Below are 144179 nucleotides of genomic sequence, written 5' to 3'. Positions count from 1 at the left end.
CAAAAGAGGTTTTTTTGCTGACTCGACTCCTATATTGAAGGGGTTTTATATTCAGCAGTCAACAGACGACCTTGTAAAAAATAATAAATCCTTTTATAAGTTTGTGGATTTGCTTGAGGTAGAAATAGCTACTGAACACTACTGGCTATATGTGTTTCAGACAAAAACTTTTGATAATTCTCCTGGCCATGCAGAAAAAATGCAGTAAAACCTCTCCAATGTACAGGCAGACTGACATTGCATAGGTGAGCTTACTGTCGATTGAGGAAATCAATAGATTAGTGTTATTTAACGAATTTGTAACTTGTATAAGCTTTGATTGGGATGCTGTTGCTTATTTTGTCCAATTTGTAACTTTTATAATCTTGCATTGAGATGTTGTTTCAGACTTGGAGTTTCTGTGTTGATTTTGAGTCATAAAAACTATTTTGGAGTAATCAGGAGACCCTGCTGAGTACAATAGACAATTTTTAAATGGAATAAGTTGTAGGTGGAAGGGGCTATACCTCAGCTCTGGAAGTCCTAGAATGGCAGAAAAATCGTATCGCCTTCTATTAGAATCCAGAGTTTCAGGAGTATAGGAGAAATGCCAGTGCTTTCCAAAGAGTCTGGGTTCAAGCCGATCCGGCGGGGGGCAGAGCTATGGTTGCTCGGAATTTTTACATTTTTTCTGATTGTAACTTATTTGACGGAGCCCAAATAATCTGTTGTTGGACATTACCTTAATTGGTCATAATTCATGAACACAACAGTTTAATATTGTTAAACACACAGGACAGTGCACAGAGGCATGGACATATTGGAGTGTATTAGAATGCATGGCAGTCCATAATTGCCTTTAAAATGACTTGTCCAATGACAGCATATAATAAGTTACATTTGGGATGTCAAATGACAGCCTATAGGCCATTTCAAATAAGTAACGTTTGGAATGTAACTTATTTGACAGGGCCCACTTAGGTTGTTGCTGAAAATTACATTTATTGGTCATGAGTGTCACAGTGGCTTCTTTCATGGTGTCCTGCCGTGGATAGCCTGCTTGTTCAGTGTTTTACGTATTGTAAACTCGTGAACAGAGATGTTAGCAAGTTCCAGTGATGCCTTCAAATCTTTGGCTGTCATTTGGTGGTGTTTCTTTACCGCATTGATGAGTCTTCATTGTGCTCTTGGTGACATTTTGACTGGGCGTCCACTTCTTGGAAGAGTAGCAACAGTCCCAAAGCGTCTCTATTTGTAGTTGTTTGCCTAACTGTAGACTGGTGAATTTCTAACGTCTTTGAAGTAACTCTTTCCAGCTTTATATAAAGCAACAATTCTTGATGATAGCTCCTCTGAAAGCTCTTTTTGGCGAGGCATGGCTCACATAAGCGTTTTCTTCTTGTGCAGAGCAAATTTCAAAAGTTTGAGAGTTTTTATAAGACAAAGTAGCTGTAGCTTCACACCTCCAAACCTATTATCTTAACCAGACTCCAATGAACTTTTTTGAGGTAATTAACTTTTATTTTGTACCACCAAACTTGCTCGTATAACTACTCGTCTTAAATAGGAAAAACGTTGATGTGTTTGGTCACTTCTAACTTTATCTCTAAATGGTACCATTGAATGAATGGGGCTAAGCTAAATGCTATCGAAGCGTCGCAGCGCGCTCCAGCGCTTACGTGCACGCACACAGATGATAGAGGGATGTATCAACAATTCTTAGTTAAGGTAATAACATATTTTAATATTGAAAATAAGTAGACTATTCCTTTAATAATCAGGTTGAAATCCGCCTCTCAAAAAGCAGTGGCGCCCCCAGGATTGTTTTCATGGGGGGGGCACAAAGGGGCCAGTACAAATCTTAGGGTGGCAAAATTTAAAAATTATTATGCCTGAATCTAATGGTCAACAGTTTTCCCTTTGCTTTTAATGCTACTTGGAGTATAGTTATTCTTATTTATTACTAGTATATGATTTAGACAAATAAAAACTGCAAATAATTTAAAGATCAGATGGTGGAATAATATTAATCTATCAAAGATGAGTATCGACCGATCATCGTTTGATTTGTGTATTTAAAATACATTATTTTATTAAACTATACAATGAGTTATATCCAGTGTTATCCAGTTAACATACTGTAATTAAATGAGTGACATACTTTAGTCCTTAACACGTTTCTAGTCTTCTATAAAGTTTTCTCGACGTGGGCACCAATCTTACCTCTCTCTCTGTCTCTCTCTCTCTCTCTCTCTCTCCGTCTCTCTCTCTCTCTCTCTCTCTCCGTCTCTCTCTCTCTCTCTCACACACACACACACATACACATACACATACACATACACATACACATACACATACACATAAACATAAACATAAACATACACATACACACAAAGACGCGTTTGAATGGAAAAGCGCGTGTTTTCGGCAATTGCGCAGCCCAATTCGCGTCATTGGCATTTCGCATCGCCCCTTGCGAGGACGCGTCTGTCTGATTGCGTCTTTGCATTGACTTTGTATGTAATCTACTCGCGCAAATCGTTGAACTTGCGTTTGGTGAGTATGCCCCATAATGAATGGAAACACATTATTCCCTTCGTGGCACCGCAGGCAGCAAATGCACATGCACAAGTGCAGCGGGTACACTGGCAAGAGTAGAGCGAGACATTCAGCCTATGTGCCGGGCTTTTTTAAGGGGGCACAGTGTGCACAGCTCACAGAAATGTGTGCATACACAGACATCAAATGAAATATTATACATTCTTCAGTCTTTTCTATGGCACTTACATTTCTAACAAGCTGAGCGCCCCAGCCTTCATGCAAAAACCTCCAAAACAAAAGTGTTGACTAACTTTTATATCAAATACTATTCAATCGGATTAATGACATATTGGCATCATATTTACATCTGAAACGGCATGTGTTGTTTATTTACGTTTTGTTTAATGACTTGTTTAATTGTGTCATTAATACATTTTGCAAAACAACTGCATTATCCTAAAATGTATGTAATTTTAAATCCATAAAGTATATAAACAACAAAATGACATAAGCTATAGCCACGTGATTGATTGTAATGTTCAATAACGATTTAAAACAATATGTTTAGATAAAATTATTAGAGTAACGGACTTTTGCATTAAATGTTACCTCGTATGTGAGCATGTGTGATTCTGCGCCCCCGTGAACTCTGGCGAACTTTGGCATTGTGCCAAGAAGATAAATCTAGAAATCTCTACTAATATAACGTCCAGACGGTCACATGTTAAACTATAAATTTTCTACACAGAGGAGGTTAACTGCACATTACCGTCCTGGGGTTTGGAAATGTTGTGGGCGTTTCTTAGGCGTTTTAATTCCTCAGATAGCCAAATGCAACAGCAAAGCTTGTGAGCGCGCTCCTACGCTGTTGACGCCAGAATAAAGAAATTTAACAGGATCAAAGCGGCGAAAATGACAAGTGAAAGTGACAAGGATGCAGCACAGAATTGATAATATTGCGCATATTAAACAGATTAAAAGACAAGCAACAGATTAATGGATGGTTCTTTGATTTTGAGGTTGCATGCAAAATCCAGTTGGCTCAAAAACCGAGGGTCAGTTTGAATGGGCATGACGTCTCTGGTGCCGGGGTTTAGCCCCGGATGGCCCCAGCCCAATTTAAACCCTGACAGTGATATGCTTTATATAACGTAGAATTAACTGAGTTTTACTTACTAGTTTGTGAGTTTCTTCTGTAATGCATGCAATGGCTGAACAGGAGCGAACAGGACGTCACGTGTACGTCACATGGATGGTAGTGCGGCTGCGCGTAATCGCGGGTAAAGGAGAGGGGAGGGGTTAAGGTTGTATTCTATTTAACACATTATACAAATGTATTTTATTTTTTTACATAGTGCTTTTAGTGTACATTTTAATGAATACATATTACTACTATTATTTCAATCTAAAAATCTAAAAAAAAATCTCATTCTGTTTGGGGGGGCCACTGGGGGGGCCAGTGACTTTTATGGGGGGGCCGCCCCCTTGGGGGCGCCACTGTCAAAAAGTTGCCCCAAAGAGATGCGCTCGGACTCGTTGCATGTTGTTCTCCTGAGTCTGATATGAAGCTATGCAGAAATAAACCTGTGTTACTCAAACTCATGACAATGATGATACACGAGAAAGGCAACAAACCTCTGAATTATAAAGTAGCACAACCTCTATCCCCACACGAATAGACAGTCTTTGTGCCATTCACCATGATCAGTCATCTTTATAAACTGAAAGCCCTTGTCCAATTCACAATAAAATAAAAAAATATATTACACTGCAAATACCTTAAAATAATATAATATTATATTATATTATTATTATATTAATATAAAAACTAAATCTACTTTAACAAAAAAATTATGCATGTTAATATAGTATGGCTGTGTGACAATATGGTTTGATTCTATTTATAAAACAGTTCCAGTCCTTGATTCTGATTGGTCATCAGTTGTACTTTACTCCACTTTGCTGTGCCTAATACGAAAAGGCAGCCTCTCGTACCTTACTGCTTACTTAAATATCTTTGTTTTACACATTTAGTATTAGGTGGTCCCTGCTCCATGCCTCTCTCATCTAAGGGGTCCCCGACCCAAAAAACGTTGAAGACCCCTGCTCTATGCACTTTATAATTCATAATTGTTACCCAGAGGCCATAAAATGGCCTGTACAGTAACAGACTAAGTCGACTACGTCAAATTAGTTACAGATGGGACTTCCTGTGATTTTGCTGAGTCTTTTTGATATACTTTATTACCTTTAGACAGTTTTTTTCTTGATCTTGACTACTAAAAAAAAATTATTGAACAGAAACTCATTGCGTGTGTTGTAAGTGCTGGGACAGAGGACATATTACCCTAATTTATACTTATCATTTTCTTTTTAAAATGTTGCTCCCCTTTTCCCCCAGACTTGTGGGGATGTTACATAGGTGAAAATCATAATTCTGTAAACAAAACTAACATAATATCCTTTTTATCCTCTACAGGTTGAATTAAATAAGGTGTCATTCATGTCTGCAAATCAAAAGGTGAGAAATGTTGTCGGAGCCGACGGTGTAGTGGACAGTGCTCCAAAATATGGTGCAAATTTTTCTGTAACGAGTAATCAACTAAATTACTGTTCCCCCCGTTATAACGCCGTTATCGTTACTTACATAAAAATTATGCGCGTTACTAAAATGTATCTCACTGAAGTGATTTTCACCCGTGTAGGCTCGCTCTCTCAGCCAGACACTGTTTTTCTCTTGTGTGTTTGTTGGGAGAAACATAACTGATGATGATTGGGGTGTGTGTGTGTTAGAGGGGTAGGACAACCACATAGCTGATGATGATTGGCTTAATGTCCATCGCTAGCCAACCAGAGACAGAGTTCACATACAAACACGCACAGTCCGACTCCCAGTGTTGCCAAGTCCGTTTATTATAAGCGAATTTGGGCTTGTTTTTCTGTAAAATCGCTTACAAATATTGGTAGTCGCGGGTCACGTTTGGGCTTGTTTCTAAAGTGTAGTTGCTTATTTGGGCTTGATCCCAGCTCCATAATAAGTTGTCAATCAGATATTTTCTATATGTTATTTAAACGTGGGAGTTTGTCTAGTCTCTGTCCCTCCCAAATCCCCATATACACAAGAGACAGGCAGCAGAGTTTTTTCCCACCCACATCCTGCTTCTAATTGGCTCTGACCTAGATGGCAACGAGTACTAGCCAATCTGAGGCAGAGCAGGGCAATCTGTTTTTTTTCTGGTTAGGTAAACGTAGTCAGTGAGTGACGTAAACTTTAAATTAATGCGCGCGAGTTGCGACTGATGGTGACTGACTGGACTGTAGGAGAGTTTTTGGAGGAACAAATGCCTGGGACAAAGTGGGCTAAATATGGGAAGAAATATAACAAAGACTGGGAGAAAGAGAAAGGAGTAAAAGAATGGATTCAACATGTCGTGTGGGTACTGTGCAGCAGAGGCGGACATTAACTTGTTATATGAGTATTTTAAGTAAATTTTCCAAGCATCTGCGCTTTATCAGGGTGTTTGTCTTGGGAAAAAATGTACTTTACTAAAAAATTTTCACTACATTCTTTATTCTGTATTACTTTTATATTGCATATTAACATTGATTTAATACCTAATTACATAAAAATGGTTTACAAAAGTACTTTTTACTTAAGTAAAAGAAGAAAAAAATGGATGTTTAATGTACTTAAATATTAAATATAAACCAAAAACTTGAAATTATGAAATGTAGTGGAGTAAAAATTATGATAATATGCTTTGGAATGTATGTTTTCCAAAGAAAAACACTGATAAAATATGAATACTTAAAAATATACTTTTATGTAGAAAGTAAAAATACTTGTCCACCTCTGATGCGAAATACGTGCACACCATGCGGACCTCGTACAACATGCTAGCACAGAGAAATATTTAAAAAATGAAGCTCCGTTCTCCTCAATGAGGCTTATGGACATGGGGGAGGGGCGTAGAAAAGTCGCTTGTTTCGGGCTTGTTTTCACAGGCCTGGTTGCTTATTTGTCTTGCGAGATCTGGCAACACTGTCGACTCCGAGCAGTGTAAAAAAGTCTAAGCAACTTGGTCACTTAGTCGCTTGATTTAGCAACTTTCTAACACTTAAGCGACTTAATTTCAAAAAAGCAACAAGAACAAATCTAGCGATCTTTTCTGGCGTGGTTGGAGCCTTTTGTAGACTGACATGAAAACACGCGTCATTCTCTCTTCTCAACGAGCAGCGGCTGCTGCTGCTGTACCCCATCTCAAACGAAGCACTGACAGGCAGCCCAGTCATCGCGCAGCAATCACTCAGAACACACCGGTGACAGGGCGATGGCAAATACAACAAGCTTAAAGGTGGCGGTCGCAAACACGAACTGTAATAAGCACTACTTTTCCATTGTTGAGGTGAAAGGCATGAATGTTTGTGTAATGTGCAACTTATGCCCAGGAAGCAAAAAAAATTCCACGTCTGTGGCAAGTAATTCTGATCTAATAAAGCAACTCACATCGTCACATGCTGCCACATTAGTGGTTTCTCTTTAGTATCCATTATGTTCATTTAATATATTTACTTTTAAGGGGCATCCAAGTTATTTGAAATATTATAATTTTGTTTAAGTAACGCAGTAATTACTTTCCCTGGTAATTAGTTACTTTTATAATGATGTAATGCAGTTACTAACTCAGTTACTATAAGTAATTAGTAACTATAATAAATTACTTTTTTAAAGTAACGTTCCCAACACGGGTTATAAGTCATGCCAACTTATCACTAGTCAAAAACTTTAACTGGTATGCTCAACAGACTTTTTTATTAAACTTGCATTTGCAATTTACATTGCACTAATGATTAAAATTGTTCAAATCCCTAACCTTACCTATGAGCAACAGTATAGAGATGCTAACCATATTACCAATCACTAAAACAAACACTGTTGTCATTAACTGAGAAGTGATTGTAAAAAAAGGATTTGTAATGCATTAATGATATAGAGAGTAAATACAGGGTCATGTATTAGGGCTGCACGATTAATCGTTTTTAAACCGAAATCGCGATGTGAATGGATGCGATTTTCGAATCGCAAGAAATGCGATTATTTCGATTCAAAACTATTAAATATAACAATCATCTAGTACGCAGTTTTTGACAGTTCGCTTCATGCGCATTTTACGTTTGATGCAGTTTAGACCAATAGAGTGCATGAACACTGAGGTGCTGACTCAGGGACGGATTATGGCGATGATGTGCCCTGGGCACGGATGTCTCAAAGGCCCCCCTTTACCAATTTTTTGGGCAACAGCGTTGCACCTGTATGCACAGGGATCAAGTGTTGGTTCGCCTCTGCCTGTATGCCCCATTTTACAGGATTAACAATGGCAATAATACGCGGGGAGAGAATGCACACAATATTCTGTACTTTCACATCACAAATTGGTTTATTTATATCTCACCAGTATCTGACAACATACTCCATCAAAAAGCCTGGTTGCATGAAAGTCCTTAAGATAAGAAATCCCTTAAATATAAGGTTAAGGGTGTTCTTAATAAAAAATGGGTTGCAAGAAAAAACCTTAAGTGAACCTTAAGGCTGTCAATAAGTATTTACCCTTAAATGCTAAAGTATTACCTTAAGTTCCCCAGTAAACAATTACGGTCTTTCAACGTTGAAATATGGTTGAAAATAAGTCGGTCCGCCTTGGACTGGTTTACGACGTGATTTCAACTAAGTAGTTTTGGCTGGACTGTTTGACTACGTATTTTCAACTGACCATGTTTTCAACTCATAATCTACCAGTAAACAATTACGATCTTTCAACGTTAAAATATGGTTGAAAACAAGTCGGTCCGCCTTGGACTGGTTAAGACGTGATTTCAACTAAGTAGTTTTGGCTGGACTGTTTGACTACGTGTTTTCAACTGACCACGTTTTCAACTCATAATCTAAGACAGCTAGATAATCTGTTATACATGCTGAAACAACGGAGAATACAATTTACCAAACCATGTTTATTATTATTGTAGATCCTTAATGATTGCGCTTGCGTACTCTATGGACACTGGGAGACACCGTACTAGTGGAAGTGTGCCTGAGTCCTGTTGGCACTGTTTTATATTCCCCTGCCGGGTTGAAATGTTTAGTTTCGGTTTGTTGCCTGTGGCTGTGTAAGCTGTAAATTGAATATACACTACAGTTGTTTATGTAATATATATATAAACTTTATTACAGGCTCTAGGCCCAACATCATGACATACAACATAACAGAGGGAATAAATACATACACACATAAAAACATACTTTGATTCATGAGAGTCTTAACAGGCACCCATACCAATGTTTCCACAAATATGATTGATATCTAACTGAGCTGTATCTGGGGCTTGTGAGCATCACTATAATACAATTTTGAGACTCATCAAGTCTGGACATGAACTTAAACATTAGGTTCCTCAAGAGAGCCTGTAAAGTGCTTAGCCCTGAGTCACAGAAGAGCTTACTTGCACTGCTACTCCTGGGCTTTTTCAGAAGTATCCTCAGGCAGTCATTATATGCTACCTGAAGTTTGCGCATGGTCTCCTTTTTGTATCTGACCCACAATGGGGCTGCATAGATAGGGGTGCAATATGCACGAAACAAGCTCACTTTCACATCATCAGAACAGTGATGGAATTTCCGGACTAACATATTTGCTTGAACATACAACATTCGTCTGTGCCTATACATATCTGCATCATCTTCCATCCTGTCAGTGATGATGTGCCCAAGATATTTTGTACAGTTAGATACACAGAGGGATTGCCCTGACAGGTAAAACATTGGAAAATGTATCTTCTGATCCTCCTTGGCCCTACATATCAATACAACACTCTTTTTTGCATTGTACTGTACATCAAACTCAACCCCATACTCAGAGCATATATTTAACAGCTGCTGGAACCCAACAGTGCTAGGGGACATAATAGCCAAATCATCTGCATACATCAGATGGTGTTACCGTAATAAATACGGCTGGTTTGGATTTATCATGGACTCTTCACTCATTTCTACAATGCAATACAAAACAAGAGTTTTACATATTACGTCAAAGTTATAAAAAATTTGAAACTGCGATTGAGGTGCAATGAGGATTCATGATATAATTACCCCACCCCACCAGGTGGCGGTAATGCACCATTAAAGGTAGTTGCCAACCGCCATAAAACTTAAAGAAGAAGAAGCGAAGAGGCAGGTGAATGTGACGCGAATCTTCCACCCATCATCACAGAGAGAAGCCCAACCAACCGCCAGATTACAGAAAGCTCTGGACTGCTCATAGCAGGGATTTTCAAAGCTGTCCTGGAGGACCAGTACTGCACATTTTGCATGTTTCCCTTTTGTGACACACCTCATTCAGTTACCTTACACACCCAGTTCAAGTCTTGCAGTCTTTACTAATGAGCTGAAAATTTAAACCAGGTGTGTCTAGTGAGGGGGACGTGCAGGTTGTGCGGTGCTGGTGGTCCTCCAGGACAGCTTCGAAAACCTCTGGCTCATTGCATTGGACTGACCTATGTTTACTGCGCTCTGAAATCTGTGTTGGTATATGTTTATTGCACTCTGTGTTGGTTACTGGACCGACCTGTTTATTGCAAACTGTGAAATCTGTTGGTTACTTGACTGTTTGCACTATTTAAAATGTGCTGTTTTATTAAAGTTCTTATAACCCTTTAAAGCTTTGTTTCATTTTATAAAATGTTATTTGGTATGTTAATGTGGTCCTGTTTTCAACATTGAAAAGATGGATGAATATGACGTCTTTTCAATTTTCATTTTCAACCTTTACTGGACCATAATTAGACGTTGAAGATCGACCTGTTTTTAACGTTGAAAAGTTGGACAAATTTGACGTCTTTTCAATTTTCATTTTCAACCTTCACTGGACCATAATTAGACGTTGAAGATTGACCTGTTTTCAACGTTGAAAAGTTGGACAAATTTGAAGTCTTTTCAATTTTCATTTTCAACCTTCAGTGGACCAAAATTAGACGTTGAAGGTTTACGTCTACTCAACGTCCAATAGACGACTTTTTGCTAGCTGGGTCTGCTATGCGTCGCTACAAAGTCCTTAAATCCCATTTTTCCCTTAAAACTTAAGGGACTATAACAGGTCCCTTAAAGTCACACGCGATGGCTGATTTTATGGTTATTTAAGAAAATGAAGTACCAACGCGCATTTCTAACGTTTGAAATAATCCCTTAGAGAAAAGTGATGCGCATTTATTAGGAGAACAGCGGTTTGATCGTCCGTCAATCTAAACAGTTTCCAGTTTGAATCACTTTCAGGTTTTAAACATGCGGCACTTTACAGTCTGTTATTTGCGATGTTTCATTGTCCACAAATCCGCCGTCTGTTGAGCTGCGTGCGTTGATTTGTTTACGCTGTGAGATTTTGTAATTATAGCAACCGCTCCTCCTCTGCTGTCTTTTGTCAGAGACTATTGTAAAATACTTAGAATAGACACTTAGGTAAGGGTGACAGTTAAGACCTTTGCAACGCTCTTAAATAAATCCCTTACCTTAGAGATTTTTTTCTCCCGCAGGGAAACCCTCACTTAAGGAGTTTCATGCAACCGGGCAGGCACACCTCTCCAAATCATATCACAGGAGAAAATTTATATTTTAAAAACGCAGAGTTTCCATTGGAATCAATTGAAAACATGCGCTGGCCGCGAGTGTATGTTTCCAGCCCCTTAAATCTTAGAATAAAAAGTTGGTTTAAATTTACCTTAGCTTCCACAACATCATCAAAATCCAGCTCCCTCACAAGATCGCATTCAATGGCCATTAAAGACAGTGAATTTAGACGTCCTTGAAACATTTTTCTTCTTAGTTCGTTTTTTACTCTTGCCATTAGAGAAAATGAACGTTCTACTTCACAGTTGCTGACTGGCAAGGTGATGAAAAGCTGTCCTTTTTGTGCTTTTTTATCACTCATCCACTTGGTTGTGGTTTTAAACTCATTTTTGTTTTGGTTTTTGAGTAACCGTCTTCTACGCGTGACTTTTATATTACGCAATGCTTTTCACTCGCCTCTAGATGTCCCTCTCAACAGCGCAGCAATACATAAAAATTATTTATTTGATTTATTTACTAGTTAATATTTTGCAACTGCAAAAACACATTATTCCTCAATATTTAACACAATTTTACTGAAAATAAAATTAAAATAAAAATATTTATTTGAAAAGAATAGACACAGTAAATTTGACAGGGCCCCCTGGTGGCCAGTGCCCTGGGCAAGTGCCCAGTAGGCCCGTGCGTTAATCCGTGCCTGTGCTGAATACACGTCATCACACCATTTGGAAAACATGAGCGCGAGCAGCAGTTCAACTCCTCAACAAAGTGTACGGCCATATGATTTCCGCGATGCGGAAAACACGGACAGAATCGCGAAATGCATACAAATGGAATTAACTGCACAACGCGGAATGTCATGAAGTTGGCAGATTTTGGATTCAGTCATTTTAAAAACGCATTATAGCTCATTAACTGGCAAATGAAAGGACAGAAATGCGCGAAAACATTTCCCTTTTGTGTAATGTTGGACTTAAAGAAAGGTGTATATACGTCCGTTTCTCGTCATGCATCGCAAACAATGACAAGCGCCTCATCAGACTATAAGCAGGTTTCATTAAAGCCCGGAACACAGCAGACGAAACAGGTACATTATACTTTCTTGCATGCGCACATCTGCACCGCTTTGAATATTTACAGGCATGAGGGTTCATGAAGCGCGCACACAGAGAGCAGTCAGCACACGCGTGATCACTAAACTTAAGTTTTCTTTCTTGTCTAAGTGAACATAAACAGCTGGATGTTTATCAGTAGGCTATATTGAAGCAGAGCAGTTTTAAAGCTGTCTTGTTTCTTAAAGTGACAGTAACCTGGTGCTTTCTGTGTCAGAAATGTTTATTACACACCAAAAATTAAAATCACTCCTTACTCTTAACTGAACAAGCTTCTGCAGCTCCACATTTAAAATCCTGCAGTGAGGACTGTGCAGTGTTTTATTTGTATTTTTTGCTTATGTTAAATCATAGATTCCAATAACTAATATATTTACATTTATTACAGATGCCTGAAAAGTAAAACAAGATGAGTATAGTCTTATGATTAAAAGAAAAACTAAACATTTGCTTGTCAGATGCATTGTTGTAGTGACAGCCAAAATACATTGGCCTATATGTTATTTTAAATAAAACTTTCAAAAAAATTTTTTTAAATTGTATTTTTTTTAATGTTCTTAGATTAAAAAAAAAGTTTGTCTGCAGAATAGCAAAGTCCTGCAGACAACTTGGTACAATGTTTAAGAGGTTTTAAATAAACAGTAGCACAGCATCTTTCTTTGGTGCTATTAAAACCACCACAACAAACCTGGATGTACCTCTTTTATTATATACTAATGAATCGCACTTTAAATCGCGAATCGCAATTTTGATCAGAAAAATCGCAATTAGATTTTTTCTCCGAATCGTGCAGCCCTATCATGTATATGCTTCAGTTAAATGCATATGCAGTGTAGTCTCTGCATGCACCACCATCCAGACCTGTATATTACCTCACTATTGATCTTATGTGTCAATACACAGAGTGAAAGTAATTGGGTCTTTTGTGGATGTGTGTAAGTTTAATTATGTTGACTGCTCAGATCAATTCTGGGGGACATCATGCGGACAGAAGGAGGGTACAGACCTTTACAGACATAGTATTGAGAAAGCTGAAGCAAATAGCACAAGATTGTAAAACAATGAGAAAATATGGTAATTATTAGTTTCTGGTCAGATTCCTGTTGCTTTGAATGTGGGGGTTTTACAAGTAATTTCACAAGATTTTTGGTGGTGGAACAGACCATTGCCAACATCGGGGTGAGTAAATGTGGTCTTTAATGAGAAATGTGTTTAATTTTTTAGTTAAAACATATTAAATTGAAACACATGCAGTGTTCAAACTATGTCAAAGATTATGATGGGGTCCCCTAGCTAAGGTTATGACTTCATATCCACAGTCCGTATTTTGTTGTTTTCACAAACCCTGGCAGTCGCACAAGTTGCTCGTGACCAAACAGTTTATTAAGAGACTTCAAACAGAACTGAACTGGGGAAGAGTTGCAACCTGCATCTTGAACCGCAGTAATGTTTACACACAGGCTTCATGAAGGATGTGGCAATTTGGCAGATGGTAAACTGTTTAAAACTTGGGTGAAGAGATTTGGATGTTAACTTCAGGTGTGCTCGACTTGAAATGTACATGTGGAAACATCCGTAAACAGTGGTGGGGGGGGGGGGGTAAACGCGTCATCTGTATCAAAACATTATGATTGGCCTAAAGCTGTCAATGCCTGTAATCTTTATTCTCCGTTCACACCACTGATCTATATCATATAAATGACTGGATTGTGCATAAAGCGCTTAATGTAACAGCGAAAAGTGAAGCCATTGCAGAGTTTGAGCGACCATCTTGTTATGCCCAACCGGTGGAGGGCGTCATTGCCTTTCAAGAGCATACACAGTCAGCGTTATTTCCCTGAATAAGTTGTAAAGTAAAGAAATAGTATATTTTATGGCTTTTTATAAGCACAGCGGCATCGAAATTGAGTGTTGTTTTTATATTGCTGAATCAAATGTTAGTTTAACCATGATTAAAAACGTTATCTTAACTATTGTAAAATACATTCAATTAACTCTGGCTGCGTCCAAATAACCACACTTGTGGTCTTGGCCACTTAAGAGCGCCTGCACGCGACAGGAAGTAAGTGGGCAACACTGTCCCATGTCTTAAAACTGGCAAAGTGTAGTGCCCTTAAAGCACACTAAACCCACTTTTTCTCGAATAACGTTGCCGCTTCAAAGCGGTATTCAAGGCTAAGCGTATCCCGTCATGCATCATGCTCAGGATGTAAATCATGAGACTTTTGCCCAAATCTCGCAAGATGTCATGGAAACTTTAAGTAACTGTAAGTTTATAAATGGATTTTACATATTTTGGTAGTAAAACGGAAAGTGTTCTACATTACATTAGTGCAAACATTGTTATGTATTTTGTAAAACATCTGTAACTACCTTTATAACATTAAAACAACATTAATGATGTTGTATATTTAGGGACTACTACATAAACAGTAAACTTTAATAAAGCTACATGCACAAAATTAAGAGTTTTTTACAGGTGAAAATAATTCTGCGTCTGAAAGTAATTCTGCGTCTGAAAGTTTCAGATAAGTGTAGATAATGTTCTTTAAATGTTCATTTATTTATTTATTTATTTGTGTGTTCATTTTATTTAAAGCAAACCTTAAAAATATAGATTTTAAGTAGCCTAAAAATGAATATGTTTTGGTGCAAATTGCTACCATTACCTGGCTTTTTACCATGACATTTTAACACTTGCTAAGTGTGTTCCATCAGGTGAATAATTTTTACATGCACGCTTGGGATCTTCACGCCACCAAATTATTGCATGCACATACAGTACTTAAAGCATGATTATTTATTAAGATTTCAGAATGAACATGTTTGTCATAATATTTGCTGAGTTATTTGATGAGTTGACAAATCTTGTGTTGTAGTGGAGCCATTTTGTTTTTGCTTTAATTGAAGCTGCCTTACTAAACATAACAACAATGTCAAGATTTATCTCACAATTATTTAAAGAAATTATCAGTGTGGAGTTGACATGTTAAAGTGTCTCTGACTGTAGAGACTTAAATTTAAAATATAAACCATGAAGACATCACTGTCATTGACAGCAGTTTTGTATTTTCCAGCTCGTATTCAAATGTAAAGAAATATAAGAATATTTTTAATTCATAAATGCTTTCCCTTTGGTTTAGGTTTCTGTAGAAGGAAAACACACTTCAGGTCCTATAGTTGTTTCCTCAGAAATGGAGCAGCTCTGTGGATAGTGGATCTCATCTCAGTTCATGTTGTCTGATGTTGAAGGACGTCATCACCTTCACCCATATCAAAGAGAAATAATACCACCACACAACTCTATCAATGTTAACACACACACATTTTACCTTAAACTCCCAGAGGTGTGTGTGTGTGTGTGTGTGTGTGTGTGTGTGTGTGTGTGTGTGTGTGTGTGTGTGTGTGTGTTTTCATCTCATCAGGACAAAAGCTGACCACAAACACATCATCATACTGTACTGTATACCTGAGCATGCTAATGTCCCTACAGTAGAGCTGAAGGTGAGAGAACTTGTCAAAGTCAGAGAAGAAAGCACAACACAAACACATCGACTCTGTGAGGCTACGATGGCAATTACTCTCCTAATATAGCATTTTCCCCTCAAGACACACATTACTTTGATGCAAGATGATTGCCAACTCCGACACAATATGAAAGAAACCATCAAGTCACCTTTCCATAATGAAAAGAGCAAAAGTGTTGATGGCAATAACACGACACGTTCACTGCTCCAGGACAAAGGTTAAAGCTATATAAAGTACAACAATAATGTGAGAACCAGATCCATTTTGATGCTACATTTCTGCATATCTTTTTGTTTGATCAGCTCTATATTACTTTTTCTACCACATTTGTGACCATTAAAAGACAAATGAATTTCCAAAAAGATTTGTCTTATAACAGCTGATATCATGGGGGTCACTTGGAATGACAACACGGGGACACAAATTCGCTTGATCTGATAATTTATTATTCTACAATATTAATATATGAATAGTTGATGGACACTAATATACTGTAAGTTATATACAGAAAAGTCTGGCATCAAATTAGTGCATAACATTTTTTACAGCGTTCAAAGCTTCTTACCTGCTCAAGTGAAAAGTTCAAATGAAGATAAAGTGTAAAAAGATTTTCATCATCTGAGTCTCATTAGCAAACTGAGAGTCGTTCTGTTTCAGAGCAATCCAGGGAATAGGTTTAGTCTAAAGCAAATGTGATTAGATATACACTCACCTAAAGGATTATTAGGAACACCATACTAATAATGTGTTTGACTTCCTTTTGCCTTCAGAACTGCCTTAATTCTACGTGGCATTGATTGAACAAGGTGCTGAAAGCATTCTTTAGAAATGTTGGCCCATATTGATAGGATAGCATCTTGCAGTTAAAGGAGATTTGTGGGATGCACATCCAGGGCACGAAGCTCCCGTTCCACCACATCCCAAAGATGCTCTATTGGGTTGAGATCTGGTGACTGTAGGGGCCATTTTAGTACAGTGAACTCATTGTCATGTTCAAGAAACCAATTTGAAATGATTCGAGCTTTGTGACATGCTGCATTATCCTGCTGGAAGTAACCATCAGAGGATGAGTACATGGTGGTCATAAAGGGATGGACATGGTCAGAAACAATGCTCAGGGAGGCCGTGGCATTTAAACGATGCCCAACTGGCACTAACAGGCCTAAAGTGTACCAAGAAAACATCTCCCACACCATTACACTACCACCACCAGCCTACACAGTAGTAACAAGGCATGATGGATTCATGTTCTCATTCTGTTTACGACAAATTCTAACTCTATCATCTGAATGTCTCAACAGTAATCGAGACTCATCAGACCAGGCAACATTTTTCCAGTCTTCAACTGTCCAATTTTGGTTAACTCATGCATATCTTATTTCTATTTGTAGTGGAGACGAGTGGTACCCGGTGGGGTCTTCTGCTCTTGTAGCCCATCATCAAGGTTGTGCGTGTTGTGGCTTCACAAATGCTTTGCTGCATACCTCAGTTGTAACGACTGGTTATTTCAGTCAAAGTTGCTCTTCTATCAGCTTGAATCAGTCGGCCCATTCTCCCCTGACCTCTGGCATCAATAAGGCATTTTTGCCCACAAGACTGCCGCATACTTGATGTTTTTCCCTTTTCACACCATTTTTTGTAAACCCTAGAAATGGTTGTGCATGAAAATCCCAGTAACTGAGCAGATCGTGAAATGCTCAGACCGGCACCAACAACCATGCCACGCTCAAAATAGCTTAAATCACCTTTCTTTCCCATTCTGACATTCAGTTTAGAGTTCAGGAGATTGTCTTGACCAGGACCACACCCCTAAATGCATTGAAGCAACTGCCATGTGATTGGTTGATTAGATAATTGCATTAATGATAAATGTAACAGGTGTTCCTAATAAACCTTTAGGTGAGTGTATAATGAGTCAAATTTTGATTACTGTTTTTATTCAGCTTTAGTTTTTATTCACATTATAGTTGTATAGCCTACAATTTAATATATACTGTATACACTGTATATAAATGCATGTATATATACTACACAAGGCAAATTATACTTTCCATACAGATCTTTTCACTTTTCAGTTAAGTAAAGTTCACTACAAACTCATTTCCAGGATTAACAGTTGTGTGTCCTGTCGATGGAGGATTCGAGTGATATGGCGCTGCGCTTCATTCCAACATCCATGAAGGTGAAAACACAAGAGGATGAGACAGTTTAACTCGAGTCTCATCCAAGACACACACACAATAGTGTGCCTTCAGTAATCCCATCAAACACACAGGGTGATGTATGGTCAGAGAGGTTACAGACAGGTCATCATACAGCTTTTCATTGATCCGCTGCAGTCAGGACACAGATGACAGTAAAGCTAATAAACTCAAATGATTGATTGTCTCGTCTGGGATTTCTCCTGCAATAACTGGAAATCTTCAGCTTTTAGTTTGACACACTCATATTCTACTGTGACACTAATACAAGCATTTTATTTCTAATGTGTTTTAATGTCACGACATTAAAGTACTCTGTATTAGTTACTAGTCATGCATGTCCATTTTTTCTTTCATATGACAAAAGTAAGTAGCCTATACTGATTGTAATGTGTGATTATAAAATGTTTTCACCTATCAGCTGCTGTATAATCCATTCTTATGACATGTTGCTGTCAGGTACCTGTTTTCCTCCCATCCACAGCTCCCAAACTAGACAACACCAGCAGCATCTCCAGCATAAAGCCAGACTGACTCGTCTGAAATAGATCATTAGCTCTATACATGGACAAATGTAGAAAAAATACTGCTTCATCATTTATTAGCCAACCTATCAATTATTTCTCAACAGAAAACTCTTTCTTTAAACATGTTTATTTATAACTTTTTATAAGGTTGTAATTGGAAACCCATTCTGTAACCATTTCAATCTTAAAGTCTCTTTTTTTGCCGTTCAAATATGCTGTAATTCACAAGGACTGGTTTGTGGTTTTACTCCCGTGAATCTATTATCACAAGAGCTCACATGAGAGATAGGTAGCAGATTAGAGATGTTAATGAAAATCATTGTGCTTTACAATAAAACTTGTTCACATTCACATCAGTCAAATGATAAGACAGATTAGAAAAAAAGATGAATAAAGTGGAGAAAACATTGAGTCCTTGTTAGAGAACAGCTGCCTTTAATAATAGAACAACATTACAATTACACACAATATTCTTGCATGACATCTAATAAGTGAAAAAAAAAATGAGTAAAATAGTTTAAATGTTCTTTTATGCAAGTATGTAATGATGTCAATAAATGAAATGAAAACAGATTTCACATGCTTATGTATAGTGCATGTCTTTCATTATGACTGAATCATAGCAGGCCAGATGAAAGAGCTTAAAAAAACATGCACCAAATACTTTTTGCCTGCATATTTAAATTCATCTCTTTATTATAACCCTTTAATTGTTATTGCTCATGTGAACAGAGAAGAAATGGATTTGTTATCCAGAGGCAACGCTGTCCCACAGAAGGTTAGTGTTGAGTGTTGAGACAATTTTTTTCCATCTTTCCACACAAATGTTTATCAAACAATAACAAAATAAATAAATAAAGAGTTTTCTTCATATGGCAATGGAAGAGCTGTTTTGATAAATGAGATCAGGTTTTTTTAACATCTTTGGTTTGGTTGATGATAAAGTGTTAGATATACTTCAGTTATTCAAAGACAACATTACAGATATGGTGCAGAGATTTCAAATAATATTTTATTGGTGTGACGGGTACGTAGCCCACTTACACATTTAAGCATTTAGCCCTACCAATTTTAAGTTAGTTTGAAGTTTAATTGTATTTTGTTGCTTTTTGGATTCCCTCATGTATACAAATAAACAATCTCAAGACATGTTAAAAGTTGACAGTTTATTGGAACTTGAGTATGGAAGGGTGCACACTTCTTAATACTGTTTCTTAATACTGTTTTTCTTTTACCTGAGTCTTGTGTTCTGGTGTGGAGTGAATGGCCACATTCCATGTGCCAGCAAACAAAGGAAGAGGCGGGGCTTCAAGCCTCAACTTATGCTATTCCAGAGGAAGTTGGACTATACCATCATGTTCAGACTCTGAGGGGGATATCATTTATTCTTTTCAAGTAGTTTATTTCTTTGTTGGTTTGTAGTAATTAACTTCTTTATTCTTTCTTAGATAATTGATTGTATTGAGTTAATTGTGATACAAAATGTATGTTTTGAAAATATTAGTATGGTTTAAAGGTTTATTGATTAAATTATTATTTAATATATACCTTTTTGTGGGAAATTGGTAGAGGCCAAAATGTATTTATAGGGGTGCTGTGTTAAAATGTGGTTCAGTGTTGTCAAGCTCTTATAACAGCATGGGCTTCTAACCTTCAATGGAGTTTTTTGTGGTTAATTTTGTTGTTTGTTATTCTTGCTACGGGAAGATTATTTTCCCTTATTGAATAAACAATTTTTTCCACTGGATCATCATCATCTGTCCTGCCTGTTTTTGGCCCCGACTATCACAATTTGGTGGCAGCGGTGGGATAGTCAGTAGAGGGCAGTGGTGAGGAAGTGCATTATGGCTCCGAAGAAAGTACCACTGAAGCAACCAGATGAAGTTGAGGAGTCATCAGCGGTTGGAGGAGTACCTCAAGGGCCTGATGAGCCTGAGCAACTGACTCTGAAGGACCTGGCGGAGATGTTTCGTAAAGGTATGGACTTACAGAGGAAACAAGAGGCTCAGATGGAACGGGAGGCAGCCAGACAGGAACAAAGATGGAAAACAATGCAGCATCAATTTAATCTTCTTAGGGAGGAAGTGGATTTTCGTACTACCCCTGACCCTGCACCTTTACCAAGACCTGATGTGCATTCTGATGTTTCAGATAATGGGTCCAACGCCTCTGTGCCCCTTGCTCCAGATCCTGTTCGAGGTATGATTGAGCCTACATTGCAGAAATTGCAAGATTCAGATGACATTGAACATTTTCTTACCACATTCGAAAGAATAGCTCTAGCCTGTAAGTGGGAAAAAACTGATTGGGCCCTAAGGTTAATTCCCTTATTGACTGGTAAGGCTAGAAGTGCCTATGTGCACATGGACATTGAAGAGTCATTAGAATATGACAAGGTAAAGTCTGCCATATTGAGCAAGTATGCCATTAGTCCAGAAACTTACCGTCAAAGATTTCGCTCATTAGAAATTGAGCTTGATGAAACTCCAAAAGAACTCTATGTTCGACTTAAAGAACTGTTTGAAAAATGGGTGCAACCTAAAGGGAAGACTGTAGAGGCTGTGGGAGAAGTGATTATTTTAGAGCAGTATTTAAGAATGCTTTCACCCGAATTGCAGGTGTGGTTAAGAGAGCATAATCCTAGTACAGCTGCTCATGCGGCTTCTTTAGCTGAGGTATTTGTAGCTGCACGGTCTCGTTCACAAGCCTGGGGGTTTATTCACAAGGGCAGTAGAGAACGTAGTAGTTCATCAGTCGGTCGGGGTGACAATAAGGGTAATCCCTTTAGTAGGAAGCCTAAAAGTACAGGAAATCAGCCCCCTGGACCTTTACAGCAGGTTACTCAGGTGCCCATTTGTTATAACTGTGGACAGGAAGTGAATAAGAAGCCGATGTGTCCCAAGTTATCTGTAAAAACTTCTCATGTTTGATATGTTCCATCAGTACAATAAGACAAGTTAACGCAGTTCTTAAGTCTAAAAGTTAATGTAGAAGTGAAAGGGAAAACCGTGAGTGCATTGTTAGACTCCGGTAGCATGCAGACACTGGTCGAAAGACAGCTAGTTTTTAAACCTTTGGAAAAGAGTGAAGGTGAGGTGGTCATTAAATGTGTGCATGGTGAGGAGCAGACTTACCCTACAACTGAAATACAGGTAGTGGTACAAGGGCAACCCTGTCTATTGAGAGTAGGTGTAGTCGAGAAGCTACCGTATCCTGTGATTTTAGGCCAAGATTTTCCTTTACTTATGAGCTTGCTCGCCCCTAATTCTGCCTGTAATATGGTAATGACTCGGGCACAGATTAAGCATTCTGAAAAGGAGTCTGAAACTCTAAAAAACCTCCCTTTCTTTGATTCTGAGCTTGAGGTGAGGCCAGTTAAGGAGAGGAAATCTAGGAGGCAGAGAAGACAAGAAAAGTATAGGTATGCAGAAACTGAAGGTCAAGAACTGGGTGGTAAGATGGAGGAATTCATAGAATTTAATATTCCCAGTAATATGTCCGAGCTACAACAGAACGATCCTATTTTGTCGCCAGTGTACCAACAAGTTGCTATGACAAGTCATGGAGAAGGTGAGGAGTCTGTAAAAGGGAGTGCAGGTGAGAAGTTTGTCCTTAAAAAGGCAGTGTTGTATAGACAACAGGGAGATAGTTTGCAGATGGTGGTCCCCAAGGACGTTCAAAATATTGTCCTGTCTTTGGGTCATTCTATTCCCTGGGCCGGTCATCTAGGTAGGCAGAAAACGTTGGCTCGTATCAGGAAACATTTTTTTTGGCCTGGCCTTAGAAAAGATGTGATCAAATTCTGCAAGACCTGTCCAGAGTGTCAGTTGACATCTAATAGACTACCCTCCAAAGCCCCTCTTAATCCTCTTCCAGTTGTAGGAGTCCCATTTGATCGACTTGCTATGGACATTGTGGGCCCAGTTGAGAAAAGTAGAACAGGTCATAGGTTCATGTTAGTAGTGAGTGACTATGCAACCAAGTATCCTGAGGTTTTCCCCCTGAGGACTATTGGAGCAAAGCAAGTAGCTTCCTGTCTCATTCAATTATTTTCAAGAGTAGGATTTCCAAGGGAGATACTTACTGACTGTGGCACCAATTTCACTTCAAAGCTCTTGAAGCAGGTCTATCAACTTTTGAGCATAAAGGGACTAAAGTCTACGCCATTCCATCCTCAAACGGATGGATTAGTAGAAAGGTTTAACCAAACTCTCAAAAATATGCTCCGAAAATTCATAAATGAGACTGGCTCAGATTGGGATAAGTGGTTGCCTTACTTGCTTTTCGCATATCGTGAAGTTCCCCAGGCTTCCACAGGGTTTTCACCCTTTACACTCTTATATGGCCATGAAGTGAAAGGACCATTGTCACTGTTAAAAGAGTCTTGGGCTGGCCAGAAGGAGAAGGGGGAAGAGAAAGATGTTGCTTCCTTTGTGGTAGCCATGCATGAGAAATTGCAGATGATGACCAACTTGGCTCAGGAGCATATGGCAGAGGCTCAACAGAAACAAAAATCCTGGTATGATAGGTCTGCTAGAACCCGTACCTTTGTTCCCGGACAACAAGTGCTGGTAATGTTGCCCACTGCATCCAGTAAACTTTTAGCTAAATGGCAAGGGCCTTTTAAAGTACTCAGGAAAATTGGTCCTACAACGTATGAGATTGCAACTCCTGGACAAGGCCGCTCAAGTAGGATTCTGCATGTAAATCTCTTGAAAGAGTGGTTCCCTCGGAAAAACTGTATGCTTATTCGCTCTGTGAAAGACGAGGAAGAGGTGGAAGAACAGTATTTTCCAGTGCAGAATGTGGCAGAGCTCAGTTTGAAACATCTCTCAGAGTCTCAGCAACAACAAATTCATTCTTTGTGTCCTCCTGAGTTGTTCCAAGAAAAGCCGGGTCTAACGAAACTGGTAGAGCATGACATCAGGGAGCTACACTGCGACCAAAATGGTCGCATATGCGACCTTTTGAACTGCCGTTGCGACCCTAATTTTTAATGGGTCGCAAATGTGCTACCTAATGTTTTAGACAATATGCTATGATTTACTATGAGCATTTATTAAAACATAAATGTGGATTTTAAGAATACGTTTTATAACGTGCTCTGAGCCATCAACACGTTGGCTTCATTTTGCGTGAAAGCACGTCGTGTCTCTCCCCATCAGTGTGCGTTTGCATGGTCAGCTGTTTCTCAATGAATTAGGTGCGACGCGACGCAAGCGCAGTGTCTTCCATGTTTCTGAACTTGAGCAGAGGTCTTTCTTCACTGAGGACGCGGGACCCGTATGGTTCCGGGTTTATATTTTAAATGGTCTGTCGGGTCCGGTTAGGTCCTAGTTTAATTACTTTGGGTCCCAAGTCTGATTAATATTGAGTTTATAACCCGAGTCGATCGGAAAACGGCCATGAGCGCTACCGCGAGTGCAGTTAAGCGTGCCTTCGGTTTCTATGGCGATGGTTCTTGTTACGACCACGCGCTGCGTTTTCTTTCTCACATGTTTTTAATAATCTTATTATTAATAAACCATATATTTTCTAAAACCATATCCATATTAAGTTTGCACAGATTGTAGCAAAAAAGCAGTGCTTAATGTCAAGCCCATTGCACTAAACGAGCAAAGCAATGTAGTTTGTCACCGGGACAGCAAGTAGATTTGAAAATAAAATAAGTGTAATAATATTATTGAAATAATAAGTGGATTAAGCTTTTTAAATCGGCAAGAGAGAAATAGAAAGATAGAGCAGAAGCAGTAAAAGTGCCTATTTAATAGAAATTATTACCATTTATAACATCAGTCATAACATCAGTCACATTTATAATCTATAGACCTGCACTGTCTATTAATATACTATACATAGTATTGTATTATATTGAGTTTGATAAAAGGGGTCTAATTGCTTCATATATCAGTGCAAAAACAGTAAGTGTTTTCGTGGTGCTTTGACAAACAGTGTCAGCTTTGTTAATGGCAAAGAAAGTTTGGAGTGTTTAGATTAATGAAATATAATGTGAAATTAATATTAATTTTCAATAAATCAAAGTATTGTGTTTTGTCACACATTATTAGTTCTTCGTCACATGTATAGTAGACCATTATTTGTCAGTGGGTAATGATTGCCCTTTTTACCAGCTACCACCACAAGTAAATTTCAGATCTGTGGGAAACACTGACTGCAACGTTTAAGAAAACAAGGCGGCATGTGGTTTAAAAGATGGCAAGTAAAATAAAAAGCATATCTGTATGCAATACAGTTTCATTATTGTTCATTATTAACCAGAGCGCCTTAATATAACTTGAAAAAAATATGTGCGACCAAATCATATTTTGCGCCAGTAACTGAAAAAGTTGGTAGCGCAAGTGCCACCAGTGGAAAAGGTTAGTGTAGTTCCCTGCATGACATTGTCTTGAAGAAGGATGCGGCCCCTAAGAGACTGAGTTATCGTATCCCTGAAAGATTACTTCCAGCTCTTAAAAGAGAACTAGACATGATGACTTCCCTAGGAGTGATTGAACCCTCCAAAAGTGAATGGTGTAGTCCGGTAGTTTTAGTGCCTAAAAAGGATGGAACTACAAGATTTTGCATTGATTTCCGATACTTGAACTCAGTTTCAAAATTTGACTCATATCCCATGCCTCGCATTGAGGAGTTGCTTGAACGCTTGGGTGAAGCAAAATATCTGAGTACAGTTGATCTTTGTAAGGGATATTGGCAAGTGCCTTTGAGTGCCAAATCCAAAGAGTTGACTGCCTTTCGGACTCCTTGGGGCCTACATCATTTTAAGACCATGCCTTTTGGACTCCATGGGGCTCCGCCCACCTTTCAAAGACTAATGGACCAGGTGTTGCACGGCCTATCTGATTTTACTTCAGCATATCTTGATGACATTGTGATCTTTAGCAAAACCTGGGAGGAGCATCTAAAGCACTTACAGGTAATTTTCAAACGCATTCAAGAAGTGGGACTGACAATTAATCCTGGAAAATGTGCCCTGGTAAAGACAGAGATTGAATATCTAGGTTATGTCCTGGGGAATGGAGTCATTCGGCCACAAGTGGGGAAGGTCCAAGCTGTTGAGTCCTGTTCACTGCCCTCGACCAAGAAACAAGTGAGATCTTTCCTCGGTCTGGTCGGTTGGTATCGTCGTTTTGTACCTAATTTTTCTTCACGAGCTGCTGCTCTAACAGATCTAATCAAGAAGAATGCTCCGAACCAGATTAAGTGGACTGAGCAAGCCCAACAAGCTTTTCGGGATATTCAAGGAGCTCTTCAGGAAAGTTCATTGTTATACTGTCCCCAGTTTGATAAACCCTTTATTCTGCAGACTGATGCTTCAGGAATTGGACTGGGAGCAGTGTTACTTCAGGGAGAAGGGGAGGATCGTCACCCGGTGGCTTATATTAGCCGTAAGTTGTTTCCTCGGGAAACACGCTATTCGACTATTGAGAAGGAATGTTTAGCAGTAAAGTGGGCCTTAGACTCTCTCAAATATTATCTACTGGGAAGACATTTCACTTTGGAGACAGATCATCGAGCCCTGCTCTGGATGAATAAAATGAAGGACTCCAATGCCAGGATAACACGCTGGTATTTGTCATTACAACCCTATCAATTTACAATTCTCCATCGACCAGGAAGAGAAAATCTTACTGCTGACTTCCTTTCCCGCCATGTTGGCGAGAAACCAGAGGAGGGGGAAAGTGTGACGGGTACGTAGCCCACTTACACATTTAAGCATTTAGCCCTACCAATTTTAAGTTAGTTTGAAGTTTAATTGTATTTTGTTGCTTTTTGGATTCCCTCATGTATACAAATAAACAATCTCAAGACATGTTAAAAGTTGACAGTTTATTGGAACTTGAGTATGGAAGGGTGCACACTTCTTAATACTGTTTCTTAATACTGTTTTTCTTTTACCTGAGTCTTGTGTTCTGGTGTGGAGTGAATGGCCACATTCCATGTGCCAGCAAACAAAGGAAGAGGCGGGGCTTCAAGCCTCAACTTATGCTATTCCAGAGGAAGTTGGACTATACCATCATGTTCAGACTCTGAGGGGGATATCATTTATTCTTTTCAAGTAGTTTATTTCTTTGTTGGTTTGTAGTAATTAACTTCTTTATTCTTTCTTAGATAATTGATTGTATTGAGTTAATTGTGATACAAAATGTATGTTTTGAAAATATTAGTATGGTTTAAAGGTTTATTGATTAAATTATTATTTAATATATACCTTTTTGTGGGAAATTGGTAGAGGCCAAAATGTATTTAAAGGGGTGCTGTGTTAAAATGTGGTTCAGTGTTGTCAAGCTCTTATAACAGCATGGGCTTCTAACCTTCAATGGAGTTTTTTGTGGTTAATTTTGTTGTTTGTTATTCTTGCTACGGGAAGATTATTTTCCCTTATTGAATAAACAATTTTTTCCACTGGATCATCATCATCTGTCCTGCCTGTTTTTGGCCCCGACTATCACAATTGGACATGAACTTTTAAATACATGTTTATTGATTAAGTCTTTGTGGTATCACTGAAGTGCTCTAAAACAAAAACACAGAGAATTATCTTTAAAAGAATCAGCTGATAAATAATAAAACACAGGATAAGCTTAAAGTATATTGGTCTGCAGTTTATAGATGATTATTAATGTGTGGTTTTTGCGTATAGTGTTGTTGTAAAGACCACACAGTACCTAAACCATCAAGCATCAGAAAGACTGAGATGAGATGATCTTTATTGTCTTCATTTGCGCAGATTTAAGCTTGCTGGATCCGTCTGTTGTTAACTCTTAAACATGCTGGGAATCCATAATGTAATAAACAGAGATCTTCTGGGAGTCATTGGCTTGAACGATTGCAAAAGTGTAAAGGGATCTTTACTGTAAAAACATATGGCTGATGTTACTCAACTGTTAAACAAGCCACCTGTCTGTCAATACAAAATAAACTCTTTAGAGTTTTTTTTTTTTTCGATTGCTAAACGACAGTGGGCACAACTGGAGTCACATGTGCAAAACACTAACTACAGTCTGCACAGCAGCAGTTCATGTGGACCAAACTCTAGTTCCTTTTTTTATTGCTTGAACACAGTTTTCAAAACTCTACACACTTATCTCATGACTTTAACCACAACCTGCACAACACTGTGGATTTACAGCACTTTGTTCAAATGCTAACAGACTGCTGTCAAAACTGTGAACCACACATTCAAAACAGAATTGATTTCAGCCTTGTGCCTTTCAAACACTGCTGATTGCAATTTCATATAAAAATATAAATATAATTATATATAATATAAATATTACGTAATAAATGTATATATATAAAAATAGATATAGGTAGAGCTCAGAAAGACTAATTTTGGAAATGGAACAAGGAAGATGGGTTCATGGAGGGAGAAGGGTGCCAGGTAGTGGCCTGATGCTAGAGAGAGGCACGATTACTAACTTAATTCAAGTGTATTTTTCTTACATTGCTGGCAGATATTTATACAAGCAAGTTTGTGCTTAAAACAAGATTTGTTGTACAGGACTTGATGTTGATATCCCTTAATGCATACTTGAGGCACCAATGAGACTCTGTGGGATGGTCAATTAAGTGATGGCACCCTCTGCCACGCTACTCCTCAGTCCTTCCTTCTCCTGAAGTTGCTCCTTTCTCGTAATTCAGTGAAAACCCTTGACATGACCTAACCTCAATCTCTAACACCACAAGCTCACCAGGACCTGACCATATGTGCCAACCCGTTTGACTAAGGCCAGAGGCCCCACTTTCGTTGCTTATGCAGGTTCAGTGCCAAACGGTGGCAAACTATTTACCGCAGTAACCCAGCAACTCCGGACAATTGGACTTGATATTGCTACTTATCTGAGGCACCATTGAGACTGAGTGGGATGGTCAAATGTGTGATGCCCCCTTTGGGTTGTCAAGTGGGCGCCCTCCTTCCTAGGTGTTTCGCTGATAGGCCCACGACACCTCCAGAGGGTTCAGCAGTGAATCCCAGCATCCCAGGTTCACTCCCTAGGTGCCATCAACTCACTTGAAGACCCAGTCTTTTCTCTTCACCCACAGCCATTGGCTTCCCTTTTCCGCAGCCGCGGAAAGGTCTTTGAATGCCTGCCGGTGGGCCTTTCCTCATACTCCTATCTCCCGGAGTAGCCTGGATGTTGAGGTGGCTATGAACCCTCTGCAACCTACTTCCACTGGGCGTACCTTTACATTCCAGCCTTGTTGTTGCGCATCGGTTGCAAGTTCTGCGTACCTCAGCCTTTTCTGTTAATAGGCCTCCTCCACTGCACCCTCCCAGGGCACAGTGAGCTCGATGATGTAGACAAGCTTGAGCGAGTCTTACCACAGAACAAGGTCTGGTCGCCAGTTGGTGACTGCAATTTCAGCTGGGAAGCAGAGTTTTTTTGTTCAAGTCTGCCAACAGCTTCCAGTCCTGTGCTCTGCCTAGCTGACCAGGGTCTGTTCTTATGGTGGCCACTTCCTTACATATGAGCTGACCAACCTCTCCATCTTTTCCACCTTTGAGAGTGGGACTTCATAGAGGGTTAGTGGCCACAGGAGACATGGAAGTAGGCCATACTGCATGCACCAGAGCTTCAGCTTGCCCTGAAGGAAGGTTCTGTTGATGTTCTCCAGGCCACTGGCTACCTCCTTCCTAAGCTGCTCTACCTGCTCTTTGTCTTTAAGGCAGGCATCATACCAATGACCTAGGCTCTTCACTGGCTTTTCTGAGACAGTTGGGATGGGTTCCTTGCCAATGTGGAAGCGGTGGTCTGACAGCTTCCCCTTGATGATGGAAATACTTCTGGACTTGCTTGGCTTGATTGTCATGCGAGCCCACTCAATGTTTTCCCGGAGCTTACTTAATAGCGTACAGTGCAAACCTCGGTCGTGGTGAGAGTTGTGAGGTCATCCATGTAGGCTCTGACTGGTGGCAGCCTCAGCCCAGGTCTTATTCGCTGTCCGCCAACCGTCCATCTAGAGGCCCGGATGATGACCTCCATTGCCAGGGTGAAGGCCAGTGGGGATATGGTGCAGCAGGCCATGATTCCCACTTCCAGGTGTTGCCAAGCTGTTGTGTACTCTGCTGTTGTCACACAGAGTTGGATGTCCTTGAAATTGGCCTTGACAAGGGTTGCGAGAGCTGCTGGGACTCTATAGTAGTCAAAGGCTGTCCACAGGAGGTTGTGAGGGACTGAGCCAAGGGCATTTGCAAGATCCAGGAACACCACGTGAAGTTCTGTTGCCTCCTTTTTGGCGACCTGGATCTGATGCCAGATGACACTAGCGTGTTCTACACAACCTGAGAAGCCTGAGATGCCAGCTTTCTGGATTGACATGTCAATCAAGTTGTTCCTTTGCAGGTAACCTACCAGCCTGTGAGCGACCACGCTGAAGAAGATTTTTCACTCCACATTTAAAAGGCTGATCTGTCAGAACTGCCCGATCTCTGCCGAGTCCTTTTCTTTGAGAATAAGGATCCCTCCGGCTCTCCGCCAGGATTTTGGTATCTCCTTCTTTTGCCACACAACTCTCATCAGTTTCCAGAGGAATCGCAGGACAGCTGGAGCGTTTTTATAGAGCCTGTAAGGAACTCCATTGGGACCTGGAGCCAATGCGGCCCTTGCTCTACACACGGTTTGTTCTACCTCATTCCACCTGGGTGGACTGATATCCAGTTTGTGCTCTGGTGGGTTGACTGGTGGCATGTCATGTGGGAGTGTAACTTCTTCCTGGTGTCTGTCATCTGTACAGGAGTTTTTCAGATGTTCTTCCATGTCGGCCTTTGACACTGAGAGACTTCCGCTGAAGAGACTCTTCACAAATCTGAAGGGATCTTTGTAGAAGCGTGATCTTGTTTGCTCGCTCCTTCTGCGATTTCTCAGGAGGTTTTCAGCTCTCCTCAGTGTTGCAAGCCTGCCCTGAATCTCTTTCTGCAACACGTTTATACAATCCTTCTCCTCCTCTATGGCCTTCCTTCATTGCTTCTTCAACTGCGTCCTCTCCTTGATTAGACGATCTATCTCTGTCTGCCTTCTGGACTTGGTGGGGATTGAACAAGTAGCTTGTTGGTCTTCAAACACTCCAAATCGTTCCACCCCGTAGGCATAGATAAGATCGCCCATTCTTTCCAACTTTTTCATGTCTGTGCCTCTGATCCCTTCCAGTATGTTGCAGAGATCGGTGTTGGCCTCCTTCCACATTGTCTTGTTGCAGGCTTTTGGCCACTTGACTAATGGCCTTTGCCCCTGAATCTTCTTCTCTGCTGTTGATCTTGATGGGTTGGGTTCAGGTTGCCCTCCTGTGCCATGTTGTTCCTCGTCTAGGGTAGGGGTGTTGATGTCCTGCAGACTGTGGTGTGTGTCCTGCTGCTGAACTTCTGTCGACTGACTCAAATCTAAATCTCTTCTCATGTAAATATAGAGTATCTCAATGTAGGAATGTTTAAATATTTATCCTGGAAATCAAGACCAAACACTGAATTGAATTTGCAGTGAAATGTCTGAGAGTCTAATACACATTTGATTTGTTGTTAATGTGAGATTCATTCAGCACAGTCTCGGTCACAGAGGTCATCCTGCAATGAAGAACGTGACATGAAATCACCTGTCTGTCTCTGAGGAAAACCACAGACTTTCATTAACCCTTCACACAATAACACAGACACTGAGGTCACACATTCACATCACGACTTCTTTCAACACATGTCTGGCGTGCGTGTGCAGTACATTCAGATTTTATCAATCAGATGGCTTCAGATTGAAAGTCTTTCTTACAGAAACACACTCATCCAGGGCTGTTGCTAAAATTCATGGACATTTTATCAGGATCTCCTCTTCCTAGGGTGAAATGAGTCAATAACTCATTTGTGTCGGAAATAAGTGTACAAATATATACCATTAATTAATACTGAATGTTTTTGTGTATAAATATTAATTTATATTGGAGTTTAGGGTTTATAAGTCCAAAACTTGCAGTGAGATTTTAAGAAAATGGTTATTGCAGATTTCTGGTACATAAAGTCTAGAAAAGCAGAACATCAGACCATCAGGACCAGTGACGATTATGATGATATGAAAGCGGGAGTATGAAAAGGGACAATGTCAATAAACACAACACAAACAAAATCACAACTGAGCTGTTTTAGCATAAACACAATCTGCACTTAAACACAGTCATGAAGACAGATGAATGTACACTGCCACCTTGTGTATCTGCGTGAAACTGCATAGAGTTGCTGCTGATTTGTTGCTGTAACACAGTGCTTTGTTTACTAGATCTGGTTAAATAATCCTTTACCGCACGTACATCTTTACTGTATTCATTGATCAATTGTACTTTCATTAAACTACATTATCAATGTGTTTTCATCTTAGAAATGAACAGATTTCTCAGCAGAACTTTAAATGGAGAATATTCGTGGATTATATGTGTTTACATCTTATTTAAACAAACTGTCCCTATAAATATTTCTTTAAAAGACAATGTGATCATTGGTTTTATGACACACTCAACAAACAGATGTTCAATGTTTTATAAACATTTAATCTCATCATGACAAACAGTTTCAGCCTTTAAATCAGTTTAAGATGCACATGTTTATCAAGAGACCCTATGCTTGACTACCAAAAATATCATGAGCATATATCATTACCTTTACCTGAACTACAGATACAAAAACCTTCTGGCACTGCACTGTGTGTCAAAACTCACCCACAAAACTTAAATAAATGCACAGAATTTGAAGCTGAGGATGTGAAGTGAATCAGTGTGAGGTTTTTTCTCTTGAATTATCCTTTAATTCTCTCTTCTGTGTGCGTTCAGAAGCGCTGTGTTGCGGTTGTGATGTATAATGCATATTGTAAAAGTACTTATGAATCATTTCCAGGAGATCTGTACGAGCCTAAAGGAAAGAGCTGAATAAAAATGCCCATTTAATGCCCTAAAATATTCTCTGTCATGTATGCAGAGCTTTGAACAGATGACTTAATATTCAGATGCCAACACCTCTTCTCTCCTGAGCTCATCACATATCAATGATAAAGAATCATTAAACAAAACTCACTTCCAATCTGTGCCATTATATCATCGCTTCATTTTACACCGGGACCTGGTTTGATTTTTGAGTATTCATCATTGATGTTAATGCGGGTGAATGGCATTAATCTGTAGATGAGAGCTTTTAACTTTTAACAGTTTGGTTAAATTCAGCTCCATACAGTGATAATAACTCAAGTGTTTCTTTCAATAGAGTTTTATATTTCACATTGTTGTGGTCATACTGCCGGTCAGTAGAGTTGGGTCCGAGTCCACCTTTGTCGAGTACGAGTCAAGACCAAGTCATTAAACATCAAGTCCGAGTCCAAGTCGAGTCTGATCGAGTCCAGAAAGTAATTAAATTGAAAAAAGATACAAAATTTGTATTGTAAATGTCAGGATCTGTCTGAAATCATCTGTTTTATAACATCTAGTCTTTGTGTTCGGGGTCCTGGCAGTACCATGTTTTATGTGGGAAATGTGTGGTTTTTGTATTGGTTTATTCTGACCACACATTTCCCAGGTCTCGTCACTTTTTCCACGATCCCTTACTTGTGATTATTTTCCAGGTGTATGTCATTTACTTTCTCCCTATTTAAGAGTCCTTGTGTTTGTTGTCCAGTGCACGTTCGTATTGTTACATTCCCTGTCGTGTTCCTGATTCTGGTGTCTGTAAGTTTTGAAGTTATTTAGTCTATTCTGTTATATGTAGTTTGATGTTGGTTCATGTTTAGTTTAATGTTAGTTTAGTGTAGCGTTTACCCTGTCTTGTTTTGCCCCCTCGTGGGTTTTGTTTTCCCCTGTTTTGTTAATAAATTATTATTTTAGTCTGTCTGCATTTGGGTTCATTTCCTTGTTTAAATCCTCACAGTAAATTGTTACTTTCTATTAATACTTTAACCTTTCAACTTAATAAACCAATGGCAATATAAAAATGTAATAAAAATACCTCTATTGCATTTTGTCATTGCCATTGAAATTTTTATTTTATGTCAACTAGTTTCCTATCAAAACTGATTTCAAAGAAAAGAAAGGGATAGAGGTGTCTTCTTTTTGCCAGATGTCTTGCAAATAAATTCTTAATGATTTTCGTAAGCAAAACAAATTATTGCTGACTTTGAGGACATCGTGCTAGCCACGCATTGATGTGTGTGATGTGTGTGATTTGTGTGTTTGCCTGCACGTATGATACGACTGGCTGCTGGCTGCCAGTGTGTTGCAGTAAAATAACAGGACTATCTAGTAGTTAATCAAGTGTTTAAACGTACATCATAAACAGATCTCTCTTCTGAAAAAATAAATTCCTAGAAGGGAAAAAAGTCTTCTGTATGTGCGGTTCAGAAAATGACACGAGGTTTGCTGACTAGTGTTGCCTGATCTTGCACTAAAAAACAGCGAACAAGAAAAATCCAATAATAAACCAAAATAAATCTAAATGCTTTACTTCAAATATCAAAATATTGTGACCAGCACCTTCACACTTTATTAATACAAAAAACTTGATCGCTTCATGAGCCAAAAGCCATAAACGGTTAAGCGCCAAAACGGTATTTATGTACAAAAAAGCCAAGAAGTGGCTTAAGAATGAACTTAAGAAAGCTCGCATGGAGTCCCTTTATGTCATACATTAAAACAATCCTTAACACTTGAACAGATAGAAGTCCAAATCTAAAAATGTCTGACAGTGTACAGTAGTGATGAGCGGGGCACAAACTAACACAGGGTTACTTGTAAAACAGCTACTTTACATATTCATACAAGGTCGAGCAATCTGTGCTTTTGGTCTTTTTTTACTGTCAGAATTTGTGAAAAGTTTTGATGTGTTTAAGATATTGAACAAAGAGTGTTTTGGAGGCATGGAAGTAAATTTCTTCATCTTATGTTTTTTGTTATTTCCGAGTCGGGTGTGTAAGTCACCAAATCCAACCTTATATTATTTAAATCACTGTCTTTTACCTAAAACATAACAGCATTTTGAAACATGATGATAGCTGGGATTGAACTAACTTTTAAACAGCGGGGTTAGTTGTCACACAGTGTAACTAAGCCTTCAGTATACAATGATAATGAAATGAAAACAATGTAACTATTCATTAAAATGATACCTGTTAATACAAAAAATCTATTTATATGCATTGATGCTTAATGATGTTTTATTAACAAAGTTCGGGAGGAACAAATAATCAACCTAATCACCTCATAACTACGACCAGCTGTCGACAGTCAGCAATCAGGTGTCCACCTGAACGGCATTAACAGAAACCTATATAGACTGGAAATCAACTGACCCTCATTCCTCGATAGTTTCAGCATCCCTTCAGCTCCTCTTCTCCGCACGGTTGGCTAGTCACCTTTCTAACCAGAACGGGGGGGATTGTTCTGGGTTCGGGCCTAAGGCTCAGGCCATTAACTAGCTCGAAGCCCTCTCCTTGGACAGCAAGCCAAATACGCATATTAATAACCCTGTTCTGAATACACGAACTCGTGAAATACAAGGATGGTTAAATAAAGGATCATGGAAAGATGAATGTGTGGATATTTATTTATTATAGACAGATATATAAACAATATCCACATTTAGTACAGACAGAATTTTTATTTTACGCGTACAATGTACACAAGGTTTAAAAAATCAGGTACGTACAGTACGTTTGCACTCTTCTGATGTTAAAAATTGTGTCACAAGCACTGTGTGCACACCCTATACGTACAGGTAAAATGGTTTTATGTTTAACTTAATGACATAAAAATAAAAAACCATATAGCAATAGCAGCAGAAAGTATGCTCTGACACTCAGATGATAAAGTGAGCATGCCATAATTGTAATAATGTATAATAAGATTAACCAACACTTGTCCAAGCGTCTGGTAGACATGTTTGTGCTTACAAAGTTTTAAGGCACAAGCGAAAATGCCGCTAAAATGATGTCTCAGGCTTTTAATGAGATTGAATGGCTTAAAGGTGTAAAAAAAACACGGTCTCTGTAAACAGCCCAGCTAGACTCCACAAACTGCAACAAAAACAAAGTGGTCAAACCTACCACCACGAAACATAACAAAGTTTTCCAGCCAATAAACGACAAGAAGGATTTGGGAGAGGAGGTTGGGCGCGCATTCATGACTCTTTCAGAAAGCACGGAAGGGAGGGGAGGAGTTAGCTACACTCCGTTTTGTTTGACAACCCTTCGAAGAAGTGACGTCACACAGATTTGCTTAGTGCGCCTTTAAGAATGATTTTACAGTCATTGACTTCAATTGCATACAAGTAGCATCAATCAATAGCGCATTTAGATCTCTTATTTGCTGGACAGAAATACAGTAGTTGCAAGAGGCATTTCTTAGCCGACTGCTGTAATTTGAATGAGGGTTCTTTTAATGATCTTAGGCCAACTTAAACAATGTTTCTGTTGCTCAATCGAAAGAGCATTGTGTTATCAATGGAAACATTTAGGGGTTTAAATCCGCACACATACTGATAAAATGTAATGTTTAAATGCACTGAAAGTTGTAAAGTGTCTGCAAACGGCGTGAATGTAAATGTTAACCAACCACAATTTTTGGGGCCAAGGGGGTTTAAATGCCAAAACAGTAAAGCACCCATTAGTGTGTAGTAGTTGCCATAAAAGGCAAACTGACATCATCTATTTACTGTTGTAAAAAGGACACTATGGCTGTCAGGGTCCCAATTTGCATACCATCAGTACTAAATAGTAGTCAAAATTAGATTATAACATGTGTTCATGTTTCCTGTGTGAAAAAACGAAGTATTTTTCATACAATTTACTTTTACTCTATACCGCTGTTTTCACTGTCCTAAAAACGGGCTTGTTCTATGTTCCTTGTTCTATGAAGTCGCACCTTTAGAAATACGTAACAAGTTCTGATTGTCTAGTTTGTTTAGTGTGTTGTAATTCGACAGCAGCTTAGTGCACATTGTCTGTTGTATTCATATCTGCACTTGCATTGTTCTCTATGCAATTTCTCTTTTATCTTAACAAAGCAAGTAGCTTGATCTTTCCATGAAATTTAAAGTTTTCTTTGCAGTTTTATGGTCTCCTGGAACTGTGTGGTCAGCTGCTTTGCTTTTTTATGCAATATGTGTGACTAAATTCAATTTAAATCATCTACATTTTAACAACTTTTTTGTTTTGTCTCCATGTAAAAGCACATTCAGTTAGTGTTCTCATAGTGTTCAACAACCTATTCGTTGGACAAGTTAAGTGGAAGATTCTAGCTGCATAATTTTCAGGAAGTATCACATGGAAACCAACGTCTTGTTCAAGACCAGAGCAACAAGGTTGATCCCTTGTTCAGTTCAGGGCCAGCTGGGCTGACTTTGTAAATCACTGCTGTTCAGTTCAGTGCTGAGTAGGTGAAAAGGGTATAAACGGAGGTCGGAGCCAGCTGCAAATGGGTGGGTTAGCAGCAAGTGGGTGGAGCTTTAGCCGCAAGTGGGCTGTACAAACTTCCAGAGAATTCACCACCGTCCCATTTGAAGCGTAAACTCCTCCTACTTGCACATTTCTGAAACCCCTCCTACTTGCGGCATAAGCTCCTCCCACTTGCAGCATAAGGTCCTCCCACCTGCAGTCTCTGGGCTGCAGCGATATATACTTGGATTAGGTTGGCCTTGTAAATCAACCCTGTTAAAAAGTACTTAAGTGGTCTTTAAATTGATGGGGCCTTATCAAGAAGTATATTAATCTGCCTTTCTCTACAGGCTCCTTGCTATTAAAAATCTTACTAATGCTCTTACAAGCATCTAGTTTGATTCTATGTTGAGTTTCTATATGTCTGTGCAGTTGCTGTGGTCTCCTAATGCATTGGTAGAATTCTCTCCTGAGCACAGAGACCACAAAAACAGCACAGTCTGGATTAACTGAACCAATGACCAGCCTGCTTGTATTTACCATAACCAAGATGCCAGTTTCACAAAGGAAGCTTTGACAACATTGTTACTGAACAAAGTAACAACCAGCTACATCATTGGTCCAATTCTCTGCAAGTGCAATGTTTCAGTAAATCACAGATTTTAGAATGGTTGGTGAAGCTGTCTGTGTGATAAACTATATTTGTGTAGATTCTACAAGAATCAACTCTATGTTGTGCCTTGCCTGACAGCACGTTCTCTCTGGTGCAGTGGTAGATCCTTTGTCTTCCATGTGGAAGACCATAGGCTCGAATCTTGGTAGGGGCACTGGAATTATTCACAATGAGTCAAACCTGCACTTCCATTGTTCTCTAGTACTTTTATGGTAGGCAAATTGCACGAGGTTGCGTGACTGCGCTGATTGGTTGAAAGGTTTTTTTCGAAGCCCCTCCCTTGTTGACACACAAACGTGTGCAAAATCAGGTTGTGCGAGGAGGCACGTGTGCTGTATCGTTATAATGTGAACAGCCGTCTACTAAAACTATAATATAAAGCAATTTTTAAAACTATATATTTTAAAGAGAATAGGGCAGTTCACACCACAACTATAACGATAAAGATACATGGACCTATATTGTTGGGATCACTTTCTGAGCATTTTTTCCAACTGATGAACAATAAATCAATGACAGCCCTTTGAATCTATTTGAACTTTAAGTGCACACATATTTGAAATGACAGATGACACTGTGAAGAAGTCCATCACATAAAATGACCTCAGGGGCCTCATTTATAAAGCGTGCGTACGCACAGATTTGATCGTAAAGTTTGCGTATGCAAAAATCCACTGCAAAGTCCATATTTATAAAAACTGTGGAAAAGTGCTTAGCGCCACGTCAGGGTCTGGCCAGACGTACGCACTTTTGCTTGTCTGATTGCTGCAGGTTTTTGGAAATATAAACCAATCTTGCTGCTCGAAATTTGGTTTAAACATTGAGAAGTGCTCTGTTATATGTCTGTGACATTAATTAGGCATTGTTTAAAGGCGGAGATATGAAACTGCTCGGCTGCGCACAAGTTCAGGGGCCTCATTTATAAAAGTGCGACGTAGGAACTATCCTACATTTCATCTAAGACCATTTCTGAAATGATCGTAAGTGTGATTCAGAGAAAAGGAGCTTACGCACAAAAAACCGTGCGTACGCCTCTTTTCCAGATGTGTGGTTTATAAATCGCAAATGATCTTAAATTTGTGCGCAGCTGAATGCTCTTAGAACTCCGCCTTCTAAACGCCCCTAATTTAATTCATTAGCATATAAATATTAAATTTTCAAAGGCCAAATTCTCTGACTGCTACAATGGCGAGTGGTAAGAAAACATATTTGTTGTCGTTTGCTTAAGTTTTTAATATTTCTAAATTTTAACATGGAAACTTTATTGACATCATTCAAGATTAGCCGATTATTAGTGGATCTTTCCGTTCACGAGTTTCATTTAAATATAATTTTACACATAGGCTAAACGTAATATTTGTGTCTTTAAAGTTTTGCTTCAGTTTGCTACGCGGCGGTGTTAAAATAAGATATTTTCGGCTTTAAAATTCAAAGATCGTATCTTAAACTGTCGGAATATATTCCATATGGATTCATTTGGATTTACAGATGTTCAACATTAAAATCGATGCATGGGAATAATTTATATTAATTTTTGAAATACCCATCACTCTTAAATGTAGCATGTCCCTTATTGTACATCGAGGCTTTACAACTTAGTTCCTTTCACGTTGTTTTAATCATTAAATTTGATCGTTTTTACTTTCATTCAATAAAGCACATGTTCTGTAACATTTACATGTGCGTTAAAAACCGCAAAACAATTTTGCTATATTTTTAAAATATTTTTTGAAAAGATGATGAACTAGAAAATCTTTCCTGAACATATCTTGGGCGCATTTTTTTCCATTAGAATAGGCCTACATTTTAAAATATCAAAATAGGCCAACATATTTTTAAAATATATTCTAAAACCTGGTTAAATTATTTTGGAGTAGCCTAGTAGGCCTTCTCCACAGTTTGTTCATTTACTGTGTGCATCATTGTTGCATGTTTTTAGGTTTCTATTCTGAATAAACAAACACCGCAGTTTACATGCTTCGTCCTTGTTGCATTAGTTCATTACGATCATTCTAAACAGATTTCTGTAATTCAAACAACTCTGAATTGTAGTTGAGAACGTCACGGCGCACTGTTAAAACATTGTCTGTAATGTGTCGGTCGGGCCGGGCTCGGACACAACGTGCAGGAGCATCGGTTATGGTTTTTTGTGCCCGATCTAAGCTCTAATACAGATGATGTTGACGCTGTAAAAGTTTCGAATATTTATTTATTTTTTATCAAACATATTCAACACTTTTTTTACATTAGCCAGGGGATGAAAGAGAAAAATAATTTAATAAAAACATGGAAATGCTGACATACATACATTTAGCAGCTTTCTAGTTTATCAGATTATTAATAGAAGTTAAGCAATAGGCTACCTAAAATCTAATAAAAAAATACGGAATAATGGTTTATAATCCCCATATTTACATTTATTTATAATAAAAGTTGCAAACAAAAGTAACACATTAATCAAATAATATTTCTTATGTAATAAGATATCATAAGAGAAAAAAACTACTTAAATATTTTCCAAACAAAGTCTTAAGCAAAATATATGAATTCTAACAAAAGAGCACAAATCTAACCTTTTTTTTTTTTGAATAAGGACAACTCCAAAACAAATGAAAAAATGTTTCTGTATGTTGACCACAAAAGGTACAAAACAAAAAGTTTCGAATATGCCTACCTGCAATACTGCAATATTGCCACAAGGAAACGTGCGTACGTCAAGTAGGCACCTGACGTGGAAGTAAGCACTTTTCCACGTCAAAGACGAGTTTTATAAATCTGAGCGTTTGAGTGGATTTGAGCGTACGCACGGTCTAAGATCAAATCTGTGCGTAAAAACGCTTTATAAATGAGGCCCCAGGTTCATTTGCGATTTATAGATTTGAAAGGGGTACGCGCGTTTTTTGCGCGTGCGTTGGGTTTATGAATCACACGTACGCATTTTCGATAAATGATTGTAAGATCAAATGTAGGATGATTTTTACGCAGCATTTTATAAATGAGGCCCCAGGTAACCAGCGCTGATGCAGTTGCTGTGAAATTCACCAGTAATGCTTTTTATTCTACTACATTGACTACGCAAAAAAGTAAGATATCAGATTACACAAACAAACTTACTGTTGAGAACATTTGTTTTTCTTGCATTTATTTACACATTTAACGTTAGTTAATATTAGTTAATGCCATTGAAGGTAAGTGATTTGCATAAGTACTGCATGCATGAGCGAATTAACAAAGTTACCGTTGTCGTCCTGTGATGTGGATGCTAATATAGCTATGGTTATAGTTAACGTTATAGTTAAAGTGGAAACAACCCATAATCTGCTCCCACCCCTGACAAGATAAGGGCGACACCTCACTTTTGCCATTGTGTTGTCTCCCAAAAAAAATTTGTTTCAACTTAAAAAAGTAAGTTACCAGGTTTTTGAGTTCATTCAACTAAACAATTTTAACTTTTTTTCAATTAATATTTTTGTCAACTAATATATTTTTTTAAATTTCAAGGCAACCTTGCAACTTATTTTTTTAAGTTGAACCCTTTTCAAGGGTAGACTAGACAATAACAAAGTCACAGAGCACCGACTATGAGACACGCAGAGGTCCATGTTTGCTCTTCTGTACCGTACCTTGTGACAGGTTAGTTATTGTGGCATGTGCATGTTCTCCTAGTGTAACATCTATTATATACAATATAGGGGCGGTTTCCCAGACAGGGATTAGACTAGTCATAGACTTAAACACTTTTAAGAGCTCTCCAAACAGAAAACAAATTGCACTGACATATCTTAAAATACATCAGGGCCCTTTGTTTTACCTCAAAATGCACACATGTAATGTTTTTAGTAAGGCATATTTGTTAAAACTAGTTATATTTCCTAATTAAACTAAGGCCTAGTCCTGGAATAAGCTAATCCTGGTCCGGGAAACCGCCCCTATATAGGGTGCATGAAAGTATGGCAACATTTTATTTAAAACAGTAACCTCTGTTGGAAAGACCAGGGAGGTCTGGAGGAGAGCGCTGTCTGGGATCGCAAGTGATTCATATGTTCCCAATAGTGGTAAAAACTTTTGATTTTAAACACTATGGGATGGTTTCCTGGACAGGGATTAGCTTAAGCCAGGACTAGGCTTTAGTTTAATGAGGAAATTGAACTAGTTTTAACAAACATGCCCTACTAAAAACAAAACTTCTGTGCATTTTTTAGGCAAGACAAAGAGCACCGATGTATTTTAAAATATCGTCCCCTTGGAATTATAGGCTAAGGTTCTATTTGACATTTTTGTAAAAATTGAGTTATTCACATATTCTTATTCTGTGACAACTTATTTACATTATTTGATGTTTTTTTTAAGTTGTGTACATTTTGGGACATTTTATAAAAAAAGGTTCTATCTACAAAGTCGAACTCTAACTTGGCTCTATAAGGTTCTATCTGCGTGAGCACTTCGAATGCACAGAAGAGGACCAATCAGGTTCAACTTTATGGGGTGATTTCCCAGACAGGGATTAGCTTAAGGCAGAACTACACCTTAGTAATTAGGAAATATAACTAGTTTTAACAAACATGCCTTCTGTGCATTTTCAGGCAAGACAAAGGGCACTGATGTATTTTTAAGATATGTCAGTGCAAGTTGTTTTCAGTTTGGACAGCTCTTCCATTTATTTTACTCTAGGACTAGTCTAATCCCTGTCCGGGAAACCGCCCCATAGTTTTTACAAACATACCTTACAAAACCAATACTAGTGTGCATCTTAAGACAAAACAAATGGCACTGATATATGTTGAAATATCTCAGTGCAAGGTGTTTTGAAATGAAAGCAGCTTAAACGTGCATTTTAGTCTGAGACTAGGATAAACCCTGTCTGGGAAACCACCCATATGTGATTGTTTGGGTGTTTGTGACATAAATACACAATGTGGTTAAAAAGGGCATTTGAGAAGCTGTACACTCTAAAAATGGTTGGGTTAAAAACAACCCAATTGGCAACCCAGCGCTGGGTAAATATTGGACAGAACACACGTTGGGTAACACATTTTAACCCAGCAGGTTGGGTTGTTGAGAAAACCCAACATGTAGTCATTTTAACCATTTATGGGATTAATATTCTGGGTTTTGGGTTATTCTTGCTGGGTTATTTTTATCATGTGCTTTATTGTAAATCAAGACCATTGTTAACAGCAAATAAATGTTTATTTGATTGCAAAATAACTACAAACTCTTACATTTTTACAGTTGTAAGTTGCAAAATCATTTAAAGGACTGCTTACTGACCCAAGTATAAATATATTTATAAAATATCATAAATTATGCACATTGAAGTAACAATGTAACAGGTTGAATCAATTCGTTTGAATTTAAGACAGAATTTGTAATTTTACAGTATATATATGAAATACTGAAATGTACATAAACAAAACTACAGCAGTGTAAAAAAGAAACAATGTAATTGTTCAATTAAAAGTAAAATCATTCATAGATGTGTAAAGTTTTTTAAAAGAACAAATGTTTTAAGTTTCACAGAATGGAATGTATTTGACTAAAAATACTTCATTTATTAAAGTTACTCGTCGCGAACAAAGATGTACAAAGGAATCGAACAGCAGGGGATTCATCCATTTGAAAAATGACAGACTACAGGAATTCCCATAGAAGCACATTGCCTGGGGTATTTATTTTTTTAAGCACTTAAAATGCCTTTAAACCAGAGACTGTAAAAAATATGCAAGTAGTGTCTGTGACGTCACCCATTGGTTTGTGAAGAGCATTTTTGAAGCTTAAAGTAGGCGGTGCGTGCCGTCGCCATCTTGGCCGAATTGCAGTTTAAGTCACTTCCGTATTCAGAGAGACTGATTGAGAAAAAAGATTGAGAGGTCTGCTGCATGTTTCCCATGGCCAGGAAGAAAGGAAAGGGTTTCCAGGATTCTGTCCAGAGAAGAAATTCCACCACATTTGTTGCAATCTACAAAAGAGGAAAACACTTTTAGTGGTCTGAACTGAATGATCAGATTGAAGTATTCAGAAAACCATGTGGGCCAAGTGAATTATATATTTTATAAAAATTATAAGGGTTTCATTTGCATCCCTGGCCGCATTACCACCACGTGTGAGATTTTTTTTCAAAAAATGCAATAGCCTGTTTACAGTTTGCATAAGACTTTGGTGTTACACTCCTTTAACTTTTTTGCCAACAACAAAGGCTGCAAACCACACAGACTGACAAATATGATGATCTGATCTGACTATAAAGAATAAAGTACTGCAGAACTAAAATTTAGCAGATAATTAAGACATTCTAAATATATTTTAAATAGGAATTATTAAATGTTATACTTACTGGCTGAAGTTGTTTGAAGGTCTTGCTAGCCTCATCAATGGATGGACATAAAAACTCTGCACACTCTAAAAAAAAAAGAATTGGAAAACAACATCACATTTGATCTCTGCTAAAAACATAACATCTCTGTTACAGTCATCAGCCACAGATCAGAGGGTTGGTCAATATAAATTTGAAATCACAGGAGACAACCCAAAAATATTATGAAATTAATATAAAATAGTAACTAAATACGACTCAATAACACATCTAAATTCATATAACAGTACACATATACATGTTTGTTAACATGTCACTTCCACGCAGCCTCCGTCTTGGTGACAAATACGTTTGTTTTCAAGACAGTTCATATTCAAACACTTAAATTATTGTTTCATTTTAAAAGAGAGGAACAAGCATACATATAAGACACCAGTTCTTGGAAACGCTGTTTCGTTTTAATTTATCGACGCGTTACCTGCCGTACCGACTGTGAAGTGAATGTGCTTCTTGTCTTTGCCTCAGTGACAGACGGCGGCTCCGTGATCCTCCGCCGTGGCGCCGCCGGTAAAGTTAACATGTGCTTCTGCTCGCGCCTCGCCCTTTGTGGTCTGTCTTTACATATCGAATGACAAGAAAGCAATTCGTTTGTCGCTAAATTTAATTTAACAGCGTCGCTATCGCTTGTTAAGCTGGGAAAGGGAAAACTATGCGCGTGTGTGACACAAAAAGCCGAAGTGGGTTGCGGAGGTCCACTCTGTACCGGTTTTGACTCGCTTTGTTAAAGGCTTACAGAAATTGTCATGAGTTAACGTAATCTACCGTGTGATGTGGATTTTATAACATGTTTTATTAATTTTATTAATATGCCATATCAAACATCTTAGAACGATTATTCAAGTCAATTTGTGTAAATGGCGATCTGAGGTAACAGTCGTCATTCCTCCAAATTACACCCGTCGTCTTAGTCAGTATAAATTAACACGTTGCTGTCTCGCAAAATGTTATAATCTTGTTTATATTCATGAAATGTTCACAAAAGCATATAAACTTACCTTGAAACAACTGCTTCAGTGACTCTGTCCTTTCACGACGACCATTGCTGAGCACATTCAAACATCAAGGGCGCGAAGCACGTGAGCCTCTTCAAACAACCCAACATAATAACCCAGCAGTTTTAACCCAACACCTAGAAAACTGAAACTACCCAAAAAGTGTTTAAAATGTAAAAAAAATAACCCGGCAAAACAACCCAACAGACTCAACCCAGCATTTTGGGTTAAAAAATAACCCAGCCATTTTTAGAGTGTACGTGCAAGTAAAACTGCAGTTATCCAGCAGCATGTAGGCTGTCAATCCTAAGTGGATGTTTACACCAAACAAAGCCAAAGAAACACAAATCAGTCACAGGATTAGAAACAGGGTGAAAATAAATCATAAATAACTTATTTTTTTGTTTTGGAAAAAAACGTTTGTATTATTAAAAGTACATCTAATGGAACATCATAAAATAACGCATATTGACCACTTAAATTTCTTATTGGCTGCACGGTTTATGTGGGATGAGCACAGTGAAAGTTTAGGATGGAGAAAAATACACAGCAAATCGTTTTATTAAGAGGTGAGATTATCTTTCTTCCATCAAAGCATCAGATGCTCTTCAAAACGTTCTCAAATCATCACATGATCCTGACTTTTTGTTTTGTGTTGTTTAAAGGTTGACATAACAAGTACTACATTTACAAATTCATGAACTAATACTAAATTGTAACTGTAAATGATGCAAAAAGCACTGCTTTCTTTTGTGGTGTATTTGTATGAAATAGAATTGTCTGTGATTTTCTAACATCCCATGCATTAAATAAATAAACTAACAATATAATATGACCATTTAGGAATAAGGAACAAAATAGGCTGTGATAGGAAAACAACACTGCCTTAGTGTTTCTTCTTTTAAATAAACTTTTTTTGTATATCTTTGTACACCATAAAATAGTGATAAAATAATGAATATTTAGGATTTAACCAACAAGTTAACAGATCAATTACAAACACAAGAAACATGTAAGTCAAGAAACTTTAAAGAAATTTGTGTCCAGTAACCGGAGCATCAAAACCCCAGATTTATTAACAAAATATTCAAAATACAGTCTTTATAGAGCGCTCTGTGTTCAGCTGTACATGATCAGTAACATTCATTTACAAACACAAAATAAGTAAAAAAAAATGAAGCTTATATCATTAATATCAACAATCAATGTTGCTGTATGATAAAACAACACATAAAGCCAAGAAAATTGCATCCAGACAGGCAGAGTAAATAAAAAAAAAGATAATACTCCAGTTATATCCCATAATATAATACAGATTCGTCTCATTTTAACGCTATACAGCTACTGTAAGATTCAGTTCATGTACAAATGTATCTGTTTACAGAGCAACAACTATTAAACTTTTGCATTCTATACAAAATGTACTTTCCAAAGAGCATTAACTACCTAAGAATGAAAATGCACATCTAGCATATAAATATATTTATCCCCTGACAAGCAGTATTGATCTTAGTCACTATATACAACAACAACACGAGGAGCAAATCCAAAAGCTGACAATGAATGTAGAAGAAGTCAGATGGAGGGCGAGCTGATGCCCGACGCTGCTGCCTCCACACAATCTTATTGCATGGAAAATAAACTTGTTACGTCTACGTCTAGCCACACCCGGCACGATCGCGCTTTTTAGTTGTAAAATAGACAACCATTAGCTCTAAGAAACACTGTAAACAAATTGTAGGACTTTTGGTAAACGCGTCCGACGCATGCGTAATGAAGCGCTACCACACAAAAGTCTTCGTGTAGAAAACCGCTCAGCACATACAGTAAGCCGTGTGAAAATAAACATCATTAAAGTACCATCAGTGTTCATCTCTGAGCAGTTAAGAGGATCTCACTTTACATTAAAACATTGTGTAAATCTTAATATGATGTGGAATCATTCTGATAAATAATAACTGGGTGGGAGGAGTCTGAATATAAGAGGACCTGATGATGACATCACATGAAAAGTTGTTTAAGAGACGGAGACATCAAAGTCAGTTCAATCAAATACAAAGACAACATTTCTTCATCTTTGGAAACAGGTCCACTCATAAACTGTGCACAGTCAGACTGGGAATGTGTTAGTGAAAAGGAAAACCAAAGTTAACCATTTACATCAACTCTTTTGTTCAATCTATAGCAGCTGTTTTGTATATTTCAACCACAACATGTGTTCAGGGTAAGGCTGTCAGATAAAAGTTCGATTGTGAAATTGGTATTGTAAAGTATTGATCATAAATAAAGTGACAGGTTTCATTTCTGAGATATTTCAAATCATTTTCCCATATATAAGAAATCGAAACTAAATGTTGAGGTGTTTAAAGCTTTGCATCAGATGAAAATGCAACGAATCTTCCGGCAGCCAATGAAGATTTCTTCAAACGAGTTTGTTGATGATTAAGGACAGATCTGTCCAAATAAAAATATGATCCCAGAATAACACTGGAGTAAACCTGCATGGACATTTTCAGAAAGCATGGCTGCGTTTAAGTTTGTTTGTGTGTTGAGATGAAGGTCAGATGTCCATCACACGTCTGGTGTCACACTGCAGACACCTGCTCATCTGAAAGACAGACAGAAAAAACAAAGACTCAGAATCACAGACAGCGACAACATAGATGAATAATAAACAGCTGATATGATTCATGACTGAATTCATTTATATTAAAATGATTGCTGAGCTCAGAAATTCATTGAATTCAATTGTACAAGATTTCGAGTGTACAGAAGTCAAACGATCCATTTATATGAAGAAAAGATGCAAAAGTAATCACTATATCCTGTAAATCTCATTTCTAATTTTACTAATTAAATGCATCTAATCTGACGCACATTGAGTCCGAAATACTCTTCCAAAATGTTTGCAAGTTAAAAAATAAATACGACCTCATATTGTGTCAATCACGTTTGTGTCAAACACACCACCTCTGAAACTTTTGTCTGTCATAAAAAAATTCTGTTTTTCGCATCCGATAGAGAGGTTAAATCCTGGTTATCAGAACCAGCTGGGGATATTATTGCTTTATGGTATCCCCCAAGCAAACCCAATGCTGATCTCTCAAACACACGTCTTACATTTGGGCCGCATTTACATTGCATATTTGAACTGACTTATTCCCAGTTTTTTCTCTTGTGCCACAGATCGGATATGACCCACGGATGTCTAAGCAGGAAAAAAACGCATAGATTTCATTTCAATATTCTTAGATCGGTTTAAGGCCTCATTCATATGTGGAAATAAATCGTATACGCATCGGATCCATGCATTCACGTGTATGTGGACAGATCGGATATTCCCATCTCAAGACGTGTGTGCCTCATTGAAAATGTGACGCCGGCAAATGATGTCAACTCAGGTGCACACTGGTGATCACATAAATCTTCTGAGCAGTGCAATGGAGGACGACGGCTCCACTTAATGGAGCAATGGTGAAGTTTTATGTCTTGTTACAGAAATAAAGCTCTATAATCTTTTATAATCATTTTGTCTGTGTCTATTGACGTTTTATTACTTCTTTGGTTTGAGCTGTTTTGGGTCAGTATGTCTACCTTGAATTGTTTCGCCAACTGTTTAGTGTAAATGTTGATATCGGATACGGGTCGCTTTAAAAAGATTATGTAAGCGTGTTGTCCAAAAAATTGGATACAGGCAACAAATCAGAATTGGGCATCAAGATTTGACATCAGAGCTACCAAAAGCTGCCTTGCTCAAATTAACGATAGCTTGTTTGCTAATATTCATCCATTCGCAGTGAATAGTGCTAACTTTACGAAGACTTAATTTTGTATTGTTTTGCAAATTTCTCTGCAATGGATGAATTAATATGCATCAGATACATTGTGCAAGATTTGTGTGAGTGATGAATTTGTAGGAAAATGAATACGAGTGAATATTAGTGCAAAGATATTTATGTCGTAATAAGCTGCATGCATCAATGAACTATGAGTTTATTTTTGGAGGACAGTTCAGTTTTTCTTTCTGTTATAAAATACTGAGATGGTTTATGGCCTGTTGTGTAACATTCACACTGTTCTGTTAATATGAATGAAACTGCAATACTCTGACAGTGTTTCTTGTATCCATACACAATTAACTGTAAGACGGGTAAAGTTTTATTTTAAATGGACAATAAGTAGGATTTCCCCCATCTAGTGGTGAAATTGTATTTTGCATTCAAACGAATAGTGCTCTCTAGCGCCTCGCTTTTCCAAATGCGTGTTGCAACTACGGTAGCCGTTATGAACTCACTGATCTCCTTGTCCGTTTCAGCTGGTTCACGTGTTCTGAATGAAAACGCGTTGCTGTAGGCTAGTGCTTTTTGTCCCTCTCTGCTATTATACTTTATCAGTATGACGAAACGACATGGAAGCCTCCTTGGACTTACCCGTTCAATGTACAATAACGGTGCATTCACACGGGGCGTAAGCGTTAACGCTTAACAGAAGGCTTGTCTGAAGCGTGGCCAACAGCCAATCACAGTGGCCGCTACACATGCTCCATTCTTCCATAAACGTAATTGGCTGGCTCTGTCTAGGCAATTTGCATAAGGCGATCTGATTGGCTGAAGCACGCGTTGCCGCTTGAAAAGTTGAGAAATGTTCAACTTCTGCCGCGAGCAACGGCACTGACGCGGCGCCGACGGATCCACAATTCAGTTCGGCAACGCATGACGTCACCCATTAAAAGTGAATGGGAAGCGTTAACGCTGACGCCCCGTGTGAATGCGCCGTAAGAGAAGAAATTCTAAGCTTACAAAGAAAAGTCAGATCATCGACAGATGTCCTCATTGGTGTCAAATGACCTATTTATGAATAAAGACATTGATTTTGACTAATAAAAAAAAGCGTCTGCCAAATGCATAAAATGTAAACCTGCCGAACATTGGCGGTCAGTGACTTTTTTTAAGGGTGCATGATGCGAACCTCGTCAAAACATGTATTCAGTCAGTCATGCGTGTGGCTCTTCTTGTCAAAATATGTGTATTATGATAAAATACAAGCCTGCTGCAGATGCTTCAAAGGGGTTTATGATAAAAGAGACGATCACGTTTGCCAGATACTTAATCTCATGTGGAATCAGAATTTAGTGTTAAATTAGTGTTTTGTGAACGTGAGCGTCTCTTTTATCATAAATCCTTTCGATGAGTGTGTAGCAGGCACGTATTTATCATGTGGATATTAACAGTGGCGTGTAACACGATCACTCTCACTAAACACACTTTGTCAGGTTTCATTTATATAGAGGATATATATTCTGCTGTGTTAGAGGTCACGAGTCGCTGCATCAAAGTATTGTGAGTGTAATTCAAGAGCAGACTGCTGCTGTATGTTTTCAAATTGCTCTTGTGGTACTTGAATTTTATACGCGATAGGTCTGTGCGAGCTGAACCTACATGCATGATTTTCAGAGGTCCATTTGCCAGCGTGTCACATGACACTAAAATTTTGACCAAACCCTAAGGTTTTGGGTTTGTACACTTCAGTGGTCATATACATTTAAATAGGTCTAGCTCAGATAAATAAAACACTTTAATGTATCAAACATCACTTCCCAACAACAACATTAAGGCAAAATTTGGGAATTTCACTGCCCATAGTGGCTTGTTAGCAAAAAGTTTAAAAATAGTCCCTTGACCAGAGTTTACAGTACGTATAAAATGTGTGCATCTACATGTATACATATTAGGTGACCCCGAATAGTCGAACACCTGATGCATCAATGGGAGAAGCCTGATTCAAATGTGTTATGAAATGAGGATCATTTAATTTTCCTTAATTTTCTCCCAATATATTATTATAAAGCCTATTATCATTATCATAATACTATGCAAATAATATGTGAAAAAGTAGCTTTCAATAATATTTTTAAAGTGCGTTAATAAATCCAACAACCTCCGTGATAGGGCTACACATCTATATAGGAAGAGGTTTCCAGGTTAATAAACCATTGTGAAGCAGTTGTCTCTTTGTGTCTGCAGTTAAAAAGACAAAGTTGGTAATTCTGGATCTACTTTTGTTATTTTAATCATTTCTTTATTTTTATTTTATTTATAAACACTCAGGGTTGTCTGATATAACTATTTGTGGCTTACTTTGTGACTTTATAATGTTTTTTTTAAATTATAAAGGTAAATTCTAATCTAGTTTAAAGGAATAGTCTACTCATTTTCCATATTAAACTATGTTATTACCTTAACTAAGAATTGTTGATACATCCCTCTATCATCTGTGTGCGTGCACGTAAGCGCTGGAGCGCGCTGCGACGCTTCGATAGTATTTAGCTTAGCCCCATTCATTCAATGGTACCATTTAGAGATAAAGTTAGAAGTGACCAAACACATCAACGTTTTTCCTATTTAAGACGAGTAGTTATACGAGCAAGTTTGGTGGTACAAAATAAAACGTAGTGCTTTTCTAAGCGGATTTAAAAGAGGAACTATATTTTATGGCGTAATAGCACTTTTGGGAGCACTTCGACCTGGCGCAGCAACACCCTCCCTCTCCCATTATGAGAGTGAGAAGGGGAGCGGACTTTTCAGGCAAATCGAAGCACTCCCAAAAGTGCTATTACGCCATAAAATATAGTTCCTCTTTTAAATCTGCTTAGAAAAGCGCTACGTTTTATTTTGTACCACCAAACTTGCTCGTATAACTACTCGTCTTAAATAGGAAAAACGTTGATGTGTTTGGTCACTTCTAACTTTATCTCTAAATGGTACCATTGAATGAATGGGGCTAAGCTAAATGCTATCGAAGCGTCGCAGCGCGCTCCAGCGCTTACGTGCACGCACACAGATGATAGAGGGATGTATCAACAATTCTTAGTTAAGGTAATAACATATTTTAATATTGAAAATGAGTAGACTATTCCTTTAAGTCTGTCAATTTTGGATAGCTTTTCGTTGTATCGCTGTTGTGATTTAGCTGAATGCGCTAGGTGTTCTGCATGTCACATTTAAGATCATATTTAGGAGTCCATCAAACTAAACATCAAAAATAGATTTTTTCGACAGGTACAAGTTTCAAAATGTATTTAAAACAGGGTGGTTATCTTGTCAAAAGTTGAGCTACAGAACAGGTAAGCTGTTCCTGAAACTTCGGTGATAAAAAGGAAAATATCTGCACTGAACCTATATTTATGCCTGACACGATTGTCTTTCTTGTGATTTAAAATGATGGTCCGTTATCAAAAATGTTTTTGTTATATGTGTGATGCTCTGTACATCGTTTTGAGGAATCATTTAACGAATGTTTTTACTGCCTTTCATTTTAACTTTAAAAAGATCGTCATGCATCATCAGTTTCATCTTTGTTCATCACTTGAAAGGTCACTTTATCAGAAAGATGTTTCGGTGTGCTGCTTATAAAAGAATATAAAAGTTAACCATTTGTTGACTACCTGGTCTGGTCTGGTCCCCCTCTCAACCCATGCACACACTATAGGCAAGATTCGACAATTCTGATGTAAATCCTTAGTGGGGGACACCTCTAATACATATTATACCAAAACTGACAGAACACACTTTAAAAGCACATCAAACACTATGGCACATACAGTGAGAGACATGAGCAAAGCATAAGCACACACACAATAAGAATTTATTATTTCCCATGATTTTAAACCTGATGTCATATTTCACCTAATGAAAACACATATCTAAAACCTATTTTAAAAGCATTCGGATCGTTATAGGCTTCATTTTCTTATCTGTTTCATTGATTTTGTGAAATATGACATGTTTCCTGATCCACCCAATGCTTTTTAGGGTCTGACAACGTACCCTCCTCGCTATCAACGTGAGGATGAAGAATAACACTGGACGGTCTGGACAGCGTCGCCTCAGCCAGGCTGTGTCGCAGTTTGCACCTCTGCAGTGCCACGCTATAGTCGGGCGGCTTTATGTGGGGCGGGCGTAAGACTCCTTCTTGTGCGTGTGCGTCGCCCAGAGCCAAACCCTGGTAACCTGGAGGAGTGGGGGGCGGTGCTTTGAATCTATCATCTTTGCAGGGTGACGTTACACAGTACACTGACAGGAAGCGGAGGACGTAACCGAGATGAAAGGGAGGGAGCACAGACAAAAAACAAACAAACACACAAACACAAGACAAACATCAATTAAACAAACGGGGCATATAAATGAAAAAGACGTTTACTAAAAAAACTGACAACTTAAAATAAAGCAGCATGCAAACATAATGATGATAAAAGCAGATTTGCACAGATACCACTGGTCTTCAGTTTTCTGTTTGTTTTTAAATTGAGTCGGAACTAGAGCTGTCACAATGATTAAATAATCGTCTTATCGCAATTGTTTGACCTCATCGCAATGATTTCAGATCACTGCAATGATTGCACATCCCGCTAAAAAACACAAGGGGGAGCTGCAGCGCCTGTATAAAATCGAGACGGTGTCCGATTACTTTTAAATATGTGTTACATGTATTCATATTTTCTGGCAGGTAAATCTTGCAAAAGATTTAATTAAATAATCACAACAATGTGTGAAAATTATTTCATGAACAAACAAAAAAAAATGTACGAGAATTAAATGTCAAAGCAATAAAACAAACAATTAATCATCATAATCGGCACAATTTATTAGACAATTAACGTCAGCCAAATTTCGTAATCGTGACAGCCCTAGTCGGAACCAAGTGTTAGTTTGTATTTGTGATGTCACTTCCTAGATGTTCTCTCAGCTACTCTGTTGTGTTTTTGAAATGAGTAACTTGGCAGTACAGTATGCCGATTCAAAAAAACGAAACGAAATATAAAGTTACTTTTCTACTATTAAGTGAAATCTGCTTGTATCATATTGAACGACACTTGAAAACCTGACAAAATGGCACATGTAGAAACGTCTGCTTGAGCCGGCCCCTTACCTATAAGTCCTCTATCCGTGCTCGACGTGATCATTTTGTACGCAGGATCTGTGCTTTCCTGTCCGTCAGAAGTCGTCTGATCTCCCGCCTTGCGTTTGACGGTGCCGTAACTTCCCTCGTAGGTGTCGGACAGAGAGCTGGAGGAGGTCCAGGACTGTCTGGACTGACCGAACTCAGAGCCGTCTCGAGAGCAGCTGTCCTCATGCAGGCCCGGACCCATTTCCACCTCAGCGATCGGGCCGCCCATGGGAGTGTGTCGATGATTCAACAGATCTAAAGCGCGCTGGCCCGGAAGCGTCTGGAGGTTGTCGTGAGAGTTACTGGAACAGGAGGTCCAGCTCCCACGCCCGCTGTCTGCCAGTTCAGAGACGGAGACGTGCTCGGCACCCGGCAACTCTTCGGTACTGGTGGAGGAGGTGAAAGTCGAGCCTCTGGCCATGGAATATCGGGGGACATACGAACTGGGAAATAATTAAAATACTTTTACTGATAAATAATATTTTTTGATTATCTTCAGACAGTGAGTTGCAATCAAAGTGAAATTAGGCTATGTTTACATTAATGCGTTTATCCTTTAAAACGCGTTACTTTTGCTACGTTTACGCCTTTCATTTACACTACACCATCGCTTTCGACCCTCATAAACAGATTCGTACGCGAACGCTGCACACCCTGTTTTAGTTTGAGAACTCAGACGTTGCGCTGAGTGTAAATGAACGTAGATGGAGTCTTATGTAAACGAACAGCTGATGTTAACGTGACAGCGCATCATTTTCAAAGTAAAAATTATTTTTATTCAGGTAAATGGAGGGTTGCAACAGAGGTTTTGCCAAAAATAGTAAACATCTACCAACCAGCTATTATAAACGCTATATCAGATTGTTTTAACATGTATCCATAGATAATGTCTGTTTTATATTTATGTTTGAGTATTGTTGGGTTTGAGTATTGTTGTAATGGTGTTTATGTTTTGTTGAAATTTAGTTAGCTTATTACGAAAGATAGACTGTAATTTTAAACGTTGTAAAGGCCAATATGAAGGGAGAATTGTAATGGGTCAGACATTATTTTTGAGTTTAATTTAAGTTTTGTTTGCTACTTTAAAATAAATTTCGTTTCATATAATTTGTCTCTTAATTTTAATCGATGTTTTGTTGATACGTTTTATGAATATTAATTAATAAAAACAATACAATCAACATCATATTAATATTTAATGCTTGTTTAGCCGATTGCGCTTTTTGCTATTTCTGCGCTTTTTGCTATTTCCTGCTAGCGGAGGACGTGCACGGACCTCGCACACTTTTAAATATTAACATCATATTCATTTTTATTAATTAATTGCACACTGAACAGCGATAGGTAAGGGAAGATAAGTTATTTTGGTGTTTACCTCTTATTATGTTTGATTTAAGTTTGCATTTCGCTACTGTTTAGTACTGTTCACTTGAATGCTTCCTTTTTTAATCATAAACACCTTTCTGTTTCATTTATAACATCAACATAAACCTATTAATCATATTAATATGTTGTAGGGGGGAGCTGAAGACTTTCTCAAACACATTTTTATAGGTTCAAAGACTTTTATGCGCATGCCCAGTTACGTGATTGGTCATGTTTCATGCGTTTATGGTTGTGTATAGTGTGGATGAAGATTCTGTTTAAAATGCCAGTATAAACGAGGATCGTTTTCATTTTAAAATGCCGTTTTAAAACACAACTGCTCTAATGTAAACAGGGCCTTAGTTTCAATGTGACAAAGTTTGTTTTAGTTGAGGTCAGCTTGACACAGCGATTGAGAGAATCTAGACTACAGCAGAACAGCATTGAAACTAACACGAGATGATTTATATTGTCTGCTGTAGTCCAATAAGCCACGTCAACATATCTCAGTGTATAAACCCTGATGCCTGTTTTACTGCAGAGCACAAATAAACATTTCTTCATAAATTGCTACTGTCGGTGTGAGATACTTATTATTAATGTCCTGTCACTTTAACGACTGACTTTTTAAAAAACGAAAAATGTTAAAAAATGAAATTGCAGAAGCAACATTAAACCAAAATTGATTGCAGTAAAGCTTGTTTAATGAACTCTTTGTACTCCACAGCTCTAGGAAAGTGGCGTGACGTTACCTGGTGCCAGGCTGACCGCAGTCATTGTGTGTGCCCGTCTCTGGCGGACAGATAACAGAAGCTGGTGTGGGCATGGAGTCTACGGAGCAGTTACTGACGATGCTTGAGCGAGATGAGATCTCACTGGAGTCAGACAGATCAGACCTGACCGCTGGCATGAGAGCGTAACCTATAGGACACAAAGACACAGATCAGTGTGTAATAACTCTCAGAAGATATCTCTGATGAAAACACTATCAGACCGGACATTACTACATCAACATCCGGCTTTTATTACAAACGTTTACAACTCATCAAAACTCAGAAAGAACAAACTTTTAAACAAACACATGACAAATTACAGTTACTTGGTACGGTTGGATGATCGCAAAACACTTTCACATGAAACACGTTGTTTAACAAACAATAAAACATTATTATTTCCTGAAACCTGGATGACTTTCATTCTTCTATGAAACAGAAGAAAAACCTTGAGGAACATCTGAGCTGCTCTTTAACATACAATAAAAGCACGCAATGACCCTGACCATAACCCTAAAGCTAAAGAAGACAGAATAACAATCAACATTTCAATCTGTCTCTCACACTAAGCTATCGTTATGGATTCAGAAGACTGTCTGTTTAATATCATGTCTGTATCACACAGTTATTCTTCTCTTCTGTCTTCTGTCTTTCTGACGCTGTGAGGTTGACTTCAGACTGTCCTGTCTCCCTGAACTGTCTGTCTGATCCGTGATGTCTCTGGATCTGTCTCTCTGTCTGATGAATGTGAAGGGGGATCTTTTTGGAGACTCTGAGGAGATCTCTTCCTCTTCCTGTCTCACTGAACTGTCTGTCTGATCCGTGCCGTCTCTCTCTTTGATGAATCTGAAGGGGGATCTGAAGCGCCTGTGTGGACGCTCTGATGAGATGACTTCATGTCTTACTGAACTGTCTGTCTGATCCGGGACGTCTCTCTCTCTGATGAATGTGAAGGGGGATCTATTTGGACGCTCTGATGAGATCTCTTCCTGTCTCACTGAACTGTCTGTCTGATCCGTGCCGTCTCTCTCTTTGACGAATCTGAAGGGGGATCTGAAGCGCCTGTGTGGACGCTCTGATGAGAGGACTTCATGTCTTACTGAACTGTCTGTCTGATCTGTGATGTCTCTGGATCTGTCTCTCTGTCTGATGAATGTGAATGGGGATCGGTTTGGATGCTCTGATGAGGTCTCTTCCTGTCTCACTGAACTGTCTGTCTGATCAGCGATGTCTTTGGATCTGTCTCTCTCTCTGACGAATCTGAAGGGGGATCTGAAGCGCTTTCGAGGGGGCTCTGTGAGGGTCTCTTCCTGTCTTTGTCTACCGATCGGACAGGTCATCCTCAGGATGCGTTTTTGGAGAGAAGCCCCACCTATGCCGTAGGTGCGGCCAGCAGGTCCGCTGACCGTGGCTCTGCTACTGGCCTCGCTCGTAAGAGACGACGACGACCCCGACAGGTTCATCTGATTGTAGTTTGGTTTTGGAGCTCCACCAACTGTGAAAGAATTATGGGAATATTTCAGTGTAACTCATTCACTGCACTTTAATTACTAAAAATTCTATTAGTTGTTGGTCATCATGATCATGATACCTTTGCGAGGAGATCCCTGTGGGGAAACAGTAGGACTGGAGTGCAGGGATGAGGCGGTGGATGGGTCTTCGGATCTCTTTACAGACGTCTCATCAGTTGAAGCAGCAGTTTTCTTCAGAGGTGAGTTTGGACCTGAAGAGAAGAAAAGAAAACAACCGTTCATAACTACAGTTACTGTACAGTAATAAACAGCAGAGGGAGCTCCTGACTCATAATTATTACTGCAGACTTCTGTTTGATTTCATACAGTAAATGAGCAAACGATCCGTTTCATTTACTTCAGATTACAGTTTTGTAAGTTTACAATGTGAAATAATTTCATTATTTTAATTATGATTTTTGTAATAAGGGGTCCTTTTCACATGTTCCACAACTTTTAGTGTGTAATGCTGCTCATTGTTACTACAACATGCTTCTTCCTTAAAGCATGAATTACAGTATTCAAATAATTCACACTTAAGTGTTTTTTTAAGTGTATTTTTGTCTTTTTTCAGTAGAAATATAAAAAAATTCTTAAATTAAGATGCTTTTTCTTGATGAGCAAAATGACCTAAGAAAATAAGTCTAGTTTTTAGTGAGTTTGTCCTTTAAAAACAAGCAAAAATATCTGCCAATGAGGTGAGGAAAAAAATCTTGAAATAAGAATTAAACACTTAATTCACTTAATATTCTCACCCCATTGGCAGAATTTTTTGCTTGTTTAAAGCACAAATTTACTTAAATTGTATATATTTTTTGTCTAAAACTAGACTTATGTTCCTAGGTCATTTTGCTCATTAAGAAAATACATCTATTTGAGATAATTTAGATATTCTTACTGAAAACAAGACAAAAATACTGAGAAGAAAAAAAGTAAGAAAGTAATTTTTTGCAGTGTAGTACTGTTGGTGTTTTCCTGTTCTAATTTAAAATTCCTGCAACTAAAACTGTAAAAGATAAACAACACAACAGTATTCCACTCTGTAGACATCATCCATGTCCTAATAATCCCTTACATTACAAAGGTCTAAGATCTAAGCAAACTGAAAAGTCAGCTTAACCAATCAGAGGGGTTCATTTACATGCAATCAAATAATATGTTTGTTATCATATTGATGCTCAATCAGATTGAAAAGCCCTCATGTAAAAATCCTAATCAATATGATTGAGGTCGATTGAATGCAAAATTTGATTGTATTGAAGGAGGTGGTGTAGTCCAATCTGTGGTCCGATCAGCAGGAGAAAAGTATGCATGTAAACGTGTGAATCGTTGTATTTTCTCAAGCAGATACAAAAATACTTTGTGCACATGCAGAGAAGAATTGTGCTCAAGTTCACATCTTATATTTAACTCATATTTACGTATCACATGATTCTCGTCACAGACACATGCAAGAGCAAGGCAAAGGCAACACACATTATTAAGGTAATGGGGTCATGCGCTGTACATTCTGCAGCGTTCGTGTGTACTTTCATAACATAACATCAAGCAATAAAATAGCGTAGTGCCTTTCAAAAACTGTTTTCTTTGCCTAAATCTGAAATCATCTTAAGAACTCAGCTTTTAACCTTTAAAGCGTAAACTCGAAGAGAGATGCAGTGCACTGCATTGCCAAGTCCTTTGCTTTTATGCTGACTTTAGATTTGGGCTACCTTTATACTGTTTTTTTTCTGCGGGTAAAAGATGAAAGGATTTAATTTATTATTTATTGGTATTTGGGTTGTGAATAGTCATTGGGATACTTTGGGGCTAGTTTTGAACGTCCATTGGAATGGTTTTGATATGTGACTCTGGCAACCCCGGCTGTGCGCTGGCACAGACGTTTGGTTTTGGATTATATTTGCAGGACAGTCGATCGCCAGGAGCAGGATTGGGCACCCCTGATATAGAGTGTATATGTAAACAAACATTTTAAGCAGATTGCAATGTTTAGGGTTCATGTAAACTGTACTGTTGAAACCTGCAATCGGATTAAACTCGGTCCGTTTTTCTGCATGTAAACATAGCCAGAGTAAACTGAGCGTTTCAGGAGGGAGGCCATAAAAGCTATAACACAGTGTTTAAGACAGACTGGGAAGAGACGTGCTGCAATAATGTAAGATATATCAAATATAATTCAGTTATTTTAATAATCAAGCATTAAACTCTATTGTAGTAGAGCACAAAAAGCAAAATCACAGCATATAAGATATAAGAATATAGGTCAGGTAATTATCTTGATTTGAACGCATCTGACCTTTATGCACAGATCTGCATGATTTACAATAAACAAGATTTCACAACATCATAATTTAGCCACATGAGCCAACAGTTCAATAATGAAGATGAAGTAAGTGACGTACTGAATGAAGCGGCCAGCTCTTTAGCGATGCTCTTCTTTCGGAGAGGATACAGACTCACGGGAGGAACCTGAAGAACCTGAGAGACGCGGTTCTGAGTCTTGGCCGAGGAGAGACCGGACCGGGTGGGCACGGGAGACATGTCTGATTTAGCAGACCGCCGCTCGCTCAGGTTCTTAGATACTGCAGCATAAATACACACAACATCAACACTGAATACTGTATTAATATCAATTGAATTAGCATATCATCATCATGTTTAGACCAAAAAAATAAGAACATTACCAGCAAAGATCAACATCAACAAAAACAAAATCATGCAGAGTGAAAATGATATAAAATATTAGTACTTAAAAAAAAAAATTCCTGTTTATTTTTTCTTAATTCCATTAACAGGTATTCAATTAATAACAATAGGTTGAAAAGGCCAATTTACTTAAATTAACAAAGTCTTAAACAATGCCTGCATAACTATTTGAGCTTTGGATAACATTTACTAATAGTTTAGATGGCCAGGGTGTAATTTTTTATTGTATTCAGAAGACAGTGTCCTGGGGCCGGTTGCTCCAGCTAGACGTAAAAATGTTGGGTGCAAGCACTGCGTCGAGCTCATTTACGTACGGCTTTGTGAAAAAAAACATTACGCCTGTATGACAAGGTGTAGCAACAAAGCTTTTAATAAGTTTTATACAGTGTCTTTGTAAATATCTAAGTATTATATGATATAAGAATTTATTGGTGCGATCTCTCAGTCTGCATCGTGCTTGCGTATGCATTAGACGCGCCAACGTCTTGTCAATTTAATTATTTCTATTATGCCAACACTTTATACTATATACAAAGGCCTACCTTTGACTAGACATAAGATTTAATCTTAGACATTTGCTACGCCTAGATGGTGCAACAGGTATAAAATATATATAGGACCTAAAGCGCATTTTATGTCTTACAACTGGGTTTACGCCCAGCTGGTGCAACCAGCCCATGATAAATCACAAACAGTAACACCAGGAATGTGTGTTGAAGTAAACACAGGCATTGTGTGTAAATTTCATATTATCTTTTCTAACTACTCTTATGGTCAATGGATAAGGCTGCCCACTAGATGGCAGTGAATAACCACAAAATCTAACGCTAAGGCTACAAGACTTTTGAACACACAATGATCCGACCAACATGCTGCAGTATGTACTCAGAAAGCGAGTATGGCGATACGACAACACAACAGGAAAGTCATTTTAAAAAAACAACATCACTGAATGACTAGCGGAGAGCGTGGTATGTGGGTACAGTAAACGCACATGTGCTGTAGGCTGGTTCACACTGCAGAGACATGATCTGAAACTTCTCCTCATCAGTCTCCACCTCCAGGTGCGCCAGGTACTGCTTGACCCTCCGAGCCATCTGAGCGTCCTCGTACAGCTTCTTAGCGTTCAGCAGAGAGCTGCGTCTGACGCGCTTCTTGTGATTGCCCTGAACGTCCAGCAGGTTCGAGTTGGTGCTGCCCTGACTCAGAGATCTGAAGAACAGAAGAAGAAGAAGAAGAGCGAGATGAAGAACTGTGACACGTGAATTCACCGTGAACGTCATTGTCGTCCGATAAAACAACCCAAACCTGTTCATGTTAGTTCATGTCATTTAATGTAACATGTCATGTTTGAGCAGCTTACACTGTGTCTACACTTTACTCTCCATTTGGAAATAATGTCTTAACATTGGTATTAGTGCAACACAACCGTAGGCTAAGACATTCCTACATGATTTCAATTTCATCGCAAAAGCTGGTGCAAGTGTCTAACAGGGTTCCCACACCTTAGTTAACTTTAAATTCAAGGACCTTTCAAGGACTTTCCAGGTCCAATTCCCTTCAAAGTCAAGGACTAAATGTGGGGACACATTTCAAGTGAGAGCAAGGTTACATCTTGTAAGATACATTGTTACAGTTCCCTTTCGAGGGAACTCGCGCTGCGTCACTGCGGTGACACTTTGGGGACGCCTCCAGGGGTAAGTGTGTCTGAATGTGTATATCAAATTCAACCAATGATGAGGCTTAACGACAATGACAGGGTGACGCGGGAGCCAGGAAGTATATCACTATCTGAAATATTGCCAAAGACGGCGTTACAGGGACACAAGAAGTATGGCAAGGGAAACGCAGCGTCGCGTTCCCTTTCAGGGAACAACAGTTACATACGTAACCCGAGACGTTTTCATGTGTCAAACACAACTATGCAAAAAAGCATTTTGGTATGAATCAACATTCGCATACAGAAGATATAAGCATTTATAGTGAACAGTTTAGCACGTGTGCTTAAAGTGTAGAATTTTTAATGATATTATCCTACACTTCACAGGGGATAATATGGATTTTCCTCCAGAAAACGTCTTGCATAAAATAGATTCAAGCACTTTCAATGACCTGCATCTATGTATGTATATTTTCAAAAACTTCCAGGGGCTTTAACCCCCCCGCCCAGATTCACAAACTTTCAAAGATTTTAAGGACCCGTGGGAACCCTGGTCAAATCTACAGATAAGATCAAACTATAAATACATAAAAAGCTAAATTATTTCATCCGATAAAGGGCAGATATGCAGAGCATTAAACAGCTCTGATCATTTTGATCATCCGATGTCTAATGTAGACACAGTGTTAAAGCATCCAGAACATCAGCATCACGCAAACATGCAACACCTGTTTGGATGCATTCACGATCATGAACTGTTACATGAAGATTAGTGCTTAATGAAATAAAAAACTCAGGCATGGTTCAGACATGAGGGATGCAAGGAAAGGTCAGGTTACTCATGACACATTGAGGACATGCAGGACAGCAGAAGACTTACCCTAAACTCTTCCATCTCTTCTTCCTGTAAGCAAAGCCCACGAGAGTAGGAAAACAGGTTAACAGAAGAGAATGACACACATAGTGAAAGAGAGAAAGAGAAACTACCAGCAAAGACTGGATATTAGATCCTACAGAATAGTGTGTGTCCACCTTCAATATTAAATAAATGTAGATCAGAGAGATGATGATGATTTAAATAAGAACTTGTATTGGTTAAGCGCTCCTCTGACCGTCTTATTTAAAGAGGACATATATCACAAGGAATCAGATTTTCCCTGAGTAGCGGCTCTGCTTACAAGATCTCTGATCAGTTTTGATCGATGGTCATGCACATTTCATTGTGGATTCTTGCAGGGATAAATCACAATGCAGTGCATCTTAAAAAAATGCTGTTTCTAAGGACCACTGGGAAGAAAATATATTGTACACTATAGACAATTGCCTGAATGTGAATGCAGAAATGAACGTAACATCTTCACCTCTGTCTGAACATGAGCGCCGGGTCCATGTTGGCAGATGTCATGCGGACAACATGTCGAATCTCCTTGGCAATCATTCGTAACTTTTCAAAATTCACAAGGCCGTCCACGGTGGAGTCGTTACCTGAGCGAGATTTATAGAGAAAACATGTCAACGTGTCTTAATATACACTATATATACTGTACATGCCTAATAAAATATATATATGAAGAGTTTCGTTGCAAAACAAGATAAATCTATTTTTTAACATTTTTGTCAAAACATGTTTATTATTATGTGTTCATGTTATTATTTTGTTTTATGGTGCTACTTAGCTGCAACGTTTTGCAACGAAACTGTAAAATGCAAATACAGAGAGGTCGAGGTCGTTACCTTCGTGCAGAAAGGTGAGGTCTTTCTTCACCACAGGAAACAATGGAATGATTGGCGGCTGGACACTCTGGCTGCTCAGGATGTTGCGATATTTGGCCATGTTACGTGACGGATCGAAGATGTCTTGAAGATCCCGAAACAGTTTATCATATTTACTGGGCAGTTTCTCCCATGTGCTCCTTAACCGAGCAACCGGGGCCAGGTTAAGACCACTGAAACGAACAAAACACATGAATGCAAGACATCCCAAACAAGTCCTAGGACTATGAGCCGTTCTGAATGCTTACCTGATAATTGCGAACATGGAGTTGAAGTTCTTACACTCGCGGCAGTGCAAGGCGATCTTGATGAAGTGTTTGATGGTCTTCATGCGTTTGAGCGTGTTGGGCTCACGGAGGATCTCCGTGGCTACCCAGAAGGTCTCCTGGTTGACGACCTCCTCAAACTGCTTCAGACGGCTGCTGCTGCCTCCACCGGGGTCCAGCTTGAAGAGATCGTCTACGTACTCGGTGGACTCGATGTTACGAAACAGGCCGAAGTCTCTCATGGAGAGCTGTGCGGCGACCTCCACCGTGCTGAGTTGCAGAAGACTGATCTGACTTTCCCTCAAGAGCTCCTGAGCATCGTCATCTGAGCAGAGCGTCTCCGTCTCCATGTTGTTCTTCAGGTAGTACCTGGTCAAAGAAGCCAATCATGGTTCATTCCTATGAAATTCAATCTTATTCCTGCTGGTTTTATTTTACTATTGCCATTATTTCTTATTCTCAGGGTTAGACCTTTATTAAAACCACATATTAAACACGCTGCTTGTTATGTAGAAGATGTGTGCTGCAGTTATTAGCTCAACAAAATCTCACAGCTTAATGAAGTCTGTTTACTGAATTCACTGAAATTATTTAGGCTAAATACTCTTAAAGGGTCAATTCACGCATATAAATCTGTATCCCATTTTATGGAGTGCTGCTGGACGTGTCCTGGGTCCACTCTCACCTGCCATTGAGCTGGATGCGGTCGGCCAGTTTGGAGAGCTGGTCAGGCAGTCGCCGTTGCTTGATGACCCCTTCGGGACTCACAGAGACCTCACAGAGCGAGTATGTGTCCGAAGCAGCGATGAGATTAAACTCACTGACTACATGAGAGACGACATCTTTGGCTGTGGTGTCCTTACTGATGATGATGTAGCAGCTCTGCTGGTCGGCTTTAAACACACGGATCACTTGATCTGGAATGTCTGTTAGCAGAAGAACCGAGTATTACTACCCTGGTAAGATTTTACCTAAACATCATTAAACAAACAATACAATGAGAAATAAACACACATAAATGTATACACACGGAGGACACAGTCAGTCATCCATGCAAGTGATTAGAGGTTAGAAAAGCACTTGAGCGTGTATGGACGGACCCTTGCGCACCCAAACAGGACGGTAATGATGCAGCAGAGACACAATATGATAAATGAGCGTGCACTAATGGAGCTGATGTGTCTCAATGCAGCGCCCAGCGGAGCCATTACAGCATGAGAGCATGTATTTAAAGATACAGCACGCTCTTGAGTCACCTGAACTCGATCGGTCCTTGAAAGATGCTGTGTTAAGCCCTTGATTCAAAGCTGATGAGGTAAATAGGCTTATAATAAGCTTGAAACTCTAGAGCTTGGCTTTCAAGCAATGCTACTTACTTTACTACATTACAGTAATTAGACAAGTGTTGTATGAAGAACCTCAGAGATAAAAGTGGAAAATGCCAACACACTTTCCACGCTAATGTAGAAACGATAATACAGTTAAGAGGCATCTAGATAACTCCAACAGCAAACAAAACAAGCCAGTAAGGCTCCCTCAAAGATTTAATGTTGTGAACATCATAAGATCAACGAATATTTCCACCTCTGGAGGTATACTGATATAAACTAGTACAACTTCACTCATATATGTTACATAGCAGCCAACCAGTGAGATTAAAGCTTGTGATTTTAGTAGGCTCTTTCCATTTTGGGCAAAAATGCGCAACTCCATGCAAGACCCGAAGGGTGACTGATTCATTACAGTAACACTTACTATAAGTGTGATATGTATCACGCCCCAGAAATGACTGAAAGTATGCAATGAAACAGAAAACAGTACAGCAAAGACAGACAGTAAGACAGGCAGTTCATGAAGCAGATAGCAAGTGTACTTACAGTAGAAGCTGGCCACTGGATGAGCCAATGAAAACAGAGTAAAGAGAGAGTAAAGACATGATAGATACACATCATACAGTTTGTAGATCTAAAAACCAGCTAAATAACATTAAAAACAGCACAACATTTACATGCGCTAAGAAACAAAATGGTTATTTTCAATGAATTCATAAACATATTGAGTTTCACAATTTTACTTAAATAATAATAATAATAAAACATGTGAATGAACAGTCATTTCATTTTTCTAGTTATCAGCAATAGTAGTCATTAGGGATGCACCGAATGAAAATGTATTAATGTAATTAAAAATGAATAAAATAAAACACTTGGCCGAATACTGAACAAGCAAACAAATAGATATCTGACTTGTTAAAACCATTAAATTTACATTAGCCACATAAATGAGCCTTAGCTAAACGGATCTTAATCCGATCGTCTCTTCCCGTGTAAAATGCAAATATCCTATTCATTACTGGCCTTAAGAAAATTGCAACGACATTTTATGCTTGCACCACTTAATGTTGAGCAGCGGATGCGTGCCTGCGTGCACGGTCAAGCACGAGCAGAGGGAGAGAGTGAGACGCCGACACGGGCATGAAAGAGGAAAAAACGATGTAACAAAAGCTTTTGTTAATAAATGGTTTTCAGTCAGTGGCCATGGACGGGACTTTGTTAGTGTGACATCACATTAACAGGAGATTCAAAACAGCATGTCTAATAAAACTGTTCCGGTTTAATGGGGATTAGAAAAGGAGTGATTGGATTATTTTCATTGTAGGGTTGTTGTGTTCACACACTGCCAACACACATTTAAATGTCAATGTGATGTTTTCACCTGATGGATTGGTGAAGTCCAGAGCGTTGGTTGCTGGATGCAGCAGGTCCGGGCTGCTGGACGACAGGCTGCCTGGGATGGGCATTATCGCCACACTGTGGCGGCACTGTTTAGTGCCCACGATACTGTCATCCTGAGACTGAATAACGCCAGAATCACTGCATGGAGAGAGAGAGAGAGAGAGAAAGACTTTATAGTGTATATCTGTGAACATCACTTAGGAAGAGAGAGACTCTGGTGTGAATTGAAATGCAGATGGTAATGGACATGAAAACTTGTTGCTCTTTCACTTAATTTCTTGTGAACTGCATCATCAGCACTAGGAACCAACTCTCAAAAGGATAAATTGATGGATTGAATGTAGTTTTAATGTCGTTTTGGTTGATTTAGGTATTATTAAAACATCATAACGCTCAGAACAGCACCTGCTTCTGTCAGACACAGATGTCAAGAACGTTCGAGAACAAAGCTTGAATTCTCAACAAAGGCAGTTTAGTGGACACCTGCAGCAATGGTTCATGCATTTTTTAGAGGCAGCTAGTTTTGCTTTAGATGTTACATTGATCTTTATGGCTATGGAATTTTTCGCATTAGTTGATTTTCAGGATGAAGGCACAAGGGTACATGTTGGGCTCAATTTGGCTGACTATCATCAAAGTGACAGATGAATTTGTGCCAAAATACAACAGAGATGAACTGGGCATACAGCCCATGATCTCAACAACAGACATGTGAAGCATTGCTTTCTCCATTTTAAAGCTGATAATCCTATTCATATTGCTATCCTAACCATGTGTGATTATGCCGTTATGAATTTGATTTGTATTTCGCATCCCCATCAGTTGACAACTCCCATATACTGTAATACACTGTAATAGTTCTGTATCAACAACAGAGGCTCATGTCTGAAAGTCTTTTTACATGTACTGTTCAACAGTAAGGTATGTACATTAACACTCCGTTTTGTACAGGTATGATTGCACAAAAAGCCTAAGCGTGAAAGCAACAGGTGACTGCAGACAAATCAGCACAAACACAAAATGAGCTCAATGTTATAATGACACAGACGGACACATGCCAGCTCAAACACACACTTTTATAAACACACACACACAGACTGAAGACACACAGTAGATGGATGGTGAATGTGTTATTGTGTGTGTGACGTCTCAGGGTGAACTCTGTCAACCAGAAAGTAAACCTTTACAAAAACAGCCTAACTGCTGTATTCCTCTCAGAACAGAGAGACTGAATCTGATCTCTTTAGTGTCACGATTCTACAAATCCTCGATTCGGTTACATTTTCGATTTTAACTTTTTTTTGAAAGACAAAAAATGCTATGCAATTATTATTTATTATTATTATATTTTCACATTAACATGAACATTGCTTGCTTTTCCATGCATGGGGGTTTGTGGGCTTCACTTAACGCGAGAGAGCTTGTAGAGAGAGGATTCCTTCCTGCACGCACATGGACTTAATGCGCGCGTCTTGGACTCATAGCCTCTGAAATAAATCCAGCACTTCATGTGTGTTTTTAAAGGCACCTCTGGTTTTTTTCCCTGCTTGGCAAGCCGACGGGACGTGACATGGGGGCGTGGCAGCATCGACGATCCCATTTTTTAATTCGAAGTTCGAGGTTGTCACTTAATTTCGATCAATTTCGATTTAAAATCGAAATCGTGACACCCTTAAATCTCTTCATCCTGAGAGAAGTGTCACAACCATCACACAACACAATACATAAATCACATGAACATATGAAACAGATAGACATCAGACAAATAACATGGACGTGAATTTGAGATTAATATGAATGCAATTTCAAAAAGAAATTTAATACCACGGGGCTGTTGAATGCTTTATTTTGATTGGATGAGAAATGTTCCCCGGTATGCATTATTTTTCGATAAGCACACACCTAGCCGGTTTAATGTCTTCAAATAACAACCAGGGCAATGTCTTAGCAATATCTGTGTTAACCGTGGTATAAGCTGAATAACTGACTCTGGTCTTTTGAATTATAATGATGCACACCCGCATGTAAAGGTCGTGCCGCATTACCACCTTGGCTGTGCATTATTTTCTAATCATTAAACGGCCTGTCATCAATTATTCCTTACAGAAACAAAAGTGAGATTGTATCTTAAAGGTGGTGTGTGTAAATTTCAGCGGCATTTAGTGGCGAGACTGCAAATTGCAATCAACAGCTCACCACTCAATTTCAAAACGCAGGACATACACGTCGTGATCTGAGACAACGTAAAGACGTAAAGAGCTCAGTACAACAGTTTGTCTGTTTAGGGCTACTGTAGAAACATGATACAACTTCCATCTAAGCTGACCCGTAAATAAAACGGCTCATTGTAAGGTAATAAAAACATAACAGTTCATTATGTTAGGTCTTATACACCACTGATAATATAGTTATGCTGATTATATTGTAGTTCTGTCAAGAGATCCATTGTAAAAGTTACACAATGCACCTTTAACAACCCTTGTATTATTGATCCAGGAACACTTTCATGATACAGCCTCATAATGTACAGATCAAACACTTCAGCGTTATTATGAGTTTTGATTCTAAAAGGGGACTTGAAAAATAATCACAGATTTAAATGAAGGTATTTTAGTGGGTGTGTTTGACCCATAGCTGAGGTACAGGTGAGAAACAGTACTGATGATTTTATAGAAACATGAATGAATGGCTTTAATAAACACATTTACACAGAGATGTCTGATACACTCAGCATACACTGAATGAACATACAGACAAAACTTAAAAAGGCTTATAAATCTATGAAAACAATTATTCAAAAAAAGATTTAGACTTCTAAAGAGAGAGAGAGAGAGGTAGTGTTGAGTTGTGCAGATGTCTCTTACCCAAACAATCCCCTGTGCAAGTGAAGCAGCAAAAACAGAAGAACAGTGACGTGAACTAACAGAAGCATCAAAGCCCAGAAAACACACAAACAAACAAACAAAAACACACATACACACACACACGCAAGCTAGTAACTATTTTGGGGGCAGTATTCCTTTATTCCAACATAAAGAGTCGTGTTTGATTTTGTGCTGAAGTTAAACTATAGGAGCCCTAACTGTGACAACAAGATGAATCTTCAACAGCATGAGCTCTGATAGCTGTCAATCAAAAACCTTTTCATAACATGAGCTTAAAACATCAAGAAAACATGAAGAGTCGCTTCAAACGTGTAGAATAGACTGACGTGTGAATTCATGAATACTGTAAAAACACGACAGCAATCACAGAGCTGTACTTGTCCATACCTGAAGGGTTTTGGAGGCAGGATGCTGAACCTGGTCTTCTCCAGCATCTTTCGGATCTTGTTGCGTCCTCCAGACACTGTGTTGGCCTTCATCTTCTTGTGACTTTTGTTATCAGTGGGAAACTCCAAGTTTCCAGGCAGGTCAGCAATGGAGAATCGGTTACTCTTCTTCTCATGGATCTTTGGGATATGAGGAGCACCATTCTTCTTCTCGTGTTTCATGCGATTCTGAAGTTCCTTAAAAACTACAACATAAAGAGATGGACAAAAACATATCAGATTTTAATAATAGATTTTAATCACTGTAGCATAAAAAACATAAATCTAAATAAATCAATTCCAAATATCAGCTTTTAATGCAAACTGTTTTATTTATTATAGCATTGTAATAAAGAACTATAACTACAAATGTTACATCATGACATACCAAAGATATTAGTCTTTACAGTCAGAGAGAGGTGCGTGTTGTTCTTCAGGAAGTCCATCGCTTTGGAGTATGAGATGTTCTCAAAGTTCTGCCCATTGATCTCCATTATCTGAGACACAAACAACAGACCAGGACCAGATGAATTGTATTGAAATATGAATGTGTCAGATGTTGTATGTGGAGTGAAGGAGTGTGATGGGTACCTGATCTCCACGCTTGAGTCCTGCATCTGCTGCTTTACTCCCAACCTCAACGGACTCGATGAAGATGCCGAAGCCGCGCTCGCTGCCGCCCTGCACCGCGAAGAGGAGCGATGAGTCTCTAGATGCCTTTTGTAGAGTTACCTGACGACACTTGGCTTTAGCAGCACACGCGATGTTCAGCAGACGCAGGTGACCCTTCATTTTCTGAAACAAATTTTATTGAACATAAATAACAATGTAATTAATGTTTATATGTCATTACTGTATATGTACAAATAACTCAATGACATGGTTTTACATGCAAACCAAATCAATCAATATATTTCAATAAAATATTTAAACTATTCTGATTAAATGTAAAAAGCCATAAAACCAAAGAGACAAACTGAAAATCCAGCCAAAAATGTTTCTTTTTTTATATACAAGAAGTTCATATTCAAAAACTTTAAAGTAAAGCATGTGTTGGTCTACGGAACAACGGAGGAGGTATGCTGTCAGTATTGGGCACCATTTCTCCTCTGAAGTACACTTAAGGTCTGGTGTACCTCAGGGTTCGGTTCTTGGTCCGGTATTGTTTTCCCTTAATATATTAATAAATTCATTTAGGGTCTATTTTTAACAAATATGGGGTCTCTTTTCACCTACATGCAGATGACACCTAAATTTATATTCCTTTAAAGCATGAGAATAAGCATGCCATAAAGCCTAGTTGCGATTGTTTGGAGGATCCAAAACTTTGTCTTGCAGTTAATTTTTTGGCACAAAAAATCAGAGTTGTGTTTGGCCTGAATTAACAATGTGTACACGATTTTCAAACGACATCTCTGTCACCCTACAGTGCCACGTGTCAGAAACTTAGGTGTCTGGTTTGATGATAACCTCAAATTAGTACTCAAATATAACCTCAAGAGATAAGTACTGTGGTTAAGTCCTGTTTTTATCATTTCCGTTTTCTTTTAAAGGTGAAGCCATTTCTGTCTCTAAAGAAGGTTGAAACAGCTATGCATGCATTTGTAACTTCTTGGTTAGACTATTGCCATTCTTTGTATGTCGGTGCCTCTCAGTCATGTGTTTCTCGTTTGCAGTTAGTTCAGAATGCAGCGGCTCAGCCTCTTGATGAAAGCGGTGTTTGCAACTGAGCTCCTCAATTATTAACAGGGTTTCCACATTTTGTGACCAGTAAACTACCATGGATAATCCACTTGTTTGTGATAACTGGTATGGCAATCACACTTCTGATATATCTGTTGGTACTGTTTAGTCTGAAACTCACAGAGAAATCCAGTAACTTCTCAAAGTCTTCCAAGAACTGAGTCATGACGGGATCTCCTTCGAAATCATTAAAATGATTGTTCACCCACAACAACACGATTCTCGTCACCTGCAGAGAAGATGGACCGTTATTAAGAGAAATAAGAAATACAGTAATACAGAGGTAAAGACACAAACAAACACACTGACCGTGTCTCTAAGAGTGTCCACTTTAAACCATTCCAGAAGTTTCTTGCCCACTTCCATGGGGCTGGATAGGAAAGTTCGGTATGTGAGCAGGAAGTCCTCAATGTAAGTGGGATCTACAACCGACGGCTCCTCCACCAGATGCATGATGAGACGCTCAGGTGTGCCCTGATACATACAGAAAATAACAACATTTAACACCAATTAAACCATAAAGAACAACCCATACTTGTTTAAACATTACTGTTTCATGTCTTTATTTCAGAACCTTGTCAAATCCAAATAAAATTTCTTTGCAATCATATTTCTGTAAAATACCTTTTTAAAGAAAAGTGAGTGGTTGTTCTTGGTGCCAGTATGTTGCTAATGTTCATTTGCTTGCGTTATGGTCCGGCAGTCAAATTGATTAGAAAAGTAAAGTAACATCACAAACAGTGTAGCGCTAAAGTGTAAGTGAGTTACTGCAGTGGTGAGGAGAAGTAGTACAAAAGATGTTTGTCACGCAAACACAAAACTGTAAAAATATTTAACGGAAACTGCAGATGACCTTCTGCTTTTGTGCAAAAGACAGCACAAGCTGTAAGAAACGGCACAAAGAGACGTTTTATAGAGGAGAGGAAACCATCATCAGTTGCCGGAAACTGTCTTACATTAATGAAGTGAAAGGTGCAGACATAAAAGGCTTAAAAATCATTTCGATGTTTAAGAAACTACTGTTCATCAGATCTGCACAAAATACATTATGAGACAGAATACAAAAAATGTTAAAATCATTTTAACAAAAATTACGTACCAAAATTGGGTTTTCACTCCAATAACACCAATAAGTCAATGCAATCAAAACTTGCTCTTAAAGAATATATACTGCATTTAGTTTTGAGCTAATAAACAACAGTTGCCCGATTTACCTACAGCAGGTGCCTATAACACTGGCTATTTACCTATTGGTTAATCTTAATCAATAGTGAGCATGCGTAGGTGACGTTAGCCAGTCAGGAAAGTCGTTTCGGTGGCAAAGCAAATCAAGAGAATTTGATGAAGATGATGTTTCTCGGTTCTTCTCACCTTAATAACAACATGTCCCTTCCTTGTGCCGCTGCGGTCCAGCTCTCGATGCTCCTTCACCATGACAATCTCACCCTCCTCCTCCACCTTGTGCGTGTTTTTCTCCACATGGTTGAGGATGCGGCAGTAATCCTCCTGAGCGATGCACACGAACTGTCCAACAACGACATGAGGAAGAGCAATGAACTTACAGTAGAGGAGAAGGTTACTCCGCACCAGACGTGGGTTCCCCAACATCAAGGGTGTGAGGTCACAGCTCATAATGAGTTAGTTTTAGTATAACCCTGTTACTGATGTCTGTCAGTCTGTGTGTGAGGCCCTTGCTGAAGAGGAAGTGACTCTGCTATATTAGGACTGATTTACACGTCAGGCCCCTTCTGAAGTCTTTTGGACGGATCGGTTCCTTTAATGATCACATCGGTCAATATGTCAAACTGTCTGTCAGTAATAATTAGCCTGAATTTAAAATAAAAGCTCACCTAAAAAAGCCTGCTATTGTTTACTATGTTCAGCAAATAACATCATGCCAAAATCTGTCAGGGTGCTAATCAATGTAGTAAATTCTGACAGTTGCTTTTAACCTCAAAAACATTTTTAAAGGTGCAGTGTGTAATTTTTAGAAGGATCTTGACAGAAATGCAAAATAATATACAAAACTATATTATCAGGGATATATAAAGACCTTTCATAATAAACCGTTATGTGTTTATTAACTTAGAACGAGACCTTTTTATCTACATACACTGAGGGTCCCCTTACATGGAAGTCACCATTTTGTGGTGCCATTTTTCTACAGAAGCCCTTACCAGACATTTTGTTTACTAAGTTGTCTCCGACGAGGACATGTTTGTCCGGTGGCGGCTACCGTAGCTTTTCTATGTGTTTTAAAAGCGAGGGGTGAGCAGTGGACTAAGCCGTTGGTTGCAATTCGCAACCTCACCACTAGATGTTGCTAAAATGTACACACTGCACCTTTAAATCTGGCCCTTTGTGTTCCACAGAGAAAAGAAACTCAAATAGGTCAGAACGTATGTGTAAACTACTATTGCTTTAATAACTGAGGAGTAGTGTAGTGACTTTCACCTGGCAGTCATCTCCTCTGGTGCGCACCACACCGCTCATGAACTGTCGGTCTAAAGACGGCGTGATGCCGAAACTGTTCCCCATGCACAGGATCTCTGCTCGGCCGTCTCCATAGCTTATCTCTACAGCACCATTGAGGATCACATACCACAAATCCAACTGCAAAGTTATAAAAAAAAAAACAAGATCACAATGAAAAGATGTGTATGGCCATGACAGTAACTGATGTAGTAAATTAATGTGAATTGTACAAGTTGTTTTACTATCTTATTTTCAATGAAAGTAAAAAAGGTCTGACATTATTTACAAACTATTAATTATAATGTGAATGTAAAATGAAACATTCAATATATTATCTAGTTTGACCCTCTAGGCTTGACCATCAACATTTTAAATGGTTTAAGATAGGGACGCACCGATACTGGTATCGGGTAACGGCCTCGATACCACATTTTCTCGTTAAAAGTCCCCCGATACCTGGAATCGATACCATGGTCTAAGAAATGTCTATGTTTGAGCGGCGTGTAAGGGGTTAATGCCTCTTTTGTTGTCCAAAGAGGCAGAGTTTACAACAAACTGGAAAACTAGTCCCTTGTTTTTTTGTTAAATTATATGACTAAAGCTGTTACCTGTAAATTTAAATCATGTTTTTAAAGTACTCGGTATTGGCAAGTACTGAAATGCAAGTACTCGTATTCCAAAAAAGTGGTATCGGTACATCCCTAGTTTAAGATCTTATGAATTGTCGTCAATATAAAAATAAACATCTGACCTTTTAAGCCGTATTTGTAAGGAATAATTGACGACGGGCCGTTAAATTATAAGAAAATAATGCACACCCAAAGTGGTAATGTGGCAAGACACAAAGCAGAGTGCCGTTACACCGTGGGTGTGCATTATTTTCGAATAATTCAAAGGACCGGAGTCAATTATTCTGCTTATACCACGGTTACCACAAACATTGCTCTGCTACCTATTTTTAAGAAATTTGACAAGTAAGGTGTGCGTTTATCAAAAAATAATCAACACCCATGGAACATTTCTTAGCCAATCAGAATATAGCATTCAACAGCCCCGTGGTATAATGCAACCTAAAGTGTCGGACTGTCTATGTGTCTGCGTGTGGGGAGTAAATATAGTAAATATATATTTGTCAATTGAAATATCTTGACCTTTCTTCCAATTCTCTCTCCCCTCACAAAAATAACTTATGGTTTTACTATAGTTAAAACAAAACCAAAAAAACATAGTTACTGAAGTAAACCATGGTAATTAATTCCCCCAAAAACATGGTAAGTACACTTTTAAATACAAAAAATCTGATAATTTTGTAAGGGTCTTTTTCCTTAGTTCTCTTTTTTCTCTTTCTCTCTCTCTCTCTCTCTCTCTCTCTCTCTCTCTCTCTCTCTCTCTCTCTCACTCTCACATCAGAATGTTTTCTTGACCTTTATGCTTGTTTTCTATTCCCTGTTGCCCACACACACCCAGACACACACAAATGCACGCAAACATGCAAACACACACACACAAATGCAAGCATGCGTGCACGCACACACACATGCATGCACACACGCGCACGCACGCACGCACACACACACACACTCTCTCTCATAAGTGTTATCTCATTTATGATGTGGTCTGTGCTTCTTAAGAGTGTCTTTCTTTAGACAGGAGTGTAATGTAATTATTCAGCGTTCATGACCGACTGCTCAATCCCTCTGGAGACGTCTCAGAAAAGCTTTCTGCTCTCTGGAGCACCACACAAGAGCCAATGATTGTGTTACTAAAGTACCCTACTGTAGATCAAATACAACGCCGTCCTGCAGTATAAACTCATCCACACACCAGGTCACATGCATGTATATACAATACAGTACTCGAGTCAGAACAATGTTTTGACTTGACATAATGGATTTAGTTGATTGCATACAGTAAATACATTGATTTATTGTGAAATGTGGCGATGCGTCACACTTAAAAACTCTACAACATGCCCTAAATCAGATGCTTCTGATGACTTTCAGTCATTTTTTAGCGCATTTACACATGGTTAGCAGCAGTGGTGTCCGATGACTTCTCTTCTGAGGGGCAGGAATTCAAAATATGTGTTTGGCGTGTCGTGTGTGGCTCATCATGGTAAAATATGTGTTTGATGCGTTATGTGAACCTATGTGCATCATGTGTCATTTCAAAATACGTGCCTGCTGCACACGCGTCGAAATGGTTTATGATAAAAGAGACGCTCGCATTTACAAAATGCTCACGCAACACTAAACACGTGAGATTAAGCGAGTATCTGGCAAATGTGAGCACCTCTTTTATCATGAAGCTTATAGGTTCAAATGATATACACATATTTTGACACGACGAGCCACACACATGACGGGCTAAATACATGTCTGCATTGTGCCCCCTCGAAAAAGAAGTCACAGGCCACCACTGGTTAGCAGTTTGTTTAGCTTTAGTCAATGTGAATTTCATTTTACTACTTATCACAAACAACACAAGTGGAATTCCGTGGCACCCCTTTAAAATAATTTTTAGTTTTTTATAAGGTGTTTGTACAGTGTACTTTTACTGTTTGCTTTACGTGTGCTGTTTATCTTTTACTAACTAATCCGACTCTATTAAAAAAATGATTTAATTTGTACACAATATTTGCAATCCTATATGTTCTACAGAGCAACAGTTATCTTTACCTCCTGTTTGTCCTGGAGTATGATGGTTCCTTCCTGTTCCACCACTTCAAACATCATGACCCGACACAACTCTCTCCTGACAGACATGGTCATGTTAGCAAACGCCGGCAGCTGATGCATAAACTCCAGGAGCTGCTCTGTACAGTAGACAGACATAGAGAAAGAGAGAGTCACATGTCATTTCCTGTATCATTCTGATGTCAGAGCTCAGTCATGAGTTTGTCCTACACATGTCTGCTCTCAAATACTTATAACAAACGTTCAACTGAGCAGGATGCACAGAAAACAAGAGCAAAGCAACAGAGTTAAAGATATTCAAATCCACTGCATATTCTCAAATGTTTGTGATTTTTAGGCAATGCCTACATGCCAACAGGCTTTTAGAAGAATGGGCCGCAATGACTCCTAACAGAGATAACATCATCTAGATCATCATCTAGTTTATTAATTCGCTTGTAAACATGTCGTCTTGTACTGCTGTAGTGACTTTTATCAACTTTATCAGCTGGTGTGAAACTTTTAGTTGTCATCTTCTCTAAACAGAGATAAATTTCCGGCTGTACCGATATCATCGTCAGTCCGATCCACAGCATCCTTCTCCAGACACTCGCGCACCAGATCTCGGGCCAGAAGAGCCTCAGAGGAACGCTCAATGTCTTCATCTTCCTCTTCTTCCTCGGAGTCCACAGGAGCTTCAGGTAGACCGGAGAGATCCACATCACCCATCTCACTCTCGGTGGCCTGGGGATGAATTAATATCATTGCTTGTCCTGATACCATCAGAGTTTTAAGAGAGAAACATCTCAATGCTTCTACAGTTCTGAAGTTGACATGTCCATCTAATTCACAGCATTCACAAAATCTATCAGTTTCTTATGCATGCAGCTTTAATGATCTCTACAAGGTTATACATGAGCAATTCCAGCGTTATGGACTTTCAGTCAAAAAAGAGAATTTATTATGTTTTCATAAACCTCTAATGATAGAGTCCAGATAACAGAGAAATATCAGTCTATGCATCATTTAGATGAGTGAAATAGACATGTGTTAAAGTTGTGACATTAACGTTTTTGGGTGACAACATACTTTGCAGAAAAAATAATACTCAGAAGAGCCGACGTAAGCAAGAATATTGTTATTTATTTATGCGTGCCAAGCGTTGTCACATCTGTGTCGTGTACAATTTAACATGTGGCTCTCTCCTCTCGAGTACATTCATGAAGTTTATTCATTTTTGTCAATCGATATCCTGGTTTCAGTGGATAGAGCATTTAAGTAATGTGCGTGTCAGCATAAAAACTTTCCATGTTCAGTAAATGTTGTTCTGTTGTTGCTTGATGGCTTCATAAGGCAGTACCTGGTAAATGTCTGATAAGCTGCTGCTCCCCGAGTCACTGGCAATGCTGCATCCTGATTGGCTGGGAGGCACATGGGGATGATCTGTCAGGTGCATCTTGCTGAGGTCACCAGGAAGCTGTTCAGACAGTACAGGAAGTGAAAGACGTGTGTGAATGTCAAGATCTAACAGTTCACTTATTGTCTACAGGAAACACAAACTACTAAATGCAAATGATTTTATAAAACACATCACATAGCAGATATATAATTCAAGACTGTATGCTGTTTCAAATTGTATTTCTAACCAGACTGAGATAACATCTGTCCACCAGACCACTGCAGTTTCATGTCAGCATGTAGTAATATTACATCTTAACCAATGAGAACTCTACACCAATGACCTACAGGAGGAGCCCTCGGACCTGCAATCCTCAGTTACCCATCTGCCAATGCGTGGTACAAATATAAGTGCTGCTGACGTATGAGACAAGTGCAGGAGAATTAATTCAACTGAACTGAGAACAAGATGATAATCGGGACTTTATTCAGATCCACGCTGTTTTCAACATAATTTATACAGTTTAAAGATGTCGTAGAATGTAAAACTGTATTTATCTAGGCATAGATGAATAATACAAGCTCCAGGAATAAAGATATTTCTCATCAATGTCTAAAGTTGAAAATTAAATGAGTTTATTCATCTGTGGCAAAATGTCCTCACTAGCACATCCCTGTAGACTCAATTTGCTTTGTTAATTTATATTTTGATATTTAAAGATGTTTTACTATTTAAAAGCTGCACAGATGTTTTTTTATTTAAGGCTTAAAATATCAAAATCATCAAAGTACACTTCTACACACTAATACACTCATTTAGAATTAGTGCCTTTTTAGCTATAATAAGTAAAAAATTGAATTTAGTATATATTTATGTTTTTATCCGATTAATAGGGCTGGGTATCGATTCACATGTTCCAGATGGATTCGATTTTGATTCACAAGCTATCAAATCGATTCAATTTCGATTCTCGGTTCAATTTTCGATTCCGGTTCTCGGGTCGGTTTTTATACTCGATTCTCGATTCAACTCAATGAATATAGATTTAATACAAATACTATATTAATAAAAAAGAACAAGTTACGAGTGGGTAAGTAATCAAAAAGAAATTAAATGCCACAAAAATATCATCGTCATCTTGCTTGTGAAATCTAAAATGCTTCCATACTTCTGACTTTTTATGTGAAGGTGGCATCAACATCGATGAAGCACCTGAAACTAGGGCTGTCAACAATTTCGATTCGGCAATGCATTGCAATGCGCGCATGCCCGATTCAGCATTGATGCAGCAAAGTGCCATAATCGATTATGTCACTGTTTATTTTCTGGCCTCGAGTGGACAATAAAGTTGTGAAGTTTCACTTACTTCCGGGGGCATAACAACAACAATCAAGATGGCTGAGGCGGAGAGAGATGTCAGTGATAGACGGGTAAATAAAAACGCACCCTTTTCCAATGAAAGTGGACATATGGGCACATTTCGGATTCTACGAAGTTAATGGGAAACTAGACAAGACTTACACTGTGTGTAAATTCTCATCTCAGGTATATAATTGTGATTGTCTTAAAGCTGCTAAGCTTCTGTTTTTGTTGAGAATAGTTGCACTTGACTGATTAAAAAATTGCCTTGTTGTGTATAGTAGAATTCTGATGCATCGCAATGCAATGTAGAATCTAATTGAATCGTTACCTGGTGAATCATAATTGAATCGAATTGTGAGGGCATTGCCAATGTACACCCTACCTGAAACTGCCATTTTAAGCACTGACTGATGGAATGACAGTCTTGCCTCTCGCTCCTTGGTAACATCGCGCAAGGGAAAAAAAGAGGGTGACATCTAGTGAAGAAGACTAGTAATTAGATTAACGTTAATCTTACGTTCAATGTGTGCGGAAATAAATATGAAAGAAAAATCAATTTAGCTCTTTGAGAATCGATTTTGAATCGACCACATAAAAAAGTTTTTTTTTGCCCAGCCCTACCGATTAATCTAAAAAATAATCACCTGATTAATCGATTATAAAACAACTGTTAGTTGCAGCCCTAGTTATAAGTTAATAGAGCATCTCTGTTCATCATGAGACCTGTGACGTGTCGCCTTTCATCCTGTGAATGAGCTGGAGTATCGGAGAGACGTGTAAAGGGCATTAATGATTTGTAAAGATGGCAATAGGGCAAACAGAGAGGTGCTACTAATTGCCGCAGTCATACTGTGCTAATTCACAGCTCTGACAGACCCTCAGACGGAGGAGGTCTCAACTACGCTTGAATTAATGATGACCGCAGATTAAATATGAATGTACGCTCGCTTCTGCCCTACCGACCACATCAACAAGACTCCAGAATTCTAGAATTCTCCACTCTAGTCCTCAATCATCGCTATCACTGAGATGACTTTATCAGCTGAGAGGTGTTCCTCAGGTATTACAGGGTTTATAGGGTCAGATCAACACCATCTACGGTCTATGCTGCAGATAGCTCAATTACAGCTTTGGTTTTCTCCTTAATAGTTCAGAGTTTTTACAGTCCCACAACATCACAGCAGGAATTAGATCATTAAAAAGGATCCTGGTAGATCTCCAGTATGGTGTGGATTTTGTAACGACTCTGTAGGTTAACCTTGATACACAGACAAACTGTGCTGAAATGCTATATTATCTTAATATAAAGCCGGATTTGCTCCTAACTGTTTCAGTCATGAAGTTTCTTATCCACAAATGATGCAGCGACTAATGCAGTTAAAGAAACCTAAACCAGCCAAAGCATGGTCTGCATGATGGTTTTAAAGGGGTTCTGAGCAGCTGGGCCAACAACTCTCTTTAACCACTGACTCTTATTCAGCTTACCAAAGAGTAGGATCAGGACAGAAACTATTGCAAAACCTCAAGTATACCATTGTTGCGCTTGTTATTCAAATAACAATAAGATTGCCATGTTTGGGAATTTTGCCAAATGTTGTGCAGTTCCTGTTTGTGTAAAGTCATATTATGTACACATTATGTGGATGAAATGACCATCAAAGAGATTCAGAATCAGTCTCATTGACTAACTAACATATCAAATATTTTTTCGTACCAAAACTTCACAAGTTCAATTTCTTTACAAGCAGAAGTAAGAAATGCTGTCAAACAAAAATACTGTAAAGGTTTTATATATTGAAGGAACATTCTGGGTTATTTTACACATGGTTTAACTTTATGCTGAATTGTATTAAATTGATTTCATTCTTAGAACCCACTACAGATTTTCCACAGCATTTGGCACAAAAACCGTCGTGTGTTGTCATCACATTGTGATTTCTGCCAAAGCTGGCTTCAAAGCTGTGTCGAGAAAGACCTCATTTAGATAAAAAAAAACTCAAATGTCGACTGTGTGAGTTACTGGCTTATAAGGGTGTCCCATGACAATGAGAGAAAGTTAAAAAAAATATTAACTGTTTCAAATAATCCAATTATATTATGGGTGTTTGACAAAGATGTTAAGCACTTTGTCTGCTCTATCCACAACATAAATAGATCACATCATACTGTTTAGACAATGAAGTGAATGTAAACCTGAAATCATTTCCATGTAGATCAGCAGTCAAAAGTCTCTAAAGAATGACAGTACTGTTATTTCAAGAGCTAAAGGTTTTTACATTTACCGTATACTAGATTTTATATGGATTCGTTATTGATCTTTCAGTCCATTAAATTTTTAAATATATTTGGTTTAAGTTTGGTCTGTTTATTTTTGTCTTATATGTTTAAATGTTATAATATTATTGGTTTCAATTTAATACGTTGTCTACGAAAGAAAAGAGCATAAATTGTAAATGTCATAGAGGTTTTGGTAATGGACTGAACGGCAATATGTCAGGAGATATGGAGTGGGATTAAACATAACTTTTGACCACTTCATAAGTTTTGTTGTGTGGAAAGTCACAAATATAGTTGTTACATTTCTATCTTAGTTTTAATGGATGTTTGTTGATCAGTAATCTGAATCAAATTAATAAGAACACTGAAGTGAGAAATTGCAAATCCACAGTCTTGAGAAAGCGATGAAACAACAATGCCAATGAAATGTTACTCACAGTAAAATTGTGACACATCAGTAACCATCACCAAAGTAAACAATCAGAGAAATTAAAATCTTTGTGGTCATCTATGGCATGCTATAGATAATGTTATAAACCTAGGTGAAGGCACAAGAATTTGAACCAATTTAGTGAATAGGGATGTCCCGATCCCACCTTTTCATTTCCGATCCGATACCAGAATTCCGTATATCAGCCGATACCAATATCTGCCCGATACTATTGTAATTAAATGTGTATAGTGCTTTCTGCTACATCTAGTAAAATTTTAAATGTTAAAATCAATAATTTAAAATGATTTACAAGTTACAGGAAACATTAGTAAATATTAATCATGACAGTGTTTAGGAGAACAAATAATAGGTACGTTTGATAAATTACGTATGCTAAATATTTTTATTAATGCGTAAAACGGTCATATTAAAAAAGCTTTAGTGTGCAGATGGTTATTTTGGGAATTATGCATTTGACCGGACTTTTAATGCACATTCCAAGTGCAGAATTGATGCCCTTGAAGCATCCTGTCATGGGAATCCTCGCACCGCAATGGAAAGTTTATAACTGTTAAAACACAAAGAGAATAGATGCATCTTGTGCTCAACACATAGTGATCCATCCAATGGCTTACTGAGACTTTATAACATCAGATCTTTAAAATAGCCTACAGTTATCTTGTGTGTGCGTGCGTGTGTGAATGACGTGTTTCATCCGTCCGCTTCACCAGTGGATTAACTCAGTTTGCGAGTAAGTTACAGTGTTTCTGTGAACTTAAATATATTTAAATGTGAATTTGTTTTCCTTCACATGAAGCTATTGAGTGTATTAAAAGACTTTGAATATAGTCCATAAAACGTTTATGGTGCTTTTATAATACGTTGTTCTTTTAATAGCTTGTCAGTAACAACCACGGCTAACGCACATATCGGAATTGGATCGGTGATGTTGTCGGACCTCGATCCGATGTCCGATCCTGCCAAAAAGCCCGGATCGGCCCCAATACCGATCTAGCATATCAGATCGGGACATCCCTATTAGTGAAGCAAAAACATTTTTTAATCTGCAGATATAAATCATGCACTACAGATCAAGAAAGCTGACCTGAATGAACAGGCGAAACTAAAGTACTGCATGATATCGAGATGTTTGGTGTCCGTATAGTAAAAGAGTGATGTCATTAATCAGACGTGCACTCTCAAACATTAGTGCTGCATGAGTATGGAGGCTGAATGAATTATGTGGAGGAGTGGAGGGGCTACAGAGACTCTTCCTCCAGTGTTAATTCACTGAGAGTGCTCTCATAAATGAGCCTGCAGCACACAGCTATGATCAATGAAGGTAAGTCTGAGCTGGTTTAACAATATTACCACGGCATGTGCATTAAACTCTGAGTGAACCACAGCAACACTGACCTATCTCCATCCTCTCTTACAGAGCTTCACCTACTCACCACCACACATACAAAGACATGGTGCTGTTTGCCAAATTGAACATAACTCTGCCATTAAATGTAAAAGTGTGTAAGATTAGCATGGGCACTCAGAAAGGGTAAAACATTAATTTAAGCTGGAATAGGGTGACATGGGAAGATGAGTTAAACTACAGTATTTGTATTCAAGAGCGATTTAAGATCCATCCAAAGGGGTAAATAAGTGTCCAGCATACACCATCTGACCACTGTAAACAAAGCAGACATATGGCACAGAGCCCTACACCTTATGCTGCAACCTTATTAACTCCTCAGAAAACAACTGTTCATGTCAGGTGAACTTAAAGGCCACATATTATGCAAAATCTACTTTTACAAGGTGTTTGGACATAAATCTGTGTTGGAAGTGTGTAAACACAACAGCCTTGCAATAAAAAAAATCCTCACACTCCTTTTTTTAATCCCCATTAAACCAAAGCAGTCTCATTAGACATGCTGTTATGATTCTCTTGTTAATGTGATTCCACTCAAACAAAGACCCGCCCACAGCCACTGACTGACTTGTTTTTTAAATGTGTTTGTTAGAATGTTGTAGCACTCATGCGGCTAAAGAGACTATTGCCTTAGACTGTATTCACAGGAATCAGATCTATTTTTAAGCAGTAGTAGCAGCTCATTGGCATTTAAAGGTGCAGACATGAAAACAGCAATTTTTGCTACCCCCAAATAGGGGCATTTTGGACATGATCTAACCAATGGTCTGTGAGGTATTTTGAGCTGAAACTTCACAGACACATTCTAGGCACATCTGAGACTTATGATGTAAAAATGGGAATAATATTGGCACTTTAAACAACACCAGTGTGACAGGGAATACCATAAACCCCCACATTAATCCCACATTTGACTAACTCCTCATCTGTTCAGTGTCAAAGTAAACTGTGAAATAACGGTTTCAAGTCAAATATATAAAACACAGGGCCCTATCTTGCACCCAGCGCAATTGACTTTGTCAGTGACGCATGTATCATTTCGTATTTTGCACCGGCGCACAGCGGGTTTTTCCCTCCACAGACGCACGTCGGCAAAATAGGGAATGAACTTGCGCTCCCTGGGCGGTTCAGCGCAAAAAAGGAGGCGTGCTCCGGCGCAAACCATCTCTTATGCTATTTTGCAGTTTCAAAAAACAATTGCGCTACTAACCAAAAAAAAACTAGTCTAAAGTCAGTGGCGCATTCCGCGTGGTTCATTATGCTATTTTAAGGGCGCATGCTTGACCGTGCACAACGCGCATTGCTTATCTAATCTACACAGATGCAACAGTTATTTTTGCAAATCATAAATTGTTACAATAAAAAATATTGATACATGAGATAAGGGAAATCATTGTGGTGAGCATTGTGGTGATAGTTTTTATTTATTTTGTGTGGCAGCGTTAAACAATTCTCATGCAAATAACGATTAAAATATTTTCATAAGTTTGTTGTGTGGCTGTATTACGTTTATTTTATCTAAATAATAATAAAATGTTTTCATAAGAAACCTTCATGTATGTGAACTTGATTTGTAAGTGTAATTTGGGGTTGGACCTTGCTTGCGTTTCTTGTGTCCGATTTCAAAGCCCCAAACCCTTTCAGCGGTGAGGGTGGACACAGCGATGTCCTCCTGTGTGCCCGGGGTGCCCGATTTATGCTGGCAAGCTTGGAATCCCCCCGTCTCCTGACATCATTGTAGTGCTTGGCACAGCTGATGAGACAATTGCGGCTATTTCCTCTCACGCCTGTTTAACCGACGCTGATTTGGGCGGGTTTCTCCCATCCCCATACAAAGCAACTTCTCTGTCTTTGACTGCTCTTACAAGAACGTGTGTCTCCTCGGCTGTGAACCGCTCCTGGCGTGCGCCTGGTAAATCCGTCATAATAATAGCAACCCGCCATGGAACTTGCGCCCTTGGGTTTAAAGGGAATGTTGGATAGCGTTCTGATTGGTTTATTTGACGTTACGCCCAAACCACACCTATGAATAATGAACCTACTTCAGACCAACCCCTTATTGATTTGCGCCCGGCGCAAGACTTATTTCTCCCGCCGGGAAAATTGCAACAGCGCCCAAGATCCGCCCACAAAGTCACTTGCGCTTTGCGCTTCGGACTTGCGTTTCAGATCGTTAAAATAGGGCCCACAGTGTTTTGAGGTGAAAGATTCAGTTCATTAACATGAACAACAATAATTCAACATTAAGACTAAGGCTGCACGGTTATGACAAAAAAAATCATTATTCACCTTGATATTGTAATTGCGATGATTATTATTGACGTTGATAGATTGTATACATTGACGTTTTGAAATGATAACTTTTTGTGAAGCAGCTGCATGTAATTCTAAACATCCAAAACTAAATAATATCATGAAATCACAAATAATTATGGGAGTTATGTTGTTAATAAAAAAAGCCAAAATTAATGGCTGAAGAAGAAAAGAAGACCAGCGACCGGTTTCTTTGAATGGAAGTCAAAGGAGTAGAGGCCTCACTACACTGAATGAACCTCTTCTGTGAGGAATTAGTTTATTATTTATTGAGTAAACAACATCACTGTAAATCTTCAACATGTTTTACACTAAACAATACTTTTGTTGGGAATTGTTTTTATGATTTAGGTTTTTCTGTGATTAAAATGCTATTATATAAGAGAAGGCAGTGTAAGGAGTGTTGTGACGGGTAGGACTCGTGTGAGACATTATTATGAAATATTATGAGATGTTGTATTCTCTAAAGAAATCTAAAAATATCACTGTTTTCTTACACTGGCTTTTATGTTTCTCCTATTAAAATAAGGCATGAATTGTAATGACTGTCTGTTATAAACTACTATGATGCTCGCTCCCCTCTTTCTCTCTTCTATCTGAAACTGACATTTCCAAGGTCTTTGCTTCTAACCACTCGACTACCTGCTCTTTATATCCCTTACCCACCCATCTTCTTCAGGCCATTTCTCCATCGGTTATACCTGCTCTCACCCACATTATCAACTCATCTCTTTCCACTGGTACAGTCTTCGCAGCTTTTAAAAAGGCCCGGATAACCCAGCTGCTCAAGAAACCCACACTTAACCCTGCAACGTTAGAAAACTACAGACTGGTATCTCTCATTCCTTTTATTGCCAAGACTCTTGAGTTTGGGGTTTTAGAACAGCTCTCCTTTTTCTTCAAACAGAATAACCTCTTGGACAGCAACCAGTCTGGTTTCAAGAGCAGTCACTCCACCGAGACTGTTCTTAGTCATTGAAGCTCTAATGCCGGCAAGAGCAAACTGCAAATCATCTGTACTGATCCTACTGGATCTATCCACAGGTTTTGACACTGTCAATCACCACATCCTCCTTTCGGCCATCAAGGCTATGGGTGTTTCTGGTACAGTGCTACTATGGTTCATGTCTCACCTCTCAGGTAGGTCATTTAGAGTATCCTGGAGAGGTGACGTCTCCGTACCCCAACCTCTTTATAGCGGGATACCTCAAGGCTCAGTGCTTGGACCACTGCTCTTTTCGATGTACATACATCCCTGGGTTCTGTCATTCGTGGCTTTTCCTACCACTGCTATGCGGATGACACACAACTCCACTTGCCGTTCCACCCTGAAGATTCCACGGTTTCTACGCGCATCTCAGCATGCCTGAGGGACATCTCATTCTGGCTAAACCTTGCAAAGATGGAGCTGCAAGGAAGCTATTGATTAAAGCAAGATGCCATTTACTAAACTCAAGTCTGAGACACTTCAAAAGAAACACTCCAGCGTACTCAAGTTTATTTGGTTCGGACACAATAAAAAGCAATGCTCGACTGTAAATGCTTGACTCACTTTATATATTTTATGATTGATGGACACGCAAATGCATCTATGCACGAATGTTATGTTATTTATGCATGGCTAATCTGGGCCCAACCTGCGATTCTGATGCTACTAAATTAAGTCCCAGTGCCACCCATCTCAAATTTTAGTCGAAACTCTAGAGTCCTGTTGTATATTGTTTAATTAAACTTTTTTTTTGCATGTATAGCAAATAATTAACAACACTTAAAGCTTTCATAGGGAATGTCAGACGGCATGGCTTGGGGAAGTAATGACGTGTGCCATTAATCGATTTATGTCCTATAGCATGTAAAACAGGAACAAGAAGGGACTATTCTTAGAGCAACTCATGTAAACACCTTAATTCGAATATCGTCTCATGCAGAATAAGGTCAATAATTAGATTACAGCTGGCCATGTAAACATGCTCATTGAGTTGGAGTGTTTTGAGGTAAGATACATAGTGTTTTGAAGTAAAAAGAGTAACATCTTATGTTTATGTGATGTTGTGAGATCAGCCTGTTCGGGGCAGAACGCTCCCATCTCTCCACTCTGATGTCTCTCGACATCAAACCATTTTAAACGTTTAACAGATGAGCAACATTAAAAGTCACATTAAACAGTTCATGAGAATATTTAGACAGCTATTCAGACATTACCTTCGTTTTTACAAACTGAACAATCTGGACTTCTTTATAAGCTTTGAAAGCTCTTTCAGAGTCTGTGCACAAGGTGTTTCTGTGTTTGTACAAACAGTACAGGATCATCCTGAAGATCAGGAAATCAGCTAGATCTCTGTCCCGCTGGGTAACCCAGAGGAGGCAAAAAGCTGAAAGACGACAGTGGCCAGACCAGATAAAGATTCGACCTTACTGTTATACACTCACAGATGCTTCATGACACCTGCCCATGCTCCAGGACATCTACCAAAAACTGGATTTATTCTGTGTTTTTACCAAACCAAAAAATCTCCTCATACTGCCAGATAGTAAGAATAACCAATCATCTCCAATGAGGAAAAACTTATTAATATAAGGCCAGACATTATAACTCAAAAGACCACTCCAGAGGCTTAACTGAACAGTAAATAGCAGCTCCCTAAGAAACCACTTATAAGGTAGCAATAAAGCCAACACAGTGCCATACACTATACAAAAAACAAACTTTTGTGTAAACAGGCCTTCAAATTCATTACTAACTACAAACACATAGATGTACCTGAGAAGAACAGTTATGACTATATAGTCACAAGTTATTGTCTGAATGCACATAGAAATATTATAGGGATTAGGAAAAGCAAACATAAAATCATGCAGCAATTCAGTTTGAAGTTGTTAGTAACACACTTGAGAAAGAAAGTAAGGCCAAATAAAAAATGTGCTCCATTATTTAGTGGTGACTCTGAATATTATCCAAACAGATGCTGAGAGCTTTTAGCTGCTCCATCCAGGGAGGTTTAGGGTGTCATGTGCACAGGAAGGTTAGATGATCAGGATCAATACACTTAGCATTAGCCTCCGCACGTTAAATGATGGGGCTTCAAGGCAAATGTTGCCTGCACTTAGAAAGAGCAGCTTACCTTGAGTTCTTGCAACTCTGTTTATGCTGACTGAAAGGAAATCTATAAGTCAAGCCTTGACCATCAGCATTACACGGCATAAACAAAGGTCAGACATTTGATTTGTTTTTCCATCAAGCAAGATTTGAGGCAATAAAAGATCACTGATTGAAAAATGCTAGCTGCTAATGAATTTAATATATTCACATACCTCAAATGTGTACCAAACTTCTAAAATGGGCCATTTTCCAAATCTCCTTATAAAAATATTTTTGGGTTAACGTAATAATATTAAGCAGCCACATATATTCTCTAATGCTGTATAACAATGGTCTTAGTTTGCCACAAATATTTCTATTTAAGAACTGGGGTAAAAATCCCTGTGAAGTTTGCCCATGGACAGCAAAGGCTTTCAGAAGGCCTACAGTAACATCAGCGAGTTGGCTGCTGCCAAGTTCAAAGATGGCTGATCCCCAGGACATTAATGGAGCACAGAGAGTGCAGTCCAGACACAAAGCTGAAGGCCAATTATTGGCTCTTGAATTATGAATGATGGAGATCTTCCAGCTCGGACGTATCACAGCACGACATGAGTCAAAGCTGGGATCACTAACTTCACTAAACCGATGGCCCGTGTGTTCATCAGACAAGACGTGTAAATCTAGGACTATAAGAACCGTGCATTTCAAAATTATTTAGCTGATGCTTCAATAAATAAAAAAAATTACTTTCTTTGCGCAAACAATACAAAACAAAACAAAACAGATACAATCATACAATAATGTTAAATAACACTTATAGTCTGTAGCCTACATCCAAACACATGAGTAACAATTAAAAATACCTGCAGTTCTTTTGAAAGGATGAATTCTGACTGTTGGCAGGCTACAACACATTAACGTCTCATTAAAAAAAAAAACTCTGCAAGAAACACACCTTCACAACCTTGAAATGAGATCTAACAGGCAAACTGTGAATGTTCCTGCTCCGTCTTACACAACATGAGAGAAGATTTCAGCTGAGTTTTCATTGTGTATAAATGTGCAGGACTTATTAGACAGTCTGTGATTTTCAGAAATGAAGACAAACACCAGACAACTTCAAACAGAGACATATCTGCTATAGTCAATGTATGGAGAATTCACAGTTGATCCAGATGTGTGGTAGTCTTTCATCACATCAGAAATATCTGAAGTGTGGCCAATTTCAGTGTTTTACAAGATGCAGTAGGTGCAGCAAGACTGCACCAAATTCAAAGATGACACTTTAGGACCAAGACTAGACTGAAAAAGGTGAACAAGCATAATAAGCATAATGTGCGTGTTCATTCAGATGGGACCTGTTGCTTAATTCTGGAAGCGGCTACATGTCTTACTCTCAACAGAGGTTGCTAAAGATCTGAAAGCCCAATGTTCACATCACTGAAGACACTTAAAACATCAACATTAATATCCCTGCACAACTACATGCTACACATAAAGACAAAAAAATGGCTTTTTTAAGATGGTAAAGGTGTGAGTATTTTTCAATTTTAAAATACTTTCTCTAACTAGTCTGACTTCCGGAAGAGTGTAAATACATTGCTTCATATGACTGCATATCAAACGCGAGTTTTCTTTAATGATCTTGTATGTAAACTGCTGGCTCAACCAACATTTTAAAAATAGACGAGATGTCTGGAAAAGTTTTGTATTTTGCGATTTCCATTTGCTGTCAAAAGGAACAGAAACAAAATAACTTATGCAAAATATCAAAGCAGCCAATTCATCATATAAATATATTGATGTATACATTAATCCACAGTAGAGAGAGAGAGAGAGAGAGAGAGAGAGAGAGAGAGAGAGAAATAGAGAGAAAGAGAGAGAGACTTTAAACTGTAGTGTATGTCTGTGAACATCACTAAAGCAATCTTTAACCTGTTAAATTTTGACCAGCTGCTGCCTAACCATACACAACAAACACACAAACTACACAATCACACATAATCAACACAATCACTTACATGCAACATAATCACACACAATCATACACATTGCCTCACATATAACACAATCACACACAGTCACACACATGCAACACAATCAAACAAAACCACACACAATTACACATGTGCAACAAAATCACACAAAATTAAACACATGCTACACAATCACATACAATCACACATGTGCAACACAATCACACAAAATTAAACACATGCTTCACAATTGCACACAATCACACACATGCAACACAATCAAGCACAATTAAACACATGCTACACACTTGCACACAATCACACACATGCAACACAATCAAGCACAATTCAACACAAGCTACACAACTGCACACAATTAAACAACACATGCTACACAAATCACACACATGCAGCACAGTCACACACATGCAACTGCAGCACACTGAAGAATTATGACATCACTTACTTTGGAGGACCACGGCTGCAAGCAGTTGGCATAGCAACGAATGAGGAAAGCCATTACCCAAGAAGAGAAGGAAACTTTCCACCCAAAGAGAAAAAGACTGAGAGAAAATTCCTATGAGAATCCAAATGGATAACTTAACAACTTAAACTGGCCGTGTTGTTAGGAATAAAGCGAATCAAGGCATCCGATCATCCATATCAGCAGGAAATTACCAGAAACAATCCATCTGCTTGTAAAAGCATTGCAGAAACTAAAGAGAAGCTCTCTTGCAAAGGCAGCACTCTCTCAGCAGACTGAAACCAAATAAATACTGTAAAAATCCAAATGAATGTGGCCACTTCTTTAAACAACTTCTTCAGACAAAGACAACTCCAAAAGTCCAGGTAATGAGGTAGAAAACTCTTCTGGCAGTGTTTGCGCACGTCTGATCCAGTGCTATTGTGCTGTATTTTAGACCAAGCCCAATGCAGACTTTTTTTGTGAAAAAGCAGCAGAATTGCGCGACTGTCCAGGGCACGTCTGCCTGCTGCTGCCGTGTCCCGTCTCCAAGTGCACATCCCCGGCCGGAGACTCCAGAAGCTCTCCCTCCAGAGACTTCCATCGATCGGACGCTCCGCCACTGAAGACAGAACGTCTAAGAGTGAGAGGAATGGAGAAAAGCACGGCAGAAAAGCATGACATCACCTGCGTTGGGAGGGCTGTAAGAGCGGGCGGGTGGGCTGGGAATGGGGGACTGCATTAGAGCGATTGGCTGCATGATACAGAGGAGAGGATAGGAGAGACAGAGCAACTTTATTGATTAAAACATGACATGAAACCCAGCGTTTTCTCTAATGTCCTCTCTATATAAACAGAAATCATAAACGACAACGATGAGGCATAAATTACTGCCGCATAAATACATCAGAAGCGTTTCCTGTTAAATAATGAAAAATGCTTGTTATGCTAATGTATTCCTGCTGCACACGTGCCATCTGTTAAACTCTTTTGTGATTGTGACAAAGGCACACTTCTGCAAAGGAATAAGGAACAAGATAGACATTCCTAAACTTGATTTGAAGATCAAGACAGACCGCTGAGAATCCAACACAAAACTGAGCATGTCTGATATTAAACCTTGCACAAAAACATGCACTGCATAACGGGAGATATTTTCTATGCATGAAAGCATTCTTCCTGCTCTAAGCGCGGACATCATTGAAAGTGAAATTTCCTTCTCGTGCCTGCTCGGATCGCCCCTCAAAAGCTCAAGTATGACATCATCTTTTTTAGAGGCAGCCAATGGGAGCTCAGCACATGGAGCTTCCCAAGGAACGAGAGAGGCACTGCCTCTTTGAGCCGATGGATGATACCCAGGTTCAAATCAAACTGTGTGAAGGATTATGTGGCGAATCCCTTTGATATCACTGAGCGATGTTGCTTTATTGCAAGACCAATGCAGGAGACACAGCAGTCATGAAAACCACAATTTAAAAATGGCTTTGGTCTGGGAACAGAACAAAAGACAGCATCTCTGATTGCTTTAAGCCTCCGGAGTGTTTGAACCATGTATCTAAACCGCTTAGTTGTGATACATATTATCATTCAAATAAGGTAATATAAAACAAATACAGTAATGCAAATTTTTAATGGGGGTACTTCAGTCGATCTCAGACCATCCTTGGTGGCATTTTGAGGTTCAAGGTGGTTTGCATAAAAAAGCAACACTTGCATTCATTTCATTTTAACATTTCAAATAACAAAAAAAGAGACAGAATCGCAAATAAAGTGAATAAAAAATATAAAATCTCACGGCCGGCAGGTTGCAACTGTGGTGCCCTTTGAGCAAAGCACCTTACCCTAATTGCTCCCCGGGTGCTGGGATAGCTGCCCATTGCTCCAAGTGTGTGTGTTTATGACAGTACTCACTGGGATGGGTTAAATACAGAGGTCACATTTTGACTACATAAAACGTGACCTATAAGGTGTGTGACAAAAACACACACGCACTTCAGTTAGTGCAGTATAGATGTGATTAAAGTGTTTGCATGGTCGTGTATTGCGATTAAAATCGACATATGCCACATGTTTTAATACAATACTGCTGCGATTTTGAGCTTAGTTTAGAATAGACGAAGTGTAATTGCAATATTTCCAAAACCTCATTATAATCGCATTATGAGAGAAAATGAGAGAAATTCAAATTTGCAGGTTGCATTTGAGCAACGGGTTGTAAAAATGCTTGCACTGCCTAAAAATGGTCTTAAATTGCACACGAAATCAAGAGCCCTATAATGAAAAAAATTAATATAAAAATCGGTGATCAGCAAATTTAGCGAGTAATGCTGCGTTTACACCAGCCGCGGTAGAGGCGGCAAGCGCGGGTGATTTAGATGTTAAGTCAACGCAAAGATGCGATTAGGCATCCTGCGATGCGGTACACGCGGTAAGCGGCGGGTTCTGCGCGAATTGACCGTTGCCGCGGAAAACGCGCAAGTTGAAAAACCTTGCTGTAGTAGTGACATGATTACAGGAAGCGAGTGGAGTGGCGGAGTCGCAGAAGCCCCTCCCATGATGCGAATTTCACGCGCGAATAAAGCAAGTGAACTTAAATGTTCAAGCGTCCAACTACGCGCGAAAAGCGCGTTTTTGCCGCCTCTACCGCGGCTGGTAGGCATGCACCAAAACAGTCGAGTAATTTAATGCAATGATCGTCCGATACCGATCTACCGACGATCGATCTGTACATCTGTAATTTTAATTGCACGATAATTGTTTTACCTTGACTATCTTGTTTTTTAATTATTTGAATCAAAACATTTAATTTAAAATAAAAAACGATTAACTGTGCAGCTCCACTGGAAAATATGTTTTGTATTTAATTGTATTAAAAAAAAAAAATCAGTCCTTGATTCTGATTGGCTAACAGCTGTGTTTTATTTACAACCAGACAAATCTATGACTGCCGTACCCAATGATTCTGTGTATGACTATGAAACATTATGTTATTGTTGTTAACAGTCGGTCAGGGACTATTTATTTATTACTGCGGAGGATATTGCATGATACATATTTTTTTGCTTTAACATTTGTATTTTGTGGCAACCGCTTTGTAAACCATTTTGACTGAATGGGTTGCATTGACTCTACTTGAGTGCCTAACAACACCCTTAATTCGTGACTGATTTACAATACAGCACAGCCTTGAGTACCTTATTATTTAAGTACAGTTATGAGAGGGAAGGATATATGAGCTGTAAAGACAATCATAGAGACAGTAAACAGATATCAGGCAGGATGCACGTCCTGTAAGAGAGAGAGAGAGAAAGAGGTTCAGTGTTGTGGCTTTGTCCGGTTTGCTGGTTAAGTCTCTGATCGGTGTAGCTGCAGCTCTGGCTTTCTGATGACCGTGACCGTAAACGTATGTACAATTAAATCACACAGTGCCGGAGGACAGAGACGTCTTGGCGATCTCAAAGCTGATAAATGTGTCTGTGATAGTCACTAATGAGAGCACAAAGGAGGAGTGCCTGTGAGGATGGGGGAAGGGGTTTTCCCAATCCCCGTGGATCTCATTGTCTCTCCCACTTGTATAAAAGTGACAGTGACACACAGATGAGTTGAAACCACCACAAACACACAGATACTCTGGAGTGAACATATGCTGAATATCAATTCGTTTCTTTATGTTAATTATAGGCGAGTGTAGATGTGTGGCGATAGCAGCTGAAAGAAAATAACTAAATGACTTTAATTTGTTAAATGTTTTTACCAATTTGTTCAAAGCTTTTCAGGCAACAAAATCACCGCCTGAAACTAGATGACAATCATTTTACTAAAGCTAGATTGAGCTGTATTAATGTTATAATAGAAATTAATATTAATATACAGATTAAACAGTTGAGAAATTATAATATAATCGCATATTGTTAATAATATATATATATATATATATATATATATATATATATATATATATTCCCTGAGTAAAAGGAAATGCAAGAGAAAATGTTAATAATGAAATAATAAAACCTGTCTGATAAGGATCATTTTGAACTGGTTCATTCTGCACTTATGTCTTTTTTTTGGATGCACACTTTCCTACCGCTTCCTAATATGCAGAGACACATAATACACAGAGGCGGTATAAGTATAGATCGTTTCATCCGAACTTTACTTCGGGTTTCTGTTTGTTTAATGGTCCGACTAGTTGCTGAAACTAAACTTTTAAACAAATACCTTGTTGAAAATAACAAATGTTTTTGGTTCCTATGTAATCTTTATTTTGCTTGTTATATAAATAAACTACTTTAAAAGTACTTTGTTGCTATTTATTCTGCACAGAGTTTGCCGGAAGTGACCACGAAAGCCGCGTGTTTATATTGTTACTGCTGAAACCGTCTATAGGGCAAGGCTTTAGTTTTGCTTGACCAATAAGGGAGTGAACAGGTAGTGGTCAGGAAACCTGTAACTAGTCACAACATTAATTGTTGATCTTCTAACAGAAATCCACCATCCAGTTACTCGCATGAAGAGACTGAGCCAGATCAGTGCCAGATCACAGTCTTCTGAAGTAATTTTGGACAACAACTGGTTACATACTGGGCCCTTAAACTTGTTTGCTCCAACAGTAACAACATAAAAGTTATAAAATAAGACCAGGTAGATTTGTCGAGATTATAATTAGTGCAGCTGTCTACACCCTGGAAGAAGCCTCATGTTTGAAAAACTATATTGGATCTATGTAACTGTATACTGATACACACAGACGTAATGCTAGTATACTAGTATGACGTTAAAAAGTGGACAAAAGTCTGCAAGCATGTGAATCAAGCGCGCATGCAAATTACAGCAGCACGAGCACAGTGACAAAGCTTGCACGTAAAATAGAAACCTGCAGAAATCGCAAATTCCACAGTCGAACACAAAAACCAAGACTGTGCGCGTAAATCAACACTTACGAGGGGAATAACAAACCCCTTAAGTACAAATAGTTTGCTCACGCGCAGCCGATCTGCTCGCGCGAGCTGCGATTCTACACGCGCGAGAATATCATTCTACACACGCGCAAGTCAGTTTTAGTGTATCACTCAGGGCGCGGGGCACCACGACTTTGTGACATCAAATGCCATTGGCCCCTGCTACTACTGTTGTGATTGGCTGTTGCTGCCGCCTCAAGTGTTTAAATCTTTTTTACAGTATATGCTTATGCTTAAAACGTATTGAGATAATATTTCTTTCCAAACAGCTTTATAAGTATAATACATGTTTTATAATCATAATCTAGTCAATTTAATAGTCAGGCTTGAGGATTCAAACGTAAAACGAGAGGATAAGGAAGAACGGCTGAGCACCACTAGACTAACAGTCCATAATAATTGATTGAACAATAATAATTGAACAGGATTACTAATTAATTACTTTGATTAAGGGAGGTTAAAATTGTTAACATAAGACTGCTGGAATTGACCTAATACTGAATATTTTCCTGTTAATAATAATGTTGGTCATTTCAATTATTTGAATATAATGTAATGAATGCAATATAATCTTAAAACAGACAAATTAGGATTTTTTACATCATGTTCAAAAATAATAATTATAAAACGGGCAGTTCTGGTCGTTCATTCTGAATCTGACAGACTGGTTGAAAAATATATATCGTCAATTAAAAGAAAATGCTTACCCAACTTAAACACTGATGCATTCAGGATGAAACATATTTTTTGTTTGTTTGAAAGCAGAGGGTCTGTTCTTTCATTTCATATATTTGATGTTTATATATTTAAAGAAGAAAAATTTTCTGGAAGGCATTAAACTAAAGCTGGGTGGCAACTCTTTTAAAAACGCTGGCAGGTAAATTTAAGCATGCTTCCAAACATATTTGATCCACACAGTTGCACGAAATAAATGTTTATGTATAAATTAGAGGAATGTTAATTTATGAAAATAAACACCACAGTCTTTAATCATATTTTCATTATATTTTCATATTTATAATCATGTTTAATATATTGTTCATATTGGTTAATCACTACAATTTGGAGGCAAAATTACTTTGTATTTTTGCTTTGTAGTAAAAGCTGTAATAAGACGCAAGTTTTTAAAATTGTAGAAAATACTAATTTCTGCAACTACTTGAATTATTAACTGCACTGATCAAATCAGGGAAGCATTTTCTTTTAATTGACGATATATATTTTTCAACCACTCTGTCAGATTCAGAATGAACGACCAAAACTGCCCGTTTTATAATTATTATTTTTGAACATGATGTAAAAAAAAATCCTAATTTGTCTATTTTAAGATTATATTGCATTCATTATATTGCATTCAAATAATTGTAATTTGTAACAAGTAACAAGTCTTATGTTAACAATTTTAACTTCCCTTAATCAAAGTAAATAATTAGTAATCCTGTTCAATTATTATTGTTCAATCAATTATTATGGACTGTTAGTCTAGTGGTGCTCAGCCGTTCTTCCTTATCCTCTCGTTTTACGTTTGAACAACTAATGTGAATCCTCAAGCCTGACTATTAAATTGACTAGATTATGATTATAAAACATGTATTATACTTATAAAGCTGTTTGGAAAGAAATATTATCTCAATACGTTTTAAGCATAAGCATATACTGTAAAAAAGATTTTAAACACTTGAGGCGGCAGCAACAGCAACAGCCAATCACAACAGTAGTAGCAGGGGCCAATGGCATTTGATGTCACAAAGTCGTGGTGCCCCGCGCCCTGAGTGATAAACTGATTTGCGCGCGTGTAGAATCATATTCTCGCGCGTGTAGAATCGTAGCTCGCGCGAGCAGATCGGCTGCGCGTGAGCAAACTATTTGTACTCGAGGGGTTTGTTATTCCCCTCGTAAGTGTTGATTTACGCGCACAGTCTTGGTTTTTGTGTTCGACTGTGGGATTTGCGATTTCTGCAGGTTTCTATTTTACGTGCAAGCTTTGTCACTGTGCTCGTGCTGCTGTAATTTGCATGCGCGCTTGATTCACATGCTTGCAGACTTTTGTCCACTTTTTAACGTCATAACTAGTAACACACAGAGCAATGTGAATTTAAATTATGACAAAAAACTGCAATTAAACAAAATAAGTGATCAAAATCTTGCACAAATAGACAGGATGGTCACTTCTCAGAGACCGAGGAAGTGTCCACTGAGAACATGCACATGTGTTTACAGTAACGGGAACAAGTTGGCCTATCAATATTTAAAACTTTGTTCTTCAGTTTTTTGTTTTATTTGAGTATTTTACCGATAAAACGATAATGACAGTTCGATAAGTAATCAATAATGTTTTCGTAATGCTGCGCAGACATTTTGCAGAGTGCACTTCCAGACGCCACACGTGGCCTTGGTTTACAATCACAGTGTCACTCACTCAGTTAGACTTGAAGGAGTGGGGTAAGAAAAATAAGCGACAATAGCCGGTTTTCCATCCAAACGTGAAGCGAATCTTTTCAAAATTGGCAAAAAAAGAAAAACAAACTAATGCAAATTAGGTGCGTTTCCATTAGGCTGTTCGAGTGAATAACGGTGGTATTGGTAATAGGGGTGTGCAAAAAAATTTATTCACATTTGAATCGCGATTCAAGCTTTGCCGATTCAGAATCAATTCATAGAATTCCAAAAATCGATTCATAATTTTTTTTTGTAATGCCGTGTTACTATTGTCCTGAAATGAGTTTATCTCAGTATTTCCATAAATGGCGCGGCGTCGTATTCACACTGACGCCCGCACGCTCTTGTCACAGTCTTTCCCACACATTGCTGCTGCAGCGCTGCCCAGTTATATTAACAAGTGCCCAAGTATATCTGGCATCAAATTTTGTCTTTTTTGTTTTTACGTGATGATGACACTCTTTAAAGGGGGCGGGGTTTAATGGTATTTCAAGCATTCTGACTTATTAACACATTTATAGAGTTGTTTCCTCATGCTAAACGTAGGCAAAGTGTCAAAAATGCAGTTGGGCGTGTTTCAGAGTATTTCTGTGCCGAGCGCACTTCGCCAGGGTTCGTTCAAGTTTCGGCAAGTTTTTTAGTTACAGTTCTAACTGACGTTTCAGGGGTTTTCGATACGTATCACTTCTTTATTTAGGCTTCCACCGGAAAACTTCCCCCAGAAAACCCCGCCCACCCGTCAATCAGCAGGAGACGCTAGAGCTGCTAACAGCTTATCACGCCACTCAGATTTCAAAAGTCAACAATGGCACAATAAGAAGTGTGTTTTTGGATGTAAGGGGAAGACATCCAGCCTTATGAAAACAATGGATATAGTTTATTATCCGGGGTAGCAGCGGAGTTTTGCGTGTGTGTTTGATGCGGTGGATTTTCAGAACCGGGTCATGACTCATGACGAGTTACACGTGGTAAGTAAGACTTCTGTCTTATGTTGGAAATAGGCGCGTGTATATTATATAAATGACACGAACATGTAGTGAATCATACGTTATAAGTGTTGTATAGTGTTGCATGACTCGTACTCGCTCCTCCCGTGTTATAACTCCTCCTTCTTCATTTTTTCGTACGTTATCGGAAAGATTCGGTAAAGCTAATCTTTCTTTTATAAATCTGATTAAACTAAAGACTCTTCAGATATATAAAGGATGTCATACTACTCTATAGGTACTCCAGATTAATATCAGAAATGCAGAAACAGCGTGTGTTACGTGAGCTTTAATAATGACATTTTGTGTGCGACATGATGAGTTTGGTATGCGTTCACGTGCTCTTTGTTTCTCAATGAATTGGGATGCGACACGAACAAGCTCGTGTCACATTGTATCCTTCATGTTTCTGAACTTGAGCAGAGTTTTAACATTAGAGAACTTGACGGAGCACCCGCGGCCCGTATGGTTCCGGGTTTGTATTTGAAATGGTCAGTCGTGTCCGGGTCAGTCATAGTTAAATTACTTCGGGTCCAAAGTCTGATTAATATTATGTATAAAACCTGAGTCGATCGGAGAATGACCGTGAGCGCTACCGCGCTAAAGCTCGCGTGCAGTTTCAGCATGCCGACGGTTTCTATGGCGATAAAACTGGCTCTTTTCTATTATTATTAATAAACCATATATTTTCTAAAATCTATTGCACTGAACGAGCTAAGCTCAAGCTGACTCAATATTTACAAAATGCAAAGCTGTAATGTAAAGTTCCCTGTCAGTGGGACAGCAAGAAGACTTTTGAATCTGAAATAATGAGTGGATTAAAGAGAGACACTTTTCCTGCTTCTGCTCTATCTAATAGAAATAATAACCATTATAACACCAGTCACATTTCTAATCTATAGACCTGCACTGTCCTATCATTAATATACTATATTATTGTATTTAATAGAGTTTGATTAAAGGGGTCATCTAATTGCTTCATAACAGTTTTTATTTTTCCATAAAGACATAAAGTAATATCAAACTACATCTAATTTGTTGTGTTTCTTTTCTTTAAAATTGTATATCTACTACAATCAGTCACATAGGAAAAAGTAAACTACATTTACATACTGTGAATCGTTTTTAAAATCGAGAATCGTTTTTGAATCGAAAATCGATTTTGAATCGAATCTCGAGCCTAAAAATCGGAATTGAATCAAATCGTGAAATTTTCTGAATCGTGCACCCCTAATTGGTAAACTAATAAACCAACAGTAAACAAAACAATGGACTGGACTGCATGGCGTCACGATGGGGCAAGTTATTCATTTATTAGCAGTGCAGCTTGTAAACTAAACTAAATGCTGTGCATGAAAGAAGGAATGCATCATTTCGATACAGGCAGTAGCAGCAAAAGCATTATAGATGACATTGTGATACTGATTTAACTAGTAATATTCTAATCTGTAATCTACAGTACCTCAATTGATCACCTGTTTGAAGAGTATTTGTCATGTTCTGAATAAAAGATATTTTAAAACCATAATTAACCTGGTTAATGGTAAACTTTCATTTATGAGCAAAAATCTGCCTTTAAATTGGACAGGAATAAAGATATGTCATTTATTGTGATAATATTGCGGTCTCGACCGATAAGGGAAAACCGTCCAGCCCTAGTTCAAACCCTTGGCCTTTTATCAGGAATGAAGCAAAAGGAGGATTTGTAGTGCTAGCTAATGTCAACAGGACTGTCTAAAATGAATTTCTCCTAACTAATCCTAACAGATCTGTGACGTTATTAATGAAGACATATTAAAGACATTTTGTTACTGAACTTCTGCTGTGTGATGATAAACATTTCTACAGTATCACACTTGTTAAACTGCTGTTGTGGTTCCCTGATATAGGGGTGCTGTGGCAAAAACTAACGCGCGGTTAGTTGTAATATAGACTGTTGTTTACATTGTTGCACAAGGTTGAGCGTTTTGTTTTTCCGGGGTTTTTTTCATGCTGACAAAATACCTCCCACAAATTATTGGAAATGTATAATATTTTTCCAGAGAGTTATTGATGAACGAGTGTTTTGGTGGCATGTAAGTAAATTTTTCATACGTTTTTTTTTTTTGTTTCTAAGTTGGGTGATACCAAATCCAATGCTATGTCATATTAATCAGTGTCTTGTTGACTAAAACATAGCATCGTTTTGAAATATGTCTGCAGCTCTTAGCAACTTTTTTGGTAGGCTTGAAAATAGTTTCACCCATCGGGTTTAATTGTAACGCCCCTACACAACTAACCCCTCAGCACTTATGATATAAAAAACGCTAATGTTAGCGTAATTATTCCTGTTGTTTTAAATAGGCTACACACGAGTGATTGCTGCCTGCCAACAAAAAAAATGTGCCTGTCTTATCAAAAATCGTGTGTCAAATTTATTTTGTTCATATCTTAAATATTGATTGAATATGGTCACGTCAAAGATTGAAATCATAATGAAATGAATGGCTAAAATCAGACTTTTCTCAGAATTTGATTTTGAAACTGTAGTATAATTGTTACAGACTGGGTCACACATAAACAAATGTTTTTTTTATCATAATTGTGCTGCTTTTTCTCACATAGTATTTAGACATATATGGGGTAAGTTGTAATGTTTGCACTTCTGTCATGTTTGGTGTAATTGTCCAAGAATGTTAAGTACTAGAAACAAACTTCAAATGTTCATTTGCAGCAGAGATGTGTATGTTGCTTGTGTAAAAATATAATTAATAAAACTCAAAAAAAAATTTGAATGATTGAGCCAAAACCAAAAAATGTTAGATTGTGCCCCACTCTCCCCTAAAGCACAAGAGAAATCTACTAACAAAGAGCATGAACACTGATTTCTTGTCATTTGTCGATTTCTCTTAACAAGCAGCGTTCTGGTGTCCATGTACACAAAACGGGAATGTGCAATCTCTGAACACCTAAATTAAATATGCTTTCACTGGGAGCACAGCATGGCAAGAAATAATTGGTGCTAAATTCTCTCCAAATGACACACACACATACAGAGAGAGAGAGCGAGTGAGAAAAAGAGGGAGCGAGTGAGAGAGATAGAGAGAGCGAGTGAGAGAGCGAGTGAGAGAGGGAGAGAGTGTGAGAGAGAGAGAGAGAGAGAGAGAGAGAGAGTAAGAGAGAGAGAGAGAGCTCTAGGGAAGCACAGTGTTCACTCCACACAGAAACAGGACTTCCTTCTATTTTTCCAGTTCTTCGCATAGACTTCCTGCAGACTGGGACAGAAGGAGTCTGATCTTAACCAATGAATATGAGCACATACAGCAGAGTAAAAATCCATCAAAACAACCGAGATCTCCTCTGCTATAAGTGGATGAAATATAGAGCATATAGAGCAGTAGAGACAGGAATGGGAGGAGGTTGCGGGCCTGGCATGATGTCATCTTCTAAAATTAACCCAGCAGCATGAACAGCAGCCGCAGAGAAGACACTCCTTTCAAACATGTCCAGATAAAACTCTCTCTCCATCTCACGCAGATAAAGAAACACAAAGAGAAAACAAAATCACCACAGTCTGGAAGAACCGGCAGGAGGATCAGTGAACCGCTCTCAGAACCGGCCTACGTACTGACTCCAGAATCAAACAATGTTACTAATATATATCAGCTGTCAACAAACGCACATGGCAAACATTCCGTCTTTATTTACAGATTTATTTAAAGCTTTAATATCACTGCTATTTAAAATTTCAATTTAAATATCTTATGTCTATTGTAGTGTTCGTTCTTGGCAGCTGAAGCTGTTGATGTAAGCGGATGCCTGTTGTCTTTTACGGTCGTACGCGCGTCAGTCATTTTGGCTTCTGGTCTAACTGGACACACGTTAACCTCTTGACACCTGACATGGCAACATAATCCTTCTACATGTAAATAAAAACTACTGCAGTCAATTCACCCCAGGTGTCCTTTATCCATTACCTCACATCAGTCTTATCCCACCTGAGAGATCAAAGTTTACAGGGCCACTATCAATTCAGAGTCAGATGGATGTAAACCTTTGAAAATTATAAATGGATTTATAATTGTTATCATTTTGTCTTCTGGGAAACATGTATATGTTTTGTGGCTTCTGAAGGGAAGTACAACATAAAATAAAAATACACCAGTATTTTTTTTTAATTTACACCTACCTGACTCTTAAGCCACCTTTCACCTGCACACGACATACGGAAACGACAGTCAGAGTTCTCCCCTAGTGGCAGTCGTAATGAAGTTTCAGTTTAATCGTAATCATAAGCTTGTTCCAGCGCAAGAGGCTTCGTTCTAATATATTTACCATGGTGGATTAAATAAATGAACGCAAATGAATGAAACAATAAACAGCTATGCATATATGACAAAGATTGCCAATATTTTTTGGATAGAACATATAAGGACAAGATTAAAATAATAACATGCACAAATTAAATTGATAATGTATTTATTATCAGTAATCAAGTGTTACTAATAAAGTTAAACAAAAAGGATTAATAATTTTCATCTCATACATAGTTTATGATTGGAATACAATGAAATACATCACTTCCTGTCGCCATATCGCATGTGGTTTAGTCACACAAGTTAAAAAATTTTAACGGATCCAACCATCAAAACGGATCCGATATTTACACATCCGCAGATGGTCGGCAGCTCACGCAGCCCCTTTGCGACTCTCTCTATAGGAAATGAATGACTTCCGGCTTATCGGCCGTCGTTTGTCGTATGCAGTGGAAAGGCGGCTTTATGGTTTTGTCTACTTGAGCATCAGTGAGTGCGTCTTACCCCAATTATGCTTAATAAACTGATAACGTGTGGGGTCATGTAAACGCGCAATACGGTTTTCTTTTATTGGGGGAAAGGCCAGTAACAGCGTAAGCAAAAATTATCGGCACAGGTCGTTTTTTGCTCATCACCCCAATTTCGGGTTGCATGTAAAACCTTAACCTTTACTTTCTTGCAGTCTTGTTCATGTGCGCATGTCTCCGTGTGTGAAAGGTAAACATCACATGCGGTAGTAAGCGCAAAGTTAAAGTCTCCGCTAGACTCAAGTAGTTGGCAGAGAAACTGCGAAAATAAAAGCTCATTTACAGGTTCTGCAAACATGAGAAGAGATACAACAGTATAGCTTAAGACAGATTTCCTGTCAGCGTTTTAAACGACTATATGAACTACAGGCCATAAAGTCACTGCCTGCGAGAAATCTGACAAATCTCCAAATCACATAAATGCATGAAAACAGGTTTCTATAATAAGCAGCACTTTCTTTCTCTAATTTTTATAATATTTTTTACTAAAAAGTTTGTTATGGTAGCAAAAAGCAATGCTAATGCCATTGCACTAAACAAGCAAAGCTTAAGCTGACTCGATATATATAAATGTAAAGTCACCCGTCACCAGAACAACAAGTGGACTTTTGAATCTAAAATAATGAGTGGATTAAGCTCTTTAAATCTGCAAGAGAAGAACAGAAAGAGAGAAACTTTTACTGCTTCTGCTCTATTTAATAGAAAGTGAAGAAAGCTACATAAATCATTATTACACTGGTCACATATATAATCTCTAGACCTATTTATAATCTATAGACCTACACTGTCTATCATTAATATTGTATTATATTCAATAGAGTTTGATAAAAGGGGTCATCTACACCAGTGGTTCTCAAACTTTTTCAGCGTGCGGCCCCCTTTGTGTACGGTGCATTCCTTCGCGGCCACCCCAAAGAAAATTTATGACAAAAACCAGTTCTAAAACTTCATATTTTAATTCAACAAAACATTAAATTATACAAATTTTTTTTTAGGTTTAATTTCACAGAATTTATGATAAATTAATGTATTTTATAAAATGTCATTAAACTGGGGCCCCCCTGGCACCATCTCACAGCCCCCATGGGGGCCCCGGACCCCAGTTTGAGAACCACTGATCTACACAAGCATTGCTCCATAACACAGTGGAAAAACTAGTAAAAAAGTAAAGTCAGGGCTCGAAAGTGCAATCAAATTGGTCGCACATGCGCCCTAATTTCTCAATGGTGCGCCTTAAAAAAATATTAGGTCGCACGACAGACTAAAAGTCTCTACAACTCTGTCCCTGAAAGTCTCCCTTTGGTTCAACAACAAGCACATTAGGTCCATGTCGTGGTATAACCCAATCAGTGATAGTGAAGGGCAACCCATCCCTTTGATTGGCCGTGGTCCAGATATTCCTGTACGTGTGTGTGCGTTTAAAAATATGTGTGGCGTGTTGCAGTCAAAAGCGCCAAGAGATGCGAGTGGCCCGTTCGATAAACAGACTGGATGTAGCTGCAAATGTCAAGTCCCGGTCCCGGCATTAGGTAATGAACCACATACAATCGAGTCCGAGCATGATAAAGAAAAATCGTCTTGAACGTAAACCCAAAGTACAGCAATGTTACATTGAGAAAAAAGTTTATTCTTTTATTATTATTACTCACAAATTTCTATTCAAGGTTTTAATCCCTCATTTCTTAGAGTCAAACGAGTCATAAAGAAGCTTAAGGTTACCTAAAAAGAAGCTTTACCAGTCAAAATTATTCCTAAAACATATTTCATATCCCCAGAGCAGTTTAACAGCACGTGTAACATTAAGGTTATACAGTACAGAAAGTAACGTGTTAGATCACCATTAAAACATAACAAATAAAGGGATTTATAATAAAACTTACTTTAAAACATCAAAAGTTGAGTGCTTTAAACAACCATGCATGATCTGGTGTTTCTTCTGATCACAAAATCAGATAGAAAACTATCTTACAGAACTATTTTATGCTATTTATGCCATCCCTGCAGAAATTTAAAGTAAATATTTAAAATGGAATGAATATTTCTTCAAATATGCACACTTTGAATAAAAAAGCCCCAAATAAACATTGAATTGTTGAGTGCTTTCATGACAACCATGCATCAGGATTTTTCTCAATGACAGCAACTGAGGGTCTTACTTAAAAATTAAATACAAATTCATAACCCCTAAAAAAACTTTATTGTCACTATAGGATTTTCTGAATAAAATAAAGGTCAAAAATTGAATCTTTAGTCTTAATGCTTTTTAATGCTGTATAGTTTTTTGAGGTAAGTACATTTAAACTAACAGTAACTTTGAATTAATGTAAATAAAGAACTCTTTAGGATGCCAGCATCCTCATGCAGGTTAACAGGATTGGGTGCTTGTAAAACTGTGGCGTTAAATGCGATGGGGTAAAAAATTTGGGTGCACCTAGGAAAAAAAGTTAGGCGCACCAATGCAACCAGTGGAAAAACTTAGTCTTGAGCCCTGAAAGTGTTTTTGTGGTGCTTTGACAAACAGTGTTATTGTTATTATTTTCTATTTATTTATTATTCCTTTTTATTCACTTTGCCATTATTGCCATTTACAAAATCTAAAAATCTGTTGTATTTCATGAACTTGCCAATTTTTGTAATCTTAAATCTTGAAAGTTCCATAAATAAAATAAAACAAAGAAATGTATTTCTGTCTTTTGTCACATGGACATTCTGACAGCCTGGTTGTGGCAGGTTTGAAAGTTTATATAAAAACTTTAAAGGTCATGTTCTTCCTGATCTCATTTTTTAAACCCTAGTTAGTGTGAAATGTTGCTTTAATAGCATAAATAATACCCGTAAAATGATAAAGCTCAAAGTTCACTGCCAGGCAATACATTTTCTTTAACAGAATTCCCCTTTCAAAGCCTACAGCAAACAGCCGGTTTGGACTACAGCCCTCTACTTCCTGCTTTAATGACATCAGTAAAACAGTTCGTTGACTAAACTCCGCCCACAGGAATAAGTCAGTCGCCAGCTAAGCTAACGGCAAGCTAAGCTGCTTTCGAATCACAACAGTAAACAAACTACACAACCAGAACTCATTACGTATTTCTGCAGTAGAACTCATTACGTATTTCTGCCGTTTTGAGGACAGTGAAAACAGCGGTACACATATAAGTCAATTGTGTGAAAAATACTGCGTCTTTTTACACATGAAACATGAACACATGTTATATTGCACACTATAAACACAATCAATGCTTCAATAACACAGAAAGAACGGGAGCTTTAACTATCTACTGAGCAGTGATTGAGGCCAGAGATGTTAAAGAAACACATGGAGTCTGACACGAACAACAACAGTACAAGTCAACAAAACATGCATGAACTCCGAATCAGTGAAGCAGGAAGATCAGCGGCTTAGACGTCTTGCAGACTGACAGGAAACACAAAACCACAAAACTGCATTTTGATCTTGTTTACGTCCTGTGTTTCTACATTCCACGCTTTACATATCAACACACAAAAGTTTTATACCCCAGACAAAAAGATTCAAATGACAGATTTAAAACAACTTGACAATGGGTTCATGCTTACATGGATACCAAAGTGTTGCAAACTTGGCAATTACATGCAGAGTGACAGCAGATTACTCGTAACTGTATCTGTAGAAATTTGACTCTCTCTTAACCTTCATATCAGAGATACCATTAGCTGGTAAATACCACAGAGTGTATACCACAAACAAACATTACTAATACAAATTGACCATAACATAAATGTTTGTGACATATGACTAGCATAACCTCTTTATAATCTATGAACAGAAATTGTACAACTTTCTTTGAATTTTCTAAACAAAATCTTCACAATCCTGTAAGAATTATTAGAATGAAGTCGAAGACATGAACACAAAAAATATGTTGTACAAATGGCATCTCTAGTGTTCAAACGGTCACATCATGTGTTATCTGCCAGTTGTTAAACTGCACATTCTCGTAATCAACAATTGTGTTTACAAGGCTCAATGTGGGTAGTATAGCATTTTACAGCAGATCCAGCTCAGAGGTTTTCAAACTTTATGATGCCAAAAAGCCCCAGATATGATTAACATGTTGTGAGGGACCACGTACCTAATATATTTACAATATATATATATATATATATATATATATATATATATATATATATATATATATATATATATATATATATATATACAATTTATATATATAATGCTGGATGTAAAACATGTACTCTTAAACAATGTTGGGTTGTTTTATGTTGGATCAAATATGGACAAACCCAACTGTTGGGTTATAAATAAACCTGTGCTGGGTGGTTTAAACCCAAATGCTTTTTAAACATTTTTTAGAGTACGAGAGAAACATTTTCAATTCAAATGTATTTTTACAGAAGCAACTTTGAGAACAAAACTTGCTTGTTTCACAGCAGTTTTACAATACAAACGCTGCTTTGTCAATGTTGAAATGTTTATCATCTCTGGTCCCATGACAAATGATTTAAAGCATCACTCAACCCAAAAAGCACAACATTTAACACTTTGAATTTGTTCAAATAAGTTTTGGTAGAGATGAAAGGCTCTGCCATTATCCACGCCAGCCAAACCAAACATCCAGGCTAGAAGACAAATACTTTCCAAGAAATCAGGACTGAGTACACACATTACACGTTTAGAACCAGTGATGGGGGTAACGCATTACATGTAACGTGCATTACGTAATAATATTACTTTTGTGAAGTAACGAGTAAAGTAACGCATTACTTTACAAATGTACACATTAATATTTGAGTTACTTTTTTTAAAAAGTAATGAGAGTTACTTTTCAGTTTAATTAAATAGATGTTAAAAAAAAATGTACTGCATTAAACTGAACGTATTAACGTAGAATTACACACTCTATGCGTGAACAGTTTAAGTGAGAAATAGGCTTGCCGCGATGGTCGGTGAAACGGTGATAACCGGTGCTTCAGCCTCTCACATGCCCACCGCGACACCGTCTTTCACCGTCGTTTTGATATTTTCATGTAATTAAATCATTTAGTTTCGTTAGAGAGAGCAAACACTTACAACTGAATGTGTCTGCTGACTGAATTTAGCGGAGCTGAACGCGCATCACGTCACAGAGCATCAGGTGTCAGATTTCATTTATTCCTGTCAGAGTGTGCGAGGCAAGCTGACTGACCAGACGAAGACAGAAGCCGCGCCCGCGTGCTTACTCGTTTTTGTTATAATATACATATATGATGTTTAATATAACCGTGATCGTTTTGTTCTTGTGTTTTCCATCAAGAAAAATAATAAACCCATCATTCAAGCAGCGCTTTATGGAGAAGTAGCCGGTTGCTCTGCTTGGGACTGGCAGGTTCTGTGAGAATTACCTGCGCACATTGACTCAAGCACTTAATTAAACCAGCTGTTGCACTCTCATTGCACGCAAATTCATACGCGATGTAAAGCAGCGTACGCAAGCACTGCATTTAAACAGTTGCGTAATTCAAAAGTGAAAGTAAAATGTGCATGTCTGCATGCGCATTTATAAGCCCCTCCCACCCGGTGAAACCGGGATCACCGGGTTTGTGACGCGCCGATTAACCGGTGAGAAAATTCTGTCACCGCGGCAACCCTAGTGAGAAATAGAGATGGGAGACCAGAGCTTAACATTTTTGCGATGGAAATATGCAATTTCTGAATGCAGAACTTCTCAATCACAAAAAACACCTGCAAAGTAAGAAAAAGTAACGCAAAAGTAACGCAAAAGTAACGTAAGCATTTCTTTCCATGAAAAGTAACTAAGTAATGCAATTAGTTACTTTTTTGGGGAGTAACTTAATATTGCAATGCATTACTTTTAAAAGTAACTTTCCCCACCACTGTTTATAACAGCCTCTGTGTCACAGACACAATTAGGGCCTCGTACACGCTGAATTTAAATTCAGTTGTCACTTCACCTTATAATGCTTAATCCTGTTCTGTAAACTTCAATCATTTACGGGAGTGACAACTGCATTCTACAAGCAAATTAACTCCCGCAAAATGCAGGTAGTGACAACCGCATTTACAACTCTGCATAGTGTGCACATAACTGTACTGAACAACTAGTGCTGATAAAGTATTCAAACGTGCATCACGGAGAGGGCAGAACATCGCTATGGTTATCTCTGTGTCAATCATCGCATTTTCGGTAATGAGTCTTGTCTCGTACAGACATTGAACGATCATTTAGGGGATTCCCCCCCTACATTTAAATGTGGTTGTCACCCCCGAAAGTTTCCAGTGTGTACGAGGCCTACATGTCCACATTCCTCCGCAGAATAACACATTTTGAGGCTGTTTACACTTGGCATTAACATGCGTTTTCGTCGATCGGATCACAAGTGGACGACGTTAATGCCAGGTGTAAACGGTGTTCAAAACGCTTTGAGCTCGTCCACTTTCGACCACTTTCAATCACATCCAGAAGTAGTCGAAACCACTTTCGATCGGATCGCTTTGGAGTTGCGGAACGCTTATGTGGTTGAATGCGTTCGAACAGCCACACGTGACCGCCTTCTCTCCGCCCATTTATCTAATCTGAGGTATTAAACACAAGTTTTACATCTTTTTTGACTTCTGGCGTGAACATACGGTGAACAGCGCTATTTTTAGCCTTTCATTGATAAAACTAAAGTGGCTGATATCCGTAGTTTCATTTTGAAAGCGTGTGAAAGTTGTGCGATCCTATTTCATCAATTGCGCTGAAAATTCAGAGAAAGCTCTTACATACACACATACAAAACTCTGTGCACCATGTTTACATGCTAAACAAGCAGTGGACTCCAACATAATATTAGTTTGCATCCATATAAACTCATAATTACTCCCGCTAGGGTTTGAATGACAGCGGAGAGACTCGCCCACCGTCTCACAGACCACCCCCTCACAGTATTCAGCACAGAAGCGGTCGAAAGTGGACAAAAGAGACGGATTTAAATACCAGGTGTAAACGTAATGTGTCCCTCTCGTCCACTTGTGATCCGATCGATGAAAACACATCTTAATACCAAGTGTAAACAGCCGCTAAGTGACTGGAGTGGATACCCCGTGTGTGGTCAGGTAATCCCAGGCTGACTGTTTATAGTGGTTCTGCTCAGTCTGACATTATTATTACATTTACATCACAATTACCAATTTACTTTAAATAATAGTGGACATTAATGATGCCTCAGGGTCAACAGTTAGGGCAACAGGGGCCATATTTCATGATGTAGATAACAAACTTTAAGGGATAAACTGATACAGATGTGTTTATCTGTCTTATGATCTAATCTTCACAACCCACGTTTTGCTGGACTTTCCTATGAATCAGAAATCCTCCATGCGGACCGCTGTTTGTGTAGCACACTAGGCAGAGTATTTAAAGTGTAGGATGCTCAACAGACAGCCTACATCTATCCATCAGCATCACTTGAGTCAAATATGACATCTGTCCTCTTGACTGAGGTCCACAGACTTGCACTACACCCTGTGTTCATCTGAACCAACGTTGCCTTACTATCCAAGTACAAAATTATCTACATCAACAATAAACAAAGGTCTAAAACTTCATTTTCTCTTCTTACCTGCTCATCTGCATAATCCTACAGGACCACGAGCAGAGAGAGAGAAAACAAAGAGACATGTAAGAACATTATCTCCATCTATTATTTCAGACACTATTTCACTGAGCGAGCCGGGGTCATGTAACGACGTCTAATACACTACTATTAGGAGATAAAGTTTAACATAGCATCTTGTTCCAATAGTGAGGCATGTGTTCATGAGATTACTCTGAAGTATAACTGAAAGTCAAGATGCTATCACTAAGAGGAACTGCCCTCTGAAACAAATGAGTCAACTGAAAAAGTCTCATGGTAAACTCCATCATGTGTTTAACATACTTCAATAAACAGTCCCAAAACCTGACAAACAACATTAAAACTCAACAAAATAGGTGAAATCAAACAAACAGCATAACATTGTCAGTTGTTTATGACGTCAAGCAAATGTTTGTATAGCTCCATGTATTTCTCCGAGACAATAGAGACGTTTAACCGTAAACAAAACCCATCTGGTTTAGAAGAGTTGAAAGAAATCATATCTTTAACTGAGAAGAATTCTTACCGTCTGTGAATGATCCTGATTTGAGTCTGTTATCAGCTGTCGTTCACCTCGAGGATTGACCTTACGAAAGTGCCGTCGTGAGTGTCGCTCAGATCCATCTCTCTGTTGGGCAGCGTCCTCGCTGTCGCTGGTGTTTTCCACCTGTAAAGAACCAACGTCAGATATCTCAGCATCCTGGTTGAACATCCAGTTCTTCCAAATCACAGAGAGCCTGTGGAGGCGTAGGAGACTCATTCGGACCACATTTACACACTACAAAACCAAGGAAAGTAAGCGCGGCTAGCACCGGCGCTAAGAGAAAGAGGCGTTCGTGTTGACAGATGGAGGCAGCTAGTGTAACACACAGCACAGCTACAGGCAGGCCACAATTTCCTGTAGGAAGCCGTAAATACACAAATATCCTCTCTGAGCAGAGAGAACAAAATTTCGGCTTTACGCTCGCTACTTACAGTTGGCCCTTTAACTGTAAATAAAGTGAATTATTATTTAATTAATACTGATTATTATAGAAACGTTTTTGAAGATGTAAAGGTATTTTCAATCTGAGGACGGGTCATCAAAACTTTCTTTGATATTCGTTTCTTCGTCTGATCTGACTGAGGAGTGTGTATAACCTCAGGTCTGAACCCATCACGACAATATTGGTAGACCTCACAGACAAGCTCCTGATACGGCCGTTAACCTTAAAAAATTATTCAACCTTATCAGAGACATCAAATGCTTTCACACATACTGTTAAATCGTCATTAAGGGATTGTGCGACCTTTTAAAAATACAGGTAAATCGTTTTTTTCCAGAAAGAGAAACTGTAAGAATAACTTTTTGGTATGATGCTACATTTAAGTAGAGAATATGACATCAGGTGTGATCACGGATGATGTCAGAACACACTGATAGCTTTGAGCCAATCATTTCATTTGACACAGATGGCGCATTTACGGGCCACACACTCCTGTTGGAGTCAAAACACACGTAAAGTTATCAACTATCAGACAATCAATCACCAAAATGATGATCGGTTGGTTATGCCGGGTTAGCGTTACAAGCGCTTGTGGCCCATAGTAAAGACTAGGGGTGTGTTTGACGTCGTGCTGTGCAGCACAGATCGATCAAGTGTATGACATCCCAGTATCGTGAGAGTGAAAGCAACAAAAAAGTCCATTTGTATTTGAGTACCGTATTTTTCAGTCTATAAGCCACGTTTTTTTCATAACTTGGCTGGTGGTGCGTCTTATAGTCAGGTGCGCACCTTGTAAGTCAGTATGAATTAATTTTGACACAACATTACCGTCTACAGCCGTGAGAGTCCGCCATATGCTGCTTCTGTAGTTATGTAATTTATTAGACTCAGTAATGTGGAATGACGAGTATGCGAACTTTACGCTAGTTGGCTTGTTCAGTTAATTTAGACTATTCAACCTTCCAGGTAAGTTCTGTATGCTATGGTTTAGTTTAAATAACCAAGGTTTTGAACCAGTTCACGGAACGAAAACCAGAAACTTTTGATGTTTTGCAAGGAACAGAAACTTTCAAAAAATATATGTTCTGGAACAGAACCATTTATTTAAAATTATGGTAGCCGGTTAATAATACCGTTTTTTTTCGTTCTTCGACAAGATTGATGTGCAATACTCGGTGAAGTTCACTTCCAGTCAAAGTTGACTCATCGGAGAAATGAGAAGCTTGTCACCAGCAAGTCAAGCCCAAGTCTCTAATAAGAGGTCAATATTGTAGATTTGTGGATTAATACGCAAATTTAAATAGGGTAAAAGTTGATAATTTGTTCGTGTTTCAAAGGCTTGCAAATTCTAACCCTTAAGTGATTTTAAACTATTTAAAGCAACACTATGTAGTTTGCATGTAAAAATGACTTACAGCTCCCCCATGTGGTTGAAAAGCGCAACAGTGCCTGGTATCAGACACTCTTCTGCAGGCAGGGGGAGGGGCGGGGCTGTGTTTCCTACCCTCCACCGCCACTTTCAGAGTGTGCTTGTAGCAGCAAGGAGGCTGCTCAGGTTGCAGCAACAGTACAATTTGTCCAGTTAAAGTTGTTCTTTCACTGAAATAATTAAAAGGACATTATTTAAAGGTAAAAAAACTACATAGTGTTGCTTTAACCGCAAACAGGTGCTGAAGTGAGCAATTTTCTGTACGCACAGATGTACATGCGGTTAAATGTGTCCGGTCCAACTTCAATCAAACGTGATTATCCCTATGCCCTTTAAAGCAGTGGTTCTCAAACTGGGGTCCGAGGCCCCCAGGGCCCTCTGTCTCTGTGTTTAGGGGCACTTAACAAATGTAGGCATGTCAGAATTACAGTTATGCCGCATATATAATGTAGCCTTTATTTATGTTCGATGACAAGATAGAGACTTAAGGAAAATAATGTAGACTAATAATTTAATGTCCTAATTTTCAGCCTACTTATTTGTATGTCCCACAGCTGACATGGAACGTTATTCACCAAAACTTTTTTTTTCTGTTCTAACCGGTTCAGGAATGTAAATTTTAGGGTTGAACCGAAAACCGGAAACGTTAAAATACTATTTCTGTTCGGAATGAACCAATTGGGAAAAAATCTGGTTTAAAGCCCTGTAAATAACTGATAATATTACTTTAACGTACAGACATCTATTCAGCCTGCTGTTCTGTCTGCTATTGTTTAGTTGAATAACTTGCCTTTCCAGATTAAATGTCTGTTCTTCGGCTTGGATTTTGTGAAATCATTTTCTAAATAAACGGGACGTATAGTGCACGTATAGTGACTTATATATGTTATTTCGTCTTAATGACGCATTTTTGAATGATGCAGCTTGTACGCGGCTTATCGTCTGGAAAGTACGGTACTCGTTTCTCAGACCTATGTTGTACTTGAAATGAAAAACTCCCTGATGTTGTCATCCAACACCTCAAACCCACTGCCAACTCTAAGCAGCTTTTCCGATGTGCCTGAGAAATTACATCTGAAAAACAATGAATGGAGGACAAACACTAGAGCTACTGAAAACTGATTTACAAGACAGCGCTCCAGGTCCCAGCGCATGAAGAGCAGTGGAAAAGGAGTTATAGTGAAGGTACATTAAATCTTTGGAAAGGAGGGTGAAGAGATCGAGTAAAGAGCTGTCATGTCCGAGCGGAGCAGTCGTTCATCACGGCAGTAATATGACACACACACATTCACATCCATCCAGACAGATGACAGAGAAAGTGTGTATGTGAGAAAGACCCTTACAGGCAAAACAAGCATATGTCAATGTACTCTCAGATACACTTGATTGATTATGATATCAGGTCATTGGTTTCTCTGAACAACTTGTCAACTGGTCAGTTTTAAAAAAGAAACCAGAAGAGAGTCCACATTGGGGAGGGGGGTATTTCTGGTCATTCTTACCACAGACTCATCCATGTATCATCCTGTGGGGTTATCTGATATATACAGAACGGTATGATGTCACATTTTGCCCTGCTCATATCCTGCCGTGCGTCACACGATGCTGAATTCGATTACACAGTAGGTTTATATTGTGGGATAAGCACTCATATCTGTCTGATCTTTGAGAGTTTGTGTAATAAAATAAGGATGATACTGAGAGCTGCACCATCATCTCCAGGCATCTAAAACCAACAATAATGAAGGCAAGATACGCTCATACCAGAACAACAAAACCCATCAGAACGCACAAATTATACTGAGGAGAAAAACAAACTGAAACTAAAGTGGAAATAAAATAAAAGTAAACTCAATACGCTAATAATAATAATTAGCATAAATATTTGTTTAGTCGGATTAGTTTAGATTGGAGCTTATGTCTGACTGATTTGATTAATTCCGAGTTGTTCATGCAGCGAATGACTTTTTCAGTCGGTTGATTTAAAAGGTTAAACATACTGTTGAAAAGGTAATGTGAAAGTACACTGAACTTTCATGTCCATGTTGGATACGCCTTATATAATGCTTCATTTCCTGCATACTGTAATATAAGACGATAGACATTATAACCCTCTTCACAAACTCTTCAGAAAATTAAAAAATAAAACCTCTACTTACTGCAACCTTAAAATGATCTTAAAGTTAACATGAAACAGTGTTCACAACTAACTTTACTGCCATTATACAATGTGCCATTTTTAAAAGATTTGATCATAAGCCTATTGAACTAAATGGTTCATGCACACATATTTGTAAAAGTCTTTTTTTTGGGTGATTGTACATAAACTCATCCTATGTAATGTAAAGAATATTCTGTACAAATATAATTCTGATATTTTTAATATTGTCAAAGATTTTAATCAATGAGTGAAATCTAACTTTGACTTTAGTGTAGAGCCCTTTCACATAGAGATTACAGAAAATACACAAAAAATGCGTTTGGGATTTGTCCGGGATCGTTTGATTTGTGGTACATTCACACTGGCAATGATTTTCCGGAATCTGTTCGTGCATTCACATGCATATTGTAAATATCCGTTAAAGATACGTTAAGTATTTAAAGTCCTGAACTTGGTAGGTTTTTTCCACAGCGTCAAAGTTTTGCTAATTATCTAAGATTTCTCTCTTGATAAACAATGCACGTGCATTTCTGTTTATGACAAGATCAGAGGGAGCGCGTGATGTGCTGTTCTGTCATGCTGGTGAATGATCTCAGCTTCAGTGCTGATATTGACCAGCTCCCGGATCTCTGCTTCAGTCCAGTTTGCTGACATTTCTCATCATAAATGTTCATCTGCGCTTTAATCCCTGTGTCATAACTTCTTGTTCCTCACTACGGCAGGCCCCTTATGGCATTGTTTCTTGTTCACACAGAATGCTTTCTGTGAATGTTTCAGCAATGTTAGATCCTCTTTATGGGAGCGATCCCAGAACGTTTACAGGATGTGTTTGTTTTAGCACAGAAGCCACTCTGACAATTTTACACAATTTTTCTTAGACCAAACTGATGTGTAAATGGAATTTAGTTGCCACAGACAGGGTAAACATATTTGCAACTTTTTAGCTGTTAAGTTAGCACTTTGTGAGGATTATTTCAAGATCTGTAAAATCTAAGCAACATGTAAGAGACTTGTTTGAATCAGAGTCATCTGTTGTACTGTATGCATCACATTCTGTCTACAGTACACGTATTATCTTATAATATCATTATTATCAAATGAATGGTTGGTACATACAGAGAGATTCTTTAGCCATTATGCAGTGGCCCGTGTCCATATTGTATATATCATATTTTAGTTTTCAGATAGTACCCTGTGTCATGTATTAGCTCAACGCTTTGTGTGAAAATGATTATTTATCAGTATGTGACCCAAGAGAAAATCCTTTACATTTATTACATTTATGCACGTGATTTATTACATTTATTCAAGGTATTTTTCTTCAGTACCGTATGTGTGGGGATAGAATTCATGACCTTTTGTGCCCAACACGCACTGCACTACCAATAAATCTATTAGCTCAAAAATGAGTCCAGTAAAGCTATTAATTACATGTTTAAGAATAAATACAATAAAAACATGCTGGAATGACATGAACAGGTGACTAACATGACCTGATAACTGCTGGACTGATTGTTATCTAAAAGATTTGTGATTTATGTGTCGGGATCAATATTTTACTTACCACAATCATTTCTGACGGCTCTAAAGTGATGCATTCACAGCCTCGTCTTCCTCCACGCTGCCTCCCAAAACTACACAGAAACAAAAAAAAATCACATCTTTTCAAACTCAATTTGGTTACAAGAGACTGACAATACACATCAACAGTAAGATACAGATTTGAGCAATTTTTGTACTACAGTTATAATATAGCATCCAGAAAAATCATTAGGTATAACTTCAAACAACTAGAAGATTACGAAGCCAATGTAGATACTATAATGTTTCTACCCCCGATATACCTGTACTATATTTTATAGCAGAAATATTACATAAAACCTAAGACATACTAAAATTCATAAAAACAACTGAAGAAGAAATAATATTGTCAAATAATATAACATGCTCATACAGAGAGCAGAAACAGGTGCCTGCCTCTGAGCTCTCATTCTGTCATTCAGGATTACACGCAAAACATTTTGCATTAACTGTGAATGAGTCAAGCTAATGCCAATTTACATAATATGTTTCACAGTGCATCAGATGTATAGTGTTCTGACTCAATACGAAGCAAAAACATGGCTTTTTTGTCCTATTGCTGAACCATAGATGCCCTTTAAAAGTCACAAGCAAAATAGATGGAGCAAAACACCTGTTCTAAAAAGTTTTGTATTATGTAGTCTTGAAAAAAAATGTATTTACCGTTGTGCTTTTTTAAACCTTGTTGCCTTTCTTTGATCATCTAAACCAGTGTTTCTCAAACTTTTTCAGCCCAAGGATCACTTTATCTTCCAATTTTTTTCTGAGGACCACCTAACAGAATCCCACTCTAACACTCCCCCAAAAAACAACAAAATAGGAAGGATAAGCTAAGTTTAAGTTTAATATGCAACTGTTTCAAGTCAAAAACAATTTTTTTTTAAACAAATGCAATGCTATGTTCAGAAAGTATTATATGAATTTTATTTCATTTGAAAAAGTAAATGTGAAATGAGTTGCAGCTTAATATGAACAACAAACTGCACATGTGGAAAAAAATGCAATTAAACATACTATAACAGCCTAGGTCCTACTTAATGTCATTCCAAAGAGCCCTTAGTTTAAAACTGAGGTGGTGGATATATGAAGTCTATGGTTGTAACTATGGTAACGATAAAATACTGGAAAAAAATGTTCCCCTTAATGTCCAAAATCACTGAAATTACAGGGATTTTACACATGAAACAAAAACTAGTACATTGCAAAACTAATAGGTCTGTGGATTTTAGCTGCTTTCAGTTGACGCCCTCTTTGGTTTAGCCACCGATACATTTTTAAGTTATTAAAACAGAATGGCAAGAACTGATATCACAGTTTCGCAAGTGCATTAAAAATCTACTATAGAAGTGACGAGTGTATAAACACTTGCCTAGTTTAGGTCATCTTTTGGTGGACCACTAGGGGGGTTTGGCGGACCACACTTTGAGAATTACTGATCTAAACCAAAACAGAAATCCATTTCTGCCTCTTCCCAAACTTCATAAAGATGCAAAAAGACCATTAAATACCTACACGCAAATGGTGTTGTATATTTCAACTTTCCTAAATGCATACAAGTGGATTTGGGGAAAAAACATCAGTTAATGAAAGTCTTGACCCATGTCTCTCTTTACACATGCAGGTCTGCACTGCATCATTTACCAAGTTTTAAAAGTTAACTTTCAAATAATGTGTAACCAACAGCGATATCCACAGAACAAGAACAGTGAAGTGTATGTGTGTGTAAGACTTTGTATAGAGGAAAGGAAGAAATCAAGAGTTTTGTAGTCTTGTGAATCCTTGTAATGCTTTGAACGTTAACATTTTCCCCAAAAAAACTGAAGAATAAAGAAAGCCATTGTGGGTTTAGAAAGGGGGTGGGTGAGAAATTGGCTACATTTGTCATGTGCATCTTGTCAGTAAAGCCGGTTCATTGATTAATAGTAAATCGCCATCACCTGCTTTCAGATGGAGCAGCATTTACTACACAGAACCATAGTTCACTGACAAGCTAAGCAATATCGCCTGCATTATCGCGGACGACGGAAATAATGACTAAACTTGTAAATAATGACTAAACTTGTATTTTGGAGTGAACAAACCGTTTAAAAGGACATTCACACTGACAGGTTGAACTAAACTGCTAGGCATGACCTCAGCAACAGTTATACTGTTGCTGAGGCAGGTAACATGATCTCCACTGTCTGTCCCACCAATAACTTCCAATGTCATCGCCCTGTGTATTTGTATTACTGGTAAAAAAAACTTAAGATCTGAATTTTGTCCAGATTTTGGGAATTGACTGCTATAATAAGGGGTTGTTCCACATGCTTGAAGAAGAGAGGTGGAAAGAAACTGAGATTTGATAACAGGAAACACACATATTAAGCACGGCTACACTACGAATACGTGGTGTAGTGAATGAATGAACGGACTGATGGACGAGAAAAATGAGTGAAAATATCATGCAGAGCTGCAAGAACTGAAAACCTTGACATTATTGAGTTTTGCACTAACATTATAGGTGTGGCGGTTCTCGTGTAAAATCTGCACCTCCCTCAGGTCGTTTTGTGTTTAAACCGTGGTTCATCAACACATCTATAATGAATGTTTTGGTTAAGTAAACAAAAAGCACAGAAGCTCCGCTAAGCAGTGCGTGTGACTGTAGATACAGATTGCCTGCTGCGTCTTATGTTCTTCACAGTAGAGTATAGAAATGTTAAAGTCAACTTTACTGTATGTCAATCACTTGATGAGACTGCATGTGACAAACCGTTGCTGCACACTGCCACCATGGTCAAAATGTAAACAAAACTGTAAATGGAGACATTATTTGGCACAAGTCTTGCATGCTACTCTATGATAATACATTACACTTATCTCTTTCCCTGACAGCGTTTTTTTTTAAGTTGCCATCCAGCGCCAACATTTTTTATGATTTTAACAAAAGTTGAATGCCTACCAGTAAATTATTTCTTTAAATATATAAACAAACAATGGATCAAATAAAAAAACAGACTCTCTGCTTTTAAAGAGCACCAATTATGTTGCTAAAACAATGTTATTTTATCTGTTTGGTGTAATACGTGTTCGCATGGTTTATGACTAAAAAATACATTATTTTCTACATACCGTACATTATTGTTGCTCCTCTATGCACTGCCTCCCTGAAACGCATTGATTTTGTACAAAGCGCATCAATCTGAGAAGCGCTGTGTCCCCGATTGGCCATCTTACCAGAATGTTGTGATTGGCCTGAATACCTCTGACGTCAGCTGGAAATGTGACGCTCCTTTCCATATTTTGAAGATTAGCTCCCAATGCAATACTGACAGGAGTTAAAGCAATAGTTCACTTTGAAATTAAATTCTGATATTTTTCATCTGACCTCAAGGGCATCCAAGATGTAGGTGTCTTTGTTTCCGTGGTAGTTTCACTTTTGATGTTTTCTGGTCAAACCGTTCTTGTCTGTCAGTCATATAATGCAGGTCTATGGTCACTTACTAAACGTTACCTCAAAGAGCATGCACAGAGAAGTCCAAACCAAACAACTGCCCATCACAAGCACACACCGACGGCCCAAGACACGAAACGAGCGGTTTGTGTGAGAAAACAAACACTATTTATATTGTTTTTGCCTCTTGTACAGAACCGCGTCTGTGCTTAGTCTGTGCATGCGCCGGAATTGATCTCTCGCGCCTGTACGTCACTCATTGTTTACACAGAACAGAGAGTGTATGTAAGACAGCTAATAGAAATTGTACTAGTTTGCGCTTATCCGGGATGTTTAAACCGACGTAAAAGAAACAATTACGTATGCTCGCGCGAACTCATCCAGGAGATCACTTGCTGCGCATGCGCAGACAAAGCACAGACGTGGTTGTGTACAAGTCGCAAAAACAATATGAATAGTGTTTGTTTTCTCACACAAACCGCTCGTTACGTGTCTTAGGCCATCAATGTGTACTTACGATGGACAGTTGTTTAATTTGGACTTCTCTGTGCATTCTCTTTGAGGTAACGTTTAGTAAGTGACCATAGACCTGCATTATATGACTGACAGACAACAACGGTTTGACTTAAAAATATCAAAAGTGAAACTACCACGGAAACAAAGACACCTACATCTTGGTTGCCCCTAAGGTAAGCTAAAACATATCAAAATTTAATTTCAAAGTGAACTATCCTTTTAATATACTACCTTATCAATACGAGCTAAATCTGATCGATCAACTTTGCCAGCGCGGCTTGAGCAGTCCTATCTTCATTTGTTCTTTTTTTAACACCATTCAAATATGGGCAGGTTCAATTTTGAGCAAAATGCTGAGATTTTTGTAAAGAACTTTTGTTAAAGATCAGATTCATAACTTTGATAAAAACATTCATAGAGTTTTTACTGTTTTTGGATCAGTGGGTGCTTCCGGGTTTTATAAGTTGGGTAAGAGCGCCACCTGGTGAATAATAGTGGAAACATGATTGCAGTAAAAACTCGTCATTGGCAGGGAAACATTTTCTCTTAATTGACAAGATAACTCCTCAATGGCAGGGAAAGAGTTAACAAGTCTGGCCGCGAGATTATGCGCAAGCACAGGTAATGCCGAAAAAAGTAAACAGTCGCTATACACAGAGCTTATTCAGACAGGCACACATACTGTATAACAATACAAAGAGGGGCGTTAAATGTTTTCATTGTAAACATCATGCAGCCCTTCCAATGTACATGATGCAGTTTAAAACCCTTAAAAATGCTGCACAGCACCTCTTTGTATATTTACTTTAGCAGAAGTTATACCCAAGATCTACGATGAAAGTCATAAAAAAAAACTGACAAATGCACAATGTGAAGCTCTGAACCTGACATGTCGACCTCCATCGGAACTGAAAGGAACTAAAAGTGACAGCAGATTTCATTTTGGATTGAAAAATGGAAAGCTCGGTTACAAACATCCCTAAAACATAAAGCAGTGTTTAAATCTGCTTATCTGGTGAAAATGCACTAAATTAATGGGAAAGCTCGGAATAAAGGTTCTTCATAGAATGTTTTTCTGAACATTGCCAGCACCGAATCGTAACGAAACCATAGTGAAATAAAATGTGAAAGATCATCTTTAGAATATAACAAATAATAATAACTCCTCGCACCTAGGTGCTCGAATAGTGTATAAAAAACCACTGATTCATCAGGTTGGCCTAATGTTGATCAGCACATTCAGTCGAGCAGGAGAAGTGAGACTTTCAGAAGAGCTGAGCTGAAATTTCTCTTCCTTATCCTGATGGCAAAAGCCCGTTTCCATGACAACACCGAGTGCTGACACACAAACCACAGAAACCATCATCGACGTTTGACTCGATGTCCCATTGAGCAGCACAGATAAACACACATGAGCATTCAGAGAAAACATGACCACAACACAACACAACATACAACCCAATGCACCTCTGTGCCAATGTTTGACATCACTTCATATTCAACTAATCTGCAGAAGGAAGAAAAGCTTCTCTTGTAACTTCAGATGACCACAGCACAGTAAGACAAGACAAAGAACATAAAAACAAAAAATAATATTAATGAACAGATCAACATTGAGAGAGGTCTGGATTACTTACGCATTAGTTGAACAGGGATTTCTCTGTCTTCCTTTAGGAATAGCAGTGACTATATATTAACTCAGATGAGAGTTGGTTGTCCATGACAGCGGCTCTACTGGCGTTAAGTTATAAATCAGTTACTAACACAGCTCAATGAAACTTTCTTTACAACCTGAGAGAATGAAAAGAATGCAACCAAACCAGACTCCAGGAATTTCAAAGCATCCAAAATATTCCCACCTTTACAAGAAACACATTCTTTTGTTCTAAAGAAATTTTTTTTAAAGATTTCCAGAAAATTCAGAAAGTCATTCTCAAGCACTGATAAACAGAACAGTGTTTATAAATCCAAAAGTGTAAAGATTGATGAACGCAGCTGGCGGCTCTTCTCTGTTAACAGGAGTGAGGGGTGAGGACTGTTTCCTGTCTGAATGCGTTCAAAAAAACACATGGCCAAAAACTCCAACACCATGAGTTCCGCATTCCTCATTACCCACCGACCGCCCGAGAGGTCAACACGCACACACACACACACGCACAGACACACACACACACACACGCGCGCACAGACACACACACACACACACACACACACACACACACACACACACACACACACTTCCCTTTACACTGTCTGAACAAAATCAGAATGTTTATTTAGTGAATCAGTCTTTAAAACAACTTTTCCTTTTAGTATAGGATATTTATAAACCGATATGGTCCAAATTAAATGCTGACAAAATTCACATTTAAAAGGTATAAGCATTCAAAACTATGTCATGTGCACTAAAAATGTATAGAAATTTTTATGACAACAATTTTCTGTCCAATTAAATGCTTTCTACACTATTTAGAGTACTCAAAACTTTTGTTGAAACTGATTACTTTATTTTACTTTTTAAACCTACACTTTAAGTATCGAAAATTAATAAATTACAATTAATCCACATTTAAATCAATTTAATTTAATATTTAAGAGTACACTATACTAAAAACTACTGCTTACCATATGTTCTGTTTACCATATATTTTTGTATGCTGTACTTAAAACTACTTTTACCACTAAAGTTTTGTTCACAAATCACAGGAACAGATATGTGACTCATGAAAAATGAAGAGACTGAGCTCAGCGCTGATTTTCACACAGTTATCGTTCATATGATAAAGCGACACATATCCGACCTAAAGCCTAAGTACAGGCACTACACTTCTGAACAACGGTAACCACAAAACGTATGGTTAACACTTGTGAGTGTTTCTCTTTACTCTAAAACCACATAAAATATCACTTCATTTAAAAAAATGCTCTCGTAATGCAGGCTCAAGCAAAGCATGCTGGGAAGTGGAAAACCTCCTCAACCAATCTTTCTTAGCTTAAGTGGTAGATTACCTATTATACTATTATAAACTTCATCACAACCACCAAACATTTGCAATTATTTGCAGTGTTTGTTAAAATGAGGCTGTGGTATTGAAATGACTCTGTTTGGAAGTTATAAATAAAAATTTTGAGTTTGCTAAATTCTTTGACACATTTTATTCGGGTTTGTTAAACTCAAAATGATGAAATCGTTAAACATATATAAAAGCTTTAAGTTTAATAAACTTTTTTTGCAGGTGTAAGTTCAGTTTGTACTACTTTATGCGAACATTATCATGGTTTTTATTCTGTAATAACAGTATTACATCTAACTGTCAAATGCAGCTTTGCTAGACTGTGCCATAAACAAAATGCTATTGGTTATTTTTAAAAAGAGGAGGGTCTTCTCGATAGTTCCGCTCTGACTTCCTGTTCAGTTGAAATTACGTCACCACATCAAATAGTGCAGCAAGTTCCAAGGCCCTTCAGTGTGCATTTAAGAGCAGGCTAATAAGAGACATTTTTACAGCAAGAAGAGCACAGCAGAAAGATTTGGTTGCCTTGTCATTCATTGCTGAAGGGAATGGATTTGTTACTTTAAAATGTGCAGAGTTTATAAACTAAACACGATTAACATTTGTGCATTTGTCCAAAGCTTTTATCTAAACCAACTTACAGTGCATTTAGCTGTACTTTTTTTTATCAATATGTGTATTCACCGTAAATCAAACCCATGACCTAAGCACTGCTAACACTAAGCTACAGGAACATACTAAAGCTTAAATATGTTTTCATCTAGATATGCTTGTCTACCTCACGGTTGGCGGCTTAATGTTTAATGACCATCCTGAAGAAAAGCCAGTGACACGAGACTCATGCATGTTTACAGATGAGGAAATGAAACAAGTCTGAAACACTTCAATACATCTGCAGTCAATAAAGACACACAAAGCCCATTACTGCCTGCGGTTAACATAGCAGACACACTGTGTGATGCAACTTCGCTTTGATGGCATCATCATGTCAAAAAAAGGGTTTCATTTATTATCAAAATGTATGTTTTAATGTTATTTCTAAGTGAAAAGTCTTCAAAACTATGCAGAACAATTAGCTTATGACATACATCTGGTTGCTGCCCAAATACGCAGGAGTCTGCATAGCAATTTCATGTGCTGAAAGACACTTTAAACACAAGTCAAACTGAAGACTGCACATATGTGCTGTTGATTTTGTGAGGTGGTACATACCAGCATCTTGCCAGGTACATGTGCTCCTTCACAAACACAGAGCCCGTCAGCAGGATGTACCAGCACGTGGAGATGGTGTCCGCACTAGAAAAGAGACGTAGGAGATGACTTTATCATTATTTACACATCATCGCACTCACACGCACAAACTCATATAAAATCAGTCAATCATCTGCACGTACAGATGAAAAAACCCTTAAGATCTCAGCAGCATGATAACACTTTGCTATTCTGGACCGCAGGGGCGATTCTATGTTTTTAATATTAGAAGCAGCTCCGCCGCCAATGAGGGTGTGATAAAAAATATTTAAAAAGTTTGAATACTATAATTGGATTTTATACTAACCTTACTCTGCAGTTTACCACTTTTTTTAATGAACATAATAACACCAAACAAGATTTGGTTTTTAACGTTGGGTGTTAAGAACTCGCTGGAAATAAACAAGGGTAAAGACTTTTTACAGTGGATGGGAAAGCGTCTTTTTATTTCTCCTACATCACGCAATTGATTTTATATTAATAAACCACACAGATGCAGACGTCATCTATTAGCTAATGTACACATATTGTACTTTTGTTCTGCTCAGTCAGGCATCTGATTGGCTAAGGACAAAAAAGAAGGAAGGAACCCAACCGCACACCGCGGAGAAAACAGATCACGTGAACATTTTTGTCGCTCAAATAGTCTTAGATGTTAACATTTGCAAAGCGTATAAACATATGCAAAATATAATCTTTCTACATAAATAGTTATTTCTGATTTATGCTTATTTGACAGATGATTTAGTCATCTCACCAAGGTCAAAAAGTGGACGAAGCCAAAGAAATAAAAGCAAGAGAAAATTTGTTCAATAGAGAAAAGTGCTGCTAGTTTATATGAATTGAATCGAATAAAAAATTGACTATTTTACTGCATTATGACTGCAATAGAAGTGAAATGACATGCTAAAATTGGTTTCATGCAAATGATGACTTACGTTTTCACTAATTTCCTTTAAAACATCTCTTAATATTTTTTTCAGTTTCACCAAACGTTGACTGCAGTTCAGCCAGGCTTACTATCTTTCAAATTATATATAATGGAGAGATTGACTTACTTAAAGAGAATACGGTTGGCTTCATAATGCTGGTACCTCGCTGTCATACACATGGACCTAAAAAAATGAAGAAAGATGTGATGAAGTATGTGAAGTATGAATGAGTGTGTTTTATCTGCTCTACATATCATTGTCCTGACAAGAGCTCAGATCCAGTTTATCTTAATCCATTAACCCAAATGAGATTGACTTCAAACTCTGATGAAAGACTAGAACATCTCCAGACCAGACTTCATGCTGTGAATCCAAACCTAACTGAAGAATATTTACACACACACACACAAACACAAATGTTATGATGTTAAAGGTCTAATTTTTCCTGTGTTGTTGAAGCTTTGATTGTGTTTACAGTGTGCAATATAACATGTGGTCATGTTTTGTGTGTAAAAAACACAGAATTTTTCACACAATTTACTAATTATCTCTAATTAATAGTTCACTGTCCTAAAAATGGGCTGATGTCTTCCTTGTTCTATGAAGTCACTCTTTCAGAAATACGTAACAAGTTATGATTGTGTAGTTTGTTTAGTGTGTCGTGATTCACAGCATCTTAGCTTAGCAGAGCCGTTTAAGCCAAAGCTGGCGACTGACATATTCCTGTAAGCGGAGTTTAGTCAAAAACTCTTATATTGACGTCAATCAATCGGGAAGTAGAGGGCTGTGGCCCAAACCGGACGTTCGCTGTAGGCTTTGAAAGGGGACTTCTGTTAAAAATAAATATATTGCTTGGGCTTTATAATTTTGCAGGTATTATTTATGCTCTAACAGCAACATTCACATTACACACTGAGTAAAGTTTGAAAACTGGCATCAGGAAAAACGTGACCTTTAATGTGTAATTTCCTGTGACTCTCACCTGAGCTGATGTTCTCTGAGGTGAGACAGCACATCCATATGGTACAGGTGAGTGTAGATGGTGTTCAGATCCTGGATGAGAGGACACAAAAATGAGTACAGTCAAAGATTACCTGCTGTCATGACCAATGTGTGTGTGCAGGTGGTGAATCTGTCAAGAACATGGCCTAGAGCATATCAACTTACCAACTTTAGATTGTAATTATTTTCTGTACGAAAACCGAGGCCTATTGTAGAACCATTGTTTCGTGATAAAAAATTTTTTATCCATTAACAAAAAAGACGCAAAAGTTGCTGTTCTAAACTTTATTTATAATAATAATAATAATACTAATTCATTACATTTACGCTTTTCTGCAGCACTCAAAGTGCTTTACATATGAAAGGGGGATTCTACTCAACCACCACCAAAGGTCATCATGATGAACTGGGAAAATGAAAAATTTTGGTCCTTAAATTAGTTTCATGTTCTTTTTATGCAAAATGTAACAGATGTTGAGAAAGATGATGGTCGTAACAGCACGACATAGAGCACAACGTGAGAGTGAAACCTGACTCAATGGATCCTATATATACACAAGTCAACATTTGAAATTCATCAAAGTTGCCCTAAGATAAAAATAGGTATTGTTCAAAAGTTAAGGACAACTTATATGAAAGGTTTTGATCCAATACAAATGTTTTATTATATTTATCTAACACAGTTTAAATGTTCCTTCATACAAGACACATAATGTACATAAAAATGAACATATATATATATATATATATATATATATATATATAGGTACACTTAGTAGTTTCTGTAAAGATGTATGTACGTGTCACCCATAATTTATGTATTTCACAACTGTAAGTATCCTATAAGTAAGGGCACTTGGTAGTGTCATCTTAAAACTGTGTCTACCATATGTTATGGTTTATTTACATTTAGACTGATGACCAGGACCACAGTGTATAATGAAAAATACTGTAAACCACAGTCGAAACAGTTATTAACTAAAAATGCACTTAGAGACTATATTCTTAACAAAATAAATAATTTTATTGACATGGTTCTATTAAAGTGCAGCCTACATTAAACATCAGATAAACATGCAGCTCTACTGCCACCCTGTGACACAAACACACACACACACGCAAACAGATGTGTGCGTCCACTGTCAAACCACTACACAACACTTGATGAACTCCATCACATGAACAGAGAAGACATTATGTCCTTCACAACAAAACATCTATTCAGAGACGTAAAAACAGGACAAACAGTGTTGAAGAATCTGTTTATGTTCATACAGATCTGAACAAACTAACCCAAAGTATTAAATAAACCTTCTTCACATCATTTCTACTACATTGTACAGGCTATTCATAAGAGATGTGTGCTTACGATAATCAGACATGATTTTCATCTAAATGATGAATTAAGGAACAAATCCACAGCCCTGCTTTATAAGAGGAGACCAAAACATCAAACACATACAAGTGTTTCAGTCTAACAGCTGTAAACATACAAATACTCCAGTTAAAGCACTGCTTGAGCATTACGTCAATGGTTTACAACAGCTTACGAAAGAACAACTGCATGCCAGTTTCATTCATATGCTGTCAGCATTCATGAGGTGATTTGCATCGACTATTTATGGTTAAAAATGGGCGTGAATAGGGCACACTTGCAGGTTATCTGTAATTTATAAAGGGAACAATGCTTACAGGTGTGCGTACGTACGGGCTTATAAGTCTGAAGTTTTTTGGCTTTTGTGCGCATGTACACTTTTAGGAAGGATCCTACACACAGTTTTATAATTGAGACCCTACAACAGAAATTGTTTTTAAAAACGCTAACCAGATTTAGTTGTGGGCCAACATCAGTGAACTGGTGTGGGAAAACCTCAGCAATGCGGTGTGATGATGGAAAATGTAAATCACACAAATGTCTGTCTGCATGCTTTGACTTGTTTCACTGTGCTTGAGGGTCCGGTACGGTCTTATGAACTATAAAACTGATCAGATGACAAAACTGTCTCAACATTCAAAAGTTAAAGAAAAAGTTTAACCTAAAATTAAAATACTTTCCCTCTCCAATTAAACAAGAAAGAAGAATTTAGAACTTTTAGGAAACATAATGCACTTTTGAAATATGACAAAATAAAAATTAAACATTAAAGTATTATAGTATTGGTACACAGAACTGGCTACACTGTATAAAATGATGTCAAATCAACATATGAAGAGTTTGGTTACAAAAACTTAAATGTAACTTAAATTTTTCTGAAATCTTGTTTTTTTTTATTGTGCATTCCAATATATCAATCAAACTGCAGTTGGTTTCATTACTAAAAATAAAATACAGCTAAGTAGCACAATAATTAAGCAATATCGCTCGAGTAGGAGTGTGATATAGCTCTATATCATCACGGCTGTGATTAGGCCAGAGGCACGAGGCCGTAGGCCGAGTGCCGGAGGCAATCACAGCCGTGATGATATAGAGCTATATCACACGACTCCGAGAGCGATATTGCTTTTATACAACAGTTTGACGGCACACGTTTGAAAAACGAAAACTAGAAAACAACAACGGAGTTATTTTAAAAGCCTCTTTGTTTGAGAACTACTTCTTCCGCCACGGATTTGAGGGCGGCCAGAACGACAGGTAAAACTTTCGGCTGCTTTGAATCTCATAACAACTCAATGGACGGAAAAGCCGTTTCTTTATATTACCGTTTCTTGGTCACAAAGTGTAGTTTTAAGATTAGTTCAGTCGAGAATGTATCTGTATTATATTTAAATCTGCAGTCGATTAGTAAAGATAGCGCCTGTTTGAACGTTTGCTTAGTGAGATTCGGTACAAATGAGAACCAAAGCATGAGCGGACATCAGTGTTCACTCGCCCCAGTGACCACCGCCCTCTCTGGGCTACATCTCTGAAAGGGATTCCCTGGCTCTCATGTTGGCCTTGTTTGTTTATGATGATCGTCAAAATGAGATCAAATCAGCAGTATTTGGTGTCATGATCAAACTAGTACTTGTTTTTTAATTCATATTTAGTGTCTTTTGTGTTGTTATTGTTTTGGCGCGAGGTAAAAGTTAATAAAACTATACTTGTGTAACGTTACTATTGCTTTCTCATTTATTCTTAACGCGATACGAGCACTCGATTATTATTATTAAACTTTGTTCTTGTCAGTACTATACAAAACTGTTTTTTATAAGTGTCAGAGAGATGTTTTTGCATGCTGCTTATAAATATACCAGTGGTGATATCTCATAACATGTTTTAATAGTCACGTCACGATAAAGTAAATTATCAATGTCCACATTTAAAAGCTGCGGGGCTTACCTGCAGTTCCACGGTGTTTTCGCGTTCTGATAAAAGATATGGCAGACTCTATTGACGTCATTCAATCTTACTACCTCGACGTGACAGTCCCATATTCATTCCTAACCCTATCACATGCTGCTGCAGCAACAACCACACTTAAATATCACAACAACGCACAATACGCTTTGAATAATCTATTCATGAGAACATCATGAAAGCAAGATGACAAATTGATATGCATGACAAATTCTGCAAAGGCCTAAATATTCGCAAAGAAAAACATGACAACAGCACCAGCCTTAAAATACAGTAGGTGCGTTGTGTATGACGAGTCCAAAGATAAATCACACACATCTATGTTCATAACACAGCTCATTAGACAGCTCTAGATAGCCTAGATGTCATTAACGTGAATAAAAACTTAACAGGCCTTTTAAAAAAGCACAGTCTTACATTATGATGAAGTTGACTTCATTTAATTAAAATAGAAATAATTTAGTTTACTAATGTGTAGCGTCGGTTCCTTCACTTGGAAAAGTCCTTTACATCTGGCATGTGATGGTGGGATAAAAGCGCTGTTTCTGCGTTTGCGTCATCATGTTTGAGGCAGGGTGCCAGGTTCACAGACTCAGCTAGACAGACATGTCCGCCTCAAAAACTGCCATGTCAGGTCTGGCTAAAATCGACACAATTTACTCAAACATTAACAAATGATATTTGGCACAAAATGACACAACTCTGTGCTACGGTTCAATAGTAATCATAGAAACTAGACATGGCTTTCTTAAATCTACAGTAAGTCACCATCAAGCAATCACACAGGGCACCCTAACAACCCCAACTGCAACCTCCCAGATTAATAGTGGGGTTTACACATAACTACAGAAATAAAGCGACTGTTGCATTATGCTTGGTTAAAATTATTTCAATATTTTATTTGAGGCCCTGTAATGAAGTGTTATGTCACCTGTATTCTTCTTCTTATACATTAATGGTTTTTTTTAAGTTATTTTTTTTTGCCCATTTTTGCCTTTTATTTGAAAGTGATTAAGGAGAGAACAGGAAAGTACAGGGAGGAGAGAGGTATGGGATCGGCAAATGACCACGATATAAAGAATTATATGAGTTATAGAATTATATTAGATATAAATAATTATATGAGAGAAGCACAGTAAGGGGCTAATCACACCAAACGCGTTGATGGCAGTTGCAGGCGCCTTTTTTGAGTGACATTCTATGGGCAGTGTGCGTATGTGCAAAGTTTATGCGCGCTGAACACCTTTCGGTTTTTGCCCCCGGTCGCAGCACGCATATTTGAAGGAGCGCTGAGAGCGGAATAGCAGCTGACGTCATTCACTTCTTTCCATTGTCCAATCGAATGAGGGGAAAGGCGGGCCTTACGTTGTGGTGACAGAAGTTTACAGTTGCTTTGAAGAACCGGACTCCACTCACTCGCTCACTCTCTCCTGTGTGTTTGCTAATGTGACAGTCAACAGCAAAACAGTGCTCACGCTTCAATATTTGATTGACAAGACAGCTGACTTGGTGGTTGCCTAGCAATATAAAAAGCTGTGCCTCACTGCTCTTTTTTTATAAAAAGGCAGTGCGTCGCGCCTTGCGTTTCCAAGCGTTTAAATCGCGTTTGGTGTGATTAGCCCCTAAGGCACAATCTTTGTAAAATTGAGCTGCATTGTTCTGTTCGTTTCATTGTACTTTATCCAGCAGCATGTGAAACAGCAGACGAGCTGAGAAATGCTCACATTCCCAACATACCTCAAGATCAAAACAATGCATTCAAGCAAACTAACATTTCAGGTTTCACTCCATTCTCTTTCATGTTTTAGACACACAGTTTTTATTTAACCAACAAAGTGTATGACAATGTAGGGTAAAAGAAGCCCAAGTCTATCTATGAAACCAGTGGCTATATGGGTGATTCTCACGAAACCATTGAAACACCACGGCACTAATGATTTTAGCTTTAAAATGTGTAATATAGTAACATTAAAAAGCATCAGAATTAACACAATACTGTGTTCTACCTTGCACAATATGTGATTTCAACATAAGAATTTATAATTGTAAATTGTATCTCATTTTCTGCTGAAATTCTCATTACCGCAATGTGTCCGGCTGTGTTTGAACATGCGTTATGTTGTAATTTAATCAAATTAACACAAAAATATTAAGAAAAAAAATAATGGATGTTTTGCTAGACTACTTTAGATGACAGAAAAAATATTTACTGAATATTCATGTATAATAATAATGAAGAAAAATTAGGAAAATGATGTGTCCATGCCTGATGTTCTCATCCTCCGCAACACTTTTTGAGAACAGTTTAAGCACACATACAGAATTTTAATAAAGTTTGATTTTGAGTGACCAAGCACATGGACCAGTTACTTCAAGATGGCTACCAGGTAAGATAATTTTTTTACAGTTAATTTGAAATATTGTCTTGTCAGAATGCTTACACGACATTTTGATTATCATTACCGCAACAGATGCTTATTAAATGTAAATTTAATTAATAGAAGCATAATACTTTGATTTTAAATGCATGTGCAAAATCTCCAAATTATGTTCTTTCAGGTTTGTCATGTCATTTTGAAAATATGTCAGTGTTGATGTTTTCTGACTGTTGCGGTAATGAGATTTTTTAGGACTAATTTTTTAAATTACTCCAGACTTTGTTTTTCAATGTCTGGTGGGAAAAAAAAAGTAAATTTAAGCAATTTTTACATTTTCATGCTTGACATTTTTAAAACCAAGTTTTCGTGAGAATCACCCATATAAGAACTTGCTATTGTTAGATTAGTTTATCTCAATGAAAACTAAATGAAACTGTAGATCTTAATATGTCTTCATTACATTTTACTGCCTTTAAGTCTACTTTGCAACAAGGACAGTATGGTTTCTCTGAATTTTTTCCTAAAGATATTTAAGAGCAAACACATTAAGACTGATGCATTAAAACATTACGAAACTTCTTCTGTATAAATAGTGATTCACTGTTTACTATAATTTCTTAATTGCAGACAGTTACTTTTAAAACTTTACGGCATTTGTATTACTTTTAGAAAAAAATAACAATCTAAGTTACTCATTCATAGTTTACAGTATTTTTAGTTTGGATGGGTGAATAGTCCTATTTGGGATGTGACAACTTAATGCCACTGAAAACGAAACGTGTCCCAATGATTAAGTACAGATATAATAATAAAATGTACAACAACTACTAAAATACTTCAAATATGGGTGTTTGTCTAATTGCACAAATCATCTCCTCTCTAGGTGTTAGTTCTCATATGGGATTAAGGTGTAAATATGACATGTTGATGTAAATGAGACTAACCAACAGAAAATCAAATGAACTATCATTAGAAATATTCAAAAGTAAAACATAGCATTCACAGATTAATATTATAGCAAAACAGCATTTTCTTTTTTCATTTTAACATTTTAAACAGGCGTGCAATGAATTTTGGGAAAGCCTTGGCTGTAAAGGATCCATTCGTTTTATCCTTAGCAGCCCGAAGAAAGAAGGACGCATTATTAGGTCGCATTTTAAGCAGCCTTCAAATTGGGACGACTGGCCTTCAGTCGCGCTGCTGTGACATAATCGGTTTTAGAATGCAGCATTCGGAGGTCTTTTTCCATAAACGCACACCTGACCTGTCAAATGTCTTAAAATAAACACCAGAGCAATAGCTACATTTACATGGACACCTTTTGCCTCCATCGGAATGAAATCGTTCTGGGATGCGTTTCCCAAAAGCATCGTAAGCTTTCAGGAAACGCACTGCTGATTAAAAAATCCTATCATAGCGTTTACATGAACACAATTAATGTGATCGGATTGATGTGCGTGTTTATGTGGTTTCAAATCAGATTTGATCACTTGACATGTGCACATTGCACAAATATAGTTTTGCGCTGTTTCAAGATACACAACACATACAAGCCATCCTCCTAAAATCGCTGTGCGTCTATTTTAGGTCATAATTTATAGACGACTAGCACACAGAGCTTTGTGCCAAGATGATTATCAAGCAGCAACAAAAAGCGTGTTTGACTTCATGCGGTGCAACAGAGACCGTCAGTTCAAACACATGCGTTTGTGGATCAGAGGACTGACCGGACAACGCGGTCTTGTATCACTTTACAGATGATTCAAAGGAAATTAGAAAAAACTAAGAATGACAAGACAGTCACTTCTTGTGACTTCCTTCAACAAGCTCACATTCTTTGCATCATTTGTCATTAACACTCCAGTCCAGTAGGTGCACCTTTCAGTGGGTTTGCCAACCACCATTAAAAAAAGAAAAGAAGATTGCACACTATCAGTTATCAATCTGATCAAGTGTTTATATGCCCTTTTGAGCGGATTCCCAAGGGGTAAAACCACCCATCTCAATCAAATTAGATTTTTTATCAGTTTGGCTATTTTTATTCCAATTGAGGTGTTTACATGGAAAATTTTATTCGGATTGAACACTTAAACCGATTACAATTGTCCATGTTAACGCAGCTAATGAAACGTCTGTATTATCCATACATTATTTTCGAATAATTCAACGGCGCGTCGTCACTTCTTCCTTACATATTGTTGTGGCAGGGGTTTTAAGTCCTAACTAGGTCACCCTCAGGGGTCTTTTAACCAGTTCTGCAAGTAAAATCATGAAAATTCTGTAAATCAGTTAAACCGCCAGAGGTGAAAGGTATTTACCCAGGACTCTTCCGAAATAAACAGATCATGCAATCGAGGAAAAAATCTGCCACATTTTGTAACAAACATCCATTAGGAAAATAAAAATCTAATACAAAATGGATAAATTTCAATGAGCTTTTATCATAACTCGACTCTCTCGACAACCCGCAAATGAGAATGTACAATTCCAAAAAAGCTATAGAGATAAAATCAAAATTTTATTTCTATCAACAAAAGGATGTTCTGAAGATATTTTTATATTTAATACTTTAATATCCTTATCACCGTTTTACAGTGAAAGAAAGGTATTGGCTTTTAGTACACACCTATTGTCTATATTGGATTTGTCACTTTAGGTTAAATAACGTTTTAAGAGTTTAACATGAAAGCTGCAGCTCATATACATACCGTACATGTTTGTAGCTCCAAATACCCCTGTCTTCCTCAAACGCTTTGATTTTGAACAAAACTCATCGATTTAAAAGCACTGTGTCCCTGTGTCCCTAATCTGTACGTTGTGATTGGCCTGAATATTTGTGTACACTTACAATAACTACAAAACATTGTGTTTTTAAAATAATTTTATAAAAAACTGTGATTTGTGCTGCATGGTTTTTGTCCTATGAATTGGACGCACGTGACATCATTGCTGTACCTCGGGTTTACGTTCAAGCCATTTTACTTCATAAGAATTATGCTCTGACTCGACTGTATGTGGCTCATTACCTAATGGCGTCTTTGGACCAGGGCTGATATGACGGGAGGTTAATGGCTCCGTGTCGGAGTATTGGTTATGATCTTTGGACAGATAAGGCATTAACTTAACATTCTTAACAAAAAAGTTGTCAATCGTTCTTTTCATCTTCTCTCATCAACCGCGGCTACAACCACTTTGTTACGGGCCAAGGATACTCACATGTGTCTGACTGCAGCACACATTGTAAAACGTACACACACGTACATGAATATCTGGACCAAGGCCAATAAGATGGAGGGGTCCGCCCTTCACTATCTCTAATTGGTTTAGACCACAACATTGGGCCTAATGTGTGTATGTTTTTGAACCATAGGGAGACTTTTAGAGTCGCAGAGACCTTTTTCAAGATGGTCCTCACTGCAGAACACGAGATCCAGGGGTGGGGTTGGATCTAGATCAAACTCCTCCCACCTTATATACTTTGTTCTGCCAAATGAACCAGTATATCTGCGTTGTTGCAGCCCACAATTAGTTGCATCCTGGTCGCCAACGTTTGCTCTTATCAGTTTAAGTGTACGTTTGATTAATAATATAGTCGAGAATGATTCATAATTTAGTAAGTAATGATCACAGTTAGTGTAAGGAGAGGTAAGGGAGACGTTCCATCCCGACAGGGGTATATCACTGAAGGGATATATTTGAGACCCCGCATGGCTGTACATAATCCCACTTATTACACATAAAAACACAAATTTATTTGATATCTTAGCACATTTAAAAAAAACGTAAACCATGTTTAAGAAACCTGTTCCTTAATGGCTGTAAGCAAAGACGCGTTAAAACAAGTTCAAAGTCCCTACAAGATAAACATTTAATTTATTAATTTCTAAATAACTTGCCATAATAACTATGCATATTTACTGTAAACAAGGTATTAAACTGCATGTGGTAAGATTACTCGCAGTAACGTTACTCGAAATGTTTTACTCCAAAACATTATAGCAAAAAACACTTACATTTCACCTTAAAGGCATTACTTTTATTGTAGAAGTAAAGTTTGTTTTTCTGTCAAAAGAATAACTTAATTTAGTTACGACTCAATGCGGAAAAAAATGGTAACGCAACAACACGTTTATGACATGTCTTGTGGTAAAACTGCCGACCAATCAAAATGCAGTGGGAAGAGATCTCTGGATTTGGATCCAGCTCCGCCCCTGGATCTGGATCCAAGCCCACCCCCTGGATGTCGTGTTCTGCAGTGAGGCACTACTGCTTTTTTCCCCTGAACGGCACCGGTTCGACCTGAGATTTTTTAAGTCGCACCACTGAGAAACGAGGTCGCCAAATTGGTCGCACTCTAGAGCCCTGCCGTGTGTTCGTTGTAGTTCAAGAAAAGAGATTTACATTGGAAACGATAACTCACGTCTAGGGCTGGGAAACGATTAATCACGATCAATATATATGATTGTACTATATATAGATATATTGTACTGTGTATAATAATTATGTATATAAAAATTTAAGAAAAAAACTATATATTAAGTATTCACAATTATATAAAATATAAATTATATTTCAATATAAAAATCTATATGTAAATATTTCTTAAATAAATATATGCATCTGTGTGTATACACATTATACACAGTACACACATATATATGATGTAAACAAAAACTTTTATTCTGCAAACATTAGTCATGATTAATCGTTTCCCAGCCCTATTCATCACGTCATCATTTACTTTTGGATTTGTACCCTTTGCATATTGTTAACATGTACTAACACACACTTACACACCAAAGAAAATGTAAAATCATGAATTGGACTATATGTGCTCTTTAAGGTTTCGTTGTTTTTCTTTCCATAGCGCAACTCGTTTCTTTAGCACTTCGCTGAATCTAAGAACACAATCTGACTCCCATCAGGCAAAGCAGCTTCAGGGACGAGGCAGCTGGCATAATGGTATGTAAATCGAGACAGGGCAATATTTGTTTTGCTCGCTTATGTAATACTCAACACACCCATCCGGCCTCAAATTTGCTATCAAAGCAACGAGAGGTTACACAGTTGTCATTCGTCTGCTTTATTGATCGGCTGTTTGCTTTGCTAGTTCATTGTCTGTACTCAGAGATGATCATCAGAGGGAATCCATCCATATCTGCAGACACATACACACACAACTACTAAACGTTAAACATCTTCCTTATTGATAAAGTCCTTTCAATCTGTCCAAATCATCCCTTCTTAGAAACAAGAAACAATCAATCCTGGAAATGCTCAAAGCCCACAATGAATGAACCACCGCCATACATCGAAACTTCAATAAAGTTTCAACAAAAGAAACCTTTAGACTTTGCTCAGATACTCTGAACCTTGAACTTACAGTAAGCTTCCAATATCAGAACCCAAATGTAGTCTTTAGTAACAACAAAAACAGCATTGTCTACATTTCTGTGTTGAATAGTTTAGGTAGTGTTGTTAATCGGTCTCTTCAGATTTGATCCAGATGTGCATCCGACCCAACAATTTACTCATGCTTGCAGTAGAGGTCACGTCAAAACTTTCCTTCTACCAAAATCCGCCAATACCAGCAAAGAAAATGGGCGGGTTATATACAGATGCCAACATAAAATACTGCCAAGCAGACTTCCCTCCAAAATGTCAGGGAACAAATGTTGCATACAGACATACAGTTCACGTTTGAGTGTTGAAGGAAAGTTTGTGTTGACTTAAAAGGCAGAAGATTTGATCTGAACTTTCTTGACACTAAACATAAAGCTGTGTGTCATAAACAAACTAAACTAAACTGATCAACATATGATGTCGTTCATAATCTAGTGAACTGCCCCCGACCCATTTTAAACCATGCTAATAATGGCCAAAAATGTTGCCCAGATATTTGATACCCATAATGTACAACAGTCATCATAATGTCAAATGCTCATAATGTGACGTCAGGCTAATAAAACTACGACGTTGGTCACAAATCAAATGCTGCGATGTATTTAATGGCGATAACGTTACTGATGCTTACATCTGTTGCTAGCTAGGCTTTAGGACTGATATGATGCTCGCAAATACTCTGTAGGGAGCTCATTTGTTTTTTGAGAAATCACATGGCCAAAAATACTGTCTAGTCACCTCAATAGTTTTAAAGACTAAGAAGTCTGCTGGTGATAAAAGAAGCGTTAAACGTTGTGAACATCTGGCCACTTACATTAAGCTACTAACAACTCAAAACACAGATTTGATTTTAAACAGATTAACTGAAACCAGATTAAAGAAAGGCTTAAAAGTTTTCATAGCTATTATAACTCTCGTTTAATCGCGTTAAATTATGAAATTGCGACTTTGCTGAACTAGTATTTTTAGATGAAACCTTTCGTGTTATTTCCTCATTAAGTGTTTGTTTGAGTGAAATCTGTCGTCTTATTTCTTAGTGAGGTGTTTGTTTCAGTATTTTTACCTCAGCCGTTCGTCGCGATGGAGGAGTTTTCAACGCTTTCTTCAGCGATAAATCCACCGATGAATTCATATTAAACTCTCTGACTTCCAGGAATGCTATCTTTATATACTAACATAAATACATGACAAGAAATATAAACTGAGATCACACAAATGTTGTGATAAAACACTTTCTGTCTTGGAAGAGACTGGCATTGATTTGAGTTAACGTTAGCTTCAGTTAGCATATGAAGTTAAGTCCTTGTTAAAAGTCGCTTTCAGCTCAAGGAAGGTCCAGAAACAACGAAAGTGAACAAAAATTATCCTTCATTTCCAGAAAACGCTTCAATCTGTGTCTGGAAAACATCATAAAAAGCCACAGGATTGTATAATCCTCCGAGGAAAATCGTCCAGCAGTACTCCATGACTGCAGCTATGCCGCGAGCGAGCTGCCACTGAGTTTCACTGACATTCACATGACGAGCTGGACAACTACACCAGTACACGCTAAACTGATCACTGAAACCAGTCCTAAACTACACTGATCACTGAAACCAGTCCTAAACTAACTTACACTGATCACTGAAACCGGTTCACACTAAACTACACTGATCACTAAGACCAGTAGTTACACCCTGAACTAAGCTGATCACTGATACCAGTCCAGACTAAATTACACTGATCATTGAGACCGTTCCACACTAAACTACACTGATCACAGAGACTAGTACACACTAAACTAAGCTGATCACTAAGACCAGTCCACACTAAACTACATTGATCAATGAAACCGGTCCACACTAAACTATACTGATCACTGAGACTAGTACACACTAAACTAAGCTGATCACTGAGACCAGTCCACACTAAACTACATTAATCAGTGAAACCGGTCCACACTTTAGTTTAGTTTAGTCCACACTAAACTACATTGATCAATGAAACCGGTCCACACTAAACTACACTGATGGACCTAAGCTTACCACTGAGACCAGTCCACACTAAACTACATTGATCAATGAAACCGGTCCACAACTACACTGATCACTGAGACCAGTCCACACTAAACTACACTGATCAATGAAACCGGTCCACACTAAACTACACTGATCACTAAGACTAGTACACACTAAACTACATTGATCAATGAAACCGGTCCACACTAAACTACACTGATCACTAAGACTAGTACACACTAAACTAAGCGGATCACTGAGACCAGTCCACACTAAACTACATTGATTAATGAAACCGGTCCACACTAAACTACATTGATCACTGAGACGGTCCACACTAAACTACACTGATCACTGAGACGGTCCACACTAAACTACATTGATCAATGAAACCCGTCCACACTAAACTACATTGATCAATGAAACCGGTCCACACTAAACTACACTGATCACTAAGACTAGTACACACTAAACTAAGCTGATCACTGAGACCAGTCCACACTAAACTACATTGATCAATGAAACCGGTCCACACTAAACTACACTGATCACTAAGACTAGTACACACTAAACTACATTGATCAATGAAACCGGTCCACACTAAACTACACTGATCACTAAGACTAGTACACACTAAACTAAGCGGATCACTGAGACCAGTCCACACTAAACTACATTGATCAATGAAACCGGTCCACACTAAACTACATTGATCACTGAGACGGTCCACACTAAACTACATTGATCATTAAAACCCGTCCATACTAAACTACATTGATCAATGAAACCGGTCCACACTAAACTACACTGATAACTAAGACTAGTACACACTAAACTAAGCTGATCACTGAGACCAGTCCACACTAAACTACATTGATCAATGAAACCGGTCCACACTAAACTACACTGATCACTAAGACTAGTACACACTAAACTACATTGATCAATGAAACCGGTCCACACTAAACTACACTGATCACTGAGACCAGTCCACACTAAACTACATTGATCAATGAAACCAGTCCACACTAAACTACACTGATCACTAAGATTAGTACACACTAAACTAAGCTGATCACTGAGACCAGTCCACACTAAACTACATTGATCAATGAAACCGGTTCACACTAAACTACACTGATCACTAAGACCAGTAGATACACCCTGAACTAAGCTGATCACTGATACCAGTCCAGACTAAATTACACTGATCATTGAGACCGTTCCACACTAAACTACACTGATCACAGAGACTAGTACACACTAAACTAAGCTGATCACTGAGACCAGTCCACACAAAACTACACTGATCACTGAGACCGATCCACACTGTACTACACTGATTACTAAGACCAGTCCACACTAAACTACATTGATCAATGAAACCGGTCCACAATAAACTACACTGATCACTAAGACCAGTCCACACTAAACTACATTGATCAATGAAACCAGTCCACACTAAACTACACTGATCACTGAGACCAGTCCACACTAAACTACATTAATCAATGAAACCGGTACACACTTTAGTTTAGTTTAGTCCACACTAAACTACATTGATCAATGAAACCGGTCCACAAACCGGTCCACACTAAACTACACTGATGGACCTAAGCTTACCACTGAGACCAGTCCACACTAAACTACATTGATCAATGAAACCGGTCCACAACTACACTGATCACTGAGACCAGTCCACACTAAACTACATTGTTCAATGAAACCGGTCCACACTTAACTACACGTATCACTAAGACTAGTACACACTAAACTAAGCTGATCACTGAGACCAGTCCACACTAAACTACATTGATCAATGAAACCGGTCCACACTAAACTACACTGATCACTAAGATTAGTACACACTAAACTAAGCTGATCACTGAGACCAGTCCACACTAAACTACATTGATCAATGAAACCGGTCCACACTAAACTACACTGATCACTAAGACTAGTACACACTAAACTACATTGATCAATGAAACCGGTCCACACTAAACTACACAGATCACTAAGACTAGTACACACTAAACTAAGCGGATCACTGAGACCAGTCCACACTAAACTACATTCATCAATGAAACCGGTCCACACTAAACTACATTGATCACTGAGACGGTCCACACTAAACTACATTGATCAATGAAACCCGTCCACACTAAACTACATTGATCAATGAAACCGGTCCACACTAAACTACACTGATCACTAAGACTAGTATACACTAAACTAAGCTGATCACTGAGACCAGTCCACACTAAACTACATTGATCAATGAAACCGGTCCACACTAAACTACACTGATCACT

At 38.2% G+C, this 144179-nt stretch overlaps 1 protein-coding gene and 1 long non-coding RNA gene across 11 annotated transcripts; both read right to left on the bottom strand.

Moving 5' to 3' along the window:
- Positions 1-43064: 43064 nt before the first annotated feature.
- Positions 43065-45149, bottom strand: LOC141366203 (uncharacterized). Of its 2 annotated transcripts, none has more exons than XR_012371303.1 (3): positions 44377-45149; positions 43920-43984; positions 43065-43544 (listed from the first exon to the last, which is right to left on the bottom strand). It is a non-coding gene; the product is annotated as an uncharacterized lncRNA (long non-coding RNA). The 2 variants fall into 2 exon arrangements; XR_012371302.1 differs by having other exon boundaries at positions 44954-45149.
- An 837-nt stretch (positions 45150-45986) lies between these two features.
- On the bottom strand, positions 45987-141409 carry LOC129438458 (rap guanine nucleotide exchange factor 6). 9 transcript variants are annotated; one of them, XM_073871026.1, is made up of 32 exons: positions 140931-141409; positions 128730-128800; positions 127874-127930; positions 126777-126860; positions 118585-118654; positions 112971-113111; positions 112430-112447; positions 78249-78365; positions 77455-77632; positions 76892-77028; positions 74193-74351; positions 73110-73262; positions 72048-72212; positions 71860-71967; positions 70587-70790; positions 70384-70492; positions 69958-70201; positions 66666-66823; positions 65828-65842; positions 64636-64876; positions 63933-64319; positions 63646-63857; positions 63273-63396; positions 62792-62815; positions 61246-61463; positions 59948-60127; positions 57626-57757; positions 57407-57529; positions 56014-56182; positions 53879-54339; positions 52777-53022; positions 45987-47558 (listed from the first exon to the last, which is right to left on the bottom strand). In XM_073871026.1, the coding sequence occupies exons 1-32, from the start codon at positions 140997-140999 to the stop codon at positions 47536-47538; spliced, it is 4797 nt and encodes a 1598-aa protein (XP_073727127.1). In that variant the 5' UTR covers positions 141000-141409; the 3' UTR covers positions 45987-47535. The 9 variants fall into 9 exon arrangements, with proteins under 9 accessions (XP_073727127.1, XP_073727134.1, XP_073727131.1 ...); XM_073871033.1 differs by lacking the exon at positions 52777-53022; XM_073871030.1 differs by lacking the exon at positions 62792-62815 and having other exon boundaries at positions 140931-141408.
- Positions 141410-144179: the final 2770 nt, after the last annotated feature.

The sequence above is a fragment of the Misgurnus anguillicaudatus genome, chromosome 9 (genome assembly GCF_027580225.2).
Source record: "Misgurnus anguillicaudatus chromosome 9, ASM2758022v2, whole genome shotgun sequence".
Taxonomy (NCBI): Eukaryota; Metazoa; Chordata; class Actinopteri; order Cypriniformes; family Cobitidae; genus Misgurnus; species Misgurnus anguillicaudatus.
Note: the sequence above shows the minus strand (reverse complement) of the source record. Positions and strands in the feature narration are given on the sequence as shown.

Excerpts from the sequence above, each read along its gene's own strand:
- LOC129438458 (XM_073871026.1), bottom strand. The coding sequence starts at position 140,999 with ATGAATTCATCGGTGGATTTATCGCTGAAGAAAGCGTTGAAAACTCCT. Across the intron at positions 113,112-118,584 it reads AGCCGTCAGAAATGATTGTG|GTGGAAAACACCAGCGACAG; the intron begins GTAAGTAAAATA and ends GGTTCTTTACAG. Across the intron at positions 47,559-52,776 it reads TCACGTTGATAGCGAGGAGG|ATGAGCAGGTGTCTGCAGTG; the intron begins GTACGTTGTCAG and ends TCTGTCTTTCAG.